This window comes from Biomphalaria glabrata, chromosome 9 (assembly GCF_947242115.1).
Source record: "Biomphalaria glabrata chromosome 9, xgBioGlab47.1, whole genome shotgun sequence".
NCBI classification, from domain to species: domain Eukaryota; kingdom Metazoa; phylum Mollusca; class Gastropoda; family Planorbidae; genus Biomphalaria; species Biomphalaria glabrata.
The window spans coordinates 39,869,699-40,013,877 of NC_074719.1; the positions used below are offsets into that span (position 1 = coordinate 39,869,699).

At 35.1% G+C, this 144,179-nt stretch overlaps 4 protein-coding genes and 1 long non-coding RNA gene across 14 annotated transcripts in view; 3 read left to right on the plus strand and 2 right to left on the minus strand.

The window, feature by feature from the left end:
- The first annotated feature begins 5,982 nt into the window (after positions 1-5,982).
- Positions 5,983-66,344, plus strand: LOC106062801 (SUN domain-containing ossification factor-like). Of its 3 annotated transcripts, XM_056040290.1 has the most exons (24): positions 5,983-6,214; positions 12,707-12,869; positions 15,093-15,233; positions 42,949-43,034; positions 45,073-45,243; positions 45,384-45,515; positions 46,166-46,272; positions 47,074-47,257; positions 47,913-48,020; positions 48,568-48,732; positions 49,687-49,751; positions 50,344-50,415; positions 51,896-51,994; positions 52,527-52,587; positions 53,541-53,602; positions 54,403-54,641; positions 55,337-55,867; positions 57,762-57,977; positions 58,422-58,579; positions 59,379-59,490; positions 59,802-59,906; positions 60,665-60,923; positions 61,684-61,748; positions 62,579-66,344. In XM_056040290.1, exons 1-24 carry the CDS (start codon positions 6,162-6,164, stop codon positions 64,013-64,015), a joined length of 4,791 nt encoding a protein of 1,596 aa, XP_055896265.1. In that variant the 5' UTR covers positions 5,983-6,161; the 3' UTR covers positions 64,016-66,344. The 3 variants fall into 3 exon arrangements, with proteins under 3 accessions (XP_055896265.1, XP_055896266.1, XP_055896267.1); XM_056040291.1 differs by lacking the exons at positions 5,983-6,214; positions 12,707-12,869; positions 15,093-15,233 and adding an exon at positions 32,089-32,937; XM_056040292.1 differs by lacking the exons at positions 5,983-6,214; positions 12,707-12,869; positions 15,093-15,233 and adding an exon at positions 40,841-41,292.
- Positions 22,937-25,681, minus strand: LOC129928065 (piggyBac transposable element-derived protein 3-like). The gene is made up of 3 exons (XM_056040293.1): positions 25,487-25,681; positions 24,852-25,060; positions 22,937-24,749 (listed from the first exon to the last, which is right to left on the minus strand). Coding segments are annotated over exons 1-3 (1,797 nt in total). The 5' UTR covers positions 25,489-25,681; the 3' UTR covers positions 22,937-23,163.
- A 13,111-nt stretch (positions 66,345-79,455) lies between the features above and the next one.
- Positions 79,456-139,603, plus strand: LOC106054148 (guanine nucleotide exchange factor VAV3-like). Of its 6 annotated transcripts, none has more exons than XM_056042542.1 (32): positions 79,456-79,910; positions 82,403-82,519; positions 86,342-86,397; positions 86,986-87,057; positions 93,494-93,571; positions 99,093-99,195; positions 99,351-99,452; positions 99,586-99,654; positions 100,711-100,908; positions 102,104-102,199; positions 103,468-103,539; positions 104,534-104,607; positions 105,373-105,391; positions 105,657-105,748; positions 106,980-107,009; positions 110,022-110,067; positions 113,533-113,553; positions 116,328-116,417; positions 117,440-117,454; positions 117,724-117,833; positions 119,031-119,120; positions 119,981-120,012; positions 121,674-121,721; positions 123,517-123,552; positions 124,571-124,701; positions 125,543-125,602; positions 125,890-126,044; positions 129,620-129,742; positions 130,861-130,951; positions 131,821-131,911; positions 132,485-132,642; positions 133,582-139,603. In XM_056042542.1, exons 1-32 carry the CDS (start codon positions 79,698-79,700, stop codon positions 133,630-133,632), a joined length of 2,739 nt encoding a protein of 912 aa, XP_055898517.1. In that variant the 5' UTR covers positions 79,456-79,697; the 3' UTR covers positions 133,633-139,603. The 6 variants fall into 6 exon arrangements, with proteins under 6 accessions (XP_055898517.1, XP_055898518.1, XP_055898519.1 ...); XM_056042543.1 differs by lacking the exon at positions 125,890-126,044 and adding an exon at positions 127,300-127,433; XM_056042544.1 differs by lacking the exon at positions 113,533-113,553.
- On the plus strand, positions 83,079-86,083 carry LOC129928357 (uncharacterized). Its single transcript, XR_008779971.1, has 2 exons — positions 83,079-83,915; positions 85,091-86,083. It is a non-coding gene; the product is annotated as an uncharacterized LOC129928357 (long non-coding RNA).
- A 456-nt stretch (positions 139,604-140,059) lies between the features above and the next one.
- Positions 140,060-144,179, minus strand: part of LOC106054147 (regulator of G-protein signaling 3-like) — a 174,718-nt gene continuing 170,598 nt past the window's right edge. For all 3 annotated transcript variants that reach the window (XM_056042549.1, XM_056042550.1, XM_056042551.1), the window contains one exon: positions 140,060-143,768. In XM_056042549.1, the coding sequence (XP_055898524.1) occupies positions 143,583-143,768 (186 nt within the window). In that variant the 3' untranslated portion in view covers positions 140,060-143,582. The remainder of the gene's footprint in view (positions 143,769-144,179) is intronic.

Below are 144,179 nucleotides of genomic sequence, written 5' to 3' on the forward strand. Positions count from 1 at the left end.
TTGAACAATGACAGACACACATAGAGACGGATGACAATTGTTAAACCACTTCATCTCAAATATATAACTTCTACACCTCATTTTTGTTTCACCCTCTACGCTCAGTCTCAATTAACCTTGGTACCAGTGGCGAAAGTCCATGCCCTTTCTCCGCCCCCACATAAGGAGAGTCGCCAAAAGAATAATTTTTTTTACATTAAATATTAAATATTACGCCACACTGCCATGTAATCTTGCTATTCACGTGGAGTCGAAACTAGGAGACTGCAGTGATCTAGATGATGTTATAGATATTTGAACAATTACTACAGCCAAAGAAGAGTCTGAACTATGTAAACTATTAGTAAGTACTTTTTTTTTTCCGAAAATCGTTAGAGCTGTTTTTGAGATCCGTGTTCACCCATTTAGTACTTTATTAACTGTTTGTAGAGCTCATGGAAAGTTTGCTAGACTTTAGGAATGATTGTAATACAAATAATAATGCTCCAATTAATAATAATAATCGTTAATATCCATAAGGAAATTTGTCTTACAATTTGTGCATTACACGAAACAAAACATTATAGAAAACTATAATATACATTCACACCATACTCACTCATACTTACATGCGAAAAGTTTATATCAGATACCACTATATAATGATTTGATTGCCAGGGGAACAAAAGAGTGTTTTTTTTTTTGTCTGTTTGTCTTTGCTATCGGTGTCTTGTATCTCTTTTGTAATGGTAAAATCACAAAATCCTGATCCAAAGGGGGTTTATTTTTATCAATGATTTTACCAGCAACATTTAGGATTCTATAAAGTTTACTTTTATTTTTATCATCCAGATTGCCATACCAGGGAGTTTAAAATATTGCAGATGTGAGCGTGATAAAACATAACCAAGGCCTTTTCGCTAACATTAAACGATGACATTTTTCTAAGTATTCGTAATCTTTGCTGCCCTTTTTTGCTGATATAATTAGTATTTGCAGTAAAATTTAATTTGTTCTGTAAGATAATACCTATAAGGTATTTTAAAGTTTGCACTATTTCAATGGTCTTTCCAGCGACAGAAACAATTTCATTTTCCTTCTTTTCCCTACGAAAATTAATTATCATTTCTTTTTTTTTTTTTTTCTTTTTTTTTTAATTTAATAATAAAAAAATTATCTTTACAGTATTTTTTTAATGTGTTCTATTTCTCGGAAATACTCATTTGGGTCTGAGCTCTCTGAGAGTTGCCTTATATAGGCTTAATCAACGGGTAATTGTTAAAAATCTGTCTATAAGTCAAATAAAAAAAAAATAACCACATGATCTATTTGTACTTTTTTATGTGAATATCCCAAAACTTTCTGAATCTTTACTGCTTGTAAGATATTTTACGATATAAAACAAGTTAGCTAACGTACACACGCATGTGAGGACATAACAAAACCTTAACATGCAAAAAACAAAAAGAAGAAGTGGGAGAAATGGCGTGTACACGATGGGTACAGACAAGCAGAAGAAGTGAGTTGATATAAGCTTTGTAACTATGCTTACATTGTATTTAATGAAACATATCAGTAAACATAAAAAGTGTTGAAAAAAAAGTGTTGAAACTTTAAATCTTATAACGTAAGGGGCCGTTTTTTTTTTTTTTTGTTATTTTTTTATGGCGGACATATGTCATCGCAACTCTTATTATGCGTAATCACTATGTTGGAGAATATGTCCTGCAAACACCATGCGACAGTGGCGTAGCTAGAGTATATGATGCCTGGTGCGGTACCTCATCTTGATGCCCCCCCCCCCCAAAAAAAAAAACAACACAAAACAACTAACTAATTAATAACATTGCAAAACCTTACTTTTTTTTCAAAATAATATGTAGGCCTATTCATTAATCAAATATTGTTAATTCTTTCATGACCTTAATGACCTTTCATGACCGCAGCATTATCATAGCCTTTGTGTCGATGAAGTCAACAAAAGACTCACGAACCTGCACCCTGTCATTCTCCATGAAATTTGATCCAGCTTTGAGATGTCAGGTGTACTGTCAAAAATAATAGAGAAATATTTGGCTTGTTTTACTTGCTGTATGATTTGTTTTTTTAGCGTGATCCCCCAATTTTGTAATAAATTCATTTTGTATTTGTGGAGACATGTATGTATTCGGTCTGGAACAAAGCTTAGTTCGAAGCACATGCTCCCTCAAGAGTGGATAGTACTTTGATAGTAATTTTACTAACTCTCCAGGTTTTCGTCTCTTGTATAATCAAATCTTGGGCCTTGTTGTCAATATTGTTCCCTACTCTCAGGCAAACTTCAAGTTCCCTCCAAGCAGGCGATGACTGAATGTGAGCTCTGCTGGTCTCATGTTTTTCTATTTTCGGGGATAACCTCCACCACTCATTGAATCCATCATTGGATTTAAATGAAGATTTGGTACTTGATCTTGTTGAGAAGAGCATGCAGGGGAAGCAAAATAATATTTTTTTATGTTTTTTTTGGCGAATAACACATCCACTTTCTAAGAACTTTCTCGCCGTTTGACATTTGCCGAAAAAACCAAGCCTTTGAAAGCTTTCTAGCCTTTCCTTTTGCTGATTCTTGATGTCTATACGCCTCTCTGAATTGACTGTCCATACGCTGAACTGTTTCAGATCCTTGAGTGAAAAGGTGTATGCGAATATTATCTGTGATGACATCAGGCCAAACTCCAATGTCGTTCAGTCTAGAGTTTATTATCCTGCTTTCTGTATTGTTTACACTGTCTGATGGTTCAGCTTCTTCAGTATGAATTTTTGAGGACATGCTTGTGTGCTGTCCTTTAGTCTCTAGAACCTGCGGTATTGAAGTATTTTCTTCTTTTCACGATGTCGGCCTCATCCTTTTTTTCTGAATTCAATGATAACCGTCTCATCTTGCTTTGTTGCTTTTAATTGTTCAGTTAATTCATACCCATTAACAGCTCGCCTATAGCCGGTGGACTCTGGCAATGATGTGACTTGAAATTGTCTCGATGCTTCTTTAGACTTAAGAAATTTAAGAAACGCACCTCACTGCGGTCAAAGAAACTGCTTTATGCGGATGACATTGTCCTCTGGTCAACAGGCAAGAAAGCCGACCAAATACAGGCGGCATTACAAGCAGACCTCCAAACCATCTCCTCGTATTGCGACAAATTACAGATTCAGATAAACATTGCCAAAACGACCTGGTCCCTGTTCAGCCTATGGATCGACATTCTTAAGGCTCCATTCGAGCTTCAACTTAGTGGGCTGCGACTCCAACGTGAAAACACGCCAAAATATCTAGGGGTGACCCTGGATAGAAAGTTGTCAATGCTCCAGCACGTCCAGGAAGTTGAAAGAAAAGCCTCGGAGAAGTTAATGTTACTAAGAAAGCTGGCCAGCACAAAGTGGGGTACCAAAGCTTACATGCTACGCACATTGTACTTAGGGGCAGTCAGATCACACATTGAGTACAGCTCAAGTATATGCTAGTAAAACTGCCCTCGAATCAATCGAACGAGTACAATCACAGGCACTAAGGTTCATTTGTGGCACCTTTCGGACACGCCCAACAAACGCTGCTGAAATCTTAACAAACGAGGCCCCTTTACATTTAAAGAGGGAGAGGGCGGTACTTACAGCCTATGAGCGCTATAAAAGGGGCGACAACATGTACCGTGTGTCCGAAATAAATCTAGTAAATTAGAGTCAAACTGTTCTATAGCTTACATTGTATGGAAGAAATAGTCAAGGAGATGAAACAAAATAGCGACATGACTAGTTTATAAATCGTTAGTTCATGTTTAAAATACAGTAGTTTAAGTTTGTTCGTGTCCATACAATTAGTCGTTTTTACTGAAAAGCTCACGGAAATAGGAAATTAATACACACTGGGGGAATCTTGGTGCCCCTCTCCACTTGGTGCCCTGTGCGGCCCGCACCACCCGCACATTGGTAGCTACGCCACTGCCATGCGATGCTCTGTCACAACCTTACTAAGGGTTTGACTCCCAGTTCGGCATAGGATTTCCTTGATTGAGACCCGATCTCTATAACTGACACCTAAAATCCGTCTTAGCCATCTTTGTTGAGCCACATTTAGCCTTTTTCAATTTCGCAGATGACTATTCACTGCACTTTATTCATTGAGCCCATCAACTGGTAGAAATTTGTAACCTTTATGGCTACGCGCTTGGAATTAGGTGACTGTAGTTTGCTTTAGATTTTATATCAAAAAGGGAAGTTTTATCATCAAAATCATTGGGGGGGGGGGTGTTAAACTAAAAAATCTCTGGAGTTTAACTACGGTCGTATAATTTGGTGGCTGTTGTTTGCTTTAGCATAAAATTGAAGAGAGAGGTTTTCAACCTCAAAACTCTCAGCATGGGGTATTTAAACTTTAAAAAAAAAGCCTTCAGGAGGAGGGGGTTTGAACTCAAAACCCACCTTGTCTTGGCGACGCTCATAGAATTTTGAGTGTGTAATTTGCTTTTGTTTATATAGAAGAGGTATTTTTTTAGCTTCAAACACCGCTGAAATGTGGTTTAAACTCAAAACGCCCTTTGGCTACGCTCATAGAATTTTGAGTGTGTAATTTGCTTTTGTTTATATAGAAGAGGTATTTTTTTAGCTTCAAACCCAGCTGGAGGGGGGTTTAAACTAAAAAATCCCTATGGCTACGATCATAGCATTTTGAGTGTGTAATTTTCTTTTTTTTTTATATTCAAGGGGTATTTTTTTAACTTCAACCCCGCTGAAGGGGGGCTTAAACACAGAAGCCCTTTGGCTACGATCATATAATTTTGTGTGGTTTAAACTCAAAACGCCCTTAGGCTACGCTCATTGCATTTGAGTGTGTAATTTGCTTTTTTTTTATATTGAAGAGTCATTTTTTAGCTTCCAACCACGCTGGAGATGGGTTTTAACTCAAAAACCCCTATGGCTACGATCATAACATTTTGAGTGTGTAATTTTCTTTTTTTTTATATTCAAGAGGTTTGTTTTAAACGTCAAACCCCGCTGAAGGGGGGTTTAAACACAAAACCCTTTGGCTACGATCATAGCATTTTGAGTAATTTGCTTTTTTATATTGAAGAGGTGGTTTTTATCTATAAACCACTCTTGGCTACGCTCATAGAATCTTGTGACTGATGTATGGATAGTCTTATATTGAAGAGACGGTTTTATCGTAAATTTCGGAGGGGGTTTTCAAATCAAATCAAATGGAAATTGGGGATTATCGTTTGCATTTTCTTTTTCCGGTTTTGTTTTATAGAAGAGGGGGATTAAACTGCAAAACCCCCTGGTAGGGGGTTTTAAACTCAAAACCCCCTTGGCTATGCTGGGACAAGTGATGGTTTAGAATTAAAATCTTACCTAAAATAAATAGAATCAAAGCAAAAATTCAGTCACTAATTTGAAATCCCCCCAGGGGGGATCTCGTATCGGGGGGGGGGGGGGAAGTTGAACCCCAAACCCTCACCCCTCTGGCTACGCCCATGTCTAGATTTAATATCATAATTCTAGACCTCAACTGCCCTACCATTCATCCAGCAAGTATAGCGTCTGTTGGCAGATAAGCGAGACTACAGCATATAAGCGACAAGAGAAATGTTGACCCATATAGACTCACAAAGATCAGGGTTACCGAGACCGACATTCTTCCATGCCAGAAATAAGCTAGACTAGGCCTACTTGCTGACTAAGTAAAAATGAAAAGCCAATAAATGTTTCTTTTTTATATAAATTAGATGTAGGTCTATTGAAGTTATATTCAAAAGTTCATTAACTAAATTGTTAGATTTAGTCTAGAATAGTCTAGAATCTAGATAGTTCTAACAATAATGAATAATAATTCTAACAATAATGAATTAAAATATATATTTGGATTTAGGAATTTGAGGGAAACCCGACCTTGACCCAGCTTAATAAAAAACCAGACGACGGGTTTCCATCGCGCCTGCGCAGATGCTAAGTACACGTCAATACATTACACACTACATACAGAACGGAAACAAACCCATTATTTCACAGATCTATAAAATTTGGAATCAACTGTAGACTAGACTGTGTATAATACATCCTATGCCTTTGTTAAAGAACAGACTTACAGAGCAACACACTACTTTTCATGTTTCGTCATTTTTCGGATACATTATTTTAAATGGCATAAGATGAGAATATTTTTATATTTAGTTTTATTCTGCCTACTGATATCTTTCAAAAGGTAAAACAAGTTTTAGTTTTAAACTGAAATCTCAGATCTGTGATTCACTGATTCGTCACAATTCGTGTGATAATCTTACTCTTATTACTCTTATGACTTATCTACTTCTCTAGTCATTCTAGACTAGACCTAGACTAGATCTAGTACTAGACTAACTTGATGATCTAGACCTCTAAATAGAGACTAAGTCACTAAGAGTAAGAAAGTGACAGAGTCTATTCTATAATATTCTATATAGAGTCTATATATTAATAATATATAGATATAGATCTAGATTTAAATTTAAGATTATAATAGAATAAAATAGATGTCTATGTGGATCTATAGTATACGACTATACTACTAGTACTACCCACTACTACTAGACTAGATTTAGATTCTAGAATCGATTTTATAATTATATTGAATATTAAGAGTTACATTCATTATCTAGATCTATCTATTCTAGATCTAGAAAAAATTAAAATATTCTACAATTCTTGTAATGTAGAAAATATCTAGGCCTCTAGGCTAAATAATAATAGGAATAATAGTAATAGCATGAATGAATGTTAATCTATCCATCTAAATAATTTCCCTTGAATCTATATCTAGATATAACACCAAATATAAAATAGACTTAGCTCTGAACTAAAATCTCTCTTATCTCAACATCATGCTTCTGGGTCTTTTAATTTTCTGGGTTATTATCCATGTAACAACACTTGTGCCAGATGTGACAACATTTTGGTGGTATGATGTGTTGTTATGCCGGGGATTTTACTTGAATTCAGTAGTTAACAAAATGACGATCTAGACTCACAAATTAACGATTCTTTGATAAAACAAAACTCTGGAACTTTAATAAATACAACGTAAGTACAGTTTATGTACAAATTACAAATCAATGAATATGGAACATATTACAAAGGCTTTTCAAACAGAGCTCCTAGAAACGTGACTAGCTACAAGAACATTATTTTATCGACTCACTTTACCTTCTTACTACCGCCAATTCTCTGGCGCTAACTCTTTTCAAAAATGTCTTTGTTTTAAATTCAAATCAACCAATAGATTTCAAACATACTAATTACGTCCCTTGGGTAAATCCTGACTTGAATGTCAAGTGTCTAAATTTGAGGATTAAATCCCGAGACTCATGTCGAGGGCTTATATTACTTTCAAAAAGTGAAATGTACAAACAATTCTATAATGTAATCTGTGACATATTACCCCCCTCTCCATTTAGCATTTGTATGGTAATAGAAATGCTCATATGTATACATAAAATACCATACATGAAACTATAGAAAAATGGTTGAGGTAACATATGACAAAATAAAGTCAACTTGGAGATAACAACAATAATAAAAAATGTAAATGCAGTGAATAAAATTATTGATGACTTTGAATACCTGTCTCACTATTCAAGTGGTTATGAAAATGAGACAATGCTTGTCATGAACAATATCAAAAGTTGTACAAAGCATAATACTTGAATAAATGAAATCTTGAATTGAATAAGTTATGAAGCTTCATGATGAAATTAAAATATGACAATATAACTCATTTGGTTAGTACTAATGTGAAAATGTGTACATGGAAAAATATATTGCGTATAAAAAATTGACATAGAAAAAATAATTGTGATAGTACATGACAATCTTCTGAGAAAATAGTACTCAATGTGATCAATCTGAATAATAATACTCAATGTGATATAAATCTCAACATGTGTGAAGCAATGAAAAATTCCAATTGTCTGTCATGTATCTGTACCATTATAATAGGATATATGCAATAATATTATACCTGAAATAAAATGCTCATGATTTAAAAATTAAAATGTCTGATGCATGTCATATGCAAAGATGCTGAAACATAATAAACAAAGTATCTTGAATGAGTGACTTTCCTCAGTGGGTTGCTTGGTGCTGAAATAAATGTAACATCTGATATAGAATACCTGTGGAAAAAATGAGTAGACAAATTAATTGATTAAGTACAACTGAATACTGTTCTTCCTTGACGAGTATGAATGATAATGGATCAAGTGACACTACATATGCTATAGTACATATGTAAAGTAGAAATGTTAAGTTCGGAACCCTTCTGAATTGCCGTCATGGATGTGTGTACGCGTTTTCTAAACTTGAAGAAAAGGTCTTTCAGTTTATGAAACTGTTGTCTCCATGTCAAATTGATCTCACAGATAATTTCTGATTGAACCGCGTTTGAGTTTGGTGAAAATAAGAACTGTCCGAAACCAAAACTCAATTTTCTGGTTGATGAACTTTGACGTTGTAGAACAATGGTAGCAGGATGCTTTGCATTAGAATGTTCAATAGAGCAATGACTGAACATGTCTGAGTTCAATCGGTCAATACAGCTATGTTGAAGAAGTTCATTTGTTCCTTTCTGAAGAAAAGTTGTCCTTTGAGTGGACGGAGGATGAAACTTGGTGTTGTCAATGTTGTTGCTTTCTGAGTTTCTTTCAAATTGCAGGACTGAAAATGTCTCAGAAACACTGGTAAGGAAATCTGCATGGTCTGGAAACACTTTAGTGTCTTTCACTGTTTGTTGTGTTATGTCATCCAGAGTGATGACCTTTGGAATGTCAATTTGATTTGATGCTGCTATGTCATCCAGAGTGATGACCTTGGGAATGTCAATGTTATTTGATGTTGGTGATGAAACATCTATCTCAGGAATAGTTGCTAAGCTTGTAAAATGTTCAACTTCTGCTTTGATGTCTTCATTATCTATTTCATGGTAATGTTCAAACATATGAACATGAAATACTCTGGTAAACTTGTTGACATTGATTTCATAAAGCAGGTTGGAAATCTTTCTGGTGATGGTAAATGGACCTTGCCATTTGTAGAATAGCTTGTTACTCCAATCTGGTAACAGTAAATTGATTTGATCTCCTTGAGCAAAATATCTTGATTTCATGTGTTCATGTAATATTCTTTGACTTTCAATGTTCATGGTTGTAATGGCTTCTTGAGTTGACTCACATTCTTTCAAATGAGGAATACTTGTATGAGTGTTAGAGTCAAGTTGCATAGTTTTTCTTTTGTCTGGTATAGCCAAAGTTGATTGAATATAAGTATCTGCTTCTGGTTCTGGTTCATGAGACTTGTCTTGATGGACTTCAGTTTGACCAGTTAGAGTTCTTGTATCATTACTAGAGACTCTGGGCATGTCGTCTTGTTCTTCAAAGCTCAACAATGGACATTCGGGAATTGGAGGTGGACTTATGACCGGTAGGGATGGGCTTGATGTAACTGGGAGTGTCCATGTTGAATGTTCTTGATTATTGCTGGCTACTGGACTAGTAACTGGTTCTGTTGCATTCTGCATAACTTGAGTAACTGAGGTAGCCATGTGATTATTTTGGCTAACTTGTTCAGGTGCCAAATGTTCTTGTTGTCTGGACATGGATCTTGTCATTACTGCCAAACATTTTTGCCCTTGCTCTATGGAATTTGTACATTCAGCAAGTTCTTGAGGAGTGCATTCTTTAACTCCTTCTATGTTTCCAATGATTAGGTCCACTGGTAGATTGGGTGTTACTAATGCCTTTGTTTGACCACTGAAGAATGGTGTAGTAACATAAATGATGGCTTCAGGTAACTTGCTGACAGTTCCGTTGAATGCAGTGACTTGGACGTGGTTGCCTGTGAAACGGTTTGCGTGTACGAAGCGTTCATGTACTAATGTGGACGTGCTTCCGGTGTCACGAAGAACTTCCACCTTCTTGTCCCCTACAAAGCCTGGATAAAATTTGAGACCATTGGACTTTGCAATGACTGTCATAGTTGAGTGCTCATTGTAATAGCTTCTGTTATATGAGCTTTTGTTTGGCATATATTGTGGTCTGGAGTCCTGTGAATGACTTCTGTAGCGAGGTTTGTTATCTGGTTTATTATTTCCAGGTTCTTTGTTGAGATTGTATTGCTCTCTATTGCTGTATCTTTGAGTTGGTGATGTGGGTCTATCAAAATTTTGATTTTTGGAGACTGCCTGTTTTTTCCAACATTCATGAGTTTGGTGACCCTTTTTATGGCAATACGAACATTCTGTGGTTCTGCTGCGGCATTGAGACGTGAAATGCCCTAGTTTATGACATTTGTTGCATTTGATTTTGTCATCTGACTTATATCTTGCATTTTTGTCTTGAGCAAAGCAGACAAAATTTTCTTCAACAGATGGTTTGACTGACTTGTTTGGATAGGCTGCTCTATATTGTCTGATGATCTTGGTTAATGACTGGATATCAGTAGGATTTCTCTCTATAATGTAGGATTGAATATCTTCTGAGTGAGCATGGGTAATGTTGTCGATAATAATATGTTGACGAAGAGCTTGGTAACTTTCTTCTATCTTTGCCATGGATACCCATCTATCAAACCACATTGACATATTAGCTACAAAAATTTGAGGATCATCATTTTGCTGTGGCCTTTCATTATAGAATTTCTTTCTATAGTTGGCTGAGGTTGCTCCGTATTGGCGCAGTAGAGCTTCCTTGATATCAGAGTAAGTGCTGCGTTCATTGATAGAAAGTTGTGAGCAAATGTTGACAGCTTTGCCAGTCAAGAGGGTGAGGAGTGAACTCGACCAATGTGCTTCAGGTAGACCGGATGTTGTAGCTATTTCTTCAAATCTTATGAGATACGAGTCCATATTGTCAATGTTTTCGTTGAAAGCCGATATTTTGTTCATTAATCTGTATTTGTCAAACATACTTGAGTGACCTTGAATTGGAATGCTTTCTTTATTTTCTTTATTTTGTCTTTCGAATTCCATTTTTTCTTTTTCATGTTGCCTTTGTTTTTCGGCGTCTTGCAATTTTTTTTCTTCTAATTGCATGCGTTTTTCAGATTCCTGCCTTTGTTTTTCAGCTTCTTGCCTTTGTTTTTCAGCTTCTTGCTCTTGATATTCTTTTTCTTCTTGTTTCTCTGCCCACTGCCACTGGTCTGACTTTGGGATATGCTTTTCTTTGGCTAATTCTATTAATTCGAAGAGTCGTTGTGTTCTAGCACTGGAAGCCATATTTAATTTTTTTTGTTAGTTTCTTGTATTGGAGCAAAATGTTCAATATCTGGATTTTGGCTTTATCTCAGATATAATAATAATATAATGACAAAGTTCTTGAAGCCTCAATTTGCTAATAAATTCTTGACAGTAGACTTGTAGTTACTGGAGTCGTATGATTGAATATATAGATCTATTGAGCCGATGTACTTTTTACTGGTTTAACAGTTGGTTAAATCTGGTCTTCTGTTTACTTTGTGCTGCACAAATGATTATTTACTGGTCTTCTTTATAATGCCAGTTATTTGATTTACTGGTCTTTTTTATAATGCCAGTTATTTGCTTTACTGGTCTTTTATATTGCCAGTTATTTGCTTTACTGGTCTTTTATATTGCCAGTTATTATGTATATTGGTCTTACTCCTTTTGCCAATTTCATATAATAATAGATTTCGTGAGTTAGACGTAACTCTAACGAAAATCTTTATAAAAAATTATCGATAACCAACTGACCTGTTAAACACAGAAATTCTGTCCTCCGTTAAATTAGAATGAAGTTCCTTTGAAGAGTTTAGAAATTGGTCCTAGATCTTGAATAAATTTCGTTAAAAGTTGTCCATGAACTTTTTATTAGTCGGAGAGTGCCAAATGTAACAACACTTGTGCCAGATGTGACAACATTTTGGTGGTATGATGTGTTGTTATGCCGGGGATTTTACTTGAATTCAGTAGTTAACAAAATGACGATCTAGACTCACAAATTAACGATTCTTTGATAAAACAAAACTCTGGAACTTTAATAAATACAACGTAAGTACAGTTTATGTACAAATTACAAATCAATGAATATGGAACATATTACAAAGGCTTTTCAAACAGAGCTCCTAGAAACGTGACTAGCTACAAGAACATTATTTTATCGACTCACTTTACCTTCTTACTACCGCCAATTCTCTGGCGCTAACTCTTTTCAAAAATGTCTTTGTTTTAAATTCAAATCAACCAATAGATTTCAAACATACTAATTACGTCCCTTGGGTAAATCCTGACTTGAATGTCAAGTGTCTAAATTTGAGGATTAAATCCCGAGACTCATGTCGAGGGCTTATATTACTTTCAAAAAGTGAAATGTACAAACAATTCTATAATGTAATCTGTGACAATCCATAAAACTCCATTTAATCCTAGACTCTATTTTTGCTACTGATATAGTGACATAGTCATTTCTGTAAGTGTATGGATAATTTAAAAAAATACACAAGATCAAGTGTGTTAAAAAATTTTGTATTTCCGATTTTCAGTCACAACAATGTTGTTACCTTAGAAGACTAATGTTCTTCTATCATAAGTTACTCATAGACTCACTAAAACACTAGATTCATATATATATATTTTAGCTGGATGTTTGGAGTTATTTTGTATGACCATTGAAGGGATGATTCATGACAATTCATGTTTTTATTTTCTCAGAATATTAGCTGCAGATTCTGTGCAGGTAACAAGTGACAAGAATGAGCAGGACACAGCAAGTATCACACTGGATAACTTACAAGACAATAGTATCTTATCAGATGCAGGAGGAGATAATAACCTTATAAAGGATGATAGTATAATACAACAAGGTGCAAAAGAGGTACATTTTTTAGAAGTAAAAAAAAAAAAAAGCCCACTGCTTTTGTTTTAGGTTATATCTTTCTGATGTTCCTTTAGAAATGAGGATGATTACATCCTAGCTCAAACCTCTTCATAGAGACAACAGTCCAGAGCTCATAGAGAGAATAAGTCTGTAGTGGCTTGTAATGGTTTTAAAAATGACTTAGTGCTGAAGTTCAGAGCTCTTTAAACCCGGTTTTCATTCATATCTGTTCTTGAAAATGCTCATTATTTTTTTTTAAATATTTATTTATTGGATGGTTTACATCCATTCATCCATCCCAGTGGCGCTACAGAGGGCTCTGGCCTACTTCAACACATCCTTCCATTCAGATCTCTCCTGGGCCTTTCGTCTCAATGCCCTAACCCCAAGCTGTTGCAGATCTGCTTTCCACATCATCAATCCATCGCATTCAGGGTCTGCCTTTGGGTCGCCTGCATTTTGGTTTTAGCCTGTATACGATTTTCGCTCCTCTGTTATCTGACATTCTTTCAAGGTGACCTGCCCAGTGTAGTCTGTTTTTTTTTATTTCTGTCACTATTGGTGGATCTTCATACAATTTAAATAAATCATGGTTAATGCGTGTCCTCCACCCTGTTTCATCCTGCATAGCACCATAGATGGTTTACATACCTGAATATAATTTATCAAAGACTTTAAAGTTAGTGACAAATACAACCATTTTTTTAAGTTACTTTATATAAGTGCTATAATACCTATTGTGGACCAGTGGGGATAGGGATTTGAATGTAAGTCTTCCAAGCTGCCTTTAGGCGTTCAGTAAACACTACTCTACTTGAGTTGGGTCTCAGACTCAACCCACCCTTGAGGCAAGGTAGCTAAGGCGTCTAAGTCTCCAGATACACATTAACTGTATATTGATTCTACGACCAGTTTGCGTGTTATAGCTTTTCTTTGAGGGTTGAAAGTTTTACCATTAAATGTTTTTATTTTCTAAACTATTTCTAAATTTCTTTGTGACTGATTAGTGTACTTTCCATGGGAAGTTACATAATGTCATAAAAAAGCAATATACCATCAACTTTAGAATAGCTTTTAATATCGCATGACATGATGGAACTTGACATTTCAAGCTCAGAGGAGCTCACATGCTTAACTATGTTCAGAACCTAAGTTTTCCATGCCAGCTCTGTTTTATTCATGTCATTTTCTTCAGCTATTTGATACTGCGTTATCATAGCCAACAGTGCTTTATAAATTAAATCAATAGTCTCTCTGACTCAATAAATCATCAACTTGGTGTAAAAAAAAAAATTAAAAAAAAAAAAAGAAGAATTGGTTTCAAGACATCCTGGAATTTTCAGGGAATGAATCAATGGGCATTGCCTCCTGGTTAAGCTAGAATTATCATTTATAATTAACTAAAAATCTAATATATATACAAAATAATTGACTTAGTTTATTATGCTCATACATATATAGGTGCAGTAAGGAAGAAGCTAATTTTAAACAAATCTATAATTTAATTTCTTTTTTTTTTTACTAAAGAAATGTATGCACAAAATAATATTCAGAATTGGAAATAAAAAAGCTCAGGAAATTATTAACTCAAATTTTAATCTCCTTCTTGAATAGAAAGCTTTCTTTGGGTTTTAGTGCTTAAACAGATGGATAATGGTACATGTATTTGAATAAATAAAAAAAAAGTAAAATATAAATAGGATTGTTATAAAACCTAAGCTTATCTAAGGGAAGAACCCCACATTTACAGCTATATATCTCAATGTTGTAGAAGATATTTCCCTTTAATGTATATCAAACAAAGTAATTAATTACCAATAATTTATTGATAAATTGTTTAATTTTGTAATTTATTCATGTTTTGATAGGCACAATAAATAATTGTGTAAAGATTCAACATGATATCCGATTGGGTGTGGGAGAAATAAGGTGTACAGTTATCCAAGGGGACAAAACCCCACATATTCAGCCTTGTCTCTGAATACTGAACGAATAATTTCCCTTGTTGGTATCAAACAAAATAATTAATTGCCAGTAACAAATTAAAAAAAAAAAAGGTGATTTTTGATTTTTCAAGTGTAATAAATAATTGTGTAAAGTTTCAGCTTGATCCGAGAATGTGTGTCTTACAAATAACATGTTCAAAATGTTTACCAGACAGACAGGGTGAGTTGATATAAGCTTTGTAATATTGCTATACTAATAAATATTTCTTTTTAGGATGTCAAAATACCTAAAACTCTGGATAGTATGGTGATCAGTAGCACAGCTGATCTATCAGTAAAGGCAGAAGATGACAGATTGTCTCCATCTCAGAACCCTGGAAATGTTTTAAAAGAAGATGTTCTACCAACACCAAATGTAAGTTCATTTTCTTTGTAAAAACACATTGGCTAATCAGTCACACTGGTCTAAGGATAATCCATCACATTCACTTTGACAGTTATCTAGAACTGAAGGAGAATTAGATTTAGATCTAGATCTGTGTTTACAAAAAGAAAGTGCTTAAAGCGTAAGGAAACGTAATTGTGTAATTTAGACATTTATATGTCAGCTTTTAAAAACATTTTAGGTCTAAATTGCAAATAAAAATATTTTCTTAGGTAAATTTAACTGTCATTTTGATTGTGAAAACGGCTTAGTTATTCTAGGCTGAAGCTAGTTAATAACGTTAAATTTTTGGATTTAGTGATCTATTGCAAGTGGGAGATATAGTGATGATCAGTGAGTCATAAGAGCCTATATTTAGAGAGAGCCAAACAGAAGGCCCCTCACCACATTTGACCTGTCAGTTCACGCTGTGTTGATTCTAAAAGAAAGTCACCAAGCATGACTTAGGGAGTGATGGATATGAAGTAACAGAAAAGAAAAGATCTTTGAATGGCAATTAAAGACTGTTGTTCATTTCATCCTCATTTTGAAACTATCAGCCTCCTTTCCAATTGTACCCACACCCTTAAATCTCTAATGCCTGTATGACATGTCTCCATTCTTTGAGTGTGTTTGTGTACTTGAAGCTTGGTGATCTTGTACCACTCTATACCTAAATTCTTCACAGGGGTTTCTTTAATGTGCAAAGATTGTGCCTGGTGTGCAATGATATTGCCTCTCCACTATGAAAATGGGTGCTTAATACATCAAACTTCCTATTTTCAAAAATTAAATTTGATGTCCCAATGTCCAAAGTAAAATAAGTAAAGTTGCCCTGTCAGACCTTGTGGTTTATAGGGCAGATGATGTAAAGGTTATCTGGTTATGTGGCTTATGGTTAACGAGGGTGTTATGTGGCTAGCACAACGAACAACCACCTTTACTTTTCCCCTACTAATGTCAGGTACCTATTAGAGCTGGGTGGACTCAGGAATTGAACCCTGCACCCCGGTTCGAAAGCCAAGCGCTTTACCTCTCAGTTACCTGGTCTCCAATGTCCAAAGTATCCTGGAGATATTTGTTTTGGTGGAACAATTTTAATCCTAAAGTAGAACTGCATGTGAACACTGAATTTTCTAAACTCTATTCAGTGATGACAGAAATTTCGTATACCATGAGAATGGTCATTTAATTCAAATTTGACTATTGTTTTAATTATTTGGTGCGAATTGTAGTCGTGGAATTTTATAATTTCTCCTGGAAAACTCCTGGAATTTCATATTGACTTTGGTGCAGAAACCCTGAAATCATGAAAAGATTGAACACACATTATATATCAAGCAGTAATAGTAATACACATTATAATCTAGATTCAATAAAAGTTCACAAAAGTAGTCTTAATATGAAGCTTCAGGCTTGTGAACTGACAATTTGTGGACACTGAAAAAAGCTCATCTCTCTATAAAGTTTTAAATTATTTTTGTACCGAAAATAACGTAAAAACTTTTCATTTCTAATTAACTCATTTAATTGTTTCCTATTCAGTACTGAATTTCGAATCCTCTAGAAGCCAATGTGTATGTTAACTTCCTGTTTACACTTTTCTTGAGACCTTGACGCATGTACGATGTATGTGCCGCTCTTCTATTTCTATTTTATTGTCCTCTTGAGATGTGATTTGATAATATTGTAGTGTCATTTCATAATGTCAGTGCGCTATGACAAGACAATGCCTATATGATATGATGCCACTATTCTATAATGTCTGTGCTATGGTGCCGTTTGGATTTCATAATGGTAAGCTATCCATGATGTTGACAACCTGTGCTAATAAATAAACAACAACAACCCTTGACCTACGTGAAGCCATTTTAAAAAAGTGTTAGAACCCACGCTAATTATTCTCAGGCCATAGATCTATTCAGTGGCGTAGCTAGGGTAGGGGGAGTTGGAGTCCAAATTCGAAAGTTCACCCGGACCCCGCTTGTTCTGCCCCCAAATGAATGTCCTAATTAAATATTTTGCCACTGCCATGTAATCTTGCTATTCACGTGGAGTCCAAAATACTAGACCGCATTGATCCAGATGATGTTATAGATGCATTGGCTGCAAAGAAAGCACAGCGTGAGGCGATATGAATAGATATTTGTCACTTGTGCACTATCTCGCCAATAAACAACTGTATTATTCAATGAAAGAGTTTTTAATGATTTTTTTTTTAAATTTTACTTGTATACTATACCAATTGAAATTTAGATGCATATTTATTAAGTACATTATCTCATGCCATGATGTCGAATGTCAAAATGCAGGGGGGCCCTTACAAATGTCAAGCCCCCCCCCCCCCCTGGGCCACCAAATTTACGCCACTGGATCTATTTTCATTGAGCTTAGTATGACGTCCTCAGTCATAAGAAACATTGTTTTAAAAAAAAAATTTGCCTGGTGACAGATGGCGGCCATTAGACCCCGCAGCGACCCAACTGTGGGCTGCATGAGAACATATATAGACTCACGTAAATAGAGATTAGGCTAACACTGTGACAATGGATTGTTTATATGTGAAAGACTGTGCCAAGTAATGGATCAGATCTATGACAATGGGGTGCCTCTCCTGTCCAATTGTAGAGAAGTTCCTTGTATGTTTGTCCTTTCATGTTGGTATCAGTGATCTCCCATTCACCGTGAGGCTTGTGAATAATTGAATGAATGCAGCAAAACTGTCTTTTACACGCCGCATAAAGTGTCGGGTCTCAGTATACAAAAGAAGCAAAGGATTTTACCGTTTATTATGACTATACAGCGTTGGTAGCTTACACGGTAAAAGAAAAGGAGGGGGGGGGGATTCATTGGTGACCAAGACCCTAGTGACATGATTTTTTTTTTTTTTACTTTTGCTGAATGGTGACTTAAACGCTATGTAGTGCTGGCCCCGCATAGCTCTCGTGAATTGTTCCATATAGATACGAGTGAATTTCGTTTCACCGATAGGTCTGCTATGGGGCGGGGGGGGGGGGTGAAATTAATTATTGATAATGTAAAACTTGGGTGGGGGGGTGATCTTGATGACTGTACAATGGGATTCATTAAATCAAGGCATTTTGTTTTTAGCTTGACAGTCATAGCACTGTAGCCAGCTGTAACCCGCATAAGTGCTGTGTGTTGTATACATAATAGGAATATTTTAGTTTTAGTTCAGTATCTGTTCGGGCCAGCAATTCCTGGCTGTTTGTTGAACACTACATGACACTGTTGACATGAACCTCAAAACTGAAAAAGTAGAAATGTCTCGAGGGAAACCAGGCTTTCATAGGTATTGATTAGATAGCGTTACTTAGTCCAACAAAACTCCCCCATTACATTCTATGTATATACGTGTGATATGTTTCACACCCACCCCCTTTATTTTCCCTCTTCACTACTTTATTCCTGTATTGTCAAAAGTACTGCTCCTCCCTTGTAGATAGTAAAGAGCATATTCCTTATTCCTGTATTGTCAAAAGTACTGCTCCTCCCTTGTAGATAGTAAAGAGCATATTCCTTATTCCTGTATTGTCAAAAGTACTGCTCCTCCCTTGTAGATAGTAAAGAGCATATTCCTTATTTCTGTATTGTCAAAAGTACTGCTCCTCCCTTGTAGATAGTAAAGAGCATATTCCTTATTCCTGTATTGTCAAAAGTACTGCTGCTCCCTTGTAGATAGTAAAGAGCATATTCCTTATCCCTGTATTGTCAAAAGTACTGCTCCTCCCTTGTAGATAGTAAAGAGCATATTCCTTATTTCTGTATTGTCAAAAGTACTGCTGCTCCCTTGTAGATAGTAAAGAGCATATTCCCTATCCCTGTATTGTCAAAAGTACTGCTCCTCCCTTGTAGATAGTAAAGAGCATATTCCTTATTTCTGTATTGTCAAAAGTACTGCTGCTCCCTTGTAGATAGTAAAAAGCATATTCCCTATCCCTGTATTGTCAAAAGTACTGCTCCTCCCTTGTAGATGGTAAAGAGCATATTCCTTATTTATATATTGTCAAAAGTACTTCTCCTCCCTTGTAGATAGTAAAAAGCATATTCCCTATCCCTGTATTGTCAAAAGTACTGCTCCTCCCTTGTAGATAGTAAAGAGCATATTCCTTATTTATATATTGTCAAAAGTACTGCTCCTCCCTTGTAGATAGTAAAAAGCATATTCCCTATCCCTGTATTGTCAAAAGTACTGCTCCTCCCTTGTAGATAGTAAAAAGCATATTCCTTATTTATATATTGCAAGTACTGCTCCTCCCTTGTAGATAGTAAAGAGCATATTCCCTATCCCTGTATTGTCAAAAGTACTGCTCCTCCCTTGTAGATAGTAAAGAGCATATTCCTTATTTATATATTGTCAAAAGTACTGCTGCTCCCTTGTAGATAGTAAAGAGCATATTCCTTATTTATATATTGTCAAAAGTACTGCTCCTCCCTTGTAGATAGTAAAGAGCATATTCCTTATTTATATATTGTCAAAAGTACTGCTGCTCCCTTGTAGATAGTAAAGAGCACATTCCTTATTTATATATTGTCAAAAGTATTGCTGCTCCCTATTCGAAACGTTTGCCTCTATCTGTATTGGTGTGAAAAACAAAAGAACTAGATCTATGTTTTGTTTTTACGCATTGGCTTTACAAACGATTTTTTTTTTTAAATAGTTAACATCTTTCCGAAATGTGCCACCATAAGCAATAGCGTAGCAAGGTATCTATGAGGTCGGGTTCAAGAATATTATCCCCCCCCCCTCTTGTTTCGTTTTAAATAAAAGTACTAGTGGATTGAAAGAACTCGAGTCACCCTCCATCTCGGTACAAAGATGACACCTATGGACATTCAAGTACTTCAATTTCATAACGGCTTGTTGATCTGTCTTTTTTACTATTCCTCCTATTCATGCATATCTTTGGAGACAAACAAAATAACTATCTTATTGGCCATACAGTGATAACTCCAGTTTAGGATTGTTCAAAATATAACCATCTTTAACTTCAATTTGGATCACGTATTTTTTTAAATTTTTTTTTATTTTGAACACGACTTCAACGGGAATTACCGCACTGGTTTCAAATGTTAATTCGTATTCAGCAAAGAGTTAAATAGATAGATACACTGACATAGACATTTTGCGATCCGTCTTATGTAGAATGTATTAGCTACAGAATTAGCTTGTGCAAAAAGCCTAAAGTTTTTTTTAGCGGCCCCCGAAAGGGTGTTTACTTGTCTGGGTCCCAAGTCGGCATATAAGTGTCATTATGACAGTAGCGTAGCTAGCTTGGGGGGAAGGGGGGCCGTAATGAATGTTCTGTTGTTTTTTTTAAATTCAATATTAAACATTTAGACAATGCTAATCTTGCTATTCACGTGCACAGAATTGATCTAGGTGATGTTGCACAGAAAGCACGGCATGAGGCGATATAATTTAGATTTGTCAATTATCTCTCCTATAAACAACGATATTATTCATTAAATGAGTCTTAATGATTATTTTTTACATTTTTACTTATATACTGTCCAATATGCATGACGCGTAGGACGTAATCATCTTCTTTTTGAAGTAACGTCTGTATTATATAAGATAAGATACTGTACCTATTGGATGTCGAATATTGAAATTCAGGGGCCCCTAAAAAGGTCGAGTTCCCAGGACCACCAAAAACCCTAGCTACTCCACGGCATTAGGATTATGACAGTACCTAGATTAGGATTATGACAGTACCTAGATTAGGATTATGACAGTACCTAGATTAGGATTATGACAGTACCTAGATTAGGATTATGACAGTACCTAGATTAGGATTATGACAGTACCTAGATTAGGATTATGACAGTACCTAGATTAGGATTATGACAGTACCTAGATTAGGATTATGACAGTACCTAGATTAGGATTATGACAGTACCTAGATTAGGATTATGACAGTACCTAGATTAGGATTATGACAGTACCTAGATTAGGATTATGACAGTACCTAGATTCTTGTAAGATTCAGATACTATTTGAGAACCTTCTCCTCCCGCCCTTCTGGCAATAGTTTGACCCTTAACCCTATCTCTCGACCACGTGTCATAACTTAGTTGTACGTATGTGTCTATCCTTAGCTCCCCAGATTTAGGGCGCTAACCAGGACGAATACGAAAAAAAAAAAACTTTAACAGGCGAAGATGATAGACACGTCAGATGTGACACGTCAGATTCAGGTCATTAGCAAGCGGACATGCTGTCAGACCAATCGCCTTGTATTTCGTTGCACAGAATTATTTACGTCTGCGTATGGATGGATCTTTGACGATCGGGCGTTTGTGTGTAGAAGGAATGAAGCTAGAGTTTTATTATCTGCAAATTAATGTGGGCGGAAAAGAGAAAGGTGGTGAAATGTTACAGCTGTGCAGTTCTCTGCAAATGTCACCTAATGGTGTATAGATCAATTGTTATCTAATTATTTATTTATCTTGGAAAAGTGGGGGGGGGGAGGGTGCTGCTTACCAGGAGATCGTCTGATAACTTTTTACTCTTTTTACAAAGCAAATATCAACCCTGTCTGTCTGGTTGGCCACGAATCTTGTTCACGTTATGTCTACCACTTCCCATTCTCGGGTCAAGTTGAAACCTCGCCCAATTATCCATTCTCGAAGGCAACACACGAATCAATTAAGAAAACACATTTATTAATTAATTAGTCATTAATTAATTTTGCCTCATATAGTAAAGGTGATATATGCAGTATTTGAGAGGTAGCAGTTATTGTGCGGTTCTATCCTTTGAATGTTAAAAATTATTTTTAGGGATTGGGCTGTTTGATATTTTGGTTGTTTCAAGTATTCACGTTTGTACTCTTAGTAACGTGTACAGAGGTTAATGGTGATCCTTTAAAGTCAAGGAGAGCCGTTTTATGACTGGGGTCGATCGTCACAAGACAATTATATTATTTTTTTTTTTTTTTTTGAACTCCCTAACAACTAAAACTTTGCTGTTTTTTTTAAATCTTGAAGTTTTGGAGATTCCGTTTACAAGTGTAGCCGCCAAATGTTTTCTGATAGTATCAACCTTTTTTGGCATCATTACTCATTGGATCCCATTTCGCCCTGTGAAAACATACATGCGAACTTCAGATAAACTCACAATAAATGCTCTTCGTATTTTAGTCAGGCGTTTAGTTATTTACGGCATACATCTATAAGTAAGTAGAACATTAAACATCTTTTTTTTTTTAAAGCTCCTATATAAGAGATAGAATCGCAAAGTATCTGTCATATCTCTAAATACAGCAAGATTTACCTGCCCTTTGTATATAAAACGCAATTGATTACCACCGATTGGTTAAATAATTGTTTAAATTTCTGATTGATTTATGTACTGTCTTCGATTATAAATGATTGTGCAAAATATCAACTTGATCCGAGAATGGATGTAAAAGAATCCACCGTGACAGACGGAGCTATTATATACGTTTTGTAATAAATACAATAAAACAAAACCCGTCGCTTTTCTTTAACCCATTAACAGCCAAAACTTTATTATTGGTGTAAACATATTCATTTTAGTGTTTATCAATCTCTATTGGTCTAACTAAGACATTGCAAAAAAAATTTTTGAAAAATTCCACCTAGTATAGATTTTACAAGACGTACACTGCCAGTGTACATAGCAGGAAGTGGCCCCGTGAGGAATATTATATAACTTTTTTTTTTTTTTTTTTTTTTGCTATTTATATTTAAAGTAAATTATTTGTAACATTTAAAAACAAAAATTAATAAAAAAATATGTTCATTTAAAGTTAAATTTTAATTTTTATTAACAAAAATTATATGAAGATTCAGTAGAAAAAACATTTTTTTTTTTTTTTTTAGAAAGTACATTTTTGTACAAAGAAAACAATGAAACCAAAACCAGAATTATTTACATTGTATGGCCATGAAAAAGATTAAAACATTTAAAATGTAGCCCAACAGGGCACACTGAGCATCCTTTATTGCATGTCTTTTTGCAAATCGCACATCGTCTGGTTGTGCTGAGGTCAATTCTCATATGTTTGGCTTCCCACAACCTCATTTCCAATGGCACTCTTTTGCAAATTGTAGACTTTGAAGGAGTGGTGCTTCTACTTTTTTGGGTGTCCCACTGCAGAAACCAAGAGTTCACAACATGTCTTCTGAAAGCCAACAAGTCCAGAGGCTGTGATGTGAACAACTCAGACTGACGATAAAGTAGCCAAGCATTTTGTACACATAAATCGATTGGCCAGGCAAAAAAGGGCCACCACCACTTTTTGGTTCTGATAGAGATCCTGTATTTGGCTACATTTTGGTCAGCTCTATCAACTCCTCCCATATTTTGGTTGTAAAGTGAAATGATGTTTGGCTGTGTAACCTGAATAAATTTTTTTTCCTTTTTTGACCATCGCTGAACTGCTTTCAATGGCATGTCACCAGCAAAGTTGGAAGCAATAGAAACCACACTGTTGTCATTCCACTGTAAAATAATTAAATTGCTATGTTTATCAGATCTGTAGTCATAAAATCCTCTTTCTTTTTTCTTCATTTCAGTCCCAGGCAACAGTGGACATTGTTCAAGCCTGTTGGCTCTGATAGTGCCTGTAGCTCCAATTCCCTTTTCTGATAATCTGTCCATCAGTGCTAGAGTTGTGAAGTAATTATCAAAATATAGTCTGTAGGGTTTTGGAGGAAGGCAGGCTATAAGATTCAGCACAACGCCAGGGCCTAGCCCAAGTTCATGTCTATCGATTGTTGCTGAGGCACCAACATAAGGATCAAACTGAGCGACATAGCCTGATGGGGTGGCTAAACTCCATACTTTGTAGCCAAACCTTACAGGTTTATTTTTTATAAATTGCTTGGCAGAATGTCTGCCGAAATATGGTACCATGGTCTCATCGATGCTTAGATTTTGAACTGATGAGAAATTTCTTAAGCACCTTTCATTTATAAGATTTAAATATTGCCTCACTTTGCTTAGCTTGTCTGTTGAATCCAGATTGTTGTTGTCTGAAAGATGAATGTATCTCAAGAGTTCATTGAATCTGTTTCGGCTCATGGCATTATAAACTGCCTTAATACCACAATCCTCACTGCGTTCCCAGTACATCTCTCGTCTGGGAAAAATAGAATAGCCTGACAACAAAAGAGTAGCTATACAGGCTTTAATTTCGGAGGCACTCGTTGAAAACTGGTGTTTTCCTTTAATCTCTCTGGCATACTTTTCAGTATTCAAAACTATGAAATCTAACATTTCTGAGTCAAAGAACTGTTCAAAAAAATGCACGGGTGTGAGATAATCCACCTCATGTTCTTCGTTGGCTCTAACGCCATCACACCACGGCATTTGTTCAATTCCGTCCACCTGCGATTTAATCCATAGCCTCTTCTTTCTTTCGATTTTCCTTTTTCTACTTGCAGAAGTTTGAGGCATACTTGGTTCATCATTACCAATGATGTTATCTGCAGCTCCATCTTCAGATGTCGTACCTAAAAAAATATAATTAAAAAAATAATTAAATAAGTTATCAACATTAAACTATCAAATAAAAAAAAGAATGAAGTTGAAGTGCATATTTTAATTAAGCTTACTTTGTAAACCATGCAAGATAAACTCTGCCTGACTATTCAGTTGAGAAGGGCACAAGTTATCTGGCTGGCCACCATCCTCATCTCCACTGTCTTCGTCTGAATTTTGGCCATCGTCGGGAGGCATAATGAATACATCAGCAGAAATAAAATCAAGGTCCTCATCCTCAATCATGCTGATTACTTCATGAGCTGTAAAGGCTCTTTTAGACCTAAAAAAAATATTTTAAGTTAAAATTAATCATAATCATAATGTATGTAGTCTAGATCTAGACCACTAGATCTAGATCAATTATTGTAAATAAATATTATAAAATTGCAAAATAAATTGATTAAAACCTTCTAGGCATTAAGTAAAGAGCAAATAAATATATAAATATACAGATGTATACATTTATTTTTATCTAGATCTACATCTACATTTGTAATACTATGTTTGTTATTGAAGTGGTGGTCTGAATCGTACAGTGGCATATCCTGCTATGTACACTCACAGTGTACGTAACAAAAAAATTAATTAAAAAAAAAGTAAACGACAAATATTAAATCTATTATTTTTTTATGAAAATAGGATAGCAAATGTATATAAATAAAGTATCTTTATTTGTTTTATATCACAGAATTATGTAAATACTTACATTTTTAAGAAGGTAATTGTTTTTTTCAATTTTTTGCAATGTGGTCACTTTGAAAAGCGATAAAATAATAATAAATGGCTGCAAGAAGTAAAGAGCAGTTTAAAAATGTATAAAAATATGTACCTGAACAGAAACGAAACAAAAAGTTAAAAAAACTCTCTTCCTTAATTTAATATATTTTTTTTAGAAACGTACACTCCCAGTGTACAAAGTAGGATATGGGTTAATTACATCCTGAAGCTGACGCTACAAACAGATCTTTTTTATGGAAGGAGGGGGGAGAGATTATGGGGAAAAGGACGCCCCCCCCCCCTTCCACGGACACTGACTTTCTTGTATTCACATTGGAGCGCTAGATGCTGGACTAACTTGTGAAGACTTTACATGACCTGGGGCACACTGTGTGTGTGTACTGATTTCGTTGGGGTCATGACCTTTGCCCTTTTCCCCCCACACGAGATAACTGGACAAATAAGTTTGCTTCAGCGGCGCAAGTACCTAGATCTCATGGGTCGCCAAGTCTTCCTACAGCCGTAAACATACTTTTACCGGTACTGAAATAATTCAGATAAAATAACAAGTAACTATTTCCGCTGGTTCGATAATTAAAGGAAACAATTTTCTTGCACATAGCTAATATCAACTTACTCACTCTGTATGGTACAGTTTTTTCTCCCACTTCCCATTCTCGGATCAAGTTGAAACTTTGCACAATTATCCATTTCCTCCCTAAAAATATGAATCATTTTATTTTTCAAATTAACCAATTAATTAGTAAATAAGTGGTAATTTATTAATTGTATTTGATATAGAAAGTGGGAAATAAATCTTACATTGTTGAGATATGTGATTGTAAATGTACAGTTCTTTCCTTTACAGATTTTTTTTTTTTTTTTTGGATTAAAAAAAAATTAATTTTGGCTTGTTTTAAGACAAGACAAACTGTAGCCAATATAAGTTGTCTTAGATATGGGCGCCAAATAGACGTCTCGATTCCCCATGCTGTTACGGCCCTGTAGCAGCTTAGTCTTCCTGACTTCCAGCTCAGGCGACGGGTTTTTTTCTATAAATAAATGTATTGGCCCTGCTGGTGTGTTATGTTTACGTTCTTCCTTGTTTCCTAACACATGTCCATCACTTGATCTAGATGCTAGCTTTGCATGTGCTTAGACTGGCCAGGTTGGAAAGTTTGTACAACGCTTATATCAACTCTGTCTGTCTGGTACAATAGTCGTACACGTTGTTTTCTCCCACTTCCCATTCTCAGATCAAGTTGAAGCTTGGCACAGTTATTCGTTGTTGATGACAACACATGTATCAATACAAAAAAAATTAACATATTATTGATCAATAAGGGTTAATTAATTAATTTTGTTTTAATACAGACAGTATGACCCACTAAGCTAAGAGGTGTAGAGAATTAGGTCATTTGCTAAAATTTAAAAAAATAACAATAGACTATATATAAAGCATTCTACTTTTACAAGTACTTGCATAGCTCAGTGGCTAACAAGTCGGCCTTCCCCGTGTTGGCTTTAGTTCGAATTCAGACTTGAGCAACTTTAAAAAAAAAATGTTTTCGAAAAATGTATACGGAAACCTTCCCCGTTACCCGCCCCTCCTTTATGTCACTCATAATCGAGTCACTTGTGGATATTTGTTCTATCTAATCATTTTTCTATTTAAAGATTTGTATGTGAACGGGTCACAGTGGCCTAAGTGTGAGTGGGGTTAGGGGTTTACCCTTAACCTTTGAAGCTGTATCTATTTTTATTGTGAATAAAAATGATATTGAATTTTTGTTTAAAGAAGGGGCGTGTTCAAGTCTATTACAAAGCTTATATAAACTCGCTCTGTCTGTCTGTCTGGTAAAAAGTTTGTACACGTTATTTCTCTCAGACCCATTATCTGATGAAACTGAAATTTACATTATTTTTTTTTACCTGATAACACATGAATAAATAAAAAAAAAAAACAATTAGTTAATTAACTGTTGGTAATTAATTATTTTGTTTGGTATCTCGACAAGGAAAGGAAATTGTACTTGACTGAAATAGTGGTATAAGCTGAATCATTTTTTTTTTATAGTAATAGGTCGTCGTCTGAGGCTTAGTGAACACAAACATGAAACAGAAACAATAGATAACTATACAGTCTTCTAAGCCATGCGCTCTTCTCTAGCAGAGTGGTTAACGCGTTGGCTAGAAAAGCCTGAGAAGGCTTTAGCTCACGAGTTCGAATTCAGGTTGATCGCTTTTTTTTTTTTTAATAAATATTTTTTTTTAAATCACTTAGATACCCAATTCTTTCTCCCCTACCCCTTTCCAAATGGTCCAAACAAGTGATAGGATTATAGCGTATCGAGAAAGCTAAAAGCATGAAATTGTGCTAAACAAAAACAATTGTTAAAAATATTTCTATCGCACAGATTTATTATTGTTTTCCCAGATCTATTACAAATTTAAAGACATGACTGATCCAAACTAATCGATACACTTAATATAAGCTTTGTTTTTTAATAAAGTACTTTTTAAAATTATTTTGCTTGTTTTAATGTCTCCATTCAGAATGCAATACGCCTGCATCGGTTTAGTTGTACTATGTAGAGCTAGACACCAACGACCTAGCACCAACGTGTAGAGTATAGCTTGAATACACTGAATGAATGACAGGTTATCACATAACAAACATTTCGGGGAACATATTTCTCACGAGTTAAAAAAAAAACGTCAAGAAAAGGAACGACAACTTGTTATAATAAACCACATTCAACACAGTCACTGGGTGGACAAAGAATGGTACATGGCCACCAAATACTTATCCTAGATACTAACAAACGGGAAGCTTTTTGAACAATGAATACACAGTGCAACAGTTGTTAGTACCTCACATCTTTATCAGTCGGTGTCCCAAGTTTGTTCGGCGACGGGCCTTAGACGTTTTCAATACTCAAGTTGTCTTGGGCAGCGTCACAACATATAAGCTACATTTAAAAATATCCTAAGCTTATCTAAGGGGACCCCCACCCCTCCACACACACACACACACTTACATATACAGCCATATATCTCAATACTGTAATATTTATTCCTTTTTGATATCAAACAAAATTAATTAATTACCACCAATGTTTAATAAACCCTAATGGTTACTTTTTGTTTTGTCTGGATTGGTTCGTGTTGTGTTAGTGACAATGAATAATTGTGCAAAGTTTCAACTTGATTCGAGACTGGGAAGTGGGAGATATAGCGAGTTCGAGATTTGTACCAGACAGACAGAGTGGGTTGATATAAAGCTTTGTACACAAATAAATACAACAACGAATTTTATTTGTCATTTAACCGAGCCTCCTAGGATTCATTATGGTGTTGTGTGATGAAGTTTTGAATGGTCGTTTAGCACAGCGTCACTGGTAGGTATGTGGGTTATAAGTTGGTCATTACTGGTCTAAAACCAGCACTAGAAAACGATACTTTATGTAAATCTGGCGAAATTAAGTGTGACTTTGTGACTCTTGGGGGGGAAGGGGCATTTTCAGGAGTAGATTTTTGTGGGGATGCAGATGGCGGTCGTGTGGTACGTAAATCTCGTGTTGCTGTGCTGTTGCTAGTCGGAGGTCCGATGTTTTAGTCCTGATTGGGACTCGCCTTTAATTCGACATATTTAGTTTACCCATTTTTCTCTCATTAATAACGATCTCTTCTTGTGCTGCTCAAGTTTGTAATATGTAGATCTATTCATAATCCTACAAAATGACTTGTCGCTTTTAGTGCTTCTTGATCTATGAATTTATTATTTTAATTAGCCAGTTGTAGAAACGTTCTGTCTAGATATATCATCTGACGGCAGGTGACAACAGCGCGCGGAAAGTTGTCTGTCGAAAGCTGTTGTTAAGCTGTCATTATGCTGCAGTACAGGTGTCTTAAACGTCTGTCTTGGCTCTTCACAATCTTGATTGTCAGTCAACCATTTGTGTGAGTAGATGCCTTGAACTCCCAGGTAAAAACGAAATGGTTACAGCTGTCTTAGAAACCTAAAGCAAAAGTAGAACTCAATGTTTCAAGTAAGCCTTTCAAATTAGCGGATGTGATTACATCTAAACGTGTCTCTCTCTCTCTCTAACATCCGTGATGTCAACGTCAAGTACATTGTTTATAATCTACACATTCGTCACGGATGCTAATAAATTCATAGGCTTTGTTAACTCGTCGCTAAATGTCCTTATTTCAATTCTCATCTGCAAACTTATTCAATATATATCACCTAGCTACTAATGAAGCCGTAACAAGTTATCAACATCCTTTTATTGATCATCCCAGGAAACATCTTCTTGCCAAGCATTCGAAGGATTTCATTAATGTCAATATTAATGACAATAATAATGATAAAAACCATCAAAATCGTTGAATCCGGTCAGTCTTGTACCGTTCAACGCGTGGATCGAGACCAAGCGTTCTAAAAGACCTGAACACTGGCCTGCGACGTTGCAGCCTGTGGGCAGTTTAGACCAATAGCTCATCGTCACGTCACAGGTCTGTGTTGAGGCCTTCTATTCCGATTGGTCTGGTTGAACAGGTATAATTTTCTTTTAATTTCATTTTCTGGCTTGATCCTGAAGGCATCATTTCTCCAACCGCCTGACAGTCTGTCTTGCAAGTCTACCTCCTCTAGACCTGTGCTACCAAACTTTTGTTCTGCATGAAGGGGACACATACATTTCAGACACACTTGTTGCGGCAGATTTCCAATAGTTTAAAACAAAACGGGAACAGTCCAGTCTTAGTCGCTCTATAATGGATGTTCACATTAGGAAAGCCAATATATCAACCAAACTATCTGTAAGCTACAGTCTCGACTTCAATTTGTGACGCCCATGTTTGTCGCGCTCACTGTTGGTCGCCTAAACTGCATCACTTCAGTCGCTAAAATGTCGAAGTGTATTTAGTGCTTTCGTCGGTGTGGTTTTGGAGCCGTCAATGTTGTTACACTATTTAGGATCTGCTAAGAAGGTAGAGTCGGGGGTAGCTTTAATCAACGCTTTACAATAGAGGTCAAGAAAGAAATCCCTCTACAAACACACACACACACACACGCTAACACCACCACACAGATCGATCAGTTTAGCTACCACTTACATCACTTTCAATGACTCCATTGACGCCGTGTCGCTTTTATTTGCTTTCAACACCTGTTGGTTCTCATTGCCTGTACTTGTGTTGTCGGTCTACTAAGCTTTCCCTTATAGTCTGTTGCTCTCTGACAAAAAAAAAAAGACAAAAAACTTTGTATGTATTTAGGTCATAGATAAAACGTCTGCCAGTTTGATGACACGTCATCTCTTTAGTCATTGGCTAATGTTTCGTCAAAACAAACCTGATGCGGTTAAGTAGATCCAATATTTTCTTAAAGAGTGGAAAGCACGTGTTTATTTTTGTAATTGATTTCTTTATTTTACCTTCTTGGGTTTAAAACACCTGAGACTCAGTTTCGTCTCTTACTGTCCTTTCTATACATGCTGGATAGCTTCTAGATCAGTTTATTTATTTGTTTGCATTGTGGGTTTTCTATGAAACAAGCGGATACATTCTTTCGCCATCCGTAATCATGGACTCGATAGCCTTCGATGAAGTCCAGTAGGGAATCGGCGCCGGAGGCGCCATTATCCCGTTGATGGTTAGAAAGGCTTTTATCCAACCACCAGGCCTGGACATGGGGTTCTTCACCCCTGTCCTGTCTGAGGGCACCCAACGGTAAACGGCCATATTGGTTGACTGACTGGTAAAACCGGGCCGTGCCGTGTACACAGCGCGCCGTGACCGGTCCTGGCCCACTCGCTATAAGTGGCCGGAAACAGCGCTAACTGCGGGGAGCTTGTCTCATATTCCTATACTGTAACCGCCACTGTTCCGTGCAAGGGCCGCCACTCCAGCCAACGGGTCACTGATGACGGCCCCCTTTGTGGAACGGCGTGGCGGACTTTTTGGACTGGGTTGCAGGTTACTTGTTCCATCCCCACCCCGAGTGAGATAAAAAAAACAAAAGCTCACCCAGGGAGACCTGCTAGAAGGCCTGGTTCGCTACTCGTTCTTAGCCTGTCCAGATCCACCTCTGGATGTTTCCACCGGAGGGCCACGCTGAGGCGACGGGTAGCTGGAAATCCTCCGGGGACTCGATAGCCAGACCTGGACACATGGCAGCGTTTCGTCGTGGATAGTGGTACCTAACTAGCAATATATATGGAGACATTCCCCTGACCTTGTAGAATGTATGCCGGACATCAATACGATTGTGTCTGAAGCCTGGTCAGTCTGGCGATTCTGGAGTGAAGTAATGATTGAGAATGGACAATATTCAATATAAGGTACACTGGAAAGTAACAGGTTGAAGTCCACGCCAAGAGAAACATCGGAGAGGGAAAGGGTTGTTTGTAATAAGCTGTCAGCTGGGTTTAAATTCAATCTCATCAAAGAAATAGAAGTTCAACCACAATTTTCAATATCATCAAAGAAATAGAGGCTCAACCACAATTTTCAATCTCATCAAAGAAATAGAAGTTCAACCACAATTTTCAATATCATCAAAGAAATAGAAGTTCAACCACAATTTTCAATCTCATCAAAGAAATAGAAGTTCAACCACAATTTTCAATCTCATCAAAGAAATAGAAGTTCAACCACAATTTTCAATCTCATCAAAGAAATAGAAGTTCAACCACAATTTTCACTGTAAAAAAGGAACCAGTTCAGTTTATTCAAAGTGCAATTTATCTGCTATCGAAATGCAAAATATCAGATTTATCCTTTTTTTTTCCCTTCTCTGTTGTATTTCTTCGTGAAGTCGCATGGTCCTACAGACACGAGGACTATCTGATACTAATTACAAAGATAACTTTTTTATATTCCTTTGTTTTCAAAGCCGTTTACATGTCTCATTTAAACAGCATGCGACTAGGCCCGTACTATGTTATAATGTGCTCAGTTAAACATTTAGAATTGTTTACTTTTCGTGGCAATTATTATTAGTGGTTTCATGCTGCCGTGTCCACTTGGAACATTGAATTCGTTTAAGCACTATTGTTATCGTGTTTGATACGGGCGTGGATGTAATAAGGACAGAACGCTAGATACGGGCGTTGTATGTAATAAGGACAGCACGCTAGATGCGGGCGTTGTATGTCATAAGGACAGCACGCTAGATACGGGCGCTAGTGACACACGGTACCTGTGTAACCCTGAGCGCCAGTGACGAAGGAGGGTCATAAAGGTCCTTGATCCATGGCAAGACGCCACCACGAAGTGACGACGCTGCTGGTCAGTGCTCTTGTGAAAGGCATGTCGGACCGTACCAAAGTACGAGGCCTGATGCTAGTGCTGGCCTGTTGCGTACTGCTCACCCTGCAGGTCAGGGACAGGCATGGCAGCGCTTTTTATAGTGGCGGAGCCTTTGGCCAGGTATGTAATGCGTAGATTAAGCGCATTCTTCTCTTTCTGATCTCCCTTTGTATATATATATACATATCAAACTCACTCACCGTTGAGCCTTACCCATTTTTTTTTATCTTTTTCAAGTTTTTGTTCGCATCCTCTTCTCTTTAATTACGCCATCTCTATGCAACTTATATCATTTCTTACCCCCCCCCCCTTTTTTTTTTGTATCTGTTTCACCTTATGCAATTAGTCAATTAGTCCTAAATGAAACACGTTTGGAAAGAGTTCTTGCACAATGAGTGGATGGCTCTAGAATGGTCTTGTTTCTTGATGTCTTAACATTACTGCATACTTTAAAACGGTTCTTCATGCAAGCCTAATAAACACACAAAAAATGTTTATATTCCTGACACGAGCGAAATGTTTTCTCTGTAGCGCCAAAGCTGGATCTCTACGTGTTTACAAACTTTTCATTTTCTTCAAACTGCCTCGTCATCAGTTTCTGTCCCACAGCCAAATAATTTTGGTGCTAGATTATCGTCTTGACAGACGCACAGCATGATCTACGCCTGCCCATACAGCTTAGGGATGTTCTCAAGTGTACTCGAAAATTTATAAGAGACAGATTTTTTTCTTGTCAGAAAGTAAATTACAGGGGGAGTTTGTTCCTTGTTCCGCTCTTCGCATACTTTAGCTATGATACATGTGTGATCGTACTTGCTCTCTCTCTCTCTCCTGACACAGCTAATAGCATTCATAATCTCTATTGTATTTTTAACCTATTGATACATATATTGACACAGAGCCAAGACGCCGATAATTAAAGTCTTACTCACCAGCAGGTATACATGATTATAGGGATCTTTGGTTAACGAATTGTTTTTGTCACGCACTGGGGGGGGGGGGGAAGCAGAACAGAACAATACATCTGGCGATATATTTTCCAATCAATATTGTCTGTATATATTTATTGTTGACATTTCTCTCTGATCGATGGAAGAACGTCCGTTTACATTACGTACACCTCAGCTTTTTTTCTCTGTCACAGAAATCTTTTTGTTTTTAAGAGATCAAATCTTCAATAGCGCTCTGGCTTGTCACAATCTGTCCTTGACTGTTTTGTCTTATTCCAATAGACTTCATTATACTTATAAAGGTTTATGATTTGGATTGGTATATCATTCTTGATCTATATATAAATTCCAGACCAAGTTTAAAAAAAAAGGTTTTGAACGCAGTTGATGTAAAGTAGTGCGAGACCAATAGGTTGACGTAGAAATCTGTGATGTGGCAACGAGCGATTGGTCTCCACTGACCACAGGTCACAGGTCTGGGTTCAGGCCTACTATAACAATTGGTCTCTGTTAGTGACGCCACAAACTAATTACAGTGTTCCCAGACTCGTTTATGCAGGATAATTCTTGCTAGGTAGACAAATAACGCATTCTCTATTGCCTTGGCAAAAGTTACATCGTTGACAGCTTTACAAAAGTTGGTGATATATTACCCGCTCTAAAGTCTGTATCTTTCTCCACCTGGCAGTGGTCTAACTTTTATTGGGTGTTATATGGCCAGATAGATCTACTTTTCTGGTTAAAGCGATTTAATGGCATTCATCGATCAACCCACCCCCACCTAAGTATTATCCTTTAATATTAGGGTTTATGGAAGGTGCCCCCACCCCTGTGAACTGTATTGAAAATCTAAGTGCTTCACTACTAAATCAATTTGTCTGTGTTTGTGTTGATTTGTCTGTTTGTCTTGTTTTGTCTGTCTATGTGTTGTTTTGTCTGTGCTTGTGACGTTTTGTCTGTTTTTTGTTTGTTTGTGTTGTTTTGTCTGTTTTTGTGCTTGTGTTGTATTGTCTGTGTTTGTGTTATCTGTGTTGTGTCTGTGTTTGTCTTGTGTTGTCTGTTTTTGTGTTTGTGCTGTTTTATGTGTTTGTGTTGTCTGTTTTTGTCGTTTTGTCTGTTTTTGTGTTTGTGTTGTTTTGTGCTTGTGTTGTTTTGTCTGTGCTTGTGTTGTTTTTGGTCTGTGCTTGTGTTGTTTTGGTCTGTGCTTGTGTTGTTTTGGTCTGTGCTTGTGTTGTTTTTGGTCTGTGCTTGTGTTGTTTTGGTCTGTCCTTGTGTTGTTTTGGTCTGTGCTTGTGTTGTTTTGGTCTGTGCTTGTGTTGTTTTGGTCTGTGCTTGTGTTGTTTTGGTAAGGAACTTTTTTTTACCCCTATACTTCATATCCACCATTAAGAAAATTGTAAATGTAACTCTCTCTCTTGGAAAGACTCGCTCCAAGAGAGTTTATTGTTTTACACATTTTTGGATGTTCCTTCAGAATTGAAGATCATTACATCCCATCACAAATCTCCCGAAGGAAGGTGGGGCGGGGGGTTAACGACGACGAGCAGGGTTCGAACCAGGGACCACAGTGAGAGGACAGTGTAGAGCACTTACCACTCGACCTGTCGGCCTTCCGTAAGTTTAATAAGGAGCAACGTTTAAACCAAATAAAGGCTTCTTGATACAGCTTTGTGTTCACTGTTCTTTGGGTCAGCGAATAACAGTCTGTCAATGAAATACACGAAGCCTTAGTAGTTGAAATGTCAAGACAGCTTGTAAGCATGCGCGTTGGAACAGACCGTCGCCCACTTGTGTGTCGTCTGCCTTTCCCTTGAGCCTAGCAGACGACACAAGAGTTCCCGCAATGTGTTTCATCACCCGTTGTTATCTGGCCGCCGCTCAAGTCACAGTGACATACTGCACTAGTGGTCGATGGTCACCCTTCTCTTTTTCTTTGAGCTGTTTGCCCAACAAGAATCAGTATAAAAGAATAGAAAGAAATATAATACCGTGACACGATACGAAATATTGTATTTATCGTTATTACAATGTTTCATCATTTCTCCAAATATTAAAATGTATATTTGCTAAATTATTCTTATTTTTTTTTTAACCTATTCTTTACTTATAGTATTCTGTACTTCTCTCGTTAGTTCTTATGCATAGATTACACATACCAATAGATGGTATCTATACAAAAGAAATTGGGAACTGGCTTTCACTATTATTGGTTACATGCAATATTTGGACTCCCCAAAGCTGGTTTAAAAACTTTACTTAATAATTATTGCGATGACAACACGTGAATCAACGAAGAAAATAAAAGTTAATCAATTAGTCGTAATTAATTAATTTTGTTTAATATAGAAATGGAAAAAAAACTACGGGTAAATAAGCCTTGTGCAGAGAATACGGTCGTTAGCTAAAAAATTTTTAACTAGCCAGATTATATAAAACCTTATATTCTTGAAGTACTTGAATAGCTTAGTGGCTAGCGCGTCGGCGTCCATCATGGAGACTCGAGACCTTGAGTTTGTATTCAGGCTTTAGAAAAGGCAAGACGGAAACCTTGTCCCAGATACTTTCACCGCACGACCAATCAACCACTGAACCATAGCGCACTGAGCATTCTATAAGCATGAAAGTTGCGTTGAACAAAAACAAATAATAGAAATATTTCCAATCGCACAGATTTATTAACGGGGAAAAGACGCTATTATTTTGTTTGACCTGTCTGTCCGTCCGTCCCGTTTAGATATCGTAAACTAGAAAAGATAGTGAAAATCCGACATCATAATATTTTAGACCATTCAAAGTTCTGATGCAACGGCTACTTTTTTGTTTTCTGAATGCAAAAAATCTAATTTTTTAAATCACTTATGCAAGCAGGTTTTTTTTTCATAAAAATACACCACTTTTACAACTATTCACTATTAATAGTAACAAACACGGGAGGCTCTTTATTAGGGGAGACGTTAATTTACCATATTTTTAACATATTTATGAAAACGGATGTAGATTTTTTGTCAAAAAAATAGTATTTTTACATTTGTATAGTTAAGTTATGTAAGTTCTATTATACTTACACACAAAAAAGGTTTACTATTTTTTTCAAGAGAAAAAATATATTTAGTATGCATATAAGTTGGGCATAATTTAAAACAACAATAGATAATTTTTTCATATTATTGCGTTATCTGAAATGCTGTATCATCTCACTGAAATGTTGTTGTTTTTCTGGAGGAGTAAGAGATTGACCCTTTACAAAACAATTAGATCAATTAGATATTCATTATAAGTCATCAGTTAGGCCAGGTTCACATCTAACTTCACATTCGCTTTCACCTATCCTTTGGTCTGCTGGACCGCTGGGGCACCACACAAGACCTGTTAACCTTTTTTCTCCATTCTTCTCTGTCATTTGTCTTTGATAGAATTTCATTCTGATAATATTGAAACCTTCCTTTTTACCTGCCTTGGTGGACCACTTCGGGGGCCGATTTTGAGTTCGTGTTTCCACACAAACTGTCTTTGTAACCTTTTTATTATTAGTCTTGATCTGCTAAGAAATTAATTACATGATGGATTAAAAATAATTGATGCAATTTCACTTTATTTAAACTTTTCTTTTTAATTTTTTTTTTATTGTACTTCTTTTTCTATTTTATTTATTGCCATTTAGTGTGCAACACATAAGTATGCATATGTAAGTGTCTAGGTCAAGGGCACACAGGCCTTGTGTTTCCTAGTTCTGCAAGGTTAAAAATTAAAGCGTACTCTAGTCCGGTATTAAAATTGTCGTCTGCGTCGAATGCAAAAAAAAGACGTAAACGAACGACTCGGGAAGATTGGTTTCAGAATGTAGGCGTCTTGTTGTCTTTCAACCTTTTTGAGAAAATTCTTCTTACAATCTCTGGCACGCGGATTTGGTCTAGCCGGTGACATGTCACAACAGTTGTCAATTCGTCTGCAATTAGCAACAGGTGATTTGAAAAGGAGGGGGGTAGGGCGGTGAGAGGGCATTGTCGTCATTCATATTTTATATTTTTTAGGACATGTTAACTTTTGCTGGCCTTGGGATAAAGCGTAGATGGAGACTTTGATTCATCGGGTTCAGTTCTTTTTTTTTTTTTTTACTTTTTTCTCCCCGGGAATTATTATTCTCTATAACTGTGTGTATTCTTTAGATTAAAAGTTTCAGACCTTGCGATCTATAGGGCAGATGTGAATGGTAAGGTCAACGGTTTAGTCAACGGTTAACGAGCAGGGTGTCCTGCGACCAGCACAATTGCCAACCGACTTTACTATTTCCAACTTAAGTCAGGCACCCATTAGAGTTGGGTGGACTCTGGGGCGGCCTAAATATCCTGAAATTTAAAATCCCAGTCTTCACCGAGATTCGAACCCAGGACCCCAAGTGCTTAACCACTCAGCCACCACGCCCCCACTCTCTAGCTAACCTTTTAAAAAAAAATCTACATGGTCGTGCCTTTTGCTCGAATCCACATCATTCTTTTCATTTGATAAACTTTCCGTTATAGTTGTATTCAATAATTAAATGGTATTATCTATCATAACTAGTGGTCTAATAGTTTTAATTGTATAATCTATCAATCATAACTAGTGGTCTACTAGTTTTAAATGCCCTCTCACCCCCCTACCCCGTTTCCTTTAAAATTACCTGTTGCAAATGGCAGACGAACTCATAGTCCAGGTGAAGACCTAGCATTTTTAGTTGGGATTACAATTTGTTCCAGGTTCTATCCAGTTCTAGCTTCCCTGGAACAGTTGTCTCTGAAACTAGAGGCGTTTGGTCATTGCATTGGCCTCACATTGCTTGTAATGCATTTGGATAAACAGAAATTCTTTAAACAGGGTTCTGCATCAGTCACATTCACTATTTCGCCTATACCTATTCAGTATGAAGCAAACATTTTCCCTATGCATTTACATTATTTAAAAAAATGCTTAGTAATCATATATGAAGAAACATTGATTTTTTTTTATACAAATTGATTTCATAGTAAGACATTAAAACAGTGGCTCGTACATTATAACAGCTGTGTTCTCTCTCTCTCTCTCTCACACACACACTCTCTCTCTCTCTCTCTCTCTCTCTCTCTCTCTCTGTGTAAGTGACATTATATTTGTTCTGGAGATAAAAGCCCAAGAGCTGACTTTTATTACCGAGGTCTAGCCTAGCAATAACTATTACTATTGACATCTATAAAGCCCACCATAGTCCAGGTTTGCACACGTTTCATATAATCATTGGAATGAACGAGAGACGTAGTGCTAACCTGGCAAATAATATATAATTTTTTTATTCGTACTTTCTAGTCTACGAACTTAGAAAAAAAATGACCAAAGTAGGTTATGGGATTATGTGGATAGCTCAAAGAGGTTAATCGCTCCACGGGGTCAGCTAGAGATTTACGTTGGCTGGACATTGGATATCACTAAAGATAAAAAAAGAAAATTTGAACTAATGGGGTTAAGGCTATTGTCCTCAACCTCTATCATAACATTAATCTCTCGATTCTTTACTTTGAAGACATGTCCTGCATTGACCACAGAGCCCATTGCTATGACTGTAAGTTGTAATTAAGTGTGTTGGTGAAATTTGTATCTCGATAGTCACATTTAACTGTAATGTTTTCTTAGGAAAAAACAAACAACAACCTTGTATTTTATTTAAGCTTTTGGTATAGATTTCAAATTTGGACGACACCGTTATCCTGGGTAGAGCCGAAGTGATCCGTGAAACCACGTGTCTCCCTTCTAAAATAACTGAAACTGTCAGGCATGCTCCCCCCCCCCCTTCCCCCACCTACCTTTCCTTTTTTTTTTTTTTCATACTGGGCAAAGGTCATCGAAAAAAGTCAGCTGTTAGTGGTCTCGTGTCCTATCTCTAGTTGCCCTTCCAGATCTAATTATAAGCCTATTTTGGCAAAGCTTTATATTAACTCACTCCGTCTGTCTTCTGTCTGAATGGATTCCTGAACACGTTTTTTTCTCCCACTTCCCCTTTCTCGGATCAAGTTGAAATTTTGCACAATTATTCATTTTCAAAGACGATGCGTGGGGAACCAATAAAAAAATTAACCAATTTATGGTAAATAATTAATTTGTTTTATATAGACAAAAAAGTAAATAAATCTTGCAGTATTAATATTTTGCAGTGATTGTGTGGTGATTTCCATTAAATAAGCTTTGTATTTAAAACTTTTTATTTTTATTTAACTTGTTAGCATTTGCCTTGTAGCATTAGAATATTGATTGAATATTGATATTGAATATTGATCAGCCAGGAGAACCACTGATTCAAGCAGAGTTAAAGTCTCAAACTCGCGCTGCTAGATTATCACATAGATGCTTGTAAGACGTCATGAAGAAACATCAAACAATTATGAGCTACGAATCACCTGCTTGCATATCTCCACGTGAGATCTGTATTGCTACCTACTGTGTTAATGAGTGGCAATACCAGATATTTGTTTCCGTTTTTATGAGTGGCAATACCAGATATTTGTTTACATTTTTATGAGTGGCAATACCAGATATTTGTTTACATTTTTATGAGCGGCAATACCAGATATTTGTTTACATTTTTATGAGTGACAATACCAGATATTTGTTTACATTTTTATGAGCGGCAATACCAGATATTTGTTTACATTTTTATGAGTGGCAATACCAGATATTTGTTTACATTTTTATGAGTGACAATACCAGATATTTGTTTACATTTTTATGAGTGGCAATACCAGATATTTGTTTACATTTTTATGAGTGGCAATACCAGATATTTGTTTACATTTTTATGAGTGGCAATACCAGATATTTGTTTACATTTTTATGAGTGACAATACCAGATATTTGTTTACATTTTTATGAGTGACAATACCAGATATTTCCGTTTTTCTGAGTGGCAATACCAGATATTTGTCTGTTTCGTAGGGCGGAATAAAACAATGACATAGGCATACAAATTTGGAACCACTTGTAACACTATATAATCTAGATCTTGGCTAGACCTAAGTGATAGCAGCTTTTAGGAAGCGACGATAATTCTGTAATGTTGACACTGGTTTGCATGCATGTGTAGACTCGCGTGTGTGTGTGTGTGTAGCCAGACCTATCCTTGACACAGTCGTAATACCCCAACAAGGAAAAAAAAGTCAAACGAGCAGGTGACATTAGAAGTTAGTTCACATTGTCTCCCCCCCCCCCCCCTTTTCAAAAACACACAAATACACCGGCATGTTCAAGGGACACATGCACGCGGATCATAACAGTGTGTGGGTCCGAGATTTTGTCTCGTAAAAATATCATCGCGCATAATTAAATGACATACATTATTCAGTTGGCTTGGGACTAATCAATGTCAGTTTTTTTTTTCCCCTTTCTTTGTGTTATTTGATTGTGGATGTACATAAACAGGCATCTAGTCAGCTCGTAGACAGGACAAAGAGTGGGCTCTTGCGTGGTGTTTATGGCAGGATCTGATTCTACTGGCCGTATTGTTCTAGCTGTTTTATTTTTGGTATGTGATTTCGTTACAAGGCTTTTCACAGGTTGAGTTTGTTACTAGGATTATCTTCAAACTTGTAATCAACTTTTGACACAAGCTTAATAGTCCTATGTTCATAATCATTAGTAGTTTAAAAATAGCGAACCTTCCCTCTAGATACTTGTGCCCTGTAACAATACCAAACAGTGTACCATTATTTATTATATAGATATAATATATACAGATATTACTTGAAAAGATAGTGTACTACTCATATCAGTGTTATTCTAGTTGGGCTTGTGATTCTGTGTGTATGATAACATTGCTGTGTCTAATTCTGGCAACATGTTACATGAAATTGAAATTGGAAATTTTTTTTATTATAGCAAAAAATATTGTATGTCTTAGTCTTGCTGAGCAAAATGTGTTTGTTTAAAGTCTTCAAGAGCAGTTTTTCTTGTGTCTTTATTAGGAATGGGTTTACCTCTGCGCATGCTGTGGGGATGCCTAGGGCCTCATCTTCTAAAATGAGATTAAAATATATGAGGGCTCTATTTCTTTCCTTAAAAACATGACTGACATTTAGATCTACTTATTGATATTCTTAAGTGTATTTGTATTAAAACATTTGAAACAGTTCATTCACAGTATGGCTATAATGTTCATGGTTATGTGTGCTGGACTGTTGTTCAGTCGTCTGGATGGTCCAGGGTTCATAAACTGCCCGCTCCCATCCCCTGTCGTCCTGCAGGAGGTTTGGGCTAGGAAGTAAATTATCTTCAACTCTGAAGTAGCATCTGAAACATGTAGGACATTTTACAGAACATTTTTACATCCTGGGGCCTCCAAAAACAGTCCATCCATAAATTTTTGAGTGTTTTGTTATCTTGTATGCCCATGTATCGAAATGCTGTGCATTTTACACTTTAAGTGTCAGTACTCTTTAGTTTTAGTAAATCTCACTGCACTTTTTGGGTCTGTACTGTGGTTTTTTATGTTTGAATTGAGGCATTTCCATCTGAGGATGTATATTAAAGTGGCAGTTTTTGTTTAAATTTTTCAGAGTCTCATTAGCTACCAATACTGTCTAAAGCTGTTTCTTTTTCTTACTCAACTATAAGGTTTAGTAAAATGTGAACAATTAGAAACATACCTATACAATCTGAGTTCCATACCAAAATAAAATGGTTAAAAAAAATATTTCTGCAGACATTTTCAATACATACATGTCGAATGAAACAGTTTTCTAAATCCACCACTTCTTGGTTATGCTCTAATCCAGTGTTTCCCAAACTGTGTTCTGTGGAACCCTATTGCCTATTGTTTATGTTCCAGAAACTACTGGAATAATTAACTAGTAGGTCACCACGTGAATTAACTCTCTCTAAAAAAAAATAAGCAAAATGTTCCGCTAAATACTCAGAATGTGCGAAGTGTTCCATTAAGGAAAACGTTTGGGAATCACTGGTCTAATAAAATCATGTGGATCATGGTAGTTCTCAATAGTCTGAATTATTGCCACCTTTACAAATAGTTTGAAGTTTTAATGGTTTATAATTTGACTTGTCTGCACTTACTTTGGTTAAGATATGAGACTTTTTAAAATTAGTTTTTATTGGAATACAAATGTATTGCTTTCCTGAATCTCTCAAGTATCCTGACAAGATATTGTCTTTAATGTCTCCCCAGTTACAGACAGAGGCAGCATCCAAGGTGCTAAAAACCCAGGATCTAGGTGCTCATCATGGGGAAAGCAAGGTGGAGATAACTGAGAGGTTGGTTCTGGCCCTTGCTTCTTTCATTAAAACCTACACATTTAAAAAGTCTATTATGTACTCTGCTATTTAAGTAAATCCAGCTTATCTCCCTAGTCCAATTTATAGATTTAAATTTCAATTTTTTTTTATATCATCCTGGGTTGTTGTTTTTTTAACCCAGGGAGAAAGTACATTGAAAAGTGTACTTGAAATAAATAGTAAACTAATAACTGAACTTCTTTCAAATGTATAGCTTTGTAATACCTATCAAAAATCATTCATAAGTGAAGAAAGGCGCAATAAAGAGATTGACAAAAAAAATCCCCATTGAATATGCTTTGTCTTGACTGCTGCTGTGAATAGCATATCCCCACTGCTTGATTCATAAAGGCACCTTTAATTAAAGATAAACGGCATTAAGCATAGATGTCTAGAGGGTGGCTGCCTGATCTTGTGGTGTACGCTCTGGACTGTTGTCTTGATGGTCCCGGGCTCAAACTCTGCCCACTGCGATTCTGGGAAGGTTTGGGCTATGATGTTAAAATCTCTAAAGTAACATCTGAAAACAAAAACACCATATCATTGTTCTATTGATGGCTTATCTAGTTCTGGGCAATCTAGTTCTGGACAATTTAGTTCTGGGCTATTTAGTTCTGACCAATCCCATTCTGGGCAATCTAGTTCTTACCAATCTAGTTCTGGGAAATCTATTTCTGGGCTATCTAGTTCTGGCCAAAGATAAAAAAAATGTGTCAGCAAGTGAAAGAAAACATATCAACAGCAACAATTTTTTTTAAAAAGTTTAACACTTTGAGTTCATAGTAATGGCCAAGTTGTTTTAAAATTATGGTATTAGTAAAGGAGACTAGTCACCTATTATAAAGTTTCTATATAATTTAAAGAATTTGTATTTAAAAAAGACAGATCATAAATATGTCATTTGTTTTATCTGGAGACAGTTTTTTAAATTAATTTTTTAAAGTAATGATAATAATAAGGCTTGTTTGAGTTAGAAGATTAATGAGGAATGCAGTATTTCCCGTGGCTACCCAGCTCGACCTGTGACCTACTTATTTTGCCACATCCAGCGTTGGCAAAACCATTTTCTGCCGGTGGTCGATATGCATTTTCCTTTTGCCATCTATGTCTGTCCTCGGCAGCAGATTTTCTTTTGGTCTCAAATGTCTATCCTCTGCCTTTGTAAGTGACCTCCAGCTGTCTCCTTCTGCAGCCGCATGCAACCAGGTACACTCTTCTATGTCAGTAGTTAAAGCAAGTTTTTATTTCTTAGTGACCAACTTGTTTGACCTTTTCAGTGTTTGCCCACTTTTTCAGTAGAATGTAGGTTAATTGAAATAACAGGGTTAAGGGGCTAGGAATAAGGGTTAGGTTTAAAGTTAGGGTTTTTAAATTTTTAGGGGCTAGGGTTAGGGTAGTCTACAGTTTTTATTTGAATAAACATTACAACACATAAGCTGACATTATTATAGACAAGGGAGATCATTCAGCTTTATTTGTAACAAGATGTTGGCTGGTGCAGGTATTAGTCTGCTTTACTATTACCAAACTCATATTGATTATTAAAAGTATTCTGAGAGGCCGACACTGGTACCAGTTTAAAAATCATTATTTCAACCAAAAAATAACTTCTATTTGTTTCTGAGTAATTTTTCCAAGCTGTTGAGTGTTCTGTAATCTTCTGTCCTAAACAAGCCGCCCCCCCCCCCCCCAACCGGCCTTCCAGGACTGCTGGTTACTGTACATGTTTCAATTTATACTAAAGTAAGTGTTTCTGTTTCTATGGCTGGCAGTTAATCAATAATTTCCAATTATCTAGGGTATAATAATGTTTCTTCCTAATAAGTTGGATATTGTGTCTGTTGTGTTTGACCAGTGTTGACCATAGCCTTGAGTACAAATTAGCACAATAATTTTAATGTGCACTGTAGACCTCTGCGTCTCGCATATTGATAGCTATGAGAATCACTGACACAGATGTTATAGTTGTCATGTTGTGTTATATAGCAATGAACATGTCAGTCTTAACTTTCTGCAGCACATCAGGTCATCATGTTTCTGTCGTGGAGTCAATTGTGGATGAGGCCAGCACTGTGCAGAGCCAGGTAATGCCCACAACAGCAGAGAGCACGGACAGCATGAGTAGCCTGGTGGATACCCCCGTGCTGGATGAATACCTCCATGCCAGAGTGCTGGACAGTGCCCCTATGTAAGCAATATTAATTTACAAGCATTTGGTCTTAAAAGATAATATTGTAATGAGCTTCTCACAGCTAGCAGATATCGTTAAACAAATTAGCATTGACTGTATAAATTACTGCTCATCATGTATTGGTCATTTGTCTCCAGATCTCCTCAGCAGCCTTCAATCTATGTGGACACCTTGGCCTATGACCATCTTCAGGCCACAGAGAGTCTCAAAAGCATAATGCCTGGAACATGGGATGGAATGTCTAAATACTCTGCAGGGATCGGAGGAAGGTATTTCTATAAATATTCAAATAGATTGAAAAACGAACATATACATTTATTACATGATGCAACTGCTACTTATTTTAACCATTAATTTCCTCTTTTAGTTACATTTTAAGTGTTATGTTGAAATGTTCATAGTCAAGCCCTGATATAAGCTATCAAGTTGTGTCTTTTAATAAATCTTTACTTTCATTCTTCCTTAACATTCTGACTCGGCTGCATTGATGCATCGACATTGTATTCTAGCGAGTTTGATACATGTAGTGTTAAATAGAATATCATATTGAGCTAATTGAAGTTTGTTATAATGATGTTTGACAATAAGTGGGTGCATAATAGATCTTTCATAAAAGAATTAACACTCAAAAAGTGGTTGCACCATTGATAAGATCATCCTTTTTCATACAGTGACACAAACAAATGGTAAACAAAAAATATTAAACTTACAGAACCTTTAGAATAAGCCTAGACTGATAGTTAACAACAGTATCTTTATTAAGCCTATGTCAATTTATAAATATATACAAGTAAAGATTATTTAATTTCATTTGCTTAAAAAGTAATAATTCAAATAAATTTGTGCAAAGAAGCCTTATGACAGCTGTTTACACTTAATATAGAAACTTGACAAAGTAACCTGGTCATTTTTCCGACAGTGTCCTGGATGAAGAGAATACAGGTGGAAAAGATGAAGACTTCCCTACATTTGACAAGTGGTCAGTACAGTATCTGGCTGAACAGGAAAAACAGAAAAGTGAAAAAGGTAAGCTTATACAACTTTCACTGTAGCTCTTCTTAGAACAGCTTGGAAATGTTAAGTATTATGTGTAACTACACAGTCTGTTTGGGGTTAGTCCATTATCATGATTTTGGTCCATTAGCATGAGATCGGTCCATTACCATGAGATTGGTCCATTAGCATGAGATTGGTCCATTAGCATGAGATCGGTCCATTACCATGAGATTGGTCCATTACCATGAGATTGGTCCATTAGCATGAGATCAGTCCATAACCATGAGATTTGTCCATTACCATGAGATTGGTCCATTACTGCTTTTATAAAAAGTAGTTATTTTTCTGAAGTATTTTGCTAAGTAAGTTATAATAATTTGTTAAAGGGTTTGGTTGTTTATTGTGGCAGACACAAACTTTATTTGTGAACTCTTCACTTGCCTATATTAGATACTTCATGTCAAGCTGAAGATTGCAGAATGAAATTCTTATGAAGATAGGAATTTAATTTGGACCTTAAGATATCTGTGATTCCCTAGAGTTTTAGTTGAAGTGACCAAATATGATTGGTCTTTACTTTATAATTATATTATTAAGGCTTTAAATTTTTGGTCTTATCTTATTTTATATGATACACACGTTACTTCAAAAAGAAGATGATTACATCTCACAAAAAGGGGTTCTTCTCTTTGCAAGAATCTAAATTTTGAAGGGAAAATCATTTCTGAAGTAACTGATGGTAAACATTGGAACTTTAAAAAGATGTTTTAGTATCATTGCCTTTTGATTTGAGATTTAGTGTGTTATGGTCTTTTGCTTTGCTGTACACAGATAAAGAAAACACTGTAGTGGTGAACACGGCCGCAGTTACTCAGAAGAAGCTGCGGCATAACTTCGCAGCCGCTAGCTGTGGTGCCAAAGTGATAGCCAGCAACCCTGAGGCGGAGAACATCAACCACCTTCTGAATGGCAACCTGGATGAGTACATGCTCAACCCCTGCAAGGCCAAGAAGTGGTTGGTGTTTTTTTTTTATCTTTTTGTTATGCATCTTTCCTTGATAGATTGTAAACCTTTGATGTTTTTTTTTTACTGTTAACAAAGACAAATGTTTCCCCTCTCAAATGTAAACCTGTTCAAAGTATATCAGTGTTGTTGGTTTGGTATTTAAAGTCTGGAAATTTAGCAAAAGAATATCCAGAGAAATTATAAACCTGTGGTGCTTATAAGGTCTGTGGACCTAAAATTTACTAAAAATTCTAATGAAAAACTTCTTTAAAAAGTCAACAAATTTTATTTGTGTTATACAAGACTTTTGGGAGGTGCGATGGCTGAATGATAAAGCCCTTGTAATTTGAACCAATAGGTTCCTGGTTCGAACTATGGTGAAGACTGGGATTTTTAATTTTGTGATCTTTAGGGCACCTCTGAGTCCACCATCTTTAATGGTTACTTGACATAAGTTGGCAGAAAAGTATAGACCGTTGGTGTTCACATGACACCTCCATTAACCGTGGGCTAACAGATGACTTTTTCATCATCTGCCCTATAGACTTATACAAGTCTTTCACAAAGAGAATTAGCTTTCATAGTTACAGTTTTTGTTATGTCTAGAACTAGAAATTATTTTTCTTAAGTCTAACCACTTGTGTGTCCTGTTATTTCTTTATAGGTTTGTGGTAGAGCTGTGTGAGCCTCTTCAGGTTCACAGAGTTGAACTTGGTACTGTTGAACTATTTGCTTCTCAGCCCAAATCCTTTCGTGTGTTTGCAAGCTCAAGGTAAGATTCAACAATAAACAGATGGAACATATGATATGTCTGTATTCTTTATTAGTATTATGTATTACATTGCATGTTAGATGGAGTTCTCACAAGTTCACATATTGTAGATGGATAGTAAGAATTATTTAAAGTTTGTGTGCACTGTTCCAGAGATTGATTTTACTTCTTGAAGTTTGGTATTATTTTTAGTTCTATCTGGCCTGTGAATGTAATAGGCATATCCCTTGTTTTAGAAGTTTTAGGATGTTTCTTCAGCAATAAATATAATTACTGCCAAGTCTAAACCGCCTGAAGAATGACAGGGGAGGAAAGAAGTCTTCGAACTCGAGGCTGTTGTAATGAGTTTCTATAGTGCATACCAAATGCAGCCATCCTGTTTATCTGAACAAGTCACTTCAGTCACTATATCCTCACATTCTGCTACCATATTTTTTTTTTGCATTACAATATTAGTTTTTGTATCAATTCCACATCATCCCTTATGATGGTCATCATGATCTTGATACACATTATTTTATGACTTTTTTTTTTTTTTTGGGTGAAGGTATCCCACCAAAGAGTGGACTGCTCTAGGTAAATTTGATATGAGTCCAGCCAGAGTTGTCCAGTCCTTTGCCACACTGCTGAGTGAGGAGTTTGTCAAGTATGTGAAAGTTGAGATGCTGGAGCATCATGGCGGTGAACATTACTGTCCTCTCACTGCGTTCAAGTAAGTTTGGACTGTATTTTACTGTAGTATCATTGCAGAGAAGAAAAATATAACATGTTCTCCCAAAAAGTTTCTTACTTTTTCTTAGTAAATGTTTCATTTAATCCTCCCAGACCTTAGCTTCTAAACCTAAAGTCCAAGTCCTCCTTCTTTTCTTAATAACTTTTTAGATCTAGAGCAAATAAAGTTCCAAGATTTCTCAGATAATATTTCGTATTGCTTTCTCTTTCAATTCAAGAATTAAAAAAAAACACAGTAGGTCTAGGCTTGTAATATGCCTAAAGTTGATTGATAACTTTGGTTGACTCTTAAGAATCTAAGTCAGAATTTTATTATAAACATGAAAAGCAAACACTAAACATGTTGTTTAATTATGATTGGTTGGTTATTTTTAGTTTCTGACACATTTTCTCATATAATAGGCAAAGTACTGAAAAAAAAAAAAGCTACATCAGCATATGGGTATTTGGGAAATTACAAAAACTTTAATACAACAATCTGTTGGAGTTAGATTACTTATTAAGTTTGACATCGATGATAATAAAATAAATGTTTACTTTGGACTGTGATGTACATTTTCTATAAAGTAAATTTATCCTTTATAGCTAAGCTCATTTTTTTTTTTTGGCACACAAAAAGGTTTATTGTTTAGAAAGATATTTCTGAGCCCCCCCCCCCCCCCCCCCCCTTCAAAGTACCCATGTTCTCTTTTCCTTCATCAATTTACTCTTAAGTTGAATTATCTTTTTAAAAAACATTTTACATATCTGCATTCTTCAAAGTTTACTGCGATTGTAGTTGAGTCCCCTAAAAAAAAAAATGTGGACACTTAAGGCGGATAAGCATTGATTAAAGATTAGAGTTCAGTTTCTGCACACACTGCAATTCAGTTTGTTTGCAAGTGACATTTTGTTTTAATCACAGTGTTAGCTTTCATTTCTTTGTATTTCCTAGGGTGTTGGGGATAGACATGGCAACTGATGATTATGAAAATGAGCCTGAAGCTGTAGAACCTGAAGGTAAGTATCACGCTGGTTTGACAAATCCTGTTTGCTATTTTTTACATTTGACTTTTGCTGATATAATACTTAAGAAGTAATAGGTTTCCCTTTTGAGACCTTGTCATCCTGTGCAATGACAGAGTTTTACTTAATCCAACAAACCAGTACATTTATATATTAATATTATATATTTATATTCTTCTAAGTCCCAGACTTTCCACTTGAACTAGAGAATCTAATTTCAAGGCAAAACCCTTGACCATTCAGCCACAATAGTTTTTGATATATAAAAAGTAAGAGTAAAGTTTCCTTTTCAAACCTTGCGTTGTATAGGCAGTTTATGTAAAGGTCATCTGTTTCTAAACTAAAGTCAGGTAACCATTAGAGATGGGTGGAATCAGGGCCAATAAAAAAAAATTCCTTAAATAAAAAATCCCAGTCTTCAGTGATGTCTTCAGTGATATTTGAACCTGTAACCTACTGGTTCGGAAACCAAATGCTTTATCATTTAGCTGCCATGGCCCTTTTTAATATATGTGGTCTTAATATTTCTAAATTAGATAAATTTTACCTACCCTACATATATGTTAATGTTATGTGTCCACTATAGGTCAAGAGTCAGCAGGTGATCTAGAAGAGGACAGCATAGAAGAAAGTGTCAACCTCTTCACCAGTGCTAAAGGTATGGACTGAAATAAGATAAGATAATTAGATAATTTTTATTGATCCAATCAAATGGAAATTCAGTTTGACTACAATTGACAACCTCAGCGTAACTACTGTACAATAACAATATAGATGAAAAATTTGAGCAATATTCACACACGACACACATACACATTCACAACCAGCGCTTTATGAATTTGACTTCTATGTACTTCTTGATGATGACAGATGATCTTGTAAAACTCTGACCAAAAGTGGGATAAAGGAGTTTTTAAATCTTTCTGTTTTAGTCCTAATGGAAAGGAGACGACCACTTCGTTCAGATCTTATGTAACAGTGGTTTAATGGGTGCAGGTTGTCTTTAAGCATCGTGAGTGTTTTGGAAAGGTATCTTTTATGAAAAAGCTCTTCATGAGATGGTAGCTGTGTTCGAGTGATATATGCTTTTTTAATTAGTCTATTTAGTCTAAGTGTTTGTGCCAGTGAAGTATTACCATACCAGCAAGTGATGGCAAAGTTAATTAGACTGCTGATGGTTGCTGTATAGAAAAGTTTAATTATTGTTTTGTGGATCTTAAATTTTCTTAGCTTTCTGAGGTAGAAGAGTCGTTGGTGAATTTTTGTGTAAAGGTTTTGACAGTGTTCACTCCATAACATTATTCACAGAATTCTGAATCTTCTTGGACAGGCTTTTCAATTCTTTTTCTTTCATAGTAGAACAAGGTAGTTTTAAGCTTTATTCTGCTTGATCAAGAGGATCTGGCATTCATCCTGTTTCTATATAGCTTTAATGTACTAGGTGTCCATTGTCTTGTATGTTGTTTATCCGGTAGATGTTCCAAGGTAAATGTTGTAAAATGTTTTACTGTTTCGGAAGTTCCTTCAGAATTGAAGATAGTTTACTTCCTAGTCCAAACCTCCCGCAGGACGATGGGGGATGGGAGCGGGCAGGATTTGAACCTTCGATTATCGATAAATCCGAACGACAGTCCAGCGCGCAAACCTCACGACCAGGCAGCCATATTATGAAAACAAATTTCTGTTTCTCTAATGTATAAAAATGCTAAGCCTCTTCTTATCTGTCTTATAAATTACAGGTTTCTTTTTAAAAAAAATGTTTAATACATATCCTTGTGTTTTATTTTGTTCTTTGGTTGATTAGAATCAGATCTATACAAAGTATTTCCTGGCTGATTCAAACAATCTGCTTGATGCTCAATGCAATCAACCTATCAGCCAGCCAGTAAAAAGTTGTATACATCTATATTTTGCTTAGGCATATATTATAGTTCAGGTCTGAAACAAGAATGTATTTCCAAGATCAATTAGTGATCCAAAACAATCACAGAATTTGTATTTTTGCTTTTCATTAATTTATATTCTTAAACCTACTCTGTCCTTAAAATAAAGTTCTCTCTTTAAAGTTCTCTCTTTTTTAAAGAGAGAACTTTTTATTTTAGTCTGTGTTTAATAACAGCTGTCTATGTTGTTTTCAGAAACAGTAGTGAAGTTGGTCCAGAAAGTTTGGTACAAAGGGGACCAAGAAGGAAATGCTGAGAAGGGAGATAACAAGACTTTGGAAGATGCAGCTGCAGGTGAGTTAGTTATCTTGTTATTTCTGTTAATGCTTCTGGCTTAAAGTGACAAGATATGTTCCTTACAGTTTCAATAGAGAAGAAACAGATAGGCAAACTGAAGCACTAATAAAATAACATTATCAGTACTTTACAAAGGCAAAAGATAAAGAGAGAGGCATGCACATTCTGAGTCCTATCTCCACTATGTTTTTCTTCAAGGGATTCTTCTCACATGCAGTTTCTCCACCGTAATACTGTGGGACCATGAAAGACTTCAGTTATTATGAAATCTATTCCCAATTAAGCAAGCAGAAATGTCGTCATGGTTTGACATTTGAAAGTTCATCTCATGACACCACTCAAGGATCAAATGAAATAAAACATGCAAAGTTGTAAACATTGCCAAATGTGAATTTTTATTTTTATAGATCTGCTATGTTTGGCCTATTTAACTAGGAAGAAATCATCTAGAGTTTATTGTTCTGCTGCATGATCATCCTACCATCTATATTTATTTCAGCAGTAATGTTTTTGAATTGTACTTTCTCAGTCAATGGCAGTGCTGTCCCAGTAGAAGAAAAGAAAGGGGAGACTGTTCCATGTGCTCAGAAGTAAGACCTTAGTGACATTAAAAATTGTGTGTCTGATAAAGTATTTATACTTTATAATTTGAGGATGAACTGTTGAAATCATATGCACTTATCTATATTTCACTCCTCCAGTATTACTTGCATAATCTAAAATTTTTTAAATCCAATTCTGATTAACTTTAGTTTCAGCTATTAGAATTTGCTTTGTTGGCAATGACCTATTAATTGATTACTGGGACCCAGTTGGTAAATTTGGAGGCGGGGTGGCTGAGCGGTAAAGCGCTTGGCTTCCGAACCGAGGGTCCCGAGTTCAAATCCTGGAGAAGACTGGTATTTTTAATTTTGGGATTTTTGGGTGCCTCTGAGTCCACCCAGCTCTAATGGGTACCTGACATTAGTTGGGAAAAAGTAAAGATGGTTGGTCGTTGTGCTGGCTACATGACACCCTCATTAACTGTAGGCCACAGAAACAGATGACCTTTACATCTTCTGTCCTTTAGACCACAATGTCTTAAAGGGGAACTTTTTTTTTTAGTTGGTCAGTTTACTGAAACCCAGTTGGTCAGTTATTTGGGAGATAGTTGGTCAGTTGTTTGGGAGACAGTTGGTCAGTTTATTGAAACCCATTTAGTCAGTTTACTGAAACCCATTTGGTCAGTTTACCGAGACATAGTTAGTTAGTTTACTGAGACACAGTTATCTTATTCTCTTCTTCTTATCTTATAGAATACAGACGTTACTTCAAAAAAGAAGATAACGTCCTAGGCGTCATGCATTTAGTCATGCATGTTAACCAATGTCTTAAAATTAGTCGTTTTACTGAGATCCTGCTTATAAAAAATGGATTAACTTAAATGAGTAATCTCTTTAGTGTTACCTTTTCTTATATTTCAAGACTCACCTTTTTTTTTATCCATGCATTTAGAATGGTGTGTTTGTTCTAAGTATATAATTAGTAAATAAATTGTTTGCAGAGAATCAAGTCAAGGGCCTGATGTACCTTTACCCCCTGTTGGTATCATAGAGCCAGTATCTAGTAAGTACTTTATATCCCACTGTTTTGTTATGATCTTAAATGTGTGAAAGTGATGCTTTTCTGTGGCCTAACATTGATGCTGTAAGTAAGAGAATGCTAGACTAGAAAACTGGGATAGATTTATATATAGCTATGTAAACCTGGTGAATTGTAAAATGATAGTTATATTTAGCTTTCTCTTAGCATCAAGCAGAGATTATTGTGGCTGAGTGGTAAAGGGCTCGGCCTCTGAATTGGGAAGGTCTTGAGTTCAAATCCCGGTGATGACTGAGATTCTTAACTTTGAGATTTTAGGAGAACGTACATTGGGGAAATAAAGGCAGTTGGTCATTGTGCTTGTCACATGACACCCTGCCAATAGCAGAATCAGATCAGCATCTGCTCAATCACAAGGGCTGACCTTACATCAAGCAATTTGAAAAATGTATTGAATGTAACATGCATATGTTCAACATTCAATTACATTTTTTAAAATTGAAATGCAATTATAGAAGTTTTTAAGTAATTATTGTTGCTTAGCAATAGCCTCATTGTTTAGCTTTCCCAATAGATGCTTAGCTGTAGATTTTGTTTTCAATTCTTTAACGGATCACTTGTAGGTGGCTTCAATTGTAATAAGAAACTGGTCTTCATAAAAACTTTATATCTGAAAGATAATTAGAATTTGAAGGATATTTAAAATAAAATATCTTTTGCTAGGTTCTATGCAGCTGAAGATAAGAACTCCTATGCTAATTATTTTAAATTTTTAAGTTGACACACTCAAGAGCCTAGGATAATCTGTTTTTTGAAATGTCCAGGTACTGTTGATGCCGAGGAGGTTCCTATAGTCACCAAGCTAACAGATGATGAGCAGATGCCTATGGACACCAAAGAGGTCCCTGTGGTGATCAAGCTAGGGCCGGAGTCGGACGCAGACCTGCCTCGCAGCCGCTGCGACAACAACATGTGGAGCTCCTATGTTAACTTGATGATGTTGAGAAGTCAGTCCACACCTCCCTGTACCCTGATTGCACAGTCTGGCTTGAATACACTGGAGGTAGCCCTTGAATACATTTGTTTCATAAATAGTTATATATTCAGTGGATGTATTTCCTAATTCAGAAACAACAAATGGCATTGCTCACGGAATCTTACTTAAATGCTAAATTATTAATGAGTTATGGTTTGATGTGCTAGATTTAAGGGATCCACTTCAGAACTAAGGGTTTCTGGTTTTAAGTCCTGGTGAAGGCTGTGATTATTAATGTGAAAAATAAGATACTCCAATATTTTTAGGAGTCAAGTTGCTCAAAGAAACTGGTGAACTTTACACTTCATCAGCCTCTTTCATTGCCAGTTATCTGAGTGAAATGTTTACTGTATTATTAAATTTTTAGTAGATTCTTGATAGCTTAAAAATGCGTATGTGTATTAGCAGAGCGATGATGTAATTTTTTTTAGTATAAATATTTGTCTGTAAAGTAAAAAAAACAACAAATTCTTTCATCACTTAGTAAAACTTTAAGAAAATGTTAAACAGTCTTCATCTAGAAAAGATTTTGACTTGAGTATTGCATTGCTAGATAACAATATTTCAGTTTGTTATTTAAATGAACAATTCTATAAGAGGTATATATATATTTTGAACAATTGTTGTTAAAATTAAGTGTGAGGAAAGAGAGTTAAGTTTTAATTGTATGTCTTGAATTCGCTTTTGCATTTTGAATTTCTGTATTTTCTTTTATTTATCAGAGAAATGATGACAAAGTACTAATAGACAAGCCAGAAGATGCTGATGAATCTCAGCACCATGCTTCAGTCAACACTGTCATCAAGAGCTTTGTCGATGCCCAAGGTGACACTGTGATAGGAGATAAACAGGAAGTTAAGATGTCTGACACTGCCATCCAATTAGAGACAAGTGAACTGCTAGAGCCGCTGGACAAGAATGCTACATCCTCTTTCAGCTCAGACGTGAATCCAGTGCTGGAAAGTTCCCTTCCAGTAGAGAAGGAGATGTCAAGTGCACTTCCTGATCCTCACAGAGGTCAACAGGAGTTACAGGACAAGGAGCCTACTCTTGTCGACTCGTCACAGTCCAGTTTGTTCACCTCTGCTGATGTATCTGTCACAAAGTCAGAACATCTGGAGCCTAGCTCAGTTTCCAGCTACCAGGAGCTGGAGAATGATGCTGTGTCCAGCATAACACCTGGACTCCACATCCAGAAATCTCAGGTGGTAGAGCAAGGTGCCTCAGATCTAGCAGAAAGCATTTTTTTAAAGGTCAGTGGTATATTTGGTTTGTTTTTTACAAATCTTAAATCAACTCACACTGTCTGACTGTCTGGTAAAAAGTTTGAACATTTTTTTTCTCCCATTTCCCATTCTCGTATCAAGTTATAACTTTGCACAATTATTTATTGAACCTGACAAGATATAGTTAAATAAAAAAAAATTAACAAATTTGTTATTTAATTATTGTTATTACCTATTTTGTTTGATATGAAAATAAGGGGAATAAATGCTACTAAAGAGTGATGTGGATGTATATATGGATTTAATCCCCTTATTATGTTTTGATATGTTTTTTGTCCCACTTCCCATTCTCGGATCAAGTTGAAATATTTAAAGTGAATGACAATACACAATGCATAATTATTCATTGTTGTAGTGATATTATTATCAGTCCAAATAATAACCCAGTGATGCCCAAACTACGGCCCGTGGGCCAGATCCGGCCTGCAAAGTGGTTCCGACTGGCCCGCCAAAACATCGGTACAAAATGTAGAAAATAAAAGAAAAATGAAAATGTTGAAAAAAAATTATTTTCTCATTATTAGGACTTTTTCTTGGAATTCATTCTAATCTATTGTCTTTCTAAAACAAACCATTACAAAAATATGGTGGCGCTAATTTACGCCTAGAAGTAAGCGATTGACAAAAATATTTACCAAGAAGTCAAGAAAATGAGTCGGCTGTCTTGGAGGCTACAGAATTGCTCACATTTAAAGAATAGAAATGGAGTATAAAAAATGCTGGCTACCACGTGATAGAATCCAATCGTCCTGAAAAAAAAGCTGTGCCGCCTTTCTGGCATGACAACTGCAAAATGAGTGGACGATGTTGGTGAAAATCTCCATTTTAAACTAAAGGACAGAGCAGCGGATTGTGAAATAATTACTAGATTTCTACGCCTTGTTGTCTACAGAAACCTTTAGTAGAAAGACTTTTTTTAGTTATAAGACACCTGAAATCCTTGTTATGTAATTAGCTTATGGGTGTATGTAAGCCTAATGGAGCCACGGAAATTGTAATAAAACAATTTAAGATGGTTTATTCTCTATTTCGAGGCGCGGTGGCTGAGTGGTAAAGCGCTTGGCTTCTGAACCGAGGTCCCAGTAAGAATCCTGGCGAAGACTGTGATTTTAATTTCGGGATCTTTGGGTGCCTCTGAGTCCACCCAATTCTAATGGGTGCCGTACATTAGTTGGGGAAAGTAAAGGCGGTTGGTCGTTGTGCTGGCCACATGAGACCCTGGTTAACCTTGGGTCAAAGAAACAAATAGATGACCTTCACATCATCTGTCCTATAGACTGCAAGGTCTATCGCAACTATTCTCTATTTCATTTTTGTTTTTTTTGTTAATGTGTCCCACGACACAAGTGTCCGTAATTAAAATGGCCCGCAGGCCGTATAACGCTGGGCATCACTGTATTAACCAGTTAGTTAATCATTTAATACTAACTAATTAATTTTGTTTTATATAGCAGAAAGGGAGCTAACCCTGTAATTTTCAGTAAATGGCTGTAATTTGTGGCTCTTTCCGTTTTGTTTTTAAATAGTATTCTTTTTTTTTATTGCTTGTTTTAAAAAGTGTACACGGGGCTATGACATTCATTCCACCTCCATGTCCCATTCAGAGCGCCATGCCACACATCTTGAGAATCTAGTTTATCAAGTTTTAACCATATTTTTTTTATATTCTTGTTTCTATTGCTTATTATACTTTTGTTTCCCATCAGGCACACATTTCTTGTATTATAAACAACTTAACAACTTAATTTTTTTTTCTTTTTTCACTAGACAAGATTTAAAAAACATAGTAACAGCTTTTTCATTTTTTAGCTTTAGACATCCTATATGTGTATTTCAAATGCTATTTGCTCTTGCCATTCAGGTATCACCATCTCCAACTCTGAATGCTGAAGACTCTCAAGAGGGTCCAGCACAAGGTTTCGAAATGCCCACTGCCATAGAAAAACCAGAGGATAAAGTCACAGAAGCCCCAGAGCAGAAGGAGTCTGCTCAAGGGATCCCATCATCATCTGTGGAAGTGAACGCCTCAGAAGAGGGCATCGCTTCTAATACATTGCTTGATCACAGCAGAGCTCAGGTTGGTTAAAAAATGTGGCTTTTGTTTTCTGTTAACAGTTAGCAAATTAGTCTAAATCTTTAGACTAATTTCCATAATTATTTTCATTCTTGTTAAAAAAAGAAAAGAATAATAGATAATATAAATATCATATCACTATAAACTTCACTTTTAGAGTATGCTCTACCATTCAATTGGTTTATGTTTATGTCAATAACATATTTGTCATTAATATAAAACTCAAATAGAACATTGAATCATAAAGACTCTCAATATACAAGATTTAGAAAAAAGGAACACTTGTGAATTTTTCCCATGCATCAAAGCTTGGCAACTATTTACAATCTAACATTTTAAACTGTGGTACCAGTGAACAAGATGACATGTAGATTTGAGATGCTAGTCACCTTGTTGAACTGATGAAAACTGTAGAATGCCACAGCTCTACTTTGACTTTATTCACAGGAAGAGGAATTGGCAAATGCCTCACAAGTTTCAAAATCCATCAAGACTATAGACTTGGTGAAAGTTGGCATACCTTCCTTGGGGAAGAGAGACAACTCTATTATGAAGCTTAACAATAGGATTATTGCCCTTGAACAGAATGTTTCTATGACAAAGAAGTAAGGCAGTCTATTCAAGATTTGTATTTAATTAGAGTAGCTTTGTAAATACTTTAGATCAATATCTGTTACATTGAAGATCTTTTGTTATCTTATTTTAGACCTTTTATCACAGAAGAAAATAAATACTTCCTACATGTATCCATATAGGAGGCCTGGTTGCTGAGTGGTAAATTGCTTGGCTTCCTAACTGAAGGTCCCAGGTTCGAATCCTGGTGAAGACTGGGATTTTTAATTTTGGGATCCTTGAGTGCCTCTAGTCGTACATGTTAATAAATTAGAGACAAACTCTTAAGTTATTTGTTTTTTCTGGCTGATTCAGGCCACCTGTTTCATGCACTAGGAAAGAAAAGTGCTGTTATCCAAATTCACCCAACTATTTGTCTTTATCTTTCTGTCTCTTATATAGAGAGTTTGTATTTCATGTGTCATCTTTTCTGTAATAAAAACTAGTCTAGATGTGTAACTGTAATTTCTTCTTCTTCTTCTTCTAGCCAGCTTTATTGCTGCTGAGCTGTGAGCTCTTTTGCAGACTGTGCCAAGGAAAAAAAGTGTGCTGTTTTTTTCAGTTGTTCAGCACTGCTATACAGGGTGTTGGTTATGTTGGGCTGTAGTGGAAGTAGGGTCTGCCTAAGGTGGATTAAGGAGGGGGCATTCAAAGAGGATATGGTTTATGGTTTCAAAGGGCTGTAATTGTAATTTCAATATCAAAGATCTCACAGTGTCTCTGGCCCTCTAATCCATGTGAAGTTCTACAGGCAGGTGTGACATCAATAACTTTTGCTCTCTGTGCTCTCAGATACCTGGAGGAGCTGAGCCGTGTCTTCAAACAGCAGAATGAGGAGATGATGAAACTGCTGAACAAGACAGAGAAACGTCTGAATGTCTTTGTGGCCCAGTCGGAAGACAAGGTGAGTGTTTTGAGACCTGCTTCTCAGCATTAGAAATGTGCCTGGGGACAAGGAGTTTTAAACTAGGTGCCCATTGGTCCACTAAATTCGTACCTGCTGCCTTTTCACTTTTTTTTTGTGTTTTTTGTTTTCTAATTATTTCTTTTGTATAGCATGTTTTGTATGCTCTTATAGTATTCAAAGTGCGCTAGGGTCCAATATATTATGTGGGCATGTGAGGGCAGGGAATGTCTGCTTTACTAGTCTTTATCTCTATATTCTCTAGACATTAGAGTTTATGACACTGAAAGGTTATTTTCTCTATACATTAGAGTGTCAGACAGCAGGACTACATTGATGTTCTGGAACAGAAAGTGGTCAACTTGACCCAGACTATTGAAGAACTGCAGCTGAGAGTGGAAATGCTGGATAAAAAGGTTTGAAACTACACATCTCATAATTTTGTTATAGTTTTTTGTTGTATGTTAAGAATCAAGAAATTAATTAGAAATGTAAACTTTAAAGTACCATCCATAACATCACCAGCAGTGCTCGTTGGTTGACATACAAGTACAGCTTTAATTTCTTACTTCTAGCTTAAATTCTTAAAAACGATAAATACTGTTAGGGTACTATTAGGAACAGGGCACGAAAAGTTTTTTGTTTCATTTGTAAATTTTTGACTTTAGAAACATTGACACTACTTTTAAAAACAAAACTAGAATTTAAAGTGTAACGAAAGTAAACACAGAATACTCTTAGAGAGGTCGGCTTTAGTTTCTGGAGTAGATATCTAACTTAGTGACATTCGACAGTTCTTTTCATAATGTAGTAAATTTCTTGTTTGACATTGTTCACCAGTGTCGATTATTTTCTGCATCGTTGGTCTTTTGCCTGTGTTAAATGGTTTGGTTAATTAAATGTTACCTCCGTTTAGACTTATCTGCACAAGAAAAGTTGCCTAACAATACCTAAACATAAACGCTTTCATTTCTTTCTTCTAGCCTAAACCCTTTATAAATAAATATTAATACCTAAATAATACCTATTGTAAAATGTTGAGAACATTCAAACTTAAGCCTATACTTTTCATGCAAATTTTTTTTTTCTTCTGTAAATAGGCTATTTGTTCAAATATTAGTTATTAATAGTTGAACACATTTACTAGACAATAAAAATACATTTCTCTTCACAGGTTGGAGATGGCCAGTGCCTTATGATATTCTTTCAAGTTGGACTCATCTTGTGGATGCTGGTATTCACCATCCGTGGCCGCTCCAAGCAGTCTCTGGCCTACAGTGACCACCAGTTCTTACTGGACACTATGCCCAAACAGCCCACCATGGAAAGCTCTGTCCGGCAGAGAAGGAATTCTGACACAGGACCTGGTCTAGCTATTGACTCCAGCAAGTCCATGACAGCTCTGAAGAGACAAAAAAGTGATACAAATTTAGGTAAATGTCTTCAGTGTCTTAACTACTAAATACGAGGTGAAATATAATTTTCAGTTCATGATTCTTAAAAGGATTTGGGTATTTCACTTAATTAATATACTTGCTTAAACTAGCTTTTCAAATGTGCATAAGTCATTTTGTGCACTTGTGCTAGCTGATATTTTAATGTAAGAAAGCTTTGCAAACAGAGTAACATAGGTCTCACCAGACACACGAGGAGGCACAAAACCTCAGTGCAAAGCCCTCAACCCCCCTCAACAAAAGAGGTCATCATTGAACCACGATGGACGTACAAACTATATATATAATAGGCTGTAATGAAGTTAGGCTCATTATGCAAAACTTCTTTATACAGTAACTTAATATTGCAATTTCCCTAACTTGAGTTATAGTTACAAAATAATGAAACAAATAATTATTTTTAGTTGTTGTTTTTTTTATATTACATGACTATTTCTATAAATTTAGTAACATTAACACAGCAGTCTGCTTTCATTATTTCATCCTTTCTCTTGTGAATATAAGACTGTAATGTATTTGCACATTTTCAATTAAAAAAAATTCAACTTTTATTGCTGTCTGGGTTCATACGTATGCTGTGGTGAGGCAGAGCATGAAAAGTGGCTAAGTCTATCAGCTCATGTGACTTGATGTATGCACCATAATAGAAACAATGTACGAAAATTCTAAACTTTTAATTTAGTTTTCATTCAAATTGTTTGGAGGTAGATGTAAACTTTTTTTTTCATTATGTTTCCAGCTAACACAGGTAAAATTGAAGACGTTGGTGATTTACATAAAACATTTCAGTCAGCTGCTCCTCCAGTAAGTTTCATTTTATTAGTCCATTTATTACCTCTGAGGTACCCCTTCATTTAGTACCACTGAAGTAACCTTCATTTAGTACCACTGAAGTAACCTTCATTTAGTACCACTGAATTAAGTATCCCTTCATTTTGTACCACTGAAGTAACTACACCTTCATTTAGTACCCTTGAAGTAACTACCCCTGAAGAAACTGCTCCTAAAGTAACTACCCCTTCATTTAGTATCCCTGAAATAATTACCTCTAAAGTAACTACTCTTTCATTTAGTACTCCTGAATTAACTGCCCTTTCATTTAGTACTCCTGAATTAACCGCCCTTTCATTTAGTACTCCTGAATTAACTGCCCTTTCATTTGGTATGTCTGAAGTAACTTACCCTTCTATTTAGTGATAGATAAATATATAATTTATATCAATGTGTTTTTTTGTTAATGAAAACATGGTCAGCATTGATAAATGAGTGACTATACTGCACAGTGATATTACATTTAATTTTGTGTTTGAATTGTTTCTTGGGTATTTAAATCCACCTGAGTTGAGTTTCTTTGGGTATAAACAGTTTCTTGAGCTTAAACAGCTATCAGTGAAATATCTCTCACGAATATTCATGAATTTAATATAGGACAGCAAATATCCTGAAAGTGAACGTTAAGATAGCATGAATTGTGGCACTATATAAATCATCATTTGTAATCACTTTAGATATCTTGATGTCCTAATAGACATCTAGTGAAATAGTCTGAAATGACATGGACCATTTAACTTAAATGAGCTTAATTAACTTAAAACTGTCCAAGCTTTGTAACTAATTCTGTGTATATTTTTCAGATTACCAAGAAAAAGAAGAAGAAAAAATGCAAACCGCTAGTTGATGAACAAACTGTGAGTGCTAACACTCAGGCTATTGTCAAACCTCTACAGCCTTCAAGCTTTTCATCATCTGCTGGGGTTTTGTTTGGCACCAATGAGGGAACCCCAGTTGACAGCTCTTTTGACCTTAGATCACACCGCAGAAAGGTTCTGGCATCTGATCAGTGTGATGGTTTAGAAGAGGATTCTCAACAGTCCTTAGATATAAAAGAATTGGGTTTAACTTTTAGAACAGACACAGGGAACAAGCAGCATTTCGCAAGAAGCTGTAAAGTGGAAAGCCAGCATGTGTATCCTGACTATTCCCATGATGACCTCTCATGCACTCATGATGTTCAGTCTAAATCACGTGCATTTCTTCAGCGTAAGTCTTTCAGCGGAGGAGTTGGTGTAGAAGAGGACAAATTTCAGAGTCAAGATTTCATGCAACCCCTGTATCATAAGAATAAAATGAGCAAGTTATCTGATAGTGGCTGTGATAATTGTGGTCAGAGGGCTAAACCTCACCTCAAGACTTTAAAGGGAAAGCACTCTAGTCTGGATGAGACCAGGCGTGCTTCAGATTTCGTCAATCCCAACATTGGCCAGGAGTTCTTTTTGGCTGAGAACTATCTTCACGAGAACAGGTTCAGGTTTCTCAGCAGTCCAAATAAAGATGCCATTGATCGCCATACTTCCTGTCCGTCATGCTCTGAAAGGAGAGAGGCATTCTGCCCAGGTTGCATTGATAATTCCCCACACCATGCTGGCTGTCCCAAAGGCAGGGAGCCGCAGAGGATGACCTTGTACTCACATTACCCTGTTTCCATGGACATCCAGCCAATCCCCGCGGTCATTCTCTGTCCTTCTACGTTGACTCACAATGTTTTGTCTAGTGCGGTTTCTGGTCACTCCCGACAGTCTTCTCTTTCATCCACTGTCTCGTCTGCTTCTTCTGTTGTATCTAGTCCTCATTCCAAAGACACTGGCTCTCTACCTTCTGATCACGACCCTGAATTGCACCTTCCACCTCCATCCACCCTTCCGGCTTTATCAACCCTGAGCATGAAAGAGACACATAAGAACAAATCTGTTGAACATCATTCCAATAAATCCAGCACTTCAGACCACACCGCTGGCCAGCATCCCATCCAGGGCACCAACCATGTTGCCAATGGTACCGAAAAAAAAATCCCCACTGTTCAGCAGTCTCACAAAAGCAAAAGTCCACTGGGCAACTTACCCCATGGAGCCAGCAAGAGCATGGAAAAAGATCCTCACCAAAAGCAAGAGAATCCAAAAGTTTTATTCAAATCATCTTCTTCAAGTCTGCCACAGGGGACAAAGCCTTCAATGCCCTCACAAACTAAGAAATCTTCCATCAGCAAATTAACAAATCCATTTAGAAAATCTTAACTGTGGGATACAGCATCCTACGGAGTAAGAAGATATGGACAAACATTTTTTTTTCATAGACTAGAAAATGTTTATTATGGAGCTTTCAATGACATAATCTTTAACTATTTAAGGCAATCTCATTTCTGAAATGTGGCTTTAAATTATTCAAATGTTTCGGTAAATTTTCAAAATATTCCTTGTATTATTTCTATTATCTCCGAAAGTTATTTTGTTTCAATCAGCATTTCAATTCAGTTATAACTCTAAGTTGTAATGCTTTTTTAGAACCACATTTTTTTTTCCATATGATGAAGATTAGTTAGGATTACTTGGACATTAAAAACGAAGTGGTCGCATGACTAAGGATTTTATGTTGTTTTTTTTATTTGCATTTTGTACTAAATTGTATTTATTCATAAGCATGTTTTACAAAATGTTTGATTTTAAGGGACATTTTAATTAGAATGAAAGCCAATGAATGGCTAGCTTACTTATGATTATAAAAGAAAGATGTCTATGAAAAGCAGAAAGATGTTAGGTTACAAAAAAAGGCAGTGGATAATTATCTGTGTAGTTTTTTGTTTTCCTTCTGATTGACCATTGCATTGTTTTATTTTTTTCTCTCTAAATGACCATTGCATTGTTTTATTTTTCCCCTCTGAATGACCATCTCATCATACGATGCTTCTGATGGGCTGATTTAAAAGATGAACTCTTTAAGTAATGTAGCTAAGTAAGAGGTGGTTATGAGAATAAAGTCCTAACCCTGAAACCCTTAATCAAATAGAAAACTTTCCAATGTAAACCTAAATATAATTCAAAAGCTACGAGTAGAAGATTAAACATAATGGCTCAGGACAGTATCTTCCAAACTTTAACATCTGAGCATCAGCAAAAAATTTTAATAAGTAGTGCCACTTAATAAAAAAAAAATTAAAATATAATTTTTTCAAAATTCTAGGTTTGGACTTTTCATTTCCATATCATTAGTCCTGTAAGTTTTTTATTATTGACACTATCAAGGACCTTAAGAGTAAGTGTCCTATTAACTGAAAAAGCAAATTTAAATGATGTCATTCGGAAGCGTACAATAAGAAGTCTCGTCCAATAAAATAGGAGTTCAGTGGAAAAAAAAAAAAAAAGCATTTTGTTTAAATGCCCAGATTCCTTTGGTTGAGAATAACTTTTATCTACAAGCTTTAATATGTTGTTTTGTATTCAGTGTGTGTAAACATTTCATGGGAATGTATAACAATGCATTCTAATAGTGTTGTCTTGTTTCATGAAGCCCTTGATATTATTTCATTGATGTGTGGCCTTAACATGGGCAATTTGAACTCCATGGTGATCTTTGTACATAGCATCCAGTTTTATCTCATTTACAAATTTGTGCAATTTGGTCCAAGCTAAGAGCAACGTTGTCTAGATTTCATCTCCTGCATCCATCTCAGAGGTCTCTTGTCATTACTAAGGGGACAGTATATGGAAGAGGACCAGACAGACTCACAAGCATTGACCTGTTAAGTCACTGCAGAGTTGAAGATAAAGAAAGGTTATCAGATTTGTTTTTCTCACGTCTTTAATTTGATTCCTTTTTGTTGAGTAAATTATTTTATAGTGAGACAATGCTAGTCAGTTTGATTAGGTAGAAAACGATAAGTTTAAAAAAAAAGTTTAGCTGAGTTTTTAGGCCTACATTGGAGGTGCAGTGGCTGAGCGGTAAAGCGCTTGGCATTAGTTGGGGAAAAGTAAAGGCAGTGGTCGTTGTGCTGGCCACATGACACCCTTTTTAACCGTAGGCCAAAGAAACAGATGACCTTTACATCGTCTGCCCTATATACCACAAGGTCTGAAAGGGGAACTTTACTTTTTTTCTTTTTTTTCATAGGCCCACATTCATATCATTGGCTAGGTACATTTTATTTTTTTCAGGCACTTTTGATTCCAATTATTTATCCTAGCCTTTTCTCATGTGCATTACCCTAGAAGACTTGTGACAGCATTAGAGAGACTTCTAGACACACATTCAGAGTACGGGTGCTTTTTTTTGTCTGTGTTCCAGCATTATGTAAATACACAAAACTTTTGGCTGTCTAGGGAGGCTGAAAATATGTTCCTTTTTTTTGCGTCTGTGTGGGAAAACCGCTGAATAAGTGAAAGTAAGCCACTTGAATGAAGAATTGTTGCTCTTTGCTTGTTTAAATACATTATGCATATTAACATTAGATGGTAAATTTTTTTTTATTCATTGATCCAGTATTGAAATAATTTGTCTTTTTTTCTGGATCTTGTTTTATGATGGCTTAAAAATAGACAAGTTGCAACAATATGGATATAGAAAATAAAAGATATCTTAAAATTAGATTTCTTTAAACATAAAGTAAAGTGGTATTAGATTTATAGAAATTACATTTTGAGTAGATAATCACTTAGAAATATTTTGATGCCATTACCTTTTAAGCTTTAACATTTAAGTTTGAAATTGTCTGTATTTTTTTTTTCCTCTTCTGATAAACTGGTTCATTGACCTACCATTGATAGAATTTTGCTTTACCTTAATTAAGCTTAATAGTTTAAACTTGAACTTAAACTTGCATTATGAGTTCAATGACAGTTATTGCTGTTGTTAAAACTACTATACAGTATTGTAAGCCATCATTTATGTTGCTATCACATTGAAATTTGTATTTATTTCTTTTTAAAATGAACAATTGACCATTTGAACCAAATAATTCCCAGAAACTCACCACTGGCTTGTGTCCTATACATTGCATTGAATGTTTTTTTTAATTGGATTAAAAGTAGAATCAGATTTCTCCATTTGTACTTTTCCTATGGGATTTAGTCCCTGACTTTGTGCTGCAGGTCAGAACTCACCAAATAAAAAGGTCACATGACCTAAAAAAAAAACATCCAATGAAGTGAAATGGAGCCCATACTAATTTAAATTAAATAGGCTTCTAGGAAACCAAATTGTCATTTATTTATTTACAGGTTTTGCCAGAGTTAATTTTGTTTATTTTTATTTTTTTTTGGTCAGGCAATTATATTTGATCAATATCTACCAAAATTCATTATTCAAGCATGCTCCCACCTATTGTGCTGTTACCTTAGTAGTGATGTATTGCTAGCTTGAGAGATTGTCATCCTATATTTATCTGTTTCCTCATTGGTCATAGCCATTTGGAGCTTGTAAAACTAAAAAATAATAGGGCTTGAAACATACAAACGAATGTTTGGAGTAGACCTAAAAGAAATGAGAATAGAGTTTGGTTTGGAATCCAACATTTCTGAACAGTACAAGTGGCAGACACCTGATTTGGGGGGGGGGGGGGGGGGTAAGGGGAGAGTCAAGTTGAAAATGCTGTTACCTGAATGCCCTTGTTGTGTTTTAAAGAAAAGAGAGAATGGCACCTTTCTGACTCACTGAACAGGTGGATGAACTGTGTATGGCTCAGTACAATCAACTTTTTACTTCTCCCCATGAGGTGTCTCATAACAGGAGAGTTGACCACCACCCAAGTCAATGTCCTGATCCAACAAGTTCTCCCCATGAGGTGTCTCATAACAGGAGAGTTGATAACACCCAAGTCAATATCCTGACCCATCTAGATCTGCATCCAAGTGGATTTTTTGTTGTTCATATAAATATACTCCAATGTATTCCACCCTATGCTACTAATCATCGTAATGGTTGACATATTATATACATTGTAACAGCGTTTTAATCATCTGCCTTGGTTAACTGTATTTTTTTTTTGAATTATAAAAATATTGTAAACAACTCGTATAGTGACATCGTAATACTTTATTGGCATTTCTTGTTTCATTGGTATACTGGACTTTTATCGTGCTGGTATTTATTGTTTGGTTATTTGTTATTGGTTCTTATCAAATTTTAAAAAAAAATTTTTTTTGGTTTCACTTTTCTGTCTTTATTGATGTAGTTGTAAGTACTCGGTTCCATCAAGTTCGATCATAGATTATAACATTTCTTTCACTTGGCATAGAGTTTCATTCAATTTCAAGTTAATTGTCTTTCTTCTTTCACACTTTCTAATTAAGTTTCTTGATTAAAAAAAAAATTTCTTTGATCCCATGTTTTAACAATAAAACCAGACATTTCTATACATAAAAACTTGCAGAGATAAAATGCTAATTGTCATTGGTGACCATTCTTAAGATAAAGGGGTGTGCTAGGTTATGGATGAGCATTCTGGGTCATTTCAAAGAAGCGTATTGCACAGAGAAAGCATTAAAAAATAATTAATTTTTTAAAAAATTTATACATTTTTAGGACATTTGAAATTAGCTCATAATTGAAAAGGAAATGATTAATTCTATATTTGTTTGAATCTTTCATCTATCAGCTTGCTTGCACTTGAGATACATAGAAATTTAGAAGAAAAAAAAATGAGTTTCCTAATCCAGACCTTGGCTTGTCTTTTCCCACTGATGTATATAAGTTTAATTAAGAACAGACTTCTCTGACAGACTGCTCTGACAGACTACTCTAACAGACTGCTCTGACAGACTACTCTAACAGACTGCTCTGACAGACTACTCTAACAGACTGCTCTAACAGACTACTCTAACAGACTGCTCTCACGGGTATAACAGACTTGTATGTATGCAGACCATTCAGGCCAATAAGATCAACTTATTTCTCTCTCTCTCTCTCTTGAGATATTGTTTTTATTTCAGTTCAGAGTTTTGTTTTCTTTGTATTTTCCCGTCAAAAGGTTCACTTACTTCTCTCACTTACTTCTCGTGCTTCTTCAAACTATATTCCATTCTTTTTGTGTGACTATTGGTTATGTGATGTTGGGAAGTCTTTTTGTGGTAAGACAATCACAAATCTAGAGTCGTAGACCTCTGTCTAGAGAGTATGCCACAGCACTGTTCCCTAACGACCAGATTCGATGCCAGGTATATAGGTATAAAGTAATGTGGTAGTTCTAGTAGATACTAACTCAGGTACCAGGCAAAGACTATAACACTGATCAGATTAGCAAGCCTTTTTTTTTTCTTTGTGCCTATTACAAAGATCTTACCTTTCTTTAAAAAAACAAAACAAAAATACGGTAGTAATCTTTTTTTTTTTACGTAGAGATTTTTTTTATTAATTTCTGACCCAACCAGACATAATTCAAGGACAGAAGGTCAAAAAATTATCTTAGCCATGTGTCATCCTGTCTACCGTTCAGATTTATCGATGGTCCCGGGTTCAAACCCTGCCCGCTCCCATCCCCCGTCGTCCTGCGGGAGGTTTGGACTAGGAAGTAATTATCTTCAACTCTGAAGGAACATCCGAAACATGTCAAACATTTTACAAAACATATTCCAATCCATTATTTAGTTTCCAGTTCCCATCTGTATGTGTATATTTCTAAGCTGATTAAAAGTGACCCCCTTCAATAGCAATATATGCTTCATATGTCTCATATAGATTCAAAATATATTTCTTTCAGTTTAAATGAATGCTAGACCTAGCTCTATACACAACGTGTTCAGATTTGAAGTTTTTAGGAGTGTGTTTGATAGAGATCAAGTCATCGGCTGTATTAATACTCTTAACAGTAAAACCACTTCAAAACCACTTTACAAAATTAGAAAGTGTAGGTTGCATTTCAGTAATTATCTACTTCTATGTTACTGCTAGGTCTTTATTTGTATAAAACTCGTGCTAAATTGAATAGGATGGTCTCCATGTGACCAACTCTTTTATCTGTGAACTGTGTTTCTCTACCATCAGGGTAGATAACTGGAGGCCCTGGGCGAAGTGAATTAGGTGGCCCCCAAATGGAAATAGAAAAATAAAAAATAAACAGCGAAAAAAAAAATTACGAAATTTATTTAAAACCTGGTGTACTCCGACATTAATAGTGGACACAAGTTTCGCTGTTTCTTCTCCGAAAATTGAGTCCTGTGCCCCTCCGATCGGACCCCTAGGCGGCTGTCTAGTTTGCCTATGCCTAAGGCCGGCCCTGCTGCCGTGCAAAGGCGTATCATCTCTTGTGGATTATAATGGACCCCATTCACCAATCGTAAACAAACAACATTGAGACACGCGCTCTCTATCTCTTCTATACAAATTACGATCTAATTCTAATCAACAATGGTTATCGCGTTACAGTTTTTTTTTTCGTTGTTTTATCAATATTATCACGTGACCGTTGGTTTTGGTGAATGAGGTCCAATTGGAAGAATCACAATCGTTTTGCTGTTACTTCATGTTGCTTCACTTTAACTGTTGACTTGTATATAGTTTTAATATTCCTGGCAATGTCTGTATTATTCGCTGATGTATTAACTGTACAAAAAAAAATGTTCATGTACAAATATTTTGTTGTCAAGCTGCATTCAATATTAAACCTTATTTATGGACAGAATTATCGTTTTTTTTTTGTTTACAAAGATTATAATCCGTTTTGTCTGATATTTCTTCCACGCCCATTCTCGGATCAAGTTGAAACTTAACACAAAACCAATTAGGCCTACTGGTAATTGTTTTGTTTGAAACAAGGGCAATCAATCTTACAGTATATTGAGATGTGGCTAAAATCTGAGGGGTTTGACCCGTTAGATAATTGCACACGTTATTTCTCCAGCACCCGTTCTCGGATCAAGTTAAAACTTTATACTATTGTTATGACTTTGCCATGCGCACCGCCATCCAAGATAGTGCAGAAAGAGGGTGCGCACTGTCTGTGACTAAACAAGTCGGATGTTGACATTAAGAGACTAACGATTTCCGCCCAAGTAGAGAGCCAATATGGAGATGTTGTACTCAAGGCAGATGCCCTTTGTGTTTACCTGTCGGTAGCAGGGAAATGCTCACGGCTCGTCTGCGGCAAGCTCTGAGGAAGATCCGGAGACCTATCAATTTGAAATTGAGCCTGGGATTGTTGATGTAATGGGCAAGATCCAAGACTGTGGGGATGCATTAAAGGAACAATTGAACATGATTAGGAATAAGATGAGGAGCATGATGTGGAACAAAGTAGATGAAAGTGTGTAGCCAGTAGAAGGCCAAATAGACCAAAGTGATAACATTGTGTCGCAAGCAAAAGGAGGAATAAACTCGTTAGGGAAGGAGCAGTTGCCTGGTCAGGACTGTGGCTGCACAAACAGTGGTGATGGAGGCGCTGGGGATTGGAGCGCCGTCTGTGACTGTGTTGTGGGAAAGTCTGTTGCGGGTGACTTTCAAGGCGAGAAACGTGACGCCGATTGCTGCTATGATCTGAACGGTATGTTTCAAATCGAAAGGAAAGAAACAAATGAAGAAACAAGAGAAGTCTGTTATGTGCCTGAAGTATTTGTTCCTGTTGTACCTGTTACCAGTACCTCAATGAGCCGGACAGATCAAGACAACGTTGGGTCTGCGTCCAAGCTTTCTGCTGTGGACCTTAAAGACCTCTGTTTATCTGTCAGTACCTTTGGCGAGAATTCAAACCATGAAAGCCTGAAGACCGTTTCTGATTCCTTGCCTTGGATGTCGTCGGGTGAAATTACGAATACGGGCCCCAACAATGGCCGAGACAGAAACAACGAATTGGACTTTGGCAGCTGCATAAGAAAGAACTCGATGCTAGGCAGCTGCATCCAGGCGATTGACTTGAACTGTATATGCGGCGTCCTGCGGGGACAGTGCCCATGCCAAGAAACCCAGCTACAAGATCTGAACTTGACAGAAATGTGTACTTCTGCCCACAATCAGTGAGAGTGACTTGAACGGTTGTGAATTAATTCCAGCGAAACCTGATGTAGCGGTGGATGAACATTACAAGGATGCTTCATGGGCATACCTTACAGATGAAGCTGAGAAAGACTATGTGCCTGAAACCATGGCTAGCTGTGGGCCTACAACTGTGTCACAACACGTCCATGGAAAAGGTCAGCTGACTCAGCGTCTTAGAACAACAACCCTGGAATCTACGGTGATCGCCACAACATCCATTTGTGTTACGTGGCTGGCAACCCTGACCTCCACTAACTCTCCCTGTGTCAGCTGGCTGGCATCAGTGACTATCGTCATGAGGTCGAAGCAGCGACCACGATATCGCCTCAAGCGTAGACTTGCCATCTGGAAGAAGAGGAAGCGACAACCACGGGAAACTGTGCAGATGGCCTCGTGGTCAACAGGTACCCTAACGTCTGTGGTTCCCACCGATCGACCTCCACCTGAACTGTCAAAGCTCCACTGCAGTGTTTCTTTTCGGGACGAAAAGTGCTAAGACGGGGGCAATGTTATGACTTTGCCATGCGCACCACCATCCAGGCTAGTGCAGAGATGCGCACTTCTAGTAACCAAACTAGAACAGGATGTTGACATGAAGAGACTAACGATTTCCGCCCAAGTAGAAAGCCAATATGGAGATGTTGTACTCAAGGCAGATGCCCTTTGTGTTTGTCATGTCTCTATGTAAATAAACGTCTATGTCCTCGTTGAGTTGCCTCACTTAAGTTATTACAATATGAAGATCGGTTAAAATATCAATAACAAGTTTTAATTCTATTTAATTGATTCTGTTAACAACTGTTAACAAGCTGTGATTTCTACAAATAAATTGGACTGCCCCCCACTCGAAAATTTATGGTGTGGGGATAGGATTGATGCCATCGCCCCCTCCGCACCCCACCAAATCGGCCAACATACTAGAGGGGGGGGGGGCGAAATATTTCTAAAAATTTGGCTGAAATGAAATATAAAAAAAAAAAAAAAATTGTGTGATTTACATCCTAGAATTCGGCGGCGGCGAGTGGGGGGGGGTCTAGCCCATATATACCGCATGGGAGTAGCCAGGGGGCTTGGGGTTCAACCCCCCCACCGAAATGAAATCCCCCTCCGCAGGGGGGGGGCGGAATTAAGTGACTGATTTTTTGCTTTGATTTTGTTTATTTTAGGTGAGATTTTAATACTAAACCATCACTTGCCCCAGCGCAGCCAAAAGGATTTTTAGTTTAAAACCCCTTACTAGGGGGTTTTGCAGTTAAATCCCCCTCTTCTATAAAACAAATAAAAATAATGCAAACGACAATCCCCGAATTTCAAGAGCATAGCTAAGGAAGATTTTGGTTTTAAATCCCCCTCCGAAATTTAAGATAAACCCCCCTCTTCAATATAAAAAAAGCAAATTACACTTTCAAAATTCTATGAGAGTAGCCAAAGCAGGGTTTGAAGCTAAAAAATACCTCTTCAACATAAAAAAAAGCAAATTACTCAAAAATCTTTGAGCGTAACCAAATGTTTTTTTATGTTTAAACCCCCTTTCAGCGGGGTTTGAAGCTAAAAAATACCTATTCTATAAAAAAAAAAAGAGCCAATTACACAATCAAAATGCTATGAGCGTAGCCAAAGAGGTTTTTGAGTTTAAACCCCCCTTCATCGGGGTTTTGATGCTAAATAATACCTCTTCAATATAAAAAAAAAGTAAATTACAGATTAAAAATCTTTGAGCGTAGCCAATTATAAAAGGGTTTTGAGTTTAAACCCCCTTTCTCCAGATGTTTTTTTTTTAAAGTTTAAAACCCCTCCAGGTGGTTTTGGGTTTAAAATCCCCTTACAGAGAGTTTTGAGGTTGAAAACCCCCTCTTCAATATTAGTCTAAATCAGTGATTCCCAAAGTGGTCTATATAGACCCCCAGGGGTCTACGAAGACTTCCTAGGGGTCTACGAAAGTGAAAAAATAAATTGGGGGTCTATGAGATGCCCACGGGGGTCTACGATAATAGATTTTTTAAGCCTAGCAAGTCGTAACTTAATTTGTCTATGCCATTAATATAATTCTTTCAAACACTAATACATGATTTACATCTCAATTAATCCTTTAAATATTTATCCTGTCATTCGAAAAGAAACTTGTTGTATTTAATTTCAAGACTTATTTAAAGAGCTTCATTTTGTCTACATGTAACTGATGTTTAACAAAAAGAAATGTACATTATTAGATTATTTAAAATTGAGATTCGTTCCTTCCTTGTCGAACAAGCGGTTACCTAACTGTCCCTTAATGGTGATATGAAACCAATTACGCTGGTTGATCATTTGAGACAATGCCACCCTGACAAAATATATACAGATTTGAAAAACTTTCAAACAGTCAAAGATAAAGTTCATAATAGACCAAGAAAATCTCTCTTCGACATCATATAGAGAAGATGGTGGTTTGTGAGCGTCTTAAAAAATCTCTTTACTTACAGCAAAATACAGAAAACACTATAGATAAAACATTGAATTTACCAGTCTGATATTATTAAAAGAATTTCTTTAAGCAACAATACACCAGTTGTATGAGTTACAAAATTAAAAGCTTCTTATGTAATTCTTTGCAAACGACATATACCCAGTTTACAGTTTTGGATCAAGAGCGTCATAGGTTCTGTTCTGACAGGGTGTAGCGCTGTGTGCTGCAAACTACCTAAGGGTTGCCGGCTCCTTATTTTTCTTCAGGGTGTAATCACAAAACCTTTTCCATGTTTGAGTATAGTTGCAAGGCAGCAAAGTTTTGAATTCAGTTTTCCATCTGTTAGGTGGGTAGCAAGCCAAGGGCTATTGAGCCATTTCTGATCAAAGCTTACTGGTTTTGGTGCCAGTTACTCGCCTTCGCCCCTTCTGTTAGTGAAAACAGTTCCGCGGACCCAATATTTGAGCCACACGTGAAAGATCAAGAAATACATGAGAAACTGCTCTTTGCGAAAACTTTTACAATGATACTTAAGGCAAATTAATTAATTAATTAATATTTAATGTTTGAAGGACTACTTCATAGAACAAATTCCTATATTGGGGGGGGGGGGTCTACCGAAAACCAGAAAACATGGCAAGGGGTCTACGAGTCAAAAAAGTTTGGGAAATCAAAACTACACTCACCAAACTCTATGAGCTTAGCTAAATGGGGTTTTTAATTTGTTAAAAAAAACTCCAGAGATTTTTTTAGTTTAAAACCCCCCAACAGATGATTTTGACGATGAAACTTCCCTTTTCGATATACAATCTAAAGCAAACTACAGTCACCTATTTCCAAGAGCGTAGCCAAGAGAGGTTACAAATTTCTACCAGTGACTGAGCTCTATTAATAAAGTGCAGTGACTAGTCACCTGCCGAAATTGAAAAAGACTAAATTTGGCTCAAGAAGGCTAAGACGGATTTTAGGAGTCAGTTATAGAGATCAGGTCTCAATCTAGAAAATCCTATGCCAGGGCTGGCGAACCTTTTTCAGTCCGAGTGCCAATTAATTTAAATTTAAAAACAATGAAGATTGTTGCGTGCCCAGTAGGTCTACTAGTGACGCCGCTATATAAAAGAATTACTACAGCCAGTAAGTCAACTGCATGTATAAAAACAGCTTAGTAACAATATTACTTGTTTATTCAATTTTATTATCCTGACCTACAGATTTGAAGTCTTAGGGCAGGTCAATCAGTGCGACTTCTGCTTTTGTGTGGTAGGCGATAACAGTTTAATATCTGGTGTATACCGTGTATTCTTCAAAGTTACACACGCCGCACTTAGTTCATAGGTCAAGCAACTTCTGGCATCTGATTTAATATAATTCATTGTAGAAAATAAAGATTCGCATGAGTAAGTAGACAAGAAAATTGACAGCATGGATGTTGCTACTTTTATCAGAGAATTGAAAGTTTTAGGCAGGTCATTCCAAACTTGAAGAATCACATTTTCTGCTAATATCTGAGGTTCTAATGATCCATTTAACCGTTCACGTTCAATTAATTCAAGTCGTATTCGTAAGTCAATAAATTTCTGTCTCCACACATTGCGCTGGACTGAAACTCAACAAGTTGCATTTTAAAGTCGTGTAATCCCATCCAAGAAAACATGGTCAAATCCAGAGTTTCAAAATCTACTGTATCTGGATATTTTATAAATGTGGAGGTGTACTCGAATTTTCGATATTGTTCAAAACGCAGTGAAAATTGTTCAGCAGTTGTGTCAATTATCTCTAAAAACAATCTCTTCTGATAATCTTTGCCGGTAGTATCATGAACTTTTAAATCATCATAAAATTTCTTCAGTTTGTTAAAATATTTTAATATTTCCTTCTCTATGTCACATTTGTAAATCTTCAACTTTTTCTCAAATGCTGTCAAGATGGCAAATGCCTGATCGAGAGATTTTCCAAAACCTTGCAACTTCGTATTAAGTTCATTTAAAAAATCGGTAAAAAAAAAACAACAGTAGTCTGATAAGCCAGTCAACATTTGTCAATTCTGAGCAATTTTGTTTGTTATATTCCATAAAGATTCGAATTTCATCAAGGCATTCCACAAACCGTTCCAGAACGTGACCTCGGCTTAGCCAACGTACGTTGTTGTACATTAATAAGCCAGAGTAACTGAACTGAACTTCATTTAGCAGCTGTTCAAATTTTCTCTTATTCAAAGCACGGGCAGTAATGCAGTTTACGGTTTTTATTACATATTTCATAATGTCTTCAAGTTCCTTTAAGCCGTTTTTTGAACATAGGGCTTGTTGGTGCACAATGCAGTGAAAAGTTATTAGTGGGTGTCCAACATGTCCTGTAAACATAGCAGCGAAACCTGCATCTTTTCCAGTCATAGCCTACTTGGAGCACCATCAGTTGTAACAGAAACTATTTTTTTGAGATCTACGCCTGCATTTCTGAGTTCAGTCACAACAGTTTGACATATATCTGCACCTGTTGTTGTCGTTGGTAAAGTTGCTAATTTTATTAGTTCTTCGTGTATTTCATTTTCTTTGCTATATTTAGCAATGATGGCCAGTCTAGCGGACGATCTCACAGTTGCCATCAATACATTTTTATCAGAATAGTTACCATAACATGTCATTCTCAAAAATAAAAATGTCAGTATCAACAAAATGGCGGAAGCTAATGAGATCTCGTTCAAATACGAGATTTGTGTTGAAAAAGATTTATTATGCCCTATGCTCCCCAAATGAAACACAGTCATTTGAAACAAAATAAATGGAATATGATCCGCTAGCGCTTCTTCCATATTATTTACAGTTCTCGAAAATAATGAACGTTATTAATTATGGTAATTTGAGATATCCGTGATTTTTCTAAAAAACACATTTCTTAATATCATCGTCGTCGCGTGCCACCTTGGGCACGCGTGCCATAGGTTCGCCAGCCCTGTCCTATGCCGAACTGGGAGTCGACCCCTTATTAAGGTTGTGACAGAGCGTCGCATGAGGTTTGCAGGACATGTTCTCCGAGAAAATGAATTACGCATAATAAGAATTGCGATGACATGGAGGCCATTACGAGGAAAGCGCAATCAGGGATATCCTAGTGACCTAGTACAACTTCACGCTACACTTTCATGGAGGTCCTTAGAGCAGGCATCAGACATTGCCAGTGACAGATTTTTGTGGAAACAGCTTGCCGCCCAATGCGCCAAAAGGCGCGGTAGGATCTATATAGGTCAGTAAGAATTGCACGTTAGGTTTTTGAAATAAAACTTTTTTAATAGCACAGCAGAATATGCATTTTGTTGGCTTTAAATACCGGAAAGAGTGCTTGGCGGTGGGTGACATGCGCTCCCCCAGACCCCATTGTTGGCAAGGGCTGGAAGTCTACAATTTTCCCACTAACTTTAGGAAGAACCTATTCTAGGGTACAATAAACGTCTTCCGACGAAAGAATGAGGGGTCAGAATGTAATGGAGATTAGTTATATAAAGACACACACACACACACACACACACGCATATATATATACATATATATATATATATAGCCTATATGTGGCGGGGGGAGGGAGAAAAAAATCCCCCCAACCCCCCCCCCTCCCCGAAAAAAGATCCTGGCTACGCCCATGATATACCGTACCACATTACGCTAACGGGCCCATCCGCCTCTAATGCGGTAGCCCTTATTATTGTTACAAAGCATTAATGAGGCCTATATAATGTATAGGTAATGGCAATACGGCAATGTCGTATTACAGAGCTTTAAATGTATGGTAAATGGTACCAAAATAGATGCCAGGGAAGACTTCCAAAATATTGAATAACAAGTCCTCGTTTATGAGAACTGGTCTGGTTTACGAAGCTGACGGTAACAGAATCACCTATTGCGGTGCCCCCCTAACGATCGTGACCTCGGGCGGTTGCCCCTTTCGCCACCTCCTTATAGGCCATCTCCAGAATGCCTTTGGATTATGAAGAAGTCATATACGAAACATTAAAGTGTTGATATAAGAAACTATGAGCTACAAATTAAACATTATAGTCCTAACCACACTTCTTCATACGAAATGTGCATTTGGAAACATGCCTGTGATCACACCTGATGCAGGACCAGCCCTGGACCAGTAGGCCTATAGGCCTATATAATGCGTGTAGCCTGCCTGAATACGGCCAGCATGAACATCACAGGATGTTTTTCTGCGAGTAGTTACGAGTTCAGAGTTGAGCTAATTAATACTTACTTTCACGTAGGCCTATATAGTCGTGGTATAACTATAAAGTAGCGTACAGTATAGACCTAATGGAAATGTCTTCGATTCCGAAGATTAAGGATGAGTGCAGTGTTTCACGTGACTATGAAAACCTTTTGCAACTTGAATATTTTTCCGCATCTGGTGCAGACAACCCTATGTCCGCCGGAGGTCAATTTATAAAAAGTTATTTTTTCCGTCTTCTGCGGCTGTCTTCAATAAATAGGCTTTCCTTTGGGCCTCAAATGGGTGTTCTGCAAGTGAGAGCTCTCCAACTGTCTCTTTCAGAGGCCATGCACCGTCTGCTGCCAGTGAAGGCGAAATGGCGTCTAAGTTGATCTTTACGGCGCTTACGGGGGGAACCTCTGTTACGCCGTGTTCCTCCAAAGACGTTGACGTCTCCGCCATGCAGGATAAGTGTCCGACAGAGCGCTCCTAAACTGTCTACACCGTCCTCCAGCAGAACAGCGTAATTTGTGTTGCAGCCCTGCCTATATATATATATTGATATCTAAGTATCAACAAGAACTAATAAAGTAAATGGTTCGCTTAAAATAGTTACAGACCACCAAAAGTAGCTGCTATATAAAGTCTCAACTATTTTTTTAGCACTTTAAAGAATATATTATAGATCTAGAATAATCAGATTTTCTTTAGTACTTTTTTTTGGACAAAAAAAAAATAACAGCAGGACAGTCGACGGACGAACAGACAGGTGGACAGAAATCAAAACAAAACAAAAGCAAATAACTAGATATAATAGGCATTATATCTCCTTAAGAAAGCAGGGGAAGGGGCTAATAAATTCAGTAATTATTACCGCATAGCTCTATTTCGGTTATTTATTTACTCATATAAGGCTTGAGTAAATTCTGTTGTATTAATCTAAATTATAAAAATAAAAGACTAGAAGTTACTAAGTTTTATTCACATGTCAGGTACCGTATTCCTTTATTGATAAAGCAAGGGGAATAAAAATGCGAACCCGGAAGAAAATTCCTGTGGACTAAATAGACCTATAGTTTTTTCTTAGTTTCGACAAGTCTTGTGTCCCCTTTGTAAATTGTTTTCAGGAGTTAAGCAAAAATAATTTCATTGATGGAATTCAGTCTAGTCCAGTGCTATGATCGTGTGTGCGTTTTAGCACGAAATCTCTCTGTGTAAAAGGTGTTCATTAACCTTTTCAATATTTTAAGTTACCAGGGCAGAGCATTCATTATTATTACTAACATTATCAACAGGAAGAAAATTCCATGATGGCGGCCGACGAATGGAGAAACTGTGTTGACTGGCTTGTGAGATGTCAAATTTTACCGCCTGATCATAAAGCGACTAAACATGATGCTACTGCTTTTGATTTAGCACAGGCTTTAAGAGATGGTGTTTTATTATGCCATCTTTTAAATACTTTGCAGCCTGGCTGCCTCGACATGAAAGACTTCAGCTCCCGTCCACAGATGTCTCAGGTATTTTAAGTATTTAATAACTAATAACTAGTCTAGACTCTAGTAGACTAGTTAGCTAGTTACTTAGATCTAGTTTAGTCTTAGATCTATTAATATAAAATTAACTAGAGTGTCTAGAGTCAGAGTTTTACTAGAGATCTAGACTTTACTAGACATCTAGAATAGATCTAAGTAGACCCTAACTAAGCTTTAGACTTAGAAGGCCTCTTGAATTTGAACTATTGTCACTATTGACTAGACTTTAGACTAAGTTAGACCTAGTCCTAGATAATAGATTAGATCTAGATCTAGATGATAGATCTATTCTATAGTATAAATAATAATCTATTAGAGATACATTATATTATAATATTAATAATAAGTGTATAGTATATATATATATATATAGACTAGAGAGGAGAGTAGGTATCGTCTATAGTATATATTGCAGTAGAGTAGCTCAGTAGAAAGAGATCTATCCATAGGCATATTCTAGATCTAGTCTATATCTAGAATAAATCTAGATCTTATACTATTAAGTATAGAATAACTATAAGTTATACATTTAATTTACTAATTCTCTAGTCACTATAGAATTATAGATTGATTATTCATCTCTGTCCCTATTTCTAGAAAATAGCTTGAAAGATATATATATTATATATGATCTAGCTAGGTCTTGGCCTAGATTAGATCTAGATTCTAGATCTAAATCTAAGTTTTAGACTATCACAATTTATAAATTTAACCATCTATATATTTATTCAAATTTCTAAATCTTAAAAAGTATTTTAAGTACAATGAAATATGAACTTTTTAAGATACAACAGACAATTTAGTGAATCAATAGTGCCAATACCTATTTGTTATCAGTACCGGAGAAACACTTTTTATATTTTATATGGATACTAGATCTACAAATTACTAACCAATAAATCATTACAGAACAAAAAAGATAATCGTTATAACATAACTTCCTAAATATCACCTTAGAAGTTAAACAATCCCATCTATAATCACCATTCCCCCCCCCCCCCACCCCCCCACCCATAAAATGATACTCTAACATAGAAGATCGGTTGAAAAATAATGACTATTTTATGCACTTTTCTTACGGTAACTGGGGATGCAACTGAAACCATAAGTCATAAGGACCAGTTTTTAAGCACACATCCAGGAGTACAAAAATGACCAAGTTGCAGTACCTAACTATAGACTTTATTTCTATAGATCTTGATGTATATATTAGTAAATAGAATATAATCTAAATATCAGAATCTAGCCAATGTAGTTTAGATCTAGACTAGTCTAGTTATAGTTTATTTTAGGTCCAGATGTATATATATAATATATTATAGATTCTAGATTAGATCTATTTAATAAGTTATAAATAATGACTAGATCTTGATCTATAATGATGAAGATTTCCAACCACACAAATTAATTAATTTTGTAGTCTTGTAGTACTTGTTGTTGCACGACTCTGACTCAGAGACTCTAGAGAATCTAGACTAGACTACTGTAACATAGAGAGTTAGTTTTACATGTTTCTCGTGTCATGCCATGTAAAGTGATTTGAAGATCATTAGACATGATAAAGATCTATTATATAGATCTAGGTCTTGTCCAATCTATCTTCATCCTAGCCTAAATCTCCCTTAGGACGGCCAGTGATGTTCCAGAGCGCATACTATAAGACACATGTAACAAGATCAGGAGCCATCCTACTCCTGGACAGTCCTAGAGATAAAATGGGGCTAGAGCTTATATTATATTATATATTAAATCATATATTTTGTTTTTACAAAACTTGTATCATAATAATCTTCGACCCTCTATGTGGTTGTATGCCTGGCAAAATAGGGTCAAGACGGCAAGCTGTTATGACTAATGGCATTGCTTTTGTTATATATAAATATTGCGTTCAAGGCTATGGTTCCTAATTTCCAGTTGAAATTTTATGCGATGTATGTTCATCTTACATGACCCCAGTGTTGACACCATTCTTCACAACATGTTTTTTTCCCCTCTGTAGTAGTGCATTTTTTACATGGCATATATATTATCAGGGGGGTGCGGTGGCTTCCAAACCAGAGGGGAGGGGGGAATCCTGAAGACTGGGATTTTTAATTTCTGGATCTTTGGGCGCCTCTGAGTCCACCCAGTTCTAATAAGTACCTGACATTAGTTTGGGAAAAGTAAAGGCTGTTGGTCATTGTGCTGGCCACATGACACCCTTGTTGACTGTGGGCCACATAAATAAACAGAAGATGGTTTTTACATCATCTGCCCCATAGATGGAAAGGTCTGAAAGGGGAAATTAACTTTACTTTAATATAACATCATGGATCAAATCTAAACAACAGTAAAAATTTATTTACAGGTGTCTGATAATCACTAGTGGCTAAATATGTGTGTGTTTGTGTATTTTAAGCAGGTATCTTCTATATATATATATTGTAAATGATATATGAATGTTCAAATTTTAAAATTTTATTTACACATTATTTCAGTTTTTATGTATGAAGAACATCAGAACCTTTCTTCAAACTTGCTCAACGGTATTTGGATTAAATCCCCATGATTTGTTTAAGCCTAATGATTTATTTGATGTAAAGGACTTTAAAAAGGTGAGTTAGGAAGCGCTCCTGTTAAAAGTTAAATTTGGATTAATATATATGTTTAAAATCAAACTTGATTGTAAAAATATCCGACTGGTTGTTATTTTGAACTTTGTTAAATATATAATGCAATATAAAATGTGTAAAGTGAAGCCCCATGATTAAAACTAAAAGATGTAGATCTATATTTCTAGTTTAGGACATCATTATAAATGTAATGAATATAGAGTTTTAATTTATTTTTAAAACTAATTTAAAAATAAATTAATATATCACTCACACACACACTAAAGAAATGAAACTATTTTTTTTTTTTTTTTTTTGAGTCTGTTTTTATTTATTTTGCAAAACATAATTGTAGATTGTTTTTTTTTTCTCTTTTAATTTGTTTCATTCTGTGGGGCTCAAGTTTTCTTACCTTTCAACTTAAGTGAAACTCTTTGTGGAATTTGGGGGAAGTCATGTCTGTCCATGTTTTTAACCCTGATGTGGAGACATTCTCATCACCAAGCTCTACATAAAACTTTTGACACCAAACTTTGAGTGATTGTGTGTAAGCATATGGCGGAAAACAGATTTCCTATTGAAAATGCATTTTTGTAGTTCAACATTCATTTTCTACATAAAATAGACCATCCATGTAAAATTTGATTTACTGGTGGATAGATCTATGTTTATGGAAGCTTCATTAGCAAAATGTTTTTGAAATACGTTTTTATAATGAATTTGTGCGTTTGTGAATACCGGCAAGTATGCAAAAAACAATGGACAAGATTTACTTTTGGATTTAGGTGCTCCCGTTTCAAAAGGTAAGAAACATATTTTTTCTATATTATCTATGTATAAAATACACACTTACTATTTAAAAATGGTTGCTACACGCATAAAAGAAAAAAAAAAGTGAAAGAAATGGTTTGTTTGTCCTAAATTTTGAAAAAACTAGTCCTGACATCATGTCCTATTTTTATCCATCGCCAAATACCCTGTACATTATTTTTAAAATAACATTTAAAAATGATCGATTTTAGTTTTAAAATACATCTTTTTTTATTTCAGTAATAATAATGTATTATTATTTTTATTTTTGGTTATTTAAAAAAAATATGTTTTTGTTTAAATCTCGTTTTTTTTTAACCAATCGGAATGTCTAACGCCAAAATCGAAGGTCAACCCAATTTTTTCAACGTGTGTTTTAAAAAAGTTATTCACTCAGAGAAACTCCGAGAGGCAACATATAGCAAAGGCAATAGCTGAGTTTAGATAGTACAGACAGTTTAGTTTAGAATATTAACTTCTTAGGTAATTTTTATGCTTTAGTAATCAGTCCATCGGCTTTGGTCATTTGAAAGGTCACTATTTTACGCCATAGACTGTAACAACGCGTACGTATGCGAGCGAGCGCCCGGTGAGGAAAACACTCGTTTTGATATTAGATTATTAGATCTAATCTAGATCTAGAGACTATGATATTATTATTTCTAGACTCTAGATCTACTATATACATTTCTATTCTATAACTAGATCTATTCTAGATCTAGAACATCAAAATTTAACATTACATTAGATTTGATTAGATCTAGAGTCTAAGTCTAATTCTAGCGATACCACGATCGCCATCGCGTAATTGCGTACCGTACTGTATTTCTTCTATTAAATTGTCTATCACTGACATTTATGTTTAAAAAGTCATAATCTAGTTATTATTTTAATTTAGAATCATCTAGTAATTGCGATACTTGTGTAATCTATCTAGATCTAGTAGATCTATAAGTAAGACTAGTGACTAGACTTAGACATCGTTACTCGCCAGTCAATCAACAAAGTCGCGAGCTTGCCGTAGGTCTACATCTACTGTAGGTTATTTCTTCTATTGTATTGACTAGATATTTTTAGATTTAGATCTAAATTAATCTAGATCTGTAAATTAAGGACCAGATTTAAACCATATTTTAAAATTAATCTAGCGAAATGCTTAGACTTAGATCGATGTCTAGATCTTGAATAATCTTGATAAAATACTAGATCCATTCTCTAGAGTTAGGGTTAGAGCGTCTTAGCGTGAAATCATTTAATATTTGACTACTTTAAAGCAATTCTTGTGTAGTCTGAAGATTAGATCTAGTTAAATCTAATAATCTGATAGACCAGATCGGTAAAATCGTGATTCTAGATCTAGATCTATATTTAAAACCTATCCCGTATTTCTTACTATTATCTATTGAACTAATGATTACTAATGTCTACAACTACCAGAACCATGGAATGTACCAGAAACTGACAGTTTTGTTTAAAATTTAAAGTAAAAATAATTGTTAACCTTTTGATCAACTAAGTCTGGATCTAGACCTTAGATCTAATGAATTCTAATAATATGTAGTATTTGACTTGTTTGTGATTAGGCTAGATAGATCTAGACAATTCTAGACTCAAGGACTAGTTCTGGTGTTGGTGAATGTAGAATCTAGACATTGGAACTTAATATAAATATAAATAAAGATCTACTTATGACCTATGGACAAAAACAAAACATATAATAAACCAAATAAATGTTGTTTTTATTTCTTTTATTTCTTTTCTCAGCAACCATTACAACAAATACAAAGACAGAGATTAGTTGAAGAAAATAAACAAAAAACATCATGCACCATGCAACTCTTAATTAAGTTAAGCCTATTATTAGGCCTAGAACTAGATCTATTTATCTTTTATTTAATATTAGATCTTTTCTAGTCTGAAATTGTACATCAATCTAAAATTGTTATTAATAATATGTTAAGACACGAAGAAAAGAAAAAAAAAGTGACTTTTCATGGTAGGGTGGGCCGAAGAGGGGGCTTAATATATATTAGTTATAAATACATTTTAAAGTTGTTTGTTTGTTTTTTCAAATGTTCTATAAATATACTTTACTTTGTGACACAGTTTTATGTTAATAATATTGTGAATTTGTGAAATTCATGGAATATTGGACATATCTTCTGTGAACGGTGGATTTTTCATTATTAGGGGTAAGTGTGTTTGATCTCATTTTTTTATGTTAAATACTTGTCTGATGGTAATGAATTTACTTTTTTTAGATTCCTCTGTTCTTGTGCATTAAAATTGATACATAATATGTCAAAACTGATAATGGTTTTGTTATTCATGGTGATGATAAAGTATTATTTACAACCGAATTTTTAACGTAGGTGGTGGGGTCTGATGAGGCTCAATTAATAGGCATAAATGTTTTAAGAAACTAGTTTTTATTGTTTTTTTTCAAATGTTCTATAAATATACTTTACTTTGTGACACATTTTTCTGTTAATATTACTATGAATTTGTGAAATTTATGGATTATTGGACATACCTTCTGTGAATGATGGATTTGTCATTATAAGGGGTAAGTGTGTTTGACCTTATATTTTCATTGGAAATAATTGTCTGCTGCTTCTGATTTTATTTTTTTTGAATTCCTCTATTCTTGGGCATCAAAAATGATATATAATATGTCAATAAAAGACAATTTGAAATTGGTCAAAAAATTGGTCCCAAAAGTAGAATGTTGAGAGCTCAATCTGTTTTCCGCCTTAACAATTCATAGTTGGGTAAATTTTTTTTGGAGCACAATAACTTGGCTCTTCATGTGCTGGTTGATTTGGGCAATGCTTAAAGATCCTTGAAGCTAGATTTCTCATCTAGCCTCCCATCATTGGATGCATCAGACTTCTATGATTCTCATTATCTATCACTTTAACTATCTCAACCACATATATTGTCTTTCATTGTCTTATTGTGAATATATATATATATATATATATATATATTAAATTCATGTACATCTTTCCACAGGTGTTAGATACATTATCACAGTTGTCTAAAAGTGAGCTAGCACAAAGAAAATTCTGGTGAGTTTAAGCTTGAGATCTATTACACGATTGCTAGTTTAAATACACATCTATGTTATCAAATGCAGCCTTTTGAATTCACATTTTTATTTACCAGTAAACCTGTAATTGCCCCATCACATGGGCTGTAAAATGTTGTTTTTTTTCGTGTCCAGAAAGAGATGCTGACATGAAATGTACCATGCACCTCATGGTATAAACACATATTGGCAATGCTCAGATTTTTTTTTTTTAAATAAACATTTGAATTGAAAAAAGAATATATATGTATTCTGTTTACAGATTTTATAAAAATATAGTAGAATTGTTGTCTTAAGGTTGGCTCACTGTTCTGTACACTGATAACAATGGAATTCAGATAAATGTCAAGTTCTGCTTTTGAATACTGTGTTTTTTTTCCGAATATATATCAAAGAATGTTCTCCATTAAAAAAGGAATTCAGATAAATGTCAAGTTCTGCTTTTGAATACTGTGTTTTTTTTCCGAATATATATCAAAGAATGTTCTCCATTAACAAATATTTATTAGCCCCTGTTGTCTTTATGATGTCATTTTATTGAACTGTACTCCCCATCCATTTTTAAAAGGGGTTTTCTGAATCATTGTGAGCCTCATAGACAGCCTGACGGATACTACAATGAGTTGGAAATGTATGCCGTGTAAGTGAAAGCAGGCTGCCGATTGTATTTTTTTATATGTTTTTCTGCCTCCCTTCTGTTATGATATATTGAATGATGATCATGGGTAACAATTGGTTTGTTTTAGAGATTCTATGTGGTATTATTAAACCCTTGCCTGTATTTTGGACCTTCTTTTCATATGTAAATATATCCTAACTGTGTGCAGGTAGACTAAATAATTACCTAGTGTATCAGCATGGAATTGTTTTTATTTTTTTAGCATTTTAGCTAAAGAGCTTTATTGGGACATGCCTTAGATGATAAGTGAATCAGTAGATGTCATTAAGCTTAAATTCACAGCTTGTTGTAGGCCTGCCTGTAAGCTCAAAGTTCACTTGTGGTTTATTTATAAAACTGAAATTGAGATGAGGCCTGTATAGTGAGATTCATTGAGGGTTTTTAAGGTGACATTCTTTAAAGGTTGAAAGCTTTATGCAGATGGATGTCCAGTTCTCCACAGAGAACTTTATTCCTTACAAATGAACATTTAATTGTAATTAAAAGAAAATTCTCATTTGATAAACAAGTGTCCAGGTCTTCACCTTTGACACTGAAACATGACAATTTAAATCTTCAAAAACCTTACAGATTTTCATTGCCTTTGATGAAGTTTTTAATCTGATCTAGGTCTTAGAAGAGCTTGAAGTAACTCAGTTCTTTACAAATGTTTAACAACATAGGAAAAAGCCTAAAGAAGCTACTAAGCATCACCTGTCAAGGTTTTATGTCTTTATGAGGAAGTAGCATGATGGAAAGATTAAAAGGACTAAATGAAGTGGCAACAACAATGAAAACTCTGCTGCAACAATCACAGACTATCCCACGGGGCAAAATACAGAGAAGAAGGGAGGCAGTAACATGAATCAAAAGATCAACAGGGCCAAAAGATCAATGGGACCAAATAGAGATGGCAACAATAATGAAAACTCTGGTTAAACAGAAGAAAAAATGACATAATGATTAAAATATATATATATATATATACTGGCCATCACACTGGATGGGGTGGGTAGAGTAGCTGGTAAAGATACATTTTGGGGTATTGCACTGGTCCAGTAGACTATGGGACATGAGACTAGTTAGTTACAGACTATGGGACATGAGACTAGTTAGTTACAGACTATGGGACATGAGACTAGTTAGTTACAGACTATGGGACATGAGACTAGTTAGTTACAGACTATGGGACATGAGACTATGGGACATGAGACTAGTTAGTTACAGACTATGGGACATGAGACTAGTTAGTTACAGACTATGGGACATGAGACTAGTTAGTTACAGACTATGGGACATGAGACTAGTTAGTTACAGACTATGGGACATGAGACTAGTTAGTTACAGACTATGGGACATGAGACTAGTTAGTTACAGACTATGGGACATGAGACTAGTTAGTTACAGACTATGGGACATGAGACTAGTTAGTTACAGACTATGGGACATGAGACTAGTTAGTTACAGACTATGGGACATGAGACTAGTTAGTTACAGACTATGGGACATGAGACTAGTTAGTTACAGACTATGGGACATGAGACTAGTTAGTTACAGACTATGGGACATGAGACTAGTTAGTTACAGACTATGGGACATGAGACTAGTTAGTTACAGACTATGGGACATGAGACTAGTTAGTTACAGACTATGGGACATGAGACTAGTTAGTTATTATTCATATGATTTATTAAATAGTGATAGTATTCTGTGTGCAATAAGAGCATGCCTTACAAACAGCATGTTTAGATTTTAACTACAGGATGAAACTAAACTAGTGTTTGTGTATTAACAGTATTGTATTACTAGCAAGTGTGACATGTCACTCACTCTTAAAGATCTGTCACTGCACTGTAAGGCATGGGAGTTACTAATCCTTGTTATGCCAGTATCTCAGTATCTGGAGCATTGATCATCCCCAACTAGATTCAGCATAGCCATTTCTTCTTCACACAGAATCCACTCCACTAGGATGAATCAGTTTGTGTTTCTGTCTGACATGAAGGAAATGGCACTTAAGTCATTTGAAATGTATAGCAGTAATGTTTGAGCACTGTGGTGTCCCAGCCTCACTCCCTTCCTTTACCAGCCCCCCCCCCCCCCCCTTAGTTTCCAAACATTTTTTACATAACTCTGTTTGTCTGGTAAAAAGTTTCAACAAGTGATTTCTCCCACACCCAATCTCTGATCAATCTGAAATTTTGCACAATTATTTCTTTTACCTAACAACATAAGAATCAATAAAAAAAATTACCAATTAGTTAATTAACTATTAGTAATAAATTATTTTGCTTGGTATCTTCAACTAGGGAAAGAAATTGTAATTGACTGAAGTGGTGGTTTAAGCTGAATTAGTCCCCTTTATGGGTCATCGTCTGAGTCTTAGTGAACACAAATCTGAAAAATAGGAAAATTATACAAACAATAAAAAAACTATACAATCTTCCATGTTCATAAGCTCTTCATTAGTAAAGTGGTTACCCTGTTGGCTTTGGAAGGCTTGAGCCTTGAGTTCCAATTCAGGTCATATCCCCTTTTTTTAAAATATTATAAATGCTTTTCTATTGTTAGTCCAGATATATTACATGACTGATCCAAACTAATTGATACAACAAGTACGCTTAATATAAGCTTTGTTTTTTTTTTTATTCTTGTTTCCTATTGTACTTCATAACATCCTTAGCCAACATCATTTTCAAGTCATGCTTTTGTAAAAACAACTATTTTGAGAGGATAAGTTTTATTCCTTGCTATGATTACTATATAAAATAAAAATTTGTTTATATATTTAATCCATCTGCCAATTCCAAACATCTCCAACACAAATCAGTTCTGTTTGGCTAACTAAAATCGATCCTTTCAAAAGATTGCCTCTCCCTTTTTTTTTAAACTAGCTATAGGTAGATGTTGATTAGTTTTTTTGTTTGTTTTTTGTGTTTCTATTTAAAGACCTAGGTAAGCTATGCAGTGGCTAGGCTTACACATAAAATGAATTCACCAAAAAAATAGATCAAACCTTAGGACAAATAAGTTCTTTTGACATTTAAGTACTTCATGTAGCACATTTATCAACTTATCACAATTCATAATTAGTTTTCTGTGTTTTTTTTGTTTTTTTTTCCTGCAATTATGACATACTTGTATGAAATGTCTATAGTTGATTTGATATGATGGCTGATTGGTATATTAAATGGTCTTAGATTTAAATCCTAATGGAGACTGCACGTTTTATTTATATTGTTGAGTGTTCCCAAACTATTGGGTATTGGACTTAAGTGATGTGAAGGCAATAGTACATTGTATTGGGTAACTGCTCCTAATGAATCAGTTACATCAATTCTTATTTGGAAATAAAACCTTTCTGGTAGTCATACATTAATATTCATTCCTATGTCATAAAACATTGTCTTGTTCTGGCTGATAGAATTGTTATCAATTAATATTTTTTAAGGGAAATATACACCAATATCATAAAATGCCTCAACTAAGGCACAGGTCTAGAAATACTGTGACCTTCACTAATGTAATATGTAATCCAATGCTATAAATTTGTTGCTAGGCCTGGACTTAACTGGTCAGAAAATATATAAGTACTTGCCTTATAACAAATGACTGAATTAACTAAATATCTCATCAATTATGTAGCACGCTGTTACCTGCTTCTCCAGCTTAAGGCTAGGCAGGTGATTCACCCATCCTACATCATCTCTTTGACCCTAAGCTGTTTACAAGTACATGTATCTTATAGTAACATTTTTTTTTTAAACCTGGACAGGTGTGTAAACAATAAAATCTGTTATAATAACTTGGAGATTTTTTTTTTTTAGATTTTTTTTTTGTACTTGAGGACATTTTCATTTGTTATAAATTTGATTTTTAAGCTTCTAATAATATATAATAATAAAATTCCTTCAAAGTATTTTTTTTTATATTCCTGTGTTAACTTTTTTTTTGTGTGTAAATCTTGGGTAACAAGTATTAGGTAAATAACCCACTTAATAAATCACATGTAAGGAAGTACTGTCCTTATCAATTGTTTAAAAATCCTTTCTATTTAGTGTTCTGTTTGTTACAAATATTTGCCTTGTTTTCATAATTTCTTGTTGAGTGGTTACAGAAACCTAATCATTTTATTTCAGTTCTTGTGTCAACTGTCAGTTGGTCCATGTTGCCCCAACCCCAACCTTGTGGACTACTTGAGTTGTCATTATGTTGGGTGTGGTGGGAATGAAGGTGGGTGGCTTGCTAACCTTCAGTACACCTTCACCTGTCCCTTAGTCTTTTAGACTGTTGGTTGCTGGGGCACCAAACATGATCTATGGACGATTCTGTCCTTTTTGTCACTATTAGAGAATGTTCATTGACAGTCTCATCCATTCCTTGTTGAAGTCTTCCCCTCACTTCAGCCTCTACTTGTGTTCCCTGCAACTGTTTCTTGCAGAATCAGATACCCAGTGAACCATGCTGAGAGTTACTCCCTTAGAGCATGTGAAAGGAAGCGGGCTGTGAGTTTTAAGGTCGTTACGAGGACAGCCCTACTGCAGCACATGAACCAGTTCTATCTCTCTCATATCTTTGTCCAGATCGTCCTTCATTGCAGAAAGCTCTTTGTAAGTCCTGTGGATCTTTTCTTTGTCACTGTGACCCTGTTTTGGATCTCCTCATTTATGGTGCAGACTTTTTTTTTATTTAGGATCCTATTGTAGCATCTGGATACCATGGCTAGGATTCTCTAGTTCCTCTTTTTTTTTTTGGGTACAGTCTCCTTACATTATTTACTAAATGAGAAAGTTTATGTATATATAAAATCAATCTTATTCACTGAACTAATTTGTTAGTTAAAATCTCTCTCTCTGTTGGTAAAAGTAAAGTAATGGACCTCTTTCACACCTTGCCATCTATGGTTCAGATGATGCAAGTGTCATTTGTTTATGTGGCCCATGGTTAGCAATAGTGTCATGTGACCAACCGCATTTACTTTCCCCCAACTAATGTCAGATCCCCATTAGAGCTGAGCAGACTCAGAGGCGCCTTAAAGATCCTGAAATTTAAAATCCCAGTCTTCACTGGGTTTTGAACCCTGGACATTTCGGAAGTCAAGCACTTTACCACTCAGTCACCATGCCTCTCTTGGTATGTATGTGAAATGAAATCTTCACTAGCAATGTCTTGTTAATTTGCCTGTATTTGGTCTTATACTTCTGCTTGTTGACCAAAAACAAATCAGAAAACACTAGAAGAATTAGCCTATTTAAATTCAAATGTGGTCAGCGCAACTTCCAACACTTGTTGCTTATACTGACCAGTGTCATCTAGTCTTACTGTTAGTCTCATCAATGTTCCTTTCCATTGACCTGCTCTTGTTTGACACGTTCTTTATTCATAGCAAGAGTCTATTGAAGAAAATATCTTTGCCTTGGTAAAATGACTCAATTCTAATGATTGTTGTACTCGTTTGCTACAAGAGCCACGTTAACAGCCCTTAGAGTAGGGCATCATCTCTATCCTTTACTAACCTCTGATGTTGCTTATTCAAAGCTGTGCAGATTTTCAATCTTAAGTTAAATAGGAAATCAGTACACTCACATCTGCTACTGTGTTTTGGACATTTCAAATGTTTTGAGTATTCTTAAAGCCTTTGAGTATTTGTATTGGCATTAGGTCTATAGATAAATACTACTGACCATAAAAACTTACAAGGAAAAATCTTATTTATTCTCTACAATAACCTTAAAATTGATAGCTGTAATGGACTATATTTATTCTCAACAATAACCTTAAAATTGATAGCTGTAATTGGTTCTGTTTTTATAGAAAACCACATCAATAACTTTTGTTTTTCAGTTGCCTTGTGCATGTTAGTGAAGATGGTGACCTCCATAACAGGATTGGATTGTTCTTTTCACATCTTAACAACATTTTTATATAATGTTACTAGTTGCTGTCCTTAGTGCTAACCACTTTGTGACTTTATGTTCTATGTGCATAGCACCTTATTCTATACCAGTTGCTTTCAGTTTTTCTCATGAGTGCAATATATTATTGGCATTTCTAGCGATGATAATAACATTTGGGCTTCTCTGCATTTGTATGCAAATGCCTTTTTAAAATAGATACTTTATTTCATTAAATATGTGTGCCTCGTGTTATTAGGTAATGTTTCAGTAGCCAAGTTACCATTATATTGCAATCTTCAGAAATAGCTTTTCTTTTGGGCCATTGTAAAGAAATATTAAACATTACTTCGGAGGGAATAATCTTCCTTGTTTTAAAAAATGACATTATTTAATAATATAAGATTATAATGATTTTTTTTTTACTGCTAAATTTCATCCCCTTTATTATTACTTTTTCCAAAATGAATTTTGCCAATGCTTCATTAGATTCAATAATTATTATTTTTTTGTTATTTCTTAAGTGGATTCCCTCCAGACTCCAAACATGAGGACACTGATGAAGATGGGGATATATATGGAAATCTTCATGACTTGGCAATGTAAGTTGATATTGTGCTCATATACATATTCTTAAGTTTTTGTTTGAGTCACTAGCCTTCAGATTTGGTTTCTTAAGTCTTCATTATTGACTTATTTATTTGGGCTTGATCAAACTTAATAGCAGCTAGACCTAACCGGAAAGAGAACTAGTGGGATGTGTTGCTGAACTGAGCTGAAACTTATGAGTTCCAATCTTCATGGAGCCTAAGGATTTGTTTCAAAAGTACTCTAGTGTTCAGTGGGCACCTATAAGATGCATGTAACTTCTCCCAGCGTCCCTCCCCTCAAATGTCCACTAAAGGGATTAGACTATAGTGAGTACTGAGCACACGCTAAACTATCATGAAGAGAAACTTAATAAAGCTTTGTCCTTAAGTCTGATGGTCAAGTGGGGGTGCAGTACTTCATGTGACTATGAAGTCCTAGCTGTGGTCTACATATTTTGTAACACCAGTGCAGATGTAACCATTTTCTCTTTTTTTGCTGTCTTTGCCTGTCCTTAGCAGTAGATTTCATTTTGGTCTTAAATGTGTTCCTGCAGCCTTTGTTAAGAGATCTCCAGGTGCTCTCTCACAATGTCATTTAAAACAAGCTAAGTTCACGTAGTAAGATTTGGGGTCATAATAAGGTTTGTTTAAATCTAACTTTTTGAAAAGGAATAAGGATGTTAAATGTGCATTACAAAGTTATCTTTCAAAGATGAAACCCTAGTTGAAAATTTTTTTCATTCCATATCATTCTTGGACCCAAAACTGACTATAATATAAACTTCATGCACTTACCATTGATTACTAATGAAAGTCTGTAATCATTTTTGCTTCAAATATCAGCTAGTATTAGTATTATCAGTTGATTAGATGAGCCTTTCTTTTCTTGTGTTTTTATTTAAGACTGGCATTCCCTGATACAAACTCTTGTTGTGCTTGCCCCTCTAATTAAGAATCCCCAGTCTAGATTGAGATGCAATGAAAAAATGTGCCATCTATCTTGGAACTGAAGCTTACTAGTAGTTCAGTCCAACCAGGAAGTATTGGCTTTGCAGCTGGTTTGATTTCCATAAACCAGGTCATAGTATGTCTATGCTATCTATATGCACATGAAATCAAGGTATATCTTAGCGGTTGTTTACTAAAGAAATCTTTTGTTTACCCTGTATACAATTTCTGTGAGAGATGGTCTAAGTGTCAGAGATGGGGGTGATAAAGTCATTGATATCTAAGCAGTACAAGACTGACTTGGTTTAGCTTACATGCATTGAATAAGAGCTATTCACTGTTTAGAACTATTGTGTGCATGTCTCATAAGCTGCTTAGTCTGACAAACCTTAAAAAAATGCAATAGATATTCTTTTCAATTGTGTTTTCTTGCACTGACCAGATTGCTGTGTATGAAATCAATGCCATGTATGGGTTTTTAAGTTTTGAAGTTTGACATAGCACCTCTGTCTTTTAAATATAAACCCTTGTCTACCCATTTCTGTTATAACTGTTTTATTCTTTAAAAATAGTTTCATTTTGTCTAAGTTTGTCATATTAAATGCATTATTTGGTCTTTTGTAACTAAATGTCATATTAACAACCATATTGTTCCATCACTCAGTGAAATGACTATTTATCTTCTACAAATTTAGTAGAACTAGGGTTTAAATTAATCTATATGGCAGATGATGTTAAGGTCATCTGTTTCTTTGGCCAATGGTTATGAGCAGGGTGTCGTGTGGCCAGCACAACGACCAACTGCCTTCACTTTCCCCAACTGAAATCAGGTACCCATTAGAGTTGGGTAGACTCAGGGCGCACTAAAAATCCAGAAATGTAAAAAGCCCAGTCTTCACCAAGATTTGAATCCAGGACCCCAGGCTCAGAAGCCAAGCGCTTAACCACTCAACCAACCGGGGGGGGGGGGGGGGCCTCTGTTTAAATTAAAAGATTTTAACCTTATTGCCATACAGTTTAACACTTTGCACTGTCCGACACTGGCTGGGATGAGGCTAATAGTTGGAAATGCTAGATTTATTCAAATACTCTAAAAAAAAAGGATGCCCTCCTATAAAAAGTTTTCTTTCTTGAGCGCTGACCACGTACATATGTACTGTATTTCTTACTCAGCTGTTAGCAAATCAAAGAATGAAGTCATCTTAGGCTGTGGAGGATGGACACTGTCAGTGTGATGCAGTCAGCCTACTACCAATTCTCCCTAATTTCACCTGTTCCCCTCTCACCCCCTTCCCACTCGTTTGCCACTTTTTGTTTGTTTGCTTGTACACATGTCTTTCACTGAACCCAGTTTTCATTCACACTATTTGTATTGTGTAGAAATTCATTTTGTCCATTCATCATTTTGCTTTTTTTTTCCCCCCCATCACTCTTTGTTTCTGGGTTATAAATGTCTGTGTTTACACTTAACTCATCTTGTGCACACCCCCACCCCTCTCTTAACCATATTTCTGAATTGACCTATGACCTCTTTATGTTTTCTTATAGCTATAACATAAAATAAAGAGGCTAAAGTTTTCTCACAATTTCATTGATATAATAAGTGCATTGCCCATTTTTTTAAAACACACTCATAGTTATGCTGACCAAGAAATGCAACCTCTTTAGTAGATTGGTCTACAAAGGGATTTCTATGATAACCATAGACTTTTGATTTTATTAGTTTGATTGATACTTGAGATTGTATTTTGCATTAAGTGTATATTGGCTTTCTCTGCAATAGATGCAGAACAATATGCAGGTCACAACTGAGTGGCATAGTCATGTGAAACACTGCAATCATCCCTAATCTTTAGAATTGTAGACATTGCCATTAACATTCTAAAACCATATTTTTTAAAACATTTTTTCTTTTAAAAAAAAGGTAGGGGTGTTCTTAAATAAAAAAAAAAGTAAAATTTGAATAAGCCGATATTTTTCTGTAAGTTCTGGGTTTGCAAGAATTTTATTCTCCTTCCTATATGTCTGACGAAACTGCTCTCACATCCTGGTGTTGTCAGCTTTTGTGGGAAAAAAGTCCAGTGGTTCATAGAAGTACTTTCACTTTTTGTGTTTATGAAATGCTTAGGGTGTGTGCCGACTGCGTCAGGAATATATATATATATATATATATAATATCAAAGGTCAATGAGGCAGGGTGTGGGTGAGACTTGGAGAAACTTCAAATATATTTGATGTTGCTTTGTATCCAGCTCTCATTTTTAAACTGGTATCATAGATATTTATTGACATTATCAAGATTTGCTTATTTTCTTTAGGAAATACACAACTCCTTTTTTTTTTAAAAGAAGGTGCGGTGGCTGAGTGGTTAAGCGCTTGGCTTCTGAACCTGGGGTCCTGGGTTCATATCTCTGAAGACTTGGATTTTTTAATTTTAGGATTTTCAGGGCCCCCCACCCTCTGAGTCCACCCAACTCTAATGGGTACCTGGATTTAGTTGGATTTTAACATCATCTGCCCTATAGATTGCAAGATCTGAAAAGGGAAGTTTTTTTTAAAGACTTTTTTCAAGTAAATGTTGTTTTTTTTAATGAAGTGGTTACATCTATTAGTAAGTGACTGTTAAACAAACAACTCCTTCCTATGGGGAAAACAGCTAAGCTGATGAACCAGCATATAAATGGCACTTGACATTGCCTGACAGTCTCTGTCCTTTTCCCAAAACTGAGGGTGGGATACTGTGAAAGTAAAACAATTTTTGTGACCTAATGGTGTTTTCCTCCCCTTCTCTCCTCCAGCTACATTTCAGTCAACAGGATGTGTGTGTGTGTGTGTGCGTGTGTGATAAAGAGAGTTAGAAAAGTATATTTTTTTATTTTAGATTTTCCTTACACCCTAACATGTGACATAGGAGATGCTTACTATAAAAATAATAATATTAATAATATGACATATCTCCAAAGTTGGAAGTATTTGAATGGGGGGAAGTTTAATGCTGACAGTCCTAAACTGTACATGTTAGCCAAGTGTTGATAGGTTTGGCTACAGAACAATGACCTTAGACCTTTACTTGCCTTGTTTCCCCCTTTTTTTTTATAAAACTGTTTTTATATATCACATCTTTCGTCATCTTGCTTGCTCACTGCACTCTGGTTCAAGCCCTTTTTTTGTGTGTGTGTGGGGGGTGGAAAGGGGTATCTGGGAAAATATTTTTGTGTTTAGCAAACTCAGCTTGATTTGAATCCTAAAAATGTTCCTTGTCTACTTTGGGATTCGAAATTGATTTGTTCATGCCATTCTGCCCAGCACTTCCCACATGTAGCAGAGTGACTTTAGGACTCACATCAGCACACTTCTTAGTGTGACAAAGGTTATTTAGTTTCTTTTGTCAGATCATTTGAGACGAGTGTATATATAGAGAGACAAACAGCTTGTCTGTGTGCATTCTGTACGGAGTTTCTAGTTTCGGTATAAAATTTTGCCTCACAGCTGTCAATAGACCCTCAAAGTCACTGCTTGAAATATTTCTTGCTTTTGAAATCAATTGACTGCTGGACAAAAATTTCTATTTCATTAAATTCCTATTTTCCTCAGACTAAGATAGTTTCTGTATATAACTATGTTTCTGTCTCTATTGTCTCAATAAGCGGCATTGACAGTGGCTCATTTAGTAGTTTTTTTTCCTAACAGATTTACATTTCTCCATCCTACTTTTACTACTAGATTACCTCCCCTATTTCAGTTTCATTTTCTCCAGTGTTCCAGCCACTGGTTAGTCTGCTAATTATTCCCATTATACACAGTCACATTCAATAATCGTCTAGCAGAGCTAGGCAGGGAAGGTAATTGCTTCCTCTTGGATTATCTAATAGGAAATGACTCTTCCGCCTTTATTTGTTTTTTGATACACCCTTTTTTTGTTTTGCACATAGAAAGTCTGTTCTTGATGTGTGTAACTCTCACTCTAAAAGCTTCTTTTTTAAATTCAGTGTCTCACTTTGACTTACCTGTCATGCATTTTATTTTTTGAAACATTATTAAATGATACTGGTGCATTCTACTAAAAAGAAAAGCTCAAAGCTAAAATTAATAAAGGAAAAATGGAAGAGCTATAATCAATAATCAGCATATCAATATGAGGAATAATTAGCAGCATCCCAATGCTTGGGACAGACATTGATCTCAATGTGTTATTAATTTGTCTTGATTTGAATTGCATTTTTGTTTGTAAAAAAAAATCTATATTTATTTCTTTTCAAATCTTACTGGAGCTAAGGCAGTGTACACAAGCACAACTCTCTCTCTCTCTCTATCCCTTAACATTGTTAAATAGTTGAAGATAGCTAAAAACAGGGTTAGAAACCAAACTTCTACAATTTTATGCAATTTTTTTTTCTTAACCCTATCAGCCATTAGCCCTTGAGACTAACTGTCCACTATGCCTGAGCCCCCAGGTACATTGGCCTAGTGCCATTTTGGACATCAACAAAAAAGCGGTACAGCAAAAGTGGTACAGTGGTCTGGTAGGGTTAACATTTGGTTTGAACTGTTGATACTTATTATCAATTATTTGTTTTGTTTTTAGAGTGAATGATTTAGAAGACCAGGAGGAAATTTATGATACAGTTTATCAAGAGGATGATGACAAAATCTACGATGACCTTCTGAAACACAGGAAGAGTTCTGCGGTCAGTTTTTATGCAGCCTAATTGAATGAGTTATAGATGAAAAAAGAACCCCCTCATACTTTCTATGTAAATTTATATGATGTTGTAGATTCTGTGACAATGTTGAGTTTTTATATTTTAATTTGATTTGTGTGTTTTGTTCTTCTTTGTTTTAGTCGCAACCCTTTGGAGAGCCCATCACAAAGAGAGATCACTGCATCAAAGAACTCATGGAGACGGAGAAAAACTACAACACAGCACTCAACATGATCATAGATGTATGCACATTGTAACAACTCACTTGTAAAGTTATACTTAGCTAAAATTAGTTATGTTGTTGTTTTTTTTTTTATCTTTGTTCAATCAGCTGTTGTAGGTAAAATGTTATATTAACCTTATTGATGTTTTCAGCACTTCATCAAACCACTTTATAATGTCCTGCCATCAGCTGATAGAGAAATTATATTTGCACATATTCAGGTAAGTTTCTTAAGTCTCTTGTGATACTATTAGATGAAAAAAGCAAATTCTTTAAAAAAAAAACAACGTACATCAACTATATCACTCAAGAATGTAGAAGTTATTTCCCTTTTTTGATATGTAACAAAATAATTAATTACAGTTAATCTATCGACTAATTGGTTAATTTTGTAATCGATTCATGTTTTGTTAGGTACAATAGATAAATGGGTGGGGGGGAGAAATAATGTTTACAATTATTTAAGGGGACAAAACCTGACTGATTTTTAACTATATCTGAAAATACTGAAGAATAAGTTCCCCTTGTTGGTATTAAACAAAATAATCAATAACCGGTAATCAAATGACTAATTGGTTAATATTTTTATCGATTCATGTATTGTATACAGCATTGAATAGGTGCGCAAAGTTTCAACTTGATCTGAGAATGGGTGTGGGAGAAATAACATGCTTTAACTTTTTACCAGACAGAGAGACTAATTGAGAGTCAGTTGAGCTTTGTAATAATATGACACATTTCACAAAGAAAAATTTTAATGTCTTAGTTTTTTTTTTTTGTAAAGGTAATAAAAGTTTTCTCTTCACAGCTCTTTAAAGACTATACCAAACAAAATTACTAAATTGAAGGCTAAAATAAAAACAAAGGTTGTAGGGGAGTAGGTTAATAGGTCAAGGTTTTATCTAGCATTTAGAAGTATTATAACTAATACATATTAATAATATAACAATTATAATAAAAATTATTTGTCTACATGACCTAGTTTTAGCCATTATGTTGATCTCTGTTTTACTATGTTCTTGATTAAGTTTTAAATTCTTTCCTATATACAAAAAAATAATTATTAATCATTGAATGTTTATTCAACATAATGTACATATTTCAAAAAAAATATTTGTGACAATCAAATCTGGCACTTGTATCATGTATCATGTAAACTGGCTGTTATACCACAAAGCACAATTATGTACAAAAGAAATTATTTCTTCTTAAATTTTAAATTAAAAACTTTATCTTTTATAACAAATAAGTTGATGATTCTTGACACTTATCTATAGAAACTCAGTGAAGTCCACGGCGAACTTTATGAAAAATTGTTGAAAGCCATCATCGCATCCCCTCCCAGGTTAGCAGAGGTTTTTATCCAGTTCAAAACTAAACTGCTCATCTATGGAGACTACTGCTCCAACCTGCCGAAAGCCCAGGAGAAGATAGACAAAATCTGTGAGAATGAGCAACTCAGGCTTAAAGTGCAAGTGAGTGGGAACAAAAGAATTTTTAGACCTTTTGTTGTAGGGTCCTAGTATTAACCAAATGGAAGAATCATGTGCTGGTAATATTGGATCACCCTCATTTGTCTGAATAGTACTATTCTGGGCTGATGATTATTCTGTAAGAGGTTCTACAAGACCGATTATCATTAAGAGGCCGGATCATAGGTGACTGAATTTTAGAGTTATAACAGTTCAACATTGGTGCAAGATTGTCAGCTGTAGACAGCATGCCAGCAAAATTACATTTTAAAAAATAACATGCTGGTTAACGCCAGTGTGCTGGTACTGGACTTTTTTTTTACTTGCAATAAATACAAGTTTTGTCTATTAGACTTTGTCGGCTTTTGAACAACTAAAATTTAAAAGGTCAATTTTAAACAAAGACAAGAAGCTAGATTTCTTATTATGGCACATGGGCTTATTCCCATATTTTCAGATTTGTCAAAATGTAAACAAAACAACCATAATCAGACGAGTTTCATCGGTTGGTATTTGGTTTTTCTATAAGACTATAGTACTTTCTTTCTTAACAAAAAATTAAAAAAAAACAGACCTAGATATCTAGATGTCTAGAGTATAGGAGTCAATTGAAAAATTCTGATTGAACTTTGTATAGGCAAATAGGTATGATATTGTATACTGTGATGAACCTATACTCTAGTTTCTAGGTGTGAGATTGTATGTTGTGATGATCTTATACTCTAGTGTCTAGGTATGAGATTGTATGCTGTGATGATCTTATACTCGTCTAGCTATGAGATTGTATGCTGTGATGAACCTATACTCTAGTGTCTAGCTATGAGATTGTATGCTGTGATGAACCTATACTCTAGTGTCTAGCTATGAGATTGTATGCTGTGATGAACCTATACTCTAGTGTCTAGCTATGAGATTGTATGCTGTGATGATCTTATACTCTAGTGTCTAGGTAAGAGATTGTATGCTGTGATGAAACTATACTCTAGTGTCTAGCTATGAGATTGTATGCTGTGATGAACCTATACTCTAGTGTCTAGCTATGAGATTGTATACTGTGATGAACCTATACTATAGTTTCTAGGTGTGAGATTGTATGCTGTGATGAGCCTATACTCTAGTGTCTAGGTATGAGTTTGTATGCTGTGATGAACCTAAAATTAACGTCCTGATGCTATAACATATTTTTATTTTACTCTAGGAATGTGAGCGCAGAGCTAATGAGGGCAAGTTTAGACTGCGAGATCTGCTTCATGTACCTATGCAGCGAGTTCTGAAATATCATTTGTTGATGAGGGTGAGTGGTGTAAAGGACTTAGGGTAGTTCTTACTATAGACAACTGGCTCGATGTACTAAGGGTATGATTCTCTAATGTAGATCCTTAAAGGCGTACAAGTATTACAAAAGTACACTCAACAACAGAGTAGAACTTAGTATTTATTTACAGTATTTCAACTGGTTACACACTTAATATAGAATACATAATCATCAATAGTAAGAGTATTTAGATGTGCCCAAATTATATATTCCAGGGCGCCTAGACTAGATTCAATAACAGAATAATTAAGGGTATCATGACACAACATAGCATTATCCCAAATATTCAGTACACACACATGGCAGAAATAATATCTTCTTAATCTAGGCAATACAACTGACAACAATTACCAACACCCTACTCAGACCAGGTCAGCTCTCCAAATGGCTAGGCTGACCACAGGAAACCATATTGTCTCCCCTTGGAAACCCCGTGCTAAAACAGTTCACCACTCATAACTAATAAAATAAACAAACATACACACAATCTTAAACACCCCTGCTCTTGACAAGTGGTTTGACTTGTATAATATCTTGGTGATTGGTCTTTTTAAAAACTTCCATTTATATGTTTATAAATACCAATCAGCTTTGATTGATTTGAAGAACATGCATGTCTTTCTAATGTTCTAGTTTTCTTTATTTAAGTTTGAGCGGTGTTCACATTATTCATTTATCGAGATTTTCACACTAAAATCATAGTTGGTCTAATCTGCTTTTTGTTTGCACTTTGATTGTAAGAATCCTGTTTACCTTGCGTAAGCAATAAAATATTGTAAGAGAGAAAAAGAAGAAAACTTAATATGAAGAAATTGGGTGGTGGTATAGTGGCACCTAAAGTCGATAGTTTTATTTTGTTTTCACTTCTTCAAAGTGTTTACTTAAATCTCCAATAAATACTTTTTAAGTGGGAAAAAAAATAATATAAATGATTTTAAATATAACCAGCTTAAATTGAATTCAAATACTGAGCAACCAAAATTAACATAGCCCTTGTTTTCAGTGACCTCGAAATGAACACAGCCTTTGTTTTAAGTGACCTGAAAAAAACAACATAGCGCTTGTTTTCAATGTCCTCGAAATGAACATAGCATTTGTTTTCAACGATTTTGAAAGAAAAAAAAAATCTGCTAATTTGTGTGGTCTGTCTGTCCATATCTCTATCTGCTCATTTAAAATTTCAAAAAAACTATAAACCATGTGGAAAAGCTGATTTCATAATATTTTGTATTTACTTTCAATCCCAGGAATTGATAAAGAACACAGACAAGTCCAGCATTGAGAGGGAGGGCTTGGAGCGTGCTCTAGAGGCAATGCAGGTGAATCATTTGAAAACAGTCGCTCATTGGATTTTGATGATTTCTTTAGAAATGGTTGGAAATTAAAGACTACCTATCAGTGACATATTTCAAATTTATTTTCTGACATAGTGATGTACAAATAAAAATAGGAAACTTAGCAAGAAAGCGACTTGAATAACTAAGGGAGCAATACCAAACATGAGATCATAGTCACATTAAACATTATTGTAGTTAACTCTTTCTCTTCCATAATTATTTTCCATGTTCTGACAGAATTATTCATTTTGATTATACGTATTTCACTACCCTGTTATGATTAAACTTTAATAACTTTTTTGTTTGTTATCAGAAAAAATGTTATATTTAGTATAGAAATATAACATGAAATCATTAAGATGTATTCAAATTATGCATAAATACTAACACAAAAAATAAAAACATGAACACACTTATTCACTCAGGCATAGGAGGCAGTTACATAAAGGAACCAAGGTCTAGTAGGGTTAGGTTACCACCAATGTGTTAGTTTTCAAATAAAAAGCAAGAAAAACAATAAATACTTTTTAAAAAAATAAAAGAAAGGGTTACCTGGGTAATTTTAAAAGCTTTTTTTTTAAAAAGCCAACATTCTAACCATTCTTATGAACTGCTAATGAATACAGAGGATTGTATAGTTACCTAATGTTTGTTTGTAACTTTCTTTCAAGTGGCGACCTTATAAAGGGGACTAATTCAGCTTATACCACCACTTTTTGTCAAGTACAATTTCTTTCCCTTGTTCGAGACACCAAACAAAATAATTAATTACAAATAGTTAGTTAACTAATTGGTTGATTTTTTTTATTAATTCTTGTCAGGTAAGAGAAATAATTGTGCAAAATTTCAGCTTTATCAGAGATTGGGTGTTGGAGAAATAACAAGCTTTTTACCAGACAGAGTGAGGGAGTTAATATAAGCTTTGTAAAAAGGTTACATAAATTTACATAATTTAATTTCCTTGTGGTTGTTCCAGGACTTGTCACTGTACGTCAATGAAGTCAAAAGAGATCATGAAAGCTTGATATTAATAGAAGATATACAAAATAGGTAACTTTTGACTACGTCTTGTATTCTTGTTTTGGCTTCTTTAATGTAATCATTGCCAGAAGTCTTAATGGAAATAAGTCCTTCACTACCTGTAAAATGCTTCAAGTGGCATTGGCCTCAAATCAACCAGATGGTCCCGGGTTCAAACCCTGCCCGCTCCCATCCCCCGTCGTCCTGTGGGAGGCTTAGACTAGGAAGTAAACTATCTTCAACTCTGAAGGAACATCCGAAACATGTAAAGCCTTTTACAAACCCCTGGTCTTCATTTGTGACTAAGCTATTGGGTCTGACTGTACTGTTATCACTGACAGGAGAAAGGGGGTGGGGGAGTAGCTGGCACTTATACAAGTAAACTATACCCAAACATGGGAAAATCTTTCAAGAGTTACCCTGTGGAGAAATCAGGAACTGGCCACCCTTTGGCAGCTTGCAGAAAATCCTGGCGATCCTGTGACGCCGCTGATCCCAAACTGTATTGGCATGTGCTGTTTCTTAGGATACATCAGCTGCTTGGATAGGGGGGGGGGGGGGGGAGGACTGCAATGTGAATGGCTTCATTCCAATCATAGCTAATGCCCAGGCATTCATCTCATTTCTATGAGATAATCCAAAGTTGCTTTGTGACTGATGGAGGCCAGAGATTTATTTAGTACATTATAAAGTTTTAATTTAAAAATAATTTTGCAGCTAGTTAAGCTGCTCATTGGATAATCCTAATAAATCTAGATATAGTTTCTTTACTTTCATTTTATTTTTTTTCCTCAGCATAAATGACTTAAAAATGGTAAGCCATGTTTCTTTTTTAAGGTGTTCATAATTTTTTTATCATGTTCTTCTTCATTTAAAAAAGGAAAAAAAAGTTTATAAAATAATCTTTTCAGCATTTAACCTTTTTTTGTTACGTGTATTACATTGTTGTATCTTAGCAACATATAAACAATCTCATGTTGAAAACATTACCTAAAATGTTAGTTACCTTTTAGTGTTTTGATTTAGAATGTTTTTAACTTCATTGCATCGATTATAGAAAATATTGCTTGTACTAACAGCCCCCCAACACAACTCTAAAAGACTATGGCAGGTTCCAGAAAGATGGAGAACTGAAGGTCCTGTCTCATTCTGACACCCGACAAAGAAACAGGTAAAACCCTTTTTATAAATAGTCCGCTGCTGGTATATTGTATAAGTTCGTAGTATTTGTTGTTTTGTAAGTATGTCCTCAACAATCCAAGGCTCATTGGAACTTTGTGTTGTAGATCTCAATAGTCCTAAAGTATATATGTTCTCACATAGGCAATTTAGACTTAAGTCATGCTTTTTACAGGGTTTGTGTTTCTCAACATAACCTTTGAAGAGAACAGAAAAGCATTACATGACTAACTAAAAAGAGAATTAAAAAAATGACTGATGTTTATTTTTATTGTTTTATTTATTTCATTTTTTTTTTAAAGTAAAAAAAAAAATTCTTTTCCCAAAACATTAAGATCTTATTAGAAAACATGGGATTAATTTAATGTTTTTTTTTTCATTATTTTTATATTGCTTCCTATAACATTTTCTTTTATTATATTTAATTTCTTTTGTTATATTTAATAAACGTTAAAAGAGATATTAGAATTTTTTGTATTAGAGACTTAACAGAACAAGATAATGAGATATAATATATTATTAATTAAAATCTTTTCCATTTTTTTTTTAAATTGTGAATTAAAATTAAAACCCTTAAATTAGCAGAAAAAAAAAAGGAAATATTTCTTTTATTTGTTTCAACCACTCTGTAGATTAGAAGCTGTCCTGGTCAAATTTGTGCACCTAAATCAATTACCATTTCTTTTCTAGTGCTCGAATAAAAAAATTTTTGCAAAAACCGTTACAGAAAGATTACCTAGTTCTGAAGTTTAGGAAAAAGTTATAACAAAGATGGAGAAGAAGCTAACTATATTATAGACTCCAGCTTAATTTTTTTGGTTATTGACCATTCTGAAAGATGGGAATAGAAACTGTTTCGAGTGCTGGGACTGATCCCTAAAAGCCAGTAGATTCTAAGTGAACATAATGGAACCTGAACTTTCAGTTCCTTATTTGCACATTTTTCAGCCAAATTTTGGCTTTCACAGCTCCACTTTCCTCAAACCATGTAGAAGGTAAAGAAACAATGTCTTGTTTTCTTTATGCTTGTCGAAGATTTACAGATTTCTGATCAGGGAACCTTCTTGCACTGGACTTTTAGAAGGGGAGGATTGGAACCTCAGAAGTCCTCACCCAAGCGCATGATTATGATGAAGATGATTAATAAGCAAACAGCTGATTAACATTAAGATTTTTATATATAAATTAAGAATGCTATGAGATGTGTAACCCTGTTTTTACAGATTAGATGCTAGTGGGCACACAGAGAAGAGGTAAATCTTAGCTGGCGTACTCATATCACTTCAAAAATCCTGGCGGATAAATAATCAATTCTTTCAAGCAAATAATATCAAGCAAATATTTGTACGCATTACTTGTGTAAACTCTGCAAGCCCTTTTGTAACGACTAGCGTTACAAAATTTGTTAATGATTCTGACATGCAGTTACCTGCTCTATTTCTGAGGCTTTATAACAAATATTATTCTGCTTTGATCTCAGTTATTTATACTGGCTTCTGTAATATCTTTTCATACACTGAGCACTGTTAAAATTAAGCCTTTTTTTTTTTGGTACAGCAATTGGCAGCTTAACAAGTAGTGTAAATTTAAATTTAACTTACCCAAAACATAAGATGACCCAAGTCTTAAAGCTAATGCTTTTTTTGTTTGTGAATTTAAGTAATTTTCCACATTCCTTTTATGTTTTTGGCTCCAGTTTGAAATTTAGCCCAAGTGACTATTTAATGGTCAGAAGTATTATAATAGGTCCAAACCCCTCTCATTGTCACTTAAAGGTGTGGAATTTCTATAGCAGTGTAACATACAACAAAAAAAAACCATTGACTTTAATGCCTTGATCTTGTGTGAGCTTAAAAAAAAAAAAAGTATTAAGTCCTTTGTTTGTTGTCCCGGTTGCCAGAGAAGTGTGAAAACAATATATTTTTCCACACATTGGGTTCTAGTAGCTTTCAGATTCTATTCAAAAGAGAAAAAAATGTAGTGGAGATAGACATTGTAAAAAACAATTATTTAGGTTTTGCTACTAGAACTAATTGTTCAAAAAACTAGAAATAGAATAGTCAAGCTTATAGCAGGCTCTATTCACTCCAAACGTTTCAAGCTTTTCCAGTTTATATTTGTAATCTGTTATTGAATTTAAATTATAAAGTAGAATTTAAGTCATCGATTAACATGCATGACTAGATTGACACATGAAATGCTTGGGACGTAATTATCTTCTATTTTGAAGTAACATCAGTAATATATAAGATAAGTGTGTTGTTGCTTGGTTATACACTAGTATGACAAAATAGAAAACATCAAACTGTGGGAGAGGGGTGGACAGAGAAATATAGAGAGAAAGTGGAGATGGATTGGTCACACCCTTAGAAAAGATACCAACAGCAGAGCTAGACAGGCCTTAGAGTGGAACCCCCAGGGCACAAGATGTAGAGGAAGACCAAAAAAAACATGGTGAGGCAGTATACTAGATGAAGCCAAGAGGACAGGATAGTGCTTGGAAGCCATAAACAAAAATTAGCAAGAGACAGTGGAGGGTGGCCTGTTTTTACTGAGGCCTTATGTTCACGAGGAATGCATAGGAAAGGTGATGACGATGATACTATTGTATGATTTCTACTTGAAGAACTAAAAGATTCTAGTTCATAATGAAGAACTGTCTTTTTTTTTTTTTTTTTAATCTAATCAAGAATCTCTGGCAGACAATTGAACATAGGGTCAGACCAGACTTTAGTAAACACTTCTTGAATGATAGGACAATAGCAGACTGAAAAACTACTTATGTGTTTCTGTTTGGTGAAATGTTTGTACATGTTATTTCTTACACACCCATTTTTTAGGATTAAGTTGAAACTTTTCAAAATTATTCATTGGCATAGACAAGACATAAAAAAAACAAAAAACTAGTCAATTAGCTACTGGTAATTAATTTTATGTTTGATACAGACAAGAAAAATTAATCCTTAAATATTACAGTTATGGCTAAATATGTAGAGTGTGGTCCCCTTATATATTCATTCACATTATTTCTCCCATGCCCATTCTTGGATCAAGTTGAAATTTTAACAAAACCTGAATCTTTAAAAAAAATTAACAAGTCAATTAATTATTAGTCATTATTTTGTTTGATATCAAATTGAGAAATAACTTACACTTCTTTATTAATGGGAGAATAAGTGCAGAGTTTTTCCCCTTTGATAAGCTTTTTTTTTTGTCATAGAGCATTTCACAAGTTTTCTTTATAGAAAGCACTAAATGGAATGATTGTTTCTCTCTAAGTGTTAAGATAGAATTGCTTGAGTACAACTTACTTATTCCTATCTTCTTTAAGCTTTTACATTATGACATGACAAATGCTTAAAAAGTATCTGCACTTAGGGCTGTAATTTTGGAATGAATGAACTTTTGTTTATCTTAAAGGATCAGAATCATTTATGTAGAAAGAAGATAATATTGTTGACTCCTAGCTATTAAAAAAAATGCATTGAATCTTAGCTTTTAATTAATTTGGCATTTAAAGTTTATTTTTTTCACTATTTTCTTTTGGGATGCAATATTTACACACCATTTACAAATAATGTTTTGGTTTTTCTTTGTAATCTTTAACATTAATTGATTTTCCATTATTGCCATTACTTCGGATTCATTGGATATTGACAAGAATTTAAAAAAAAATATGCATAAAATATAAGCTCTGCTAATGGTCTTCTTACTAAGCTTGATAGTTTATTTTTATTTATTTTGCCTATGCATTCAATTTCTGCAACTTCACAATTTGACACTGTTGTCATGTATGAAGCACACTGTTGACATGTATAAAGCAAAATAAATTGTATAACGCTAGACAGACTGTAAATAAAACTTGATGTTTCCATTGAACTAGGTTTACATGGGGATTTTGATCTCGAAGTTCTTGTTGGGCAAATCTGGTTGTAATAAGAATGTGGACATTTTGAATATGTCTGCTTACCTGAGAGACATGGGAACTATTTGAAATTATATTACAGGATTGATGCTACAAAATAAAAATCTTTCCAGGATATAAACTGGAGATCTTCAAAAAGCATGCGATTCCTCTGGGAAAAAACATATCTCGACTGAGGACCCTCATATTATTTTACAGGATTTATACTCAAGACCTTCAAAATGGTGTTTCTCTTAAATAAATCCTAATTTTAGTTTTTAGGTGATTTCACTGTTAAAGTTAATCTAATCCTTAGCTGGACAATACATTGACCAGAAGTTTTCTTTTTGTCTGCTTTCAGACATATATTTCTCTTTGACAAAGTGATGCTGATGTGCAAGGCTAAGGTAAGTCTGTAAATGTGCACTTCTTCCCATGACACTTCTCTGACATCTCTTTGTTTTTTTCTGTCTTTATAGTCTATTTAGGTTAAAAAATATGCACTTAATGGCTATTATGATGACCTTTACATCATCTGCCCTATAGACCACATGGTCTGAAAAAGGGAACTTTACTGATGGCTATTAAAGGACTACATTCTGAGTTGGTGATTTAGTGTGTATTCTGTTCATTTAGTAATAGAGATGGTAGTGAATAGTGATGGTTAAAAGCCAGAGATATTATCTTATTTCTCAGGTTTGGTTTCTGACAGCTGCAGTGTTAGGGCTGGTATGACTGCTGCAGTGTTAGGGTTGCTATGACAGCTGCAGTGTAAAGACTGGTATGACAGCTCCACTGTTAGGGTTGCTACATTGGGTGTGTTGTGTGAGAGTGGCTTAGAGTATTTAGCTAATTGGTTTACAGCTTCTTTGTTCTTTAAAGTCTTAAAAATGCTTGTGATATAGGTTGGCGTTCTGAATAAGATAAGGGACATCTTATCAACATAAATTTAGGCAGTGATATATCCATCAATGGGCCTGTGCTATGTGGGCTTCATTGACATATTTGCCTGATATAGTTTGGCCTGTGGTTGTGCTTTGTTACTACATCTTATGATGTGGCTGAAATAAGACTTTTGTTATCAGCCTGTGTAATAGAAGCTACTGTATATCAGCAAGATAGCTTCAATTTTCATGTCATTTAACGTTTTGCTGTAAGTGAATAAAAAGTTTTTCTGTATTCGAATAAAAGTTGCCAAGATTATTAGGCTTGTGATTGTAGGTCTTAGACTGCGCAGCCACTCACAATACTTTGTACTCAAAGACAATCCTCATTACCTAATTATTGTTTGTTAGAACTAAGGGCTTCTCTTTTCCCCTGTTTAAAAGATTGTTCTTAGACTTGGACAGCACTTGTGTTCAGAAAGAAATAACTAGGAAATAGGTCTTCTTGGTCTGTCCAGCTTTTCACTGCTGAGCTGCAAGCTCTTTTGCAGTCTGTTAAGGGAAAGTAGCAAGCTGTTTTCTTCTCAACTCTTCTGCACTGTCACAAAATGTTGGTTATGCTGGGATGTTGTGGTCTCTTTGAGGTATATCAAATTGGGGCAACAGAAGAAATATATCTTCTCAAAATGTTTTGGTTCCAAAGGTCTTCAGGCTTGGCATTGGCAAATCTTATTTTGAAATAGTAATTTAAGTTGTTTTGTCACCCGGAAAAGACCTCTCATTGCTCAACATATTTTACACTGAAAATATTAATGTAATATTGAAAAAAAAAATACAATCAGAAAATTAACTTGGAAGGTTGGAAAACTTTTTGGATACAAATCTAAATAGGCGTGTAAAAGTAGACATAGTTTACATTTATCATGGTATAACTCTTCTATGCTATTTTGCATCCTCCTGTAATGGTGTGTGTGTGTTGTAAATCTATTACATCTGTTCTGTTCTGTTGTGTCTTTACTTTGGCCACAGGTTTGCATTGGAATGCCAGTGTGTCTTTAGTCCTAGTGATATACATGTGTATCTCTAAGTGTACTTTTATACCTACGAGTGAGTGCACATTCAGATGTAGCTAGAGCAGTGTTTCAGAATGGACTGGTTTTTATATGTGGTAGACATGTGTAACCTTATTATCTTTCTGTCATCAAACACATATTTACAGCCATGTACATAACATTTTTTTGTATGTGTAGAAACTTAGTATTAATGATTAAACTAAAAACAGTGTTGAACATTATTTTAGAATGATTGTTTTATTTAGCTACCTGGCAGGCTAGAATGGCTCTAGAATAGCAAGCATTATAGCTGATGGGAAGGGCAAAAAGCCATTTTCTGATCTTTATTTTTAAATCATAAAGATAAGATTCTATAACAGGATTCCTTTCTTCAAACTCCTACATTGGAGCAAGTCCTCACTTTGTTGGTATTGGTTTTAGAAGTTACATATGTTCTTCAGTATTCAGCTAGTTTGTTTTTTTTTTTTACTGAATTTGTTTGCTATTGATCATTATATAGAATAGATGCTTAGAGAAAATGTTTGGTTAAGCCATTTGTGCTGAAGAAAACAGCACACTATTTTTCCTTGGCCCAGTCTGCAAAAGAGCCCACAGCTCAGCAGCAAAAAGCTGGCTAGAAGAAGAAGAAGAAGCAGTTAAGCCATTTTAATTTGAAGTTGTATTTTGGCTGGTGAATAAGTCTTGAAATTTCCCTGTTGGTTGTAAGGACTGCATAGCCTGACCTGATTTAAAATTGTTTCTGTAACCAAAGACTTTTATTTATATATGATGTTGATGCTAAAAAAAAAAAAAAGAATTTGACCAATGGATGAAACTGTGCTACTGGTTAATTCACATTTCAAAAGCTTTACTCTTAAATATATTTTCATTTGGACAAACTGTCTAGTCAGTTACATACCAATTTTGAATCCATTCATTGAATTATTCTGCTTAAAGTGTTGCTCATATAGCCAAGTATCAATTGCATAGAATGTGGCTTTCTTATGCATCACAGCTGATAATGTGCTCATGAACAAAGCCATAAAAGTTTGTGCGTTTTTATAGCTATTAATTGCTTGTCATGGGTCTTCAGTATTTCAAAGCTGTATAAAAAAAAGTAAACAATCTGGCTAGTCATGTCTCACTGTTGAAGTAGAAACATAGCCCAGAAAATCTTTTTTTTAATTGTAGGTTTATATTCTTTACAGAAGATGAAAACATGTTTGTGGGACAATTAATATATTTCTCCCTCCCCCCTGCACCTATGCAGCTGACCTGTTAAAAAATACAGACTACTTCCTTATTTACTTTGCCAGGACTTGTCTGTTTAATTGCATCAAAGACCATTCATGATATCTTTGCTTTAAAGCCTGTTCTACTGGATTATCTATTATTTTGTCACTTGTAGACATCTTTTATTCTGGAATTTGTTTTACATATTTATTTGTTATTTAAAAATGTTGATAATACTTTTTGTTTTATTTTACTAGCTAGGTTAACTGTTTGTTTTCTTATGTCATTTATCCCTGGCGTCAGGGTAGAAGTATGTCTAAATGTTTTATAAAAATGCATTAGGGGAGAGAGCTGACAAATTGAAACATTTTAAAAATTATAATACATTTAAGTTTTATTTATAGGCTCGTCTTCTAATTTGTGTGACAGCTTGTCAGTGGGACTTCTCTTTATGGTTCATCTATTGATCTAACTAGGTTTAAAAAAAAAATAATTTATATCTTGGGCAACTAATGACAACTAATGTTGAATGTTATTTTAATTAATTGTACCATCTTGTTTTTTTTTTTTTTTTTTATTAGTTTTCCCACTGACAGCTGTCATTCCCAACCAGACCCCCCCCCTTTCCCTCCACCCCTGATTCCAATGTGTCATTAATTTGGTTGTTTTCTTCTCCTTTGTGCTCCCCCCACCCTGTCTGTAGATGGTGGACAAGTTTCTGTGGGTAAGGATTATGTATGAGACAAAGAAAGCATAAAATTAGAGAGAATGTTCTTAACCTCTTCATCTTGTCTCTCTCTCTCTCTCTCTCTCTCTCTCTCTATCTCACTCTCTCTCATTCGTTACTAAATTGTTACAACTATTAACAGATTCCTTTTCCCCCAATTTGGCACAATGTTGTCCGAAAGTAACACTGGCAGTATTCTGAAAGGGTTACTAAGTCCAGATCGAGGTTCGGATGAAAAGAAAACAAAAAAATTTACATTCTAAATCGTTATAACCAACATAACTGTATTATCTCTCTATCTAAATGTGAGGCTAGTTTTCAGAATTCTGGGTACAAGTTCAGATGTAGAAGTTAACTTGTTAAAATAACCCTGTGATGGCATTAGTTCCCTTATTTAAAGCAGTTTTAGAAGTCTGGGCCATGACCAGAAAGTATTAGCCACGTTCTTCAAGATAAACTTCATCCCAGCTGTTTGGTGAGCTAACTATTACTGTTTAGTGGCTTAGTCCTGGCTATAAACCATAATTAAATCCTTAACCGAATATTTTTCGGTAAAATATTTTTTTATGTTATGTACAAATAGGTATAATTCCTATGCAAGCCTGAATTATATTAATATGGATTTTGAAGATGTTTTTAAGTTGACCCTGGCAAACTAGCTGTAATTATTAAGGCAATAAATATGGCCAGGTGCGTTACCATTTAATGGTTCATCATCTCAAATAATGAAAATTAAAAACAAATCACAAGTTAATATTTTCTTAGGTAACTTTGACAAGGCTCAATTGACAATGCAAGAGATAATACAGTTGAAAAGGTTCTCTGGGAAAAACAAATTATCATGAGGGGGATCAGGAAAGGGGAAAAAACTCTTCTTGTTTGCTATGTTTTACATTAATGTTCAATTAATACTCCTGACATCCTTGCTTCATTTTAAAAAGCTTTTATTTTTTCTCTTAATAAAACTTGTCTGTCTTCCTTAGACATAGTTCTTGTTGTAACATAGGGAGGAGCTCTTTCTCATTGTGCTTTATTAAGTTCTCAGTTGAAAGAACAGAAGCAGATGCCACTAATGCATGATGGTCTGTATGTTAAAAATAGTACTATCCTGTCCAGCTGCATGTCTGTGAAGCCTGTTGTTCATGTGGGAACACACAATCATTTTTATCAAAATATTTCTTTTGTCTGTTTTTGGTTGATATTTGAAAAAAAAAAAATCTTAATTTTTCAAGCATTACATTTTTTGTTGTTGTTCTATAATTAGCTTCTCTAAACTTAAGTCATTTGCATGACTTTTGATTTGTTGATTTGATAGAGGCTGACCTCTGTTGTTACATTCCTTCACACGCAGTTCCCTGAATCCAAGCTTTTTAAAAGGAATGTTTCAATGTATGTGCATTATGATTAACAGAAAGCTCAATGAAATACGTGATAAATAACAAAGTCATATAAAATGGAACTGTATGCATGCCACTTGAGTATAATGTCTTGAAGCACTCAAGTAACTTGCATCGTTGGTTTGGTTCGAATCTTGTTTTATTGTACCCTTTCATTGTTTGAGACTAAGAATCTAACAATTATTCTTCATTTTGGTTTAGTTTGCCTAAAATCTGTTCTGTTCACTTTTGTTTGTTTTATAACTTATTTTTTTTTTTTTTTTTTTAAATAGGATAGCCTCTTGAAAATATTTTCACTGCAATTAGTAGATTGTATTCTTGAAAATAAGCCTACATCTGCTTCTATACAATTTATGATCAGTCAGTTTATGCTGATCAATTTAAACTTGTTTAACACTAGTTTATTATAAATGATGTGGGATAAAACTACTGACATTTGCTGGACCAGTAATAGCTTGTTCCACTTCTTCTTGTGCAAAAAAAAAAAAAAACAAATACTAATCTGTGTATCAAATCATTTTACTTGGATATGTTTTAAGCTTACCATGGTGCTACACTTAAATTATAGTATGATAGGTACCCATTAATTTTTTTATCCACATAAAATAGGTTTGCAAAATCTGCATAGATTTTTTTTTTTTTTTTTTTTTTCAGAAAGTTTTCATTTAGAGAGTTTACATAAATATATAGATAATTTTTTTTGTCTGGTTATCATTTAGAAATGGGTTAGCTTTTTTTTTTTTTTTTTTTTTTTTTAGGAATTCATCATGCCATAACCCCACCTCCTTTTTGGCCAACCTAGTCCTTGTATCTTAAGCATTATACTTATGTTATCATATTCGCTTGATGCACTTTCCAATCATGTAGGTGGTAGTACCTGCTTCATTGACAACAAAATGCCATCTTAGTATTTAAATATAACCATTAACTGTAATGTCAGCAGTGAATCGATACATGCAGCATTTATGAAATGTTCCTGCTAATTAAAAAGTAATTTATTATAGCTTGATTGCTGCCATGAGCTTGTCAGAATATTTTTCTCCTTGTCTGGTTTAGATAAATGTTCTTGAAAGAAAAAACAAAACTATATTGAATAGCAGTTTCTTTTTGTAAATATATTGCTGTGGTTAATTGCTCTGCATAGAGGTGACATGTTGAGTGTCATTTTAAAAAAAAGTTAAGCCTGTCATGTTTATGTCCAGTCCATACTGCTGATTCCTTTAGAAAAATTCATTTTGTTTTTAGATGATGTTAACTCTATAAAGTAGTTAATTGGATTTAGCTTGGTAGACTCCATCGATGTCCTATGGGTTATGGACTCATTGTTTTTGTTTTCACGCGTTATGTTTTGCCTTGTATGTATTTCCTTAACAGGGGGACACGTACAGTTTCAAGGACGCAATAGTGCTGGGCGAGTTCAGGATAGATGACAGCCCAAGCATCCCAGAGAAAAAGAACGAGAAGGTGAGGGCACAAACTTGTGGACCACTTTCTCCGTCAAGTGCTGAAGTTTTTAAAACATACTTTGGTGCATCTACTAACACCTCGGAGTAGATCTTTTGGAACTAAGAGAGTTAAGAAGAGAACAAGGTTGAAGTTGGGGTAGATGAGGAAAAGGTTGTAGATAAAGGTGGATGATGAAAAGGTTCTGGATAAAGGTGGATGAGGAAAAGGTTGTAGATAAAGGTGGATTAGAAAAAGGTTGTAGATAAAGGTGGATGAGGAAAAGGTTTTAGATAAAAGTGGATGAGGAAAAGGTTGTAGATAAAGATGGATGCGATAAAGGTTGTAGATAAAAGTGGATGAGATAAAGGTTGTAGATAATGGTGGATGGGGAAAAGGTTGTAGTTAAAGGTGGATTAGAAAAAAAGTTGTAGATAAAGGTGGATGAGGAAAAGGTTGTAGATAAGGGTGGATGAGGAAAAGGTTGTAGATAAAGGTAGATGAGGAAAAGGTTGTAGATAAAGATGGATGCGATAAAGGTTGTAGATAAAGGTGGATGAGGAAAAGGTTTTAGATAAAAGTGGATGCAATAAAGGTTGTAGATAAAGGTGGATGAGGAAAAGGTTGTAGATAAAGGTAGATGAGGAAAAGGTTGTAGATAAGGGTGGATGAGGAAAAGGTTGTAGATAAAGGTAGATGAGGAAAATGTTGTAGATAAAGATGGATGCGATAAAGGTTGTAGATAAAGGTGGATGAGGAAAAGGTTTTAGATAAAAGTGGATGAGGAAAAGGTTGTAGATAAAAGTGGATGCAATAAAGGTTGTAGATAAAGGTAGATGGGAAAAGGGTTGTAGACAAAGGTAGATGGAAAAAGGGTTGTAGATAAGGTGGAATTAACAGGCAGGTTGAGGGGATAATGCTTAGCTTCCAATCTGAATGTTATAGGTGTGAGTCCGAGTGGAGGCACAGTTTGTGTTCTTGAAGTGCTTCTAAGATATTCTTAGTTTTCTAATGCTGCTTTTTTCTTTTCTTTCCATCCACAGAATGTGCAGCGACCGGTAACTTTTTGTTTTTCTTCTACTCATTGGACACCTTTGGATTAACATCTCAAAAAACAAACTAACATTTAAAAAAATAACAATCACACAAAAATTACATTTCATTTAACTGTAAGACCGTTCATTAATGGCCAAGCAAGACTGAAGAATTTTAAATGACTTTCTGATCTAATAAAACAATCAAATGACATTAATGTTGATAATAATGATTGACTTTGATTCAGCAACCTGCCTCATATCTAGGTTTTTTGTTGGTTTTTTTTTTACAGTGGAGCTTTCCATTCATCATGGTGAAACAGGACAAGGCAAACGCTTTTACTTTTTTTGCCAAAACTGCAGACGCAAGGGATAAGTGGAAAGAGGCTGTTAATATGGCACTGTGAGTTGTTGCTTTGATTTGTTTGGTGGGAGAGGGTTAATATGGCACTGTGAGTTGTTGCTTTGATTTGTTTGGTGGGAGAGGGTTAATATGGCACTATGAGTTGTTGCTTTGATTTGTTTGGTGGGAGAGGGTTAATATGGCACTGTGAGTTGATGCTTTGATTTGGTGGTGGGAGAGGGTTAATATGGCACTGTGAGTTGGTCAAAGTTGTTGCTTTTATATGGTGGTGGGAGAGGGTTGAGAGGCTGTTAATATGGCACTGAGTTGGTCAAAGTTGTTGCTTTTATTTGGTGGTGGGAGAGGGTTGAGAGAGTGTTAATACCACCCAAAGAATAGTAATGTATGGTATTTGGGATTTATCATATTCCAGGTTGGATACTGTCAAGGTACATTGCTACTACAAGTAGGATAGATCAATATTAATGTAGAACCAAATTGTGATATGTTTAGACAGAAGCTTATAAAGACAGTTTTAGATTAGAGATTAGGGTAGCTAGATAAGAAACATTTTTCATCTACTGAAATAAACCTTTGTTATTTTGAAAAAAAAAAAAGTTTTAAGATTCCTTTATATCTATTGATCAAGCAGCTGTTTGAGCTTGCAAGTGTTCTTTGGATTGTATCAAAAATAATAATTAAATTTTAGCGCGCAAAATGTATGCTCTAGGCGCTGTGATAACATTGCACACATAAACACAAGAGTTAAAATGAAAACCTAATCTAAAACAGTTTTACTACCCCATCCCCTGAATATCTGGGATGTGTTACAACTTCTTCTCAATGTTTCATGTAGATCAATCATAGAGCTCTGTAGTAATATCTCTTATGGATGGGAGCAAAGTAGACAACAATTATAAAGTTTTTTTTTTCTTATAAAACAAGGCCTTGAAAATGAAGGGATATGGATATGGAGTAATAGTGGAAGCATCTGGAATCCTGATTTAGTTTTATCCAAGTGTACATTATCATGAGAAAGAGGCAAATGTTATTCTTGTAAACCATTTGTCACAGAAAAGGTTGAAGCAATTTGTATATGACCTGATTATTTAAATATCAGACAAGCGTTGAAAGGAATTGGCTCAGATTAATCCTATTTTTTCATTTATGGGCATAATATGTTAATAACTTTTGTTAAAACTATAAACCTGTGTCAAACACTTGGTCAACATTTAATTAACCAAAATTTGTTTACAGTGACAATAGCAACCCATCTGCTGGTAGAAACTATATCATGCAGACCTTTGATACCCCAAGAGAGTGTGACGTCTGTGGGAAACTGCTCAGGTTTGAGTTTTTATTTTACTTGTCGACTTTTGTAAACTTAAGGACAAACCTGTTGAGATTTTACTTCAATGTTGCATGTAACCATCTAAGAGTTGGTTATAACAAAAAAAATGAATAACTTCTGGGTTGAAAAGCTAATAAACATACAAAGAAATTAGATGTGTGGCTGAGAGGCCACAACTGCTTGGCCACCTAACAAGGGGGCTCAAGTATGAGCAGAGTTGTGTTAACTGAGTGCATAAAGGCAGCACAGAAACCTTCTCCCAGGACCCCCTTCCCCCCCCAAAAAAAAAGGTTCACAAACGAGATTAGACTATAGCACACAGATCATGCTATAAGCATGAAATATACGCTATATAAAAGCAATAATATTAAAATTGCTTGGGGAAAAAAATTAACTGCAAACAAACTTAAATTACTTTCTTCACTAATCTTGGACAGTTATGTCCATAAAGATTTTGCGGCATCATAACAGTATATATATACTTATTTCATAGAGGACACTACCCCATTAAGTGCCAATTTTTCTGCTGCCATTTTAGTGCCTTATAGAGAAAGATGGTTTTGGTACTGAGTTTGAAAATGTCAGCTTCGATAACTGCAAATATATCTTAGATGTAGGGATTCCATGGTGTAATGAACAAAATTACACATATATTTTTTATTTGGAAACTTAACAATTGATTCTATAAAATCCTGATCACGCTATGTACGCTCTGTTTAATGGCATTTTGCTGTGTGTGAGTTTTGTCTAACATATTCTTCTTTTTTTGAAGTAACGTCTGTATTGTATAAGATAAGATATTGCATGCATTGAAAGCTATTTCACTGATTCTATATTCCATTGTCTTTACTTTCAGAGGTATATTCTATCAAGGTTACATATGTTCAGGTAAGCTAGGGAATGTGTTTGCCATCATAAACAATGCTCTTATATAAAATATAAAGTGTACTTTGTAATGGGGGTAGCCTGTGAACGCTTTACAAAGCTTATATCAACTCACTCTGTATGTCTGGTAAAAAGTTGCTGCACATTATTTCTCCCACACCCAATCTCAGATCAAGTTGAAATTTCGCACAATTATTTCTTGTACCTGACAAAACATGAATTATTTTTTTAAAAATTTACAAATTAGTTACTTAACTTTTGGTAATTTATTATTTGGTTTGGTAGGGAAAGAAATTGTACTTGACAGATGTGATGGTATAAGTTGAATTAGTCCCCTTGAGGAGGCTCGAGACCAGAGTTCAAATTCAAGTAGTGCAACTTTGTAAAATTCATTTAAAAAGCAATTACAGTAACATTAACCCACATACCCCCCCCCCCCCCCCCCCCCCCCTCCTTTTCCCAACTGGCCCAGACAAGTGATAGGATCATGGCCCATTTAGAAAAAAAAAAAGTAAAGTAGTAAAGTTCCCCTTTCAGACCTTGCAATCGAAAAAGCTGAAAGCATAAAATTATGCTTAACAAAACAATTGGTAAAAGTATTTCTCATGGCACAGATTTATTATTGTTAGTCTAGATCTTTTACAAATTTAATTACATGGCTGGTCCAAACAAATTGATACAATTAAAAAAAGTATTTTTGTTCTTGTTACTGTTTTGGATTTTGTTTGTAAGCATCCTTCAATTCAGCCTGATTCAGACATGTTCTATGCTCTAATTGCATTAGGGATGAAGAAGCACTTGAAAGAATTAGTCCTAGCCACTACTGGTTAGTCATATCACTTTACCCTTGTGGAGGTGGTCTCATAAATATTAATGAGAGCTCACAGGCTGCAGATGTCTGCTAGATGTTCTTAAATGAAATCTTTTATGAAGAAAATAATTTTGTTTCGAAATTTAATTTTTGAAATTATTTTCTTTTGTTGTTCTTACACAACTTCTTTCATTAAAATGAACCTGGGAACAGTCAAGTGGTTTCACTCTCTATTCACTTTAGACATTCTATGACAGAAGACGAAATATTTCAGAAGTAAATTAAATAGTTTTGGGTGAATGCATTAACATGTCTAATTCACCATTGTTATATAGTTCGTCCATTGTGGTTCGATGATGACCACTTTTGTCATCCACGGGGCTGAGGGCTTTTGTTCCTCCTCATGTGGCTGGTGAGACCTATGTGAGTCTGGAATGTTTGGCTTCACACTGGGCAGGTTATTCCAGTTGGAGCTAGTGTCATTGGCCTTCTCTAGCGCTTTTCTTCTGCCAGCGCTGTTTTCTTTTCCTCAGCAATGTGTGCGCCAGTTTTCACAGCGTGATGCCATGATGCTCTGTCATGTGCTTCTGTCTCCCAGGTGGCTGGGTCAATTCTGACCCATTCACCATTGTTATTAAGTTTGCATGACTCAGACTTGCCAATGGTTGGTACACAGTCCTCTCTAGTTCTCACATAATGTTTTGAAACTTTTACAAACAAAATGTATGCAAAGATATTCAAGTGAAATTTGTCACAAATTTGATTTGCTTATTTCGAAGTCACCTATTTCTTTCTTTTAAAAGATATGTACTCTTCATTTTCTATACCTTTAAATGCTTGTTTAATTTTCCAGATACTAAAAAAGTTGTGCATAAAGAATGTATAGGAAAATCTACCCAACGTAAGTACTTTAACCTTTTTTTTACAAAGCTTATATCAACTCACTCTGTCTGTATAGTATGGTAAAAAGTTTGTACAGGTTATTTCTCAAACACCCAATCTAGGATTAAGCTGAAATTTTGCACAATTATTTCTTTTTACCTGACAGCACAAGAATCAATCTAAAAAAAATTAACCTATTAGTTGATTTACTATTGGTAATTATTTTGTTTGGTATCTTGAACAAGGGAAAGAAATCATACTTGACAGATGTAGTGGTATGAGTTGAATTAGTCCCCTTGAGGACTCAAGCCCAGAGTGAAAATTTTTTTATGAATATAAAAAAATATCATGTAAACATTCATCAAGATACCCCCTTCTTCCCTCCCCCTTTCACAACTGGTCCAGACAAGTGATAAGCGTATTGAGAAAGCTAAAAGCTAAACAAAAACTATTGGAAAAAAGTTTTGATTGCATAGAGTTATTATGTCTAGGTAAAAAAATACAGATAATTACATGACTGATCCAAACTGATATAATAATAAATAATAATTTATTTTTTAAAAGTATTTTTTAAAATGTTTTTCTTGTTGTTTTTTTTCTCTCTGTTTCTTTTGATACAGCAACAACTTGTTCCTGTTACATTAATTAAACATGTGACTTTTTTGTTTGCTCAGATTTTAGGACGTGTAAGATTCTTATCTGTTTCTAAGAGTAGTTTTTGTGTTTGCCTTTATGGACGTGTTACATCCTTATCTATTTTAAGAGTGGTTATTGTATATTCTTGTAGGTGCTAGCTTGTTATCTGTTTAAAAGTGTTGCTTGTTTTTGAAGTGTTAGCCACTAATCTCTTCATCAGCTGTTTTAAGTTTAGCTGTACAAAAGGACATGAGTTATTGTGCAAGAGAGGAAGACTTGGGTACACACATTGTATTATAGGTTTTAAGTTTAGCTGTACAAAAGGACATGAGTTATTGTGCAAGAGAGGAAGACTTGGGTACACACATTGTAATCAGGCTTCTTTGTTACTGAGTGACTGTATCTTGGATTTGAAACATACCTTTTTTTGGATTTAGTGCTTTGTTAATCTAGTCAACTATACTGTCTCATATAAAACATACAATCATGTTTATTGTCTCTCAAGGTAATGTCACATCTGCAGGTTTGGAGTTGCCGTTATATAAAAAAAACCATTGAAGAAACACATTGTAGTATATAATTTTTTCTTGAGTTTAATATATCTTCAAGCTAATTTCAGCAAAACAATCACACTACACCCATACAGAAATTTAAACTCATTCTGAAATAAAAATCTAATAAATAAAAATTGATGATGTTAATAATTGACTTTGTTTAAAAATTTAATAAAAAAAAAATTTTTTTCAAAGATAACAGATTTATAATAAAAAAGATATTCAAAATTTGAAATGTCACTAGATTTATATTTAAGCCAAATTTGGATATTAACAAGTGAAAATCGTGCCAGGCCGTTATTTGGTTCCCAGGCTCATATCCTGCCGCTGCCATCCACCATTGTCCTACAGGATCTTTGGACCAGGAAGTAAATTATCTTCAATTCTGAAGTAGCATCCTAAACATGTCAAACATTTTACAAACTAACAAAATTATACTTGGGGAATGGATTAGGTCCACTAGATTTAAATAAACAAACTTCTTCAGCAATGTCAAATTAACATTACAGATTTTGGCTTCAGGAACAAACTGTCTTGAACATTTGTTTTCTCCCTTAAAATAAAAATGTTATTAAAACTATTCACTACTCAATTAGAAGTTTAATGTTAGTGTTTGCATTTCAGCACCACAGAGGCCTCCAAGAACAGTTCCAATTATTGGTAAGTCAATACTCTTCATACTCTTTTGAGACAATGTCAGCTTTTTGTTTGTTTTAGGCTGAAAGTTTTTCTTAATAGAACTACCCTTTAGAGAGATACATACAGTTTTAAGTCTGCTTTACTCAAGCCTTTAACATTAGTTGTGAACAGATAAAATTTCCAGGAGTTAATAGATATTAAGTAATGAAATAAATTTTTCAATTTTTGTTTCATTAATTTTTTTTAATGGTCGATTTGAGAAAAAATCATGTTTTTGAACTTACCTCGTTATTTTCCTTATTAAAAACACAAGTTGAGTTGGGTTTTTTCCCCTTGAAATATGTTATTAATTTCATAGATATAAAAAGTTTTATATTCAACTTTTTAACATCAAATCTGAACCAGACCTGCCACCATTAGTTTCACAGTACTAGAAATAACCTTGATGACTTTTTGGTAGGCATTCATAACAAGAACTTTTTGTTAAGTGAGTTTACTCAAGACCATTCGTTACAGATTTCTCATCACTGACCTGCAAGGTCACAACTTGTGGAAAGGCCTGTATGTCATGGCAACAAGCTATTGGTCTAAACTGCCCACAGGTTGTGACGTTGCAGGTCTTCTATAACGATTGGTCTTAGTTTACTCTACCTAGGTTTGCTAAATGTTTTATGATAACTCAGTGAAAAAGTTGCCTAGGTGCTACATGCTGTTGCATGAATTCCTCAAATGTCATCCGAAGATTTAGTTATTTATTCTATTTTAGTGTCTGTCTACAGTAATAGTGTGTTAATATATTTGATGTATCTCTGCCAGGGGAAAACTATTAAATTTTTTATATCCTTGCTGTTATAATATCTGTGAAGATTTTAGATCTGTTTTTTCAACAAGTGCTGGTGTTTTTGGATTGATCACATCCGTTTGTGAGAGGTTATGTATGTGGACTAGCCTCATCTGTTTGGAGTTCTGTTTGTGGATTTATTGTATCTGTTAGTGAGTGCTCATGTTTGTGGATTGATTCTAACTTGTCTATCTCCAGCTGTCAAGGCGGTGGTGGAGACAGCATATCGTGGCCAACCTCCTCCACCTGGAAACTTCCGGCCAGCTTTATATCTCTCAAAGAACGAGGAGATAGATATCATATCCAAGCCTGACAGTACCTGGTGGAAAGTAAGTCAAGACTTTTGAGTTAAACAATTTTTTTTATTACTTTCGGAGAATGACTTTTTTTTACCTTCACGTTTACCTATCCCTTAGTCTGTTGGTCCGTTGGGGCACCATGCAAGATTTGTCATCCATCTTTCACCATTCCTCTCTGTCTTTTATGTGGCCTTCCCATCGCATTCTCTTTCTTTATTTCCTCTATATCTGTACTTCAGTTGATTTCTTAAAAAAAGAAACTAATTTAACAAACAAGGATTACTGGTAGACAAAAGATATACAAGATCCCAGAAATTGGGAATTAACCTTTCTGAAAAAAGTCTCTTTACACATGCTTTTGAAACACACCTGACTTTATTTGAGTGCAGTTTATGTATTCTATTACTTGTGTCATACTCATTAAAGTAACAGTGAAATCATAGAGTAGCAGAATGAAGGTTAGCTCCAGTGCAGTAGAGTAGAGTTTTATTGGAAGACACACTAGCTCTAGCACTAGCTCACTTTTCTCAGCTTTTCAATGACAAGAAATCTTACTGTCCAATGGATTAAATAAAAATAAAGCAAGAGAGTTCCCTTATTTTTCTCTAGTGATGTGGACTGCTATTTTCTGTTTTCCACCAAATTATTTAAAAAAGAAACCCTACAGAGAGCCCAATGTGTAAATGAAATTGGAAATATGACACTATTTCACATTTGTTGTCAGTTACAAAAAAGTATTTCACTCCCTTGGCTCCAAACTTTGACATTGAAATTAAAGTGAGCAAATAAGTTTTTAAAAAAAAAAAGAAAGACATTAGTAATGGTTTGTTGCTTTTGTTTTTTGACCAACTTGTACATTTTTTTATTTCAGGGGAAATCATCAATGGGTGAAGAAGGTTACTTCCTTTCTAATTGTGTCAAAGAGAAGAGAGTAAGTGTCTTTCATATCTTTCATCCTTCATTTCCATTATTCTCTTTGAGATGCTGAAAGTATCTACACATTGGAAAATAGTTTGGAGCATCAGATTCTACACTACTACCAGAATAACAGTTCTCATTGTATAGTAACCAAATGGTTTAGCTATGCTATTATGCTTCAGTGTAGAAAACATTTTAAACGTTATATCTATAGCAAGTAAACTCAGAAGCTTAACTTGTAATGAAATGTCTTTCTATTATTTTTTTGTTTACCCCACCTCTTCTGGGTGTGAACCAAAGGCATTGAAACTGACTGGACAAGCTAGCGGCAGTAGCTTTAACCAGAATGGTGGGAGCTTAAAATCAACCAGAGAGAGCCCCCAGGAGCAAGACTCGGGCTGCGTGCCTGCCTTGCCCAAGAAAAGGGAGCCCAAAGGGTTCCCCTCGCAGCTCTGGTATGAACAGTTACTCCGTTTGAAAACATGCTTGCGCCCTGCCACACCACTTTGGGCAGCTTTCTACTTTTGTTGTTGATATTGTTGTGCATTTTTCCTCCTTCTTTATTAACAGAATCTCCCTTTTTTTTTTTTTTTTTTTTTTTTTTTTTTTTTTTTGTGTGTGTTTGTTCATACTCACCAGATTTCTTCATTTTTTCTTGTTTTGTTCATAACTCACTTTGGCCACACATATTTTTCATCTAGATGAGAAAGAAAGGAAACTGCCCCCGGAGCCAATAATATAAATATAATATAATAGCAAAATTAGCTGTATTAAACGTATTTAATATCAGAAGTTTCTGTATCAAACTTTCATGGCAACATATTTTTTTAAGGTTTGCCTGTATGATCATTGTCACTAAAGTAAAAAAAAAAAGTTGGTTAGTTGTAATGTGTTAAGTGTGGCATCACATGTCAGTGTTGATCAACAAGATTGGGCTACATTAAACAAAATATGGAACATAGAACTTAAAGGAGATGAAATTTCGGCTTCTATGTTTTTTTTGAAACATTGAATTTTATGTTTTTAAAGCATTAGATTCTATGGGTTTTTTTTTAAACATTGGATTCTATGTTTTTGAAGCATTAGATTCTATGTTTTTTTTGAAACGTTGGTTTCTGTGTTGTTAAAACATTGGATTCTTTGTTTCTAAGAAATTGTTTCTATGGGGATGAAATGTTTTGCTTTATGTTTATCCTCCTCTGGATTTTGAAAAATTTGTCTTATAATTATCATCATTTTCTCTAAAGCTATATCTAGATGAACTGCATGTACTTTCTCTTTGTTACTTACAGTTAGTGTTTTGTTTTTTTTTACATTTCAATCCTGTGATTTTCTTCTGTCATGTTGAGTCTCTAATATTAACTTGCATGTTGATGTTGTTGTATTGTGTGACAAAGACAGAATTCTTTTTCCCACAGCCTCTGTAGTTCATAATTATGTAGAGCATACATTTACCCAAAAAAGAAATGACAGTAAAGTTAATCTTAGTTAGACATGGACAGGGAGTGTCCCAAGAAGAGACTTGTTATGTTAAGTATGCGGGCTTGTCATCAATCAGCAGAACTCGTTCACCCCCCAGCATGTTGAATTTGAGATTTTGTTCTAACCTTTTCAGTTGTTGACTATGTTCTTGCTTTATCATTCTTTTGTTGTTTTTTTTTCTTTTTTTAACTCATCGCATGCTTATTGGTTGTGCATTTTGTACTGTAGACTAGAACGCCTCGAGGAGACTCGTACGAGCAGTGGGGTATGTCCAATGGGAGCAGCAGTCCTGCGTCCCTGCTTAGGCCCCCTCCCGGGCGTCAGCTGCAGCAGCAGGTAGCCAAACTGAACAGTTACCCATGGTATGTTTATAGTTAGTACTCCTGTGTGTTTGCACTACCCCCCCCCCCCCAATCACACACACCACACACACTCCTTCCATGTCATTGCAGTGAAGTGTGAGTATAATTTACCCTTTGTATCAATCGTGTAATCTCAACTTTAAATTACCACAGCATGAATGTCTTGAGTTTCCTATGGTCAAAGTATTTATGACTAGTACCATTAGCATTGTATTCTTTAAATTTCACAACTAAGACCCTGCATGCTTAAAACTCGTAGGCATACATTGTTTTTTATTTATAGGAATCCACCTGAAACGAAAAACAAATTAAGAAACAAAAAACATAAAAATGTTCTTTTATTTTTTTTTTACCTTAAATAATCCTGAACCCTTTAATCTTAATCCATTACATAGTAATGTACCCCTTCAGACCTTGCAATCTTTGGGGCAGATGATATAATGGACATCTATTTCTTTGGCCCACGTATAACAAAAGTGTCATGTGACTAGCACAATACCAGCAGCCTTTACTTGTCCCCAATAAATGTCAGGTTTTAATGAGTTGGGTGACTTGAGTGCCCTAAAAATCCTGAAATTTAGAATCCCAGGATTCGAACCCGAGCCTCTTGTTTCAGAAGACAAGTGCTTTACCACTCAGCCACCACGCCTCCTGATCCATTAGATATGACTGTGTAATGGGTAGCTATCATGAGAAAATCTTTCCTCTTGCTACACTTGACAAAAACCTTATTTGGTAGACCAATCTTTCTGCCAGCTTTAGTCATTGCATTGATTGAAATGGCAGCTTCAGTGCTATGCTATAGCTCCACTTGTTGTTTCCTTGCTTTGAGATGTTGCCACTTAGTTGCATGACTAGTTCCTGCCCTGCAGTTATTGGTCCATTAACTTAATGTAATTTTTGGAGGGGGCCTGAGAGGGTTTCTTCCCATTGAACATCAACGACTATGTTTTGTAAGCAATTATGATAAGGGAATGGATATGAAGCTATTTAGTTTATAAGGACTTCCCAGCTTAAGCCTTTCAACATTCTAAATATCTTATGGAAGACATTGCTATCGTGGTGATAAGGGATTCAGGGGAAATAAAGCTAATGAGATGCAAAGGAAGAATATAGAATATTTCTGGTTTTCATCGATCTCAGACACTGCCTATTACCAATAAGGGAAGACAAGCTAGGAAATAGGCATATGTCACAAATTCTGCCACTAAAACCACATAATTTTTCAAAAATAAACGTTTTGAGACCTTAAGGCTTAAAAAAAGTCTATTATAGCGATACCCACGACACTCTCTCCCTTACAAAAACAGAGTTTACAAATTCTTCAATTTCATAATATACTCACCAGAGTCTCAACATTAAAAAAAACTTAACTGTGCCAAACCTTTTGTGGATTCTGTACACTTTCTGCAATTCAAAAAAATGAGATAAAGTCTAGTTGAGAAAAGTTATTGTATTGTTTGTATCTTCTCTTGAAAACATGACTGGTAGTGTATTTGAAATCCACGATTAGTTTTACCTTGTTTTACCTTGTTTAAACCAAAAAGCACAAAGTATAATAATTATAGCTTTTATATAGCGCTACGTTCATGCTTATAACCATGCTCAGAGCACTATGATCCAATCTTGTTTTTTGACCAGTGGGGGGGAGGAGGTATCTGGGAGGTTTTCCCTGCTGCCTTTAGGCGCTCAGTAAACACAACTCTGCTTGAGTTGGGTGTCGAACCTCGAGCCCCCTTTATAGGAAGCCAAGCCAACTTCAAGCGTACTTACCCGATTCCCATGGCCTGAATTGTGCATTTAAACAGTAAGTCTTAATTGGATAATTCATTTCAGCTGACTGTGTTTAGCCTTGCTCATAGACAGTTGTTTGTTTTGATGCATTTGGTTTTTTATTAGTTACAACATAGAACTAGTGTTTGTTTTAGTTTTTTGACGTCTTATAAATTAGAAATTTTTAATCTTGAAATCAATTTTAAATTATTTCTATGAAAACTTCTTCAAATTAGATGAAAATATAAAGCTAACATTAGCTTATTGAAATTTTACTTTGAATCTCGCCTTAGAGAACATTAAGAAAGGTTTTTCTCCTCATAACTAAAGAAATATTTGCAAAGTAAGTAATGGAAGAATTCAATGTCTATTATAAAGGAAGACCATGGTTTTTATTTTCCTCATATTTTTAGGTATGTGGGAGAGATGGAAAGACAGGGTGCTCAGCAGGCGCTAGATCCACTACCTGATGGTACTTTCTTAATCAGAGTTACTAACAACCCTGCCAGAGCTGGGGAATTGAGTCTCAGTATTAAGTAAGCATTAATTTGAATTAGTTTTTGGGATTTTCATAAGTTATGTCCCTTTCACCTTTACCTATCTCTTAGTCTGTTGGACCATGGGGCACCACGCAAGATCTGTCGCCCGTCTTTTCTCCATTCCTCTCTGTCTTTTTCTTTCGATAAAACCTCTTTCAATGACAGGCCTGTCCATTCTTTTATGTCTTCCCATCGCTTTCTCTGTCTGCCAATTCTTTTTCATGGTATTGTTCCTTTTGCAAGCCAGCCAAAGGGTTTTAGTTTGCATTTTTTTTACTATAGTTAGCCTGTAGTAACCCTGTCTATAATTTCTTCATTTGTGATGCAGTATTTAAATGTCTTCTGCAACATCTCCAATTCCATTGCTAGGATCCTCCTCTCTAGCTCTGCAGTCAGCGTCCAAGACTCGCAAGCATATAAGAATGTGGTCATATATATATATATATATATATATATATATATATATATATATATATATATATATATGTATATATGTATATATATATATATATATGTATATATATATATATATATGTATATATGTATATATATATATATATATGTATATATATATGTATATATATATATATATGTATATATATATATATATGTATATATATATATATATATATAGATAGATATAGATAGATATAGATAGATAGATATACACATTAAGTCTTTATGAGATGTTTTAATTGACCTCTAGTTCCCCATAGTGTATGTCATCATTGATGTAGATCATCTGTGCAGGTCATCATTGCCTAGCTCTTTGGTCACCATCTCAAACATGAACTAACCAATAGGAAAGAATTCAAGGAGGGACTTGGAAAAGTTTGTAGTCAGCTTGTTCCTCATTTTGGGACAAATCAATGGTATCTTTCCTTCTTGGCTAGAAAAAAACGATGGCTGATTGCTGTAACTTTTCCTACTAAATTTAAAAAGGATATTGGATATGTTTTGGAAGATTATAAAGAAACTAACTTTGGACCATTTTTCCAAAGAGAATCCCCCAAGTCTTCTAGTATTTTTGTTCTCCAATCTGTGATGTTAATATTTTTATGAATACATGTTTATAATGTTTGTATTTTATCATTACTGTTTTGTGCTAATTTCAGATATGCCAATGCAGTCAGACATATTAAGGTCAACCGGACACATGATGGCCAGTTTTATTTAGCAGAATTGCGTTACTTTGGCTCTGTACAGGTCAGTTGGATATATGGCTTTGTCGGGAGGGGCACCTCTTATTGACAAGACTAAATCTTGTGTGTAATAGTGACCATGAACATACAAATTTGAGACTATTATAATCATTTCCAGACTTTGTGGAAAAAAAAAATAGTATCTCTGTCAGGTTTATTTTGTATACGTAATGGACTTAATGTTATTTCACGATCATCTGAAAAAATAGTTGTAGTGCTAGTTGAAGACCATGCTATCAATTTTTGAATAGTACTTGTTCCTAAAATCTAAATGAAACAAACAGTATTTTTTTTTTGCAAAGCTTATATCAACTCACTATGTCTGTCTGGCAAAAAGTATATACACGTTATTTGTCCCACACCCCATTCTCGGGTCAAGCTGAAAATTTGCACAATTACTCATTGACATAGACAAGACAGGAATTAATAAAAAAAAAATGAATTAGACAATTACTGGTAATTCATTATTTTATTAAATAGCAACAAGGGAAACTAATACTTCAGTATTTACATATATGGCTAAATCTGTTGGATTTAGTCCCCTTAAATAATTGTTAACGCTCTTTCTCCCTCACACATTCTCCCATCAAGTTGATACTTTAAACAATTATTTATGGTACCTAACAAAAGAATGAAGAAATAAACAAAAATACCCCATTAGTCATTCAATTATTGGTATTCATTATTTTGTTTGATATTGATTAAATAAGGGAAATAATGTGTACATTATTGGTAGATATAGTTTTAAGTAGCTTTAGATTTTTTTCAATGGATGTTTTATATATTTGTTATGTAATTGTTGACATAATGTCAGAAATGTATGTACATGACATTGTCATTAGTTGTGGTTGAAGCTTTGATGTTTGTTCACAGGAGTTGGTGGAGTTTTATCAGAGTACGGAGCTGGCAGACAGTTTCCCTGATGTCTGTACAACACTCAAGTACCCCTACAAGCGAGTGGCCAGTGAGTTCTCTTGTCTCTATCAAGTTTATATTCTATCTATAGTGCTTATAATGGTCATCTCTCCATTTTAAATGTTTGTTTATAACATAGTTATCTCTTGTAAAATATATGTTGTTACAACTGGATGAGATTTGTTTTGATAATAATAGTATCTTTATTATCGTTGAGGAAATGAGTAAAAACTTATTTTTTAAAGTAATATTTCTTTTCTTGTTATAACCTAAATTTTGCTCTATTCATTTAATATTTTTTAAAAGGCTGATGTATGTACATTTTAGTATAAGGATAAGAACCATTGCTCCATCTCTTTAAATGAGAATTCTATATTGCTTTTAGAAATCACTATCTAGCTAGGGCCATGCCTCTTTCAAAATTTAGCCTAGTCCCAGGTCACTGTTTTAGTTTTCATCAATCTTGAATCTGGAAACCCATTACTGTCTAAAATGTTATCCTCATAGTTCAAATGAATAAGAGGATGATAAATTTCAGGCAGTAGAGGGTTAAGAACCTAAAAGATAAAAAAGAGAGACAAAGATTTTACTTTGTGTGAAACAGTGGATGAATTCTTTCCAGGTGGTCCCAAAGTCCTGGGCTACGCTGTGGCCATCTACGACTATGCTGCCACATCCACATCACAGGTGACGCTGCAGGTGAATGATAGAATTGCCATACTCAGCAAGACGGGGCAGGACAAAGGCTGGTGGAAGGGAGAGAACTTAAGAACAAACAGGGTAAGTGTTGTTGATGGAGTCAAAACTACGGAGACTGTACGCACTCTTTTTCTTGATGTTTAACTTGAAGTCATGCTTCGAATCCAAGCTATTTGTTTATATTCACATTATTTAATCCATTTCTTTAGCATCCTGCTGATAAAATATTGTGGTGATGACTGGTATTCCCTTTGTTGACACTTTTGTCTGCCAGGGCACCTTTCCTTGAACAAACATATATAAAAAAATGGTCTGAATGTTGGGAATAATTTAAAAAATTTACCTATGTAGCCTGGAAGCACTGGGCCTACCCGGAGTAGAGTTTACCAAGGCTTGAACAAGATATTATAGCCCAGTGCAGGATGAGCCATTTTCCTGTTGGTTCTTACTTTGCACTGTAAAGGCCTGAACAAGATACTATTATTTATTATAGCCCAGTGCAGGATGAACCATTGTCCTGTTGTTTTTTTTCTCAGCACTGTAAAGGTCATCCCCCTGTGGTGAAGATGCGTAAACCATTTCTCATAGTCTTTTATGCCAGACTTACCTATTCTGATTTGATGGGTTCAGGAAGCCACTTTCTCTTAGACTTGTATGGACAGGTATATGCACTGTTCACAACCTCAGGGTTTTTTTTTTGTCCAAGGCATTTGGAAGAGAGGGTTTTAGCCTGTAAGCCATCACCTTCGAGGAATTAGATCAGCGGTTCTCAACCTTTTAAGCTCGGCCACCCCACTCTGCCGCACCCCCCCCCCCCCCCCCGTGCACACACACAGCAATAGAGGAATAGACAAAAATAATAAACTTTTTCGATGGTCTTTGGCAACCCTTGGCAAATCGTCAATCCACCCCCAAAGGGGTCACGACCCACAGGATGAGAACCCCTGAATTAGATGATGATCACTTGATGTTTTCATTGTGTACCTTAAATCAAATTTGTTTTTTGTTTCTCTCCTTTAGATTGGGTATTTTCCCTTGGCCTATGTACAAGACGAAGAAGAGCAAACTTGATCCAAGTTGTAACACATTCCTGCCCAAAAGAACAATCTTGTGTGAAAATTAAGGTTGATGTTATGACCCTAAAGTTGAAGTCTGTGTAGTATCACTTCTAGGAAATAATTCACATTTATTGATATCACAATATCTTTTTTTTTATTTTCTTCAAGATTAAAAAGTGAGATATGTTACAGTCTACTGGAGAGAGAGAGAGTGTGTGACTGAGAAAGCAATGAAAATATGAAAAACGAACTTAAAAGTGAACTACTTGTGGATGATGTCTGATGTCAGTGCTTGACTGTATCTTGTGTAAATTAACCATGAAACTGTACTATAAAATGTTATAAATAAATTACATGTGAATATTGAAGTCAGACCATTAGCTATGGATAGGCAAGTACTTATAATACATCAGGTGCTCAGTTTATGTGTTGTGCTCGTGGCGTGTGTGTGCACGCATGTACAAGACTTTTAGTAATCTTGAATTGCAAGGACATGAAGATGTTGGTGTATATGTTCGTATGTGTTGAGGCAGCAGCCAGCTGAGAGAGGTTTAGGGGCTGAAGTAGAGTCAGTGTATTAATTTTAAAATATGCTGAAGTAGTGGCTCATCATGTGGACAATGTCGCATCAAGATTGTGCTTGTATATATAATCAATGATATTAGTAATTTTTTTTGTTTCCCCAAAGGTAGCGAGGCCCAGATTTTTTTGGGGAGGCTAGAAAATGTATTTTTAGACCTCATTATAGCATATTCAGTAGACCTTGATGTAACAAGAAGGTTTATGGCAATAGGCTTTAAGCAGTGCTATCTCCAAATTGTTTAAGATTAATTCTGTTCTGGCTAACAAGTTATATGGTCTTTTCACTCTGAATTCATGAAAAGGAAATGCAGGTTGAACTGTTTGGTTGAACTGTTTGGTTGAACTTTCAATTTAGTTTCATTTGTAGTGTCACCCTGAAGCAGGACAGGTTGTATTTTGTTTGTTAACTAGCTTGTTACATGGGATGATGGTACAGAACCAGAAATATTGGGTGGATTTTTTTCTCTTAAATTATTGACAGTCTACATTTTGGCCAATGGGAAAACACAAGACTGCAATTGGTAAGATTTTTAATCATTTTTAGTCTGGAAAAAGTTCAGAAAAGGCAGGAAAAAAAGCTGGAGTGTACTAATACATAAGGTCATGAACCCTGATTGATAACATTGCAATGAAAATAAATGGTTGAAGTTATCTAGTAGTTTGCAAAAAATATTGGAACTGAAATCTTTGTCCTTTGGTTTACCTACATAGCTAATACTTTCAATACCTTTTCTTCTTAACCATTGTGTTTTTACTGTGAAGACATTGTTTTGAACTAACGAAGTCATGACATATCAATTGTTTTGAATCTGATCCTACTCTAGTAGCTTGCCACATTCTTGCAAACGTCTTGAACAGATGTCCACAAAGTAACCTTTGAACTTTCATTCCAATGTTTTGGTTTGCCCCTTTTTTTTTTGTATGTGCATCTTTTTAGTCAACTTTAGATTGAACTTGGCCGTGGACCACAGCTTTGTTTAGTTGATGATGAACATTGTCATTTGTACTTGCTGATTTGCTGGACCACCAATCACTATTAATGTTGTGATTAGCTCGACTTTCACCACGAATCACTCTTAATGTTGTTGATGCAAAATTACTTAACAATTTTTTTTGTTGTCAAATAGAACTAATTAATATGAAATATATATATATATATATTAAAATCATTGGTTAAAATGGCAGAATATGAACTTTTATTTTTATTATTAAATATCCTGTGCTTTTCAAATTTAAAAAAAAATGGACCACAGAATTGCAAAGAAATTTAAATTTTGTTTTGGCCTCTGCTCTGAACGTTTGTGTGATTTCATTTCATATTGTGAGACTATAACACTACAACTGCAGTGGTATTGGTTTGAACATTAATTCTTAAGAATTCATTTTGTCTGTTCAGTACATCAGTGTTTCAATTCAAGTGTCGCCAACCTTGTGATTTTTTTGTAAACTTGGCACCCTTCTTGTTTGTTTGTTTTTTTCCTGTCATGCGCTCTATGAGTTGCTGCTGTTGATAACTTCTTAAGCATTGTTAATATTTGTATCTGTATGGTCAGTAGGATATCTCTTCATGGCTTCAACAGAGACCACAAGTGGTTTCGCCTCAGCTCCAGGAACACTGGTCAGTTAATCCTTGACTTTTTTCTGTTTTTTTTTTTTCAAACCTGGACTTGCATTAAGAGCCCTGAGTTCAAATTCAAGCAAATTTTTTTTTTTTTTAAAAACGATCACAGTAACATTCACCCAGATACCCCCCCACCCCCTGCCCTCTCTTTTTTTTTTCTTTCTCTCCCAATATTTCTTGATCAAGCTTATTCATTGTTGGTCTAGATCTAGTATAAAGTTGAATGGCACGACTGATCCAGACTAATAGATACAATTATACTCCGAAGAAGCTTTGTCTTTTTTGTTGTTGTTGTTTTTCAAAAAAGTATTTTGTATGTTTTTCTTGTTCAATAGTTGAGTTTCTCTACAAAACAAACTTGCAACCTTCCACGTAACTTGTTTCTAGGGCTAGTGTAGGTGAGAGACAGTGCTGTTGATGCTATGAGTTTCAGTCTTGTTTCTTACTAATCTAGCTAATTAAACTGTTGGAAGGGCGATAGAAGAAATAGTATAGGGTTGAGAGTTCCTGTCTTCATATTGAGGCCAGGTACATGTGATTTTAGAATCGGCAGCTGTTTTCAGGATGAACTAGAAGGCGAAAAAGAAGTCGTTAGATATTATGATGTTCTGTTTTGGTTTTCTCCTCTGTGAGGATACTACAGAAAAAGATAGTCAATATTTCCAATTTGTAAATCTTAACGAAGTAATAATATTCAGCGACGTTGAAAAAATAACATGGTTTTGGTTGTTTTGTTTTTCTTGGCTACAAGTAAGGTTTTTCAAATATTTCTTTATAGGCCATCCTGAAATAAAAGATAAGGTTACTTGGGCAGCTTGAGCTCTGCTATGGGATTTATTTATTTTTGATTGCCATTGCTTGCTATCAGATATTGTTACCTGCATGACTTAATGTTGGCTTCAACCTTGTTAGTTCACACTTGGGAAAAAAAAAAGAATTGCTTCAGGATGTTGATAAATTACAGTTGACCATTGCTTTAAGATGTTGATCACTTTTTGATGTTTTTTTCTTTTCTACAACTGTTGAACCAGAATGTACTTTTGATGATTGCTTTAAGATGTTGACCAATGGCTTTATTTGTGAAATTCAACCCATATTTGGACTCGCATATGAGCATAACATACGTTGTATTTCTTTTGTTTTTTTTTTTAACTCATGTACTTCAGGTTGTTGATTGCTACAAAAAAAATTCTATATTTTTTCCTATTTCTAGACAATTTATCAAATATACTTTTCTATTTTGTATGTATTCATTGCCACAGTTAAGTATTTATTTATTTTTCTCTATGTCACCTTAGCCATAAGATTCTCCTGTTGTGAATTAACTTATTGACAGATGGTTCTTTATACATATATGGTAGTGAGAGCAACATTCTGCTAACCTGCAGCCTGGCAGCAAAGTTTTGTGTAAGAAAGAAAGAGTGTTGATTGTGCTTTAGTAAATAGTGTGCTGGGAGTTGAAAGATTTTTGGTTGTGCTTTAGTAAATAGTGTGCTGGGAGTTGAAAGATTGTTGGTTGTGCTTTAGTAAATAGTGTGCTGGGAGTTGAAAGATTGTTGGTTGTGCTTTAGTAAATGGTGTGCTGGGAGTTGAAAGATTGTTGGTTGTGCTTTAGTAAATGGTGTGCTGGGAGTTGAAAGATTGTTGATTGTGCTTTAGTAAATGGTGTGCTGGGAGTTAAAAGATTGTTGATTGTGCTTTAGTAAATAGTGTGCTGGGAGTTGAAAGATTGTTGATTGTGCTTTAGTAAATGGTGTGCTGGGAGTTGAAAGATTGTTGATTGTGCTTTAGTAAATAGTGTGCTGGGAGTTGTCACTGTTTGTTCTCCCCTGCAATAAATTATGTGCTTTGCTGAACTGAAATAATCCAGATTGAAATGTATGGGGGTTTTTGTTGTTTTTTTTAACTCTCTGACCTGTGTAAAAGATGCTACACCACAAAGCATATGTAATGAAGCTATTAGTTGTACAGAAATCTAGTTTTATGGTATGGAATATGATGATGTTATATGTATGTATCTTGTATTAGAAAGCTGGTTTTTGGGACGGGTCTGTAATTGCTAACTCCACAATGCTTCACTGTTTTAGCTTTCCACTGGTTTTACCTCTAGATGTGGTGTTAGCAGGGACTTTACTTTTCTTATCTGACTGTCCATCTGAAACCTGTAGCTCTTGTATTATATAGCTCCTCCTTCGTGGTTGAAGATGAGCACATTTCTCATTTCCTATGAACTCGAAGATGGCTGTAAAGTCCATTCTTTGTATTAAAAAGTAAAGTTGGGTCTACTCCAGACAAGCCTGCTTCTATTTTTAGAATTTTTTTTTAGCTCTCTCTATTATGCGGGCAGCTCTCCTTGCCTCGTATCTCGAGACTCTTTAACACTCACAGCTTCATGCGAGCGATCCATTGCTAGTGTTTCCCAGCCTTGAATGTCAGTATCGCCCTCCTTGAGAGTTCTTAAGGGTATCTTTGTAACGTTTGTGTTGACCTCCACCAGTGAGTGCTTTCCCCATAAAGAAGTCGTACAGATTAGGTTTCAACATTTGTTGCTGTTTTGATTTTGGTGATTCTTGTGATAATCTGTCTTACAAAAACTTGGTCATAATTTGCAAATGAATTTGTTTTGTTATTTTTTTCTCAACTATTTATTAAATATATATTTTGGTTGGTGAGGTTTTCTTTTTTTGTTTTGTTTTCTCTAAATTGATCAGAATATTTTCTTGCAAAACTTAATATTTTGTTAAAATTTGTTTTTGTTTTGATCATGCTCAAATTGTTTCTTGTTTGTTTTGTTTTTTTTTTATTAATTTTGTTTGTGCATAAACTAACAATTGTACAACCACAGCAAACTTCTGGTGGGAAGGGACATGTTTCTCATGTTGATAATTTCATGTTACCATCTCCTTGTTAGTAGCTAATGCATGGGAAGTAATTCCTCATTTTTTTCTTTTTAAAATTTAAAAAAAAAAAGAAGATAACACTTAATAAGAGAAAAGAGAATGAATTTCCCCAGAATTGAAAATGGGAACGGTCAATGTATGGAACTACTGCAGATTATTTTGTATTTAAAACTTCTATTATGTTTTGCATTCAAACATTTTTATTTGACAGCGTTAATATTTGAGGACAATTGTATGCACATAAGACCTATTGTATTTGTACTTTGGTAGAACACGGAATTTTTTTATAAGAATTTAACTTATCATATAACATCATTCTAAACCTGTTAGGTACATTGAAATTTTCTATAATGTCATTGTGCCTGTAGTCTAAGGAACTCACAGAATCATAATATTTTTTATATGTATTTTTTCTTACTTGGCAATTTTGTATGAAATTTCATTGGTCAGTGAATTAGGCACAACTATTTATTTTCTGTCTGTCCACAGAAAGACCTGATTATGTCCATGCAATTTTCCTCACACTTGAGATTATGTTTTGTCATAATATTTTTGTTTAGAGTCTAAATCTGCATTAATACATTTGGAAAAGAATTTAGATGAAAAGAAATGTCACATTTTTGAATGTTATGTTATGCAAAAACTGGCATAAAATATTTTGGCTAGTTTCAAAATAGCTGCAAGCACAATTTCTTTTGTTTTTTTCTTTCAAGTCAGAAAATGTTTTGTATTTTTAATGTAAGTGAATTTTTTTGTTGTATTTGGTCACATGGGATATGACATATGTACAGCCTGCAATATTGTATGACTTTTTCATGAAAAATAGTTAAATCAAGATGTGGTTTCTGTTTCTGTGAATAAAACTTCTCATGAACATCATATGAACCTGTCTCTTGTGAATTTATGTTTAGATATGAATGCTCAAATAATGCTGCTTGCAAAAGTTTGCTGCCTGGGCAATGTACCGGTAACTGATAAGTTATTAGTGTAATTGTGGGAAGTCTGGTCTAGGGGCTTAGTGCTTTTGAACTTGGCTTGACTACCTATGAAGGGGGTTCGACACCCGACTCAAGCAGAGTTGTGTTTACTGATCGTCTAAAGGCAGCACAGAAAACCTTATCCCAGATATGCCCTCCTCCCCACTGTTCCACAAATGAACATGCTATAAGTATGAAAGTAGCGCTATATAAAAGCTATAATAATAATATATTATAGTCTGCTCAACTGTATACATTTAACTTTATTTACTATTACAGTCACCAATTTTAAGTGTATTACCTAAATATGACAGGGCAACCTCTTATGGACAGACAACATGTGACAAAACTTGAAACAAATAATGTTTGTAAAATTTATTTTCATTTCTCAGTCAAAACAAACAAAAATCCATAAGACAATTGATGCATATATTGTCCTGAACCAGAATCATAACAATAAAATATAGTGTGAGTGGTGGGCTTTATGTGAGAGGGGTGTCGGGCTTGCATTCATTTTTTGGGTTGACAACATATGTATGCGTCAAAATTATGGGATAAGATGGACACCAATATTTACATAAATAGTATTCAAGTGAAATATATAAACATCCAGTATCACAAAATATAATATATATATTTTTTTTTTTTTTTTTTTTTTAATAATCCATATTTTTTAAAGTATTTGATAGAAAAATCTTTGAACATCAAGTTTTACAAATGTGAAAACAAAGTAATGGAAAACATTTGAGTATTTGCATTTAGTGTCATTTAAAAACATGGATTGCACACAGCAAGTTTGAATGATATCATAATTACTTTACACCACAGGTCTTGCTCATTTATTGACAATTCCTAGCATTGCCACTCTGCCACAGAATATAAGAAGGGTTTTATTTCTAATATCACGGAGCTTTTCTAAACAGGTCAGAATCCACAATCTTCAATGTCCTAAGTTGACATCTTTCTTGTTAGACCTCTTCTTTTGTTATAAATGTAGGGGAAAGAAAAATGTATTTTGAAACATGTCTCAGCAGCACATCTAGTGTGCTACCAAAGGGAAGTAAGTGTGAGAGCCATGGTATCACTACAGTTAAAGCTCTTTAGGCAACAGTGCTTTGGGCCTTAATAGACTTTCAGTCACTTGAAGGATGAGTGGATCCTTTTATAAAAGATAAAGGTACTCCCTTTCAGACCAAGCCTTCCATGAGACCAGATAGTGTAAAGTTCATCTGTTTCTATGGCTAATGACCAAAGGCCTTTACTTTCTCCATTAGAGTTAGGTGGGCTCGGGGACTCCCTAATAATCCCAAAGTTCAAATCCCAGTCTTCACCAGGATTCAAATTCGAGACCACTTGGTTAGGAGGCCAAGCACTTTACCACTCATCCACCATGCCCCTGAATCTTTTTAAAGTACATCTTCAGAACACTTCCCCCCCCCCCCATCTACATGACATAGCCATAATGAAATATATCTATGGGACTAGATCTATGTAGATTATATAGATAAGTAAAAAATTAATATCCATTTGTACATATAACAAAAAAAAGTAAACTTATCACAGAATTACTGTGTCAATAAAAATATTTGAAAAAAAAAAAGAAAAAAAGAGGTTACAACATATAAACAAAAAAAACATTGGAAGAAAAAGACTTGTCACAATATTGACTAAGATTGAAGTCTCCTATGAACTGAGACCAGAATCATACACAATTTAAAACAATTATGTCTCTAGATTGACAGACCAAAAGAAGCCTGGACATCTTCTTCAGTCTACACTTGGAACAGAGTGCTAATAAAAGTGATGAATAAATTAAATGCAGTTTTTAATGACATTTTATAAACATATCAAAATGTATCACCACAATTTCATATATTCCATCTAATGTGAAAATTAATATGTCCTGTCGCAAACCTGCAGTTTGCAGGGTTTGAACCTCTGACCATCATGACAAAAGCCCAAAGTCAGGGGTAAAGCTAGGAATTTGCCATCATTTGGGGCTTGACCTCTTAGGGGCCCCTTCATTTTGCTTAATATTTAATATAAAAGTGGGGGCCCGGGGGGAATTTTCAGATTCCCCCCCCCCCCCCAACCTAGCTTCGCCACTGCCCAAAGTGCATACCAGGCTGACATCACAAGTAATGGGAATCACTGTAATTTGTTATGGAACTGTGACATTGGCTTGAAAATAATTATTGTATCTGTATGACTAGAATATGAAATACAACTCAAGGGTATTAACTTCTCACAGCACATCAAAAATTGGTTCACGTAATATCTAGGTTACAGAAGAGTTCTAATCTGGCTAAAATCTTTTCAAATAAAAAGATATTTGGAAACATTTTCCTATGTACAATGAAGACTATTTCTTTGTCAACAAAAATTTATCATAAGAAGGAAAAGGGCAGCAAGCAAATTAATTTAAAGAATGAATGGGAGATAATGCACTTTCACAAATTTGGGGCCACATTGAAAGAAGTATTGACTAAAATCAAAGGGAGAACATCAATAGCACCTTAAATCTTTTGTCAATGAGTTTGTTTAGTTCATTGGTACATAAATAGACATACACATTGCATAGAGAAAGTCACAAATGCCAGAAAGAAATCAATACTTTCTTTAAAAATTTAAAAAATGAATTAAAATTTAAAAAAAATAAAATTTAAAATCATTTTCAAACAAATGATATTTGAATTGGCTCTAAGCATTACATTTTACAAAGAGGATGTCCAATTATAAAAATACCAATATAGTCATGGTAATATTTAGATTGATTTCTGCTAGATATTATTATATTATGCCTAATAGTAAAGTAAGGAAACTCTCCTTTCAGATCTTGTGATCTATGTGACAGATGATTTAATGCTTGCTTATTTTAAGACCACAAATTTAAATTAACAAGAATCTCCAAAGTTATATATCTGCAAGTAGTGACTATGATTGAATGGAACAATGAATAATGAATCAAGGATACAAGATATTTGGCTCTCCAGTCATGTAAAGGCCTATCTACCATGGCATAACAGTAATTTTCCAACTGAGATTATAGAATAATCAACTATAGAAAATTAGAAGAAAGAAAAATAAATTTTGTCTTTCTGATAATAATAATTTTTCTTTTAGGAATTGAAAATCAAATGAGAAATCTAAAATTGGAGTTATCTGCAATCGTTCAACGTTCGTTGTTACTGTTCTATAATTTTGTCATTGTTATTTCCCTTTGAATGATTAAGCAATAATAATTAATTTTCCTCCTATGTCTTTGAAATACCATTTTAATTAAAAGTACATTTTGTTTATTACCGAGCACTTATAGTGTACTTATCTACAAGATCAAATAAAAAAAAAAGATTTGTATGAAATATAATTATGTGACACAACCAAAGTATTTGTAACATGTTAGTTACAAATTGAAAAAAAAAAAAAAAAAAAAGAGTTACATAACATGTTATCCTTCAAATAAGTATAAACATAAAGAAGTAAAAAATATTTTTTTTATTTAATTTACAAATAAAACATCAAAAGAAAATGATATAACAAAGTAGATGAGAAATAATGAAGTAGGCCTATCTTCTTTTTTTTTTCCAATTTCAGAAAAATATTCAATATCGTGATCACTAAAATAAATCTAAAATAAAATAGTGCAATAGTCAGGATAAATAGTACTTTTAATTACGCAAACTAAAAAGTCTATTTATAAGTAATTTTTTTTTTAAAAAGGGAGATGATTATAAAAAAAATATGAAAACATTTATGCATGTACTTCTTTAACTACGGGATGCATTCCGTATGTTGAATCTCCAGTAAGTGTAATATATTAAAGTTATTATGAAACAACCTTGTAGTAGCCCTGGTAGTTCAGAAAGACTTAAGTGCGAGGCTATTATGCTTTGTGCTGGATATTGCCAGCGGCAAGGTCTTGATAGATTTCAGATTCCAGAAATCTTCGGTAGGAATCCTTTTCCATCAATGCCTGGACTCTTCTCTGCGCCTCATCAAAAGTTTGACGATTTGGGTTAGAGGTTACAGATTCAAACGTCAAGCTTCGTGTTTTGGAGTCCAAATTAATCTGAAAAGGTTAAAAGTAACGGTAATTAATAATTTTATTAACCTAATTACACTATTGATATTTTTTTTTCATTTATATGGGCCTATGTATATTAGGAAAACCCATTAAATCTTTTTAATATATAGATCCATATCTTCCATTAAATCTTTTAATGAAATCTTTATCACTATTTCCAAACTTTATCAATGATTTCATCCCTATTATCCACAAGACTTTATTAATGTATAAATCTATCACCTAGTATTGTACAAAAACACTATTAGTATCAAATCTTTTAGAAATATTTATCTAGACCACGTGGCTTTTCTCTAGCAGAAGAAACAAGATGAATGCCTGGGCTTTATTTATGGCCGGAACAATGCGGCCCACAAATCATTTCCCCCCCCCCCATCTAAACGCAGCTGATGTGTC

Coding starts and splice junctions, on each gene's coding strand:
- LOC129928065 (XM_056040293.1), bottom strand. Junction 24,750..24,851: donor TATCTTGCATGGTTTACAAA/GTAAGCTTAATT, acceptor ATATTTTTTTAG/GTACGACATCTGAAGATGGA.
- LOC106054148 (XM_056042542.1), top strand. CDS start 79,698: ATGATGGCGGCCGACGAATGGAGAAACTGTGTTGACTGGCTTGTGAGA. Junction 120,013..121,673: donor TCAAGGTTACATATGTTCAG/GTAAGCTAGGGA, acceptor TTAATTTTCCAG/ATACTAAAAAAGTTGTGCAT. Junction 132,643..133,581: donor AGAACTTAAGAACAAACAGG/GTAAGTGTTGTT, acceptor TCTCTCCTTTAG/ATTGGGTATTTTCCCTTGGC.
- LOC106062801 (XM_056040290.1), top strand. CDS start 6,162: ATGAGAATATTTTTATATTTAGTTTTATTCTGCCTACTGATATCTTTC. Junction 45,244..45,383: donor GTGCTGGACAGTGCCCCTAT/GTAAGCAATATT, acceptor ATTTGTCTCCAG/ATCTCCTCAGCAGCCTTCAA. Junction 59,907..60,664: donor TGGAAATGCTGGATAAAAAG/GTTTGAAACTAC, acceptor TTCTCTTCACAG/GTTGGAGATGGCCAGTGCCT.